Source organism: Xenopus tropicalis, chromosome 7 (assembly GCF_000004195.4).
Source record: "Xenopus tropicalis strain Nigerian chromosome 7, UCB_Xtro_10.0, whole genome shotgun sequence".
Classification (NCBI taxonomy): Eukaryota; Metazoa; Chordata; class Amphibia; order Anura; family Pipidae; genus Xenopus; species Xenopus tropicalis.
In genome coordinates this window covers 103,627,135-103,771,313 of record NC_030683.2, presented here as the reverse complement: position 1 = coordinate 103,771,313, position 144,179 = coordinate 103,627,135, and the positions used below count along the sequence as shown (strand labels likewise).

The 144,179-nt window shown below is 39.9% G+C and overlaps 6 protein-coding genes and 1 long non-coding RNA gene across 19 annotated transcripts in view; 2 read left to right on the top strand and 5 right to left on the bottom strand.

The window, feature by feature from the left end:
* Nucleotides 1-1,018, bottom strand: part of sbk3 (serine/threonine-protein kinase SBK3) — a 9,192-nt gene extending 8,174 nt beyond the window's left edge. Inside the window, 1 exon segment of the mRNA NM_001113933.3 lies at nt 632-1,018. The gene's annotated coding sequence lies outside the window, so the exon portion shown is untranslated.
* A 44,223-nt stretch (nt 1,019-45,241) lies between these two features.
* On the bottom strand, nt 45,242-62,021 carry LOC105945665 (CD5 antigen-like). 2 transcript variants are annotated; one of them, XM_012954282.2, is made up of 6 exons: nt 61,659-62,019; nt 59,470-59,496; nt 56,663-56,977; nt 55,599-55,916; nt 46,930-46,982; nt 45,242-45,430 (listed from the first exon to the last, which is right to left on the bottom strand). In XM_012954282.2, exons 1-6 carry the CDS (start codon nt 61,708-61,710, stop codon nt 45,344-45,346), a joined length of 852 nt encoding a protein of 283 aa, XP_012809736.1. In that variant the 5' UTR covers nt 61,711-62,019; the 3' UTR covers nt 45,242-45,343. The 2 variants fall into 2 exon arrangements, with proteins under 2 accessions (XP_012809736.1, XP_012809737.1); XM_012954283.2 differs by lacking the exon at nt 59,470-59,496 and having other exon boundaries at nt 61,659-62,021.
* Nucleotides 62,022-68,528: 6,507 nt separating this feature from the next.
* Nucleotides 68,529-92,705, bottom strand: LOC101733498 (scavenger receptor cysteine-rich domain-containing group B protein). 5 transcript variants are annotated; one of them, XM_031905373.1, is made up of 16 exons: nt 92,554-92,705; nt 91,457-91,483; nt 89,801-90,115; nt 89,102-89,194; nt 87,099-87,149; nt 85,537-85,851; nt 83,682-83,822; nt 83,018-83,158; nt 80,996-81,097; nt 80,263-80,583; nt 79,146-79,271; nt 76,397-76,717; nt 75,229-75,360; nt 74,551-74,691; nt 73,873-74,013; nt 68,529-68,980 (listed from the first exon to the last, which is right to left on the bottom strand). In XM_031905373.1, the coding sequence occupies exons 1-16, from the start codon at nt 92,579-92,581 to the stop codon at nt 68,673-68,675; spliced, it is 2,703 nt and encodes a 900-aa protein (XP_031761233.1). In that variant the 5' UTR covers nt 92,582-92,705; the 3' UTR covers nt 68,529-68,672. The 5 variants fall into 5 exon arrangements, with proteins under 5 accessions (XP_031761233.1, XP_031761235.1, XP_031761234.1 ...); XM_031905375.1 differs by lacking the exon at nt 74,551-74,691; XM_031905374.1 differs by lacking the exon at nt 80,996-81,097.
* Nucleotides 92,706-95,259: 2,554 nt separating this feature from the next.
* Nucleotides 95,260-103,228, bottom strand: nat14 (N-acetyltransferase 14 (GCN5-related, putative)). 7 transcript variants are annotated; one of them, NM_001045600.1, is given in 5 exon segments: nt 95,260-95,611; nt 95,710-96,194; nt 96,287-97,008; nt 98,448-98,554; nt 100,240-100,525. In NM_001045600.1, coding segments are annotated over 2 exon segments (621 nt in total). In that variant the 5' UTR covers nt 98,529-98,554; nt 100,240-100,525; the 3' UTR covers nt 95,260-95,611; nt 95,710-96,194; nt 96,287-96,468.
* Nucleotides 103,229-107,687: 4,459 nt separating this feature from the next.
* On the top strand, nt 107,688-113,349 carry znf524 (zinc finger protein 524). The gene is made up of 3 exons (XM_018095480.2): nt 107,688-107,872; nt 109,974-110,076; nt 111,845-113,349. The coding sequence occupies exon 3, from the start codon at nt 111,906-111,908 to the stop codon at nt 113,229-113,231; it is 1,326 nt and encodes a 441-aa protein (XP_017950969.1). The 5' UTR covers nt 107,688-107,872; nt 109,974-110,076; nt 111,845-111,905; the 3' UTR covers nt 113,232-113,349.
* Nucleotides 113,350-119,708: 6,359 nt separating this feature from the next.
* Nucleotides 119,709-126,841, bottom strand: znf628 (zinc finger protein 628). Of its 2 annotated transcripts, none has more exons than XM_002941887.5 (2): nt 126,752-126,841; nt 119,709-124,825 (listed from the first exon to the last, which is right to left on the bottom strand). In XM_002941887.5, exon 2 carries the CDS (start codon nt 124,813-124,815, stop codon nt 121,528-121,530), a length of 3,288 nt encoding a protein of 1,095 aa, XP_002941933.2. In that variant the 5' UTR covers nt 124,816-124,825; nt 126,752-126,841; the 3' UTR covers nt 119,709-121,527. The 2 variants fall into 2 exon arrangements, with proteins under 2 accessions (XP_002941933.2, XP_031761232.1); XM_031905372.1 differs by having other exon boundaries at nt 126,705-126,787.
* A 95-nt stretch (nt 126,842-126,936) lies between these two features.
* Nucleotides 126,937-136,696, top strand: LOC105947921. Its single transcript, XR_001171332.3, has 3 exons — nt 126,937-127,023; nt 135,596-135,679; nt 136,377-136,696. It is a non-coding gene; the product is annotated as an uncharacterized LOC105947921 (long non-coding RNA).
* Nucleotides 136,697-144,179: the final 7,483 nt, after the last annotated feature.

Genomic DNA, 144,179 nt, shown 5'->3' with positions numbered 1-144,179 from the left:
CCATACCTGTACTAAGAGGAATAGACATTTTAAAACAATGCAATCATTGTCCATAGCCTTCAATGATGAAATGGTAAATATTTGCGTTTTTGTTAAATATGGTAAATATTTGAATCAGATGGCCAGATCATTTCCTGATAAATTTGCCCCTACATTTATAAACATTTAATTTTACAAATATTTATGATATTTGTAAAAAAAAAAAAAAACACCCATAATATATAAGATGGGTAAAGTCATAATTTATTCAACTGTAAGCAATAAAGAGGAATTATATGGGTGGAGAGGATTTTAATTAACACGGAAAAGTATCAATGACAAAGTAATTTAATGACAAAGAGAATTGCAGAGAAGAAAAGATAATGATCAGCTGATTATACTGTTAATGATTTATATTATACAGGCATTTTCTTATGTCTGTATAATATACATTTTCTTATTCTACAATTGTAATTTTGTAATCAGAGTACAGAATAACATTCAGAGTGCAATTCCGAGTTATCAATGTGGAATGATCCAGTTTTACAATATCATATGACCTGTCACTGATTTGTCACCAAATGGGTCCTTCCATGTCAACCCAAGCAAATAGTTGCAATAGTAACATAGCAAATTATGCAAACTGTCTTACCTTGCTCACTGAGAAGAAGGTTGCAATCAGGTCTTTGGAAAGCAAGTGAAAGAACTGGATTTATTACGGAAGCAGGAGGGGAAAGTTGTAGGAGCTGCAGAGGCTCTACACTGCACTGTACGTGTGCCCCGCTGATTCAAGCAATTTCATGGGTGGTGCTGACTTGGCTAATATATAATAACCTTCCCCTGCAGCAACTGTGTGTTACTAGAATGTTTTAAACTTCCAATGCTGCCTTCTTTCCACTGATTTATTTTTCTCAAATGACCGATTGTTTCCTGTGTGGCGTTACAGGCAGCACAATAAATGCCCAGTGCTCTGCCCTTCACATCCTGTGGTTCCTACTCTCTGGCTCCTTCTCTTGCCTCTGCTTGGCACAGTTTGCACTCGGGGGCTCTTCCCTCTGCCCTTATATCTCCTGTAACCACAGAGACTTGGGCTGGCTGTGTGTGCGTAAATCTGTCCAACACACTTCTTCTCTTTTGTCACCAAGACAGCCCCTTCGTCAGAAAGTGCCATTCACAAACCACTTCTATCTGACTTCTAAAATTAGACTGCTGCACAAAATGTGCCCTGTCACATCACTTATGCCGACAACAAAGGAAAGGACATTTAACAGCAGCTCTGAACTAACCTGTAAAGCTTAGACTATGTGGCATCAGGCTAATTTAACCTCAGTCAGTTTTTATGTATTTCTAGACCTTTGGTCTCCAAGCTATACATTTAGCCCTTGTTTTTAACAATGTATTTTTACCTAATATTTACTTTACAATTAGGCAAACTGATCTGCAAGGAATGTTTTATAATGTGTTGTAATTCTCGTAATTTTATAGATGCTTTTGATTGAATGTCTTTCTTGAGAATCACCTGCTTAAATGCTTAGTCCCCCACTCTTAATGCAAAGACAGAAAGTTGCTGTGGTGCAGAACTGGTATACAGGAGACATATGTGACCTTGACTACTTGAGCTCAACAGGATCAGTGGAGATGAGGGATGTTCTGTCTATAGAAAGTGGATACAGTAGCAAATCCATAACATAGCCAGGAATGGATGGGGGAGCTTTCAGCACAGGTAAGAAGCTGATTTATGGAGAAACACCAGTGCCTTTGAGACTCTAATGTCTATAAGCTGAAGGTAATTTTATCTCCTTTTAAAGCTTTTTTTTGGCTTTGAGCTCTCCAGCACCAAGTGTTATTAGGAAAGAAAGTTGGACATTACAGAGTTTTTTGGGCTTTGACCTACAAGTTTTTGTCTTCTAGGAAGCTAATGGCCAGTGTAATCGGAAAAGAGAGTCCTGCATTAAAAAGGTTTTTTTTTTTTATGTTGAAGATAACTATCAACATGATCAGTCAAAAAGTCCTACCTTATAAAGTTTTTGTCTTTGTGATAACTTAAAATGATTCATTAGTTGGATTGTGCTTCTGCTGCATCTAGAATAATAGTATCCCAATGTATCCCATTAAGTATTAAGCAGTACTTACATTGGTACCAAGCCAGTATGTTTCTCTTATACATTGCCTTGATATGCCTAGTCCCATAGGCTGTGATTGATGGAACTTCATTGCACCCTCATTATGCTTTAATCACCAATTTATTTCTACAGCTTTGAGATATTCTGTGGATCTTAACAGGCATTATTTAGCCATTCACACAGTCCCTACCCCAGTGGAGCCTTTTCCATGTCTTTATGGAAGGCTTTTGAGTTTATACATTTACGTGCAAACTTGGGCTTTAACTTTCTCTTTGTTACTTGCACCTGGACTTTGTCAATATATTCTATACAAATCCTTACATGGTATTAAATAGTCTCACTACAGCCATTTGAATTTTGTTTTTTAATAAAAAACACATTGCACTTTCCGGGGTTGAAAGAATAAAGTCAAACATGGGCAATGTGTCTAAGTGTAACCAACTGTCCACATAAAATCAAGGGCAAGGACAAACCTTCCACTGACACCAAAAATAAGTGGCACCAGCTTAAAGACACCTGTTCAACTGCCCTTAAATTAAAAAAAGAGCCGCTAATCTTACCCCAGTGTGGAAACAGTGGCACATGATATGGGTCACATGCACTGACCCCCTTAAAAATACATTCTGAATTTGCCCATGATTACCTTATTGTTGGGGAATTATGAGTTATCACATTTAATCCTTTCACAGGATTTCTAATGACATGAGTCTAATTTGTACGTGATAGGCGGTCAATTCATTTCCACTCACAGTCATATTGGTTGGGTTGCTTTTTTATTAATTTATTATAAACCTAAAGAGCAATATAGTTCATTGCTACATCCCAATATCTTTGTTTGCATATTTAATTTTATTTGCATCTCTAAACAGTTCATGATAAATGTAAAATCAAAACGTGCAAAAAAAAAAAGAAAAATTAAGATATAAGTATATAATAATTAAATATATTCAAGCAAACACGCATTTATTACATTTTATACATACACTTATACATGTAATATATACAAGCACATTATTTACAAATGTATTCAATGGGCACTTTATAAAAGTACATTAGACCTCTCATTTTACATTTTCCCAGAGACCAGAAAACATCCAGTAAAATCCAAGAAAATATAAAATGAGGGAAATGCATTATATACTGGTGGGACCACAATAAAGTGTAAAATGAAGGACAATTAAAATTCGGTCATGTAAAATTGGGATTTCATTGTATTTGTACTTCAAGGAAAAATATGCATTTAGTTTTTGTACTGTATGTTATATTCAATGTAAGTAAAATATGTTTCTGCTAATTCTTCATCCACTGGAACTATGATTGTATATACAGATATGAGGCTATTATCTGGAAACCAGTACAATACCAACTGCCATTCTTGTTCTCTTTAATTTAATCTTTATTAATAAGACAGTACCTTGATGTAATTTTAGCTGCCAATCTAAGATGATGTTCAAATGTTAATAGCCTTATGCTGACTAACGTAAACATCCCTTATCCATTTATTAATATTTAACTAAGGGGATTTTTAGAATGCAATTTATCAATTTTATTTTTCAAAATGTAAGTTTAGAGCTTAATACATAAAAACTCACCCACGTTCCTGGGATTTATAGAAGTGCATTTATCAAACGGGGAACTTCTAAAAATGCTTCTAAAAATCTCATAGGCATGAACAGAACGTGGGTGAGTTTTAATGTATTAAGCTCTAAACTCACATTTTGATCCAATTGAGTTTTTTTTTTAATCAAGATCATGTTTTCTAAATCAAGTGCATTATTTTACACTTTTCTTTGATGCATTTTTTAAAAATCTTTCCCAAACTCTCTTCTTTAAGATTAATAAATATATATATTTATTTTGTTTCAATTATATTATTAGTGCATTATTATTAGATTTAGTGCATATTATATTATTATATTTATTCCATAACAAGAACCGAAGCTTCAACTTTGTCAGGCTCATAAGTGGGTTGTTGGTATGCCCTAAATGGAATAAAACTTTACATTTTTTTAAAGCCCTGAGCTATACTAAACTTTGCCTATATCTATCACTACTTTGTGCACCAAGCAATTTGTAATATTTGCATCATATATATACCCTTTGGATATATATATATATATATATATATATATATATACATATTTTTTTTTTGTCTGTGTACATATATATAGTATTTCATTACTTTCCTACTTTCCTATATATTTAACATGGAAAATTATATTTACAAAAAATGGCTCATGTTACATTATGGCACTGTTCCCAATGACACTAATAAATGCTTTGCCACAGGATACCCTTTAAAACATTCCAGCAATTGTAATTAACCTTACTTTAAAATGCAGGAAGGATTTCATTTGAATAAACATAGAATACTGCTATCTACCCCTCGGGGTGTGAGAACATTTGGGTTACAGTAAACAATTTCGTAACTGTACATGCAATGGAATTTTCATATATATAAGGGGAAATGCACAATCGGCTTTCTGCAGAAACATTCCATTGGCCGGTTCCAGTAGATTACTATGCTGGTTACAAGTAATGTATACAGTATGTCAGGGCGGCTAGAAGCTCAGACCTTATTTAAGTGTTGAAAGATACACTTCATACCTCATGTCATAGACCTGCCACACATATGTTCATTTTTATTTTCAGTTAGTTTATATTTTTTAGTGTGAAATGATTTATGTTTACTAGAGATTTAAAACTTCTTTCCCTTGAATTAATAGTTATATAACTATCAGTGCTACTGCAACTCAGCTCACTATAAACAGCCACATCCAAACTTGCTTATTAAGTATGTTATTATTTAATTCTGATTGCGTAACCCTTAATTAATGTTGCTGGCAACATAGGGACTGATTTATCAAAATATGAGATTAGAACTCACCACAGAAAAATCCACCACTTTCTATTCATTCTTATGGGAATTTTAGAAGCGTATTTTTTTAAATGGTGAACTCTCATTTTCACCCATTGATAAGTATACTGTATTGTATATTCAGTATTAGCAAACATCAAACAGTAACATCATTGCCTATAATATTGTGCCATTTTTATTAGGTGCTAAATAAAAGGACTGCATGCACATTACATGTTCCTTTTCTGGAAAGCACACAGTGCACACTTCTAGCTGGGGGTATAAAACATGCCCTATCTAATCATGCACTCAAGTTTATCAAATTGAACACTAAATGAAAGCACAGAGTAAAGCTGGACACAAGGTGTATGTGTTGCTAAGCATTAGTCAGATATTTTACTCAGAAAGAGTATCCATACATAGCATTTATTGCATTCAGAATTCCAAATTGGCCCATATAGTGCATAGTTAATAATTTTTTAATGACACATAATGCACTTTTTATTGTGCCAGATATAAGGTATTTTTAAATGTTAACATCAAAGGTTTTTAATCAGATTGCAGTTTTGCTGTCAGAAAGGACCCAATGGATTATTGCAAGTTTCCCCTCCCTATTCCCTACCAAAGCACGCAAGGTGCAGCTGCCCTGGTGAGATATTACATAAAACCTGGGCTCAACATCTGTATCCTAACACAATGACTGCCAAGCACAAATAGCTTTACACTGGCTCTAAAAATCCTAGGATCAAGCCAACAGTTTGGTCAAAAATTAAAGCCTCTAAAAAATATCCCCTTCAGCCCACTTCTTACCCAGTGAAAGTGCTCTCTCTGCTGAATGTTTTCACAAAACTGCAAATTTGCGGCAACAAAAAATTCAGCAAACGAGAAAAAGTTGTGGTAAATGCATTTTGCAATTTCACCCATCCCTAGTCATCTCCATTTGTCCCCCCCCCCCTCCATAATGCTGCCATGGCTCTGATTCTGCTCCTTGCATATGGTCTCTTCCATTCTCTGCTACTTCGGTGCATCTCCTACTCCGTAACACAGCTGCTGCTCTAATTCAGATCCCTTCTGCTCTTCCCCATTTTGATGTCCCCATTGCTTCACCATTATTCCTTCCCCAACATCTGCCCTCGGACCCCATGTTTCTGTTATCTATTACCCCTACCCCCATGTCCTGTTGTCCCAGTATACCTGTTCATAAAACAGTAATTTTGCTAGCTATGCCAGATATATGATATTATTTTATCTGCAATGTAAAAAATAGCACGTAAAGACATCCCATCCCATTTATCATTTTCAAATCCTATATTCTGCATGCTTTGCATTTTATTATGAAATGAATCCTTTTCTTATTCAGTAGTAGAACTGGAGTAAATGGGAGTCCTGATTTTTTTTTTGTAAGTCATTTTGCCATCCATGTGTATGGAAAGTACTGTATGAAGATGGCTTTGCCCATGTAGCCCTTGTGTAGCTAAGGCACATTGGTAGCACTTGGCAGTTTTTCATTAAATGACTGACCTGACCATGCCTAACTTTACATTCTTCAACTCATTGGTCATTTGGGACTTAAATACATTCCAGATTGTTTACAGCTATTCAGCAAGACTTCCATATTTTTATCATCAATATAATTTATTTTAGAGCTAGTGCCAGCAAGTTGTGCAGCGATTTGCAAGAAACTTTAACAAACTGGGGTCTTAGATTAACAAAAAGTGTGTATAGAATGAAACAATGGGATTAATGGGCTCACGTAGTATTTTATCTAATAAGCTGTTATTTAATAGGGGCAAATCCACCCATGTTGACTGTGAATAAATCAATTATGGTTTGTACTAAAACATTTCTGTGCTGATTCTTTCACCTAAAAGATATCTTTATTTACTGGTTACTTAAGGTCCCCATACACAGGCCGATTCTAGCTGCCGATATCGGTCCCTTTAGAACGATTCAGAAGCTTATCAGCCCATATACGGGCACTAACGACGGGCTTGCCTAATCAACATCTGGCCTGAAATAGGCCAGATCTCTATCGGGCAGGTTTAAAAATGAGTTGGATCGGGGACCACATTGATTCGTTGATGCCGTCCCCAAACCAACAGACGCCTATACCCATCGTTCTAATCTTTTACATAAGGATAAAGGGCTCATTTACAATGGGGTGCAGACAAGTGGTACAAAGCACCATATTTTTTTTTTGCAGCTTGCCACCCTGGGAATTGTGACTGCCACCCACAGGCATGGCTGTTTGCTATCAGCATGGAGAGCAGAGTTGTGCCTGTTTTCATATGCAGCTCTGGGGTGGGATTTGAAAACCCCCAGGCTCACTACCACCTTGTATTATTCAGAACACACAGGGGGGTGTGCCAGAGGTACATGAGAGCCCTGCTAAATTGCTTTCAAAAATGATGCTGAGGCAAAGGCTCAAGATACTGTTGAAAGCAGCAGTACTCTTATCACCTCTCTCTAGATAAACTCTTTATCCATTTTTGCAGATGGCAAATCCAGGGATGTATTTATAGATTGTGCTACTCTAGTCTATAATGGAAATTTCTCCACTCCCTCTGGCCCTCTACATGTATCCTATTTTAGATTCAACCCTGAACCATAAACCTTGTGAATCTGGCTCTTTGTATGTATGTATGTATGTATATTTTTATTTATATAGGGTTACTTACGTACACAGTGCCCTACTCTTGCATTTGGAGTTAGAAGCATAACAACAAGTAAATAGTTGTTTGTACTTTCATGCTACCTGTTATTGCAGTGTTATATTGGGACACTAAAATGTGCAGTTATCTGTGTATTTGATAAGAGCAAGATGACCAACTGCACATTGGTAAGCAGGATTCTCTTTGAAGAATATTCTTGCATCAACAGTTAAGTATTGGCCAACTACTTTAGGGCTCTGGCACATGGGGAGATTAGTCGCCCGCGACAAAACTCCCTGTTCGCGGGTGACTAATCTCCCCGAGTTGCCATGACCGCCATCCCACCGGCGAAAGTGTAAGTCGCCGGTGGAATGCCGGCAGGTGATGGCAACTCGGGGAGATTAGTCGCCCGCGAACAGGGAGTTTTGTCGCGGGCGACTAATCTCCCCATGTGCCAGAGCCCTTAGAGAGATAGAGGGTATATATAGTAGGAAGTTTAACTGTATTATAGTTTAGTATTATCTCCCTTACCATAACCACTATGTAGCCACAAAGAAATGTGTGTACAAGTACAGGTGAATACCCCTTCTAGTATAATAACTTGGTATCTGTACAATCTATGAGATAACCTAGGAAGCTGGTTCTGTTATGAAGGGTTCAATTTAGCTTAAGGGTGAAGACACCAGGAACTACTAGTAGCAGCTACTTGTCACAGCTACTAAAATATACAATGCTGATAATTTACTGATAACTGTCTCTACGTGTGTTTTAGCAGAGGCAACTCTCAGTATTGTCTATGGCAGGGGATTTTCTGGCATTTGGTAGCCATGAAAAAGTAGCTGCTACTAGTAGCTCCATGTGTCTTCACCCTAAGGCCTTGTTCAGCTGGCCCCGACCTTTATAACATAATAGCATTCTCCATAGGCTGCATGAAGGTGCTGTGGTGCTTGTGTAAAGAGAGATACTGGGAACCTGAGTAATGATGCTGATGCACTCTGTTGGTTGTTGGCGTAACTTTTTCCTTCTTGGCACAAATTCCTCTTTAAACCCAGTTTACTACCCTATTAACAATACCTGGTTTCTGTTGTGTAGGATCCAGCTCAAGCCTATTACTGTATTCCTGCTGGTTTCTCTGGGTATTGACCTTTGCCTGCCTGTCCTTCATTAGTATTCTTGCTGTCTTCTTTGACCCCTATGACTTTGCTTCATCCCTGTCTGTTCTTCGCTATTACAGTAAGTCTGATATCTGAAATGGAGTGGGTTATCCTACTTTACGGAAGGAAAAGGCTATGGTTAGCTGCCCACTAGGGTCCTACAACCAACTGAATCATTACTAATGGCCTCTGTATAGTGTTAAAATAATGGGCTATCTGTTGGCAATCTGATCAAGGCTGTGACAAATATAATGTCAGATATAACCCAGCACGGGTGAAAAATACAGTCTAGTGTGTATGTGGTTCTATTTGAATCTTCCCTTTGTGATCTGATGATTTGGCCTGGAGTCCAAGCAGTCAAATACAGGCACCCACTGTGAGGAGCACCTGATGGGCACATCCAAAATGGTGGCACCATGGCTACCACATGGGTTGCAGTGACATCATCGCACAAGTGTGTGACATTGGCATGCTTGGAGGCAAAGAAAAAAATACATTGTGATTCTGACTATGATTGTTTGCTACCTGCCTCGACCTTAGTCTGAATAAGACTGAGCCTTCTTAACCCCTTTGGGCACCACAAATTGGACTTTCTGTATACAAGCTTCCTCCTTGGTCTAGACCTCAACCCGCTAAGGGTTGCTGCACATCTTTTTTTTGACACATTCAATCACGCGTGGTGATTTTTTCCGCAGCTACCATTTGCGCCTATTTCTTGAAAAATCTGTGCCTGGCAAAAAGTTTCACCCATCACTAGCAAAGATTGGTTGCTATAGGCAACATCACCAGTGATGTTGGCTTATACACTATAACAAATATGCCCCTATGTGTATATTCACCTTTCAGTAATGTAATTATCTATACAGCACACCCCGTGGGAGGGCCTGGACAGTGGGGTCTCCTGTACTGTAGTCCCTCTGCTACGTTTAAAATAGCGCCACGGTGTGGGCCGGGAGGTGCGGTGCTAGTGGGCTGTGAGGGGGATCGGGGAGAAGGGACTGTTTGCGCCGCCCCCTTAGAAGATTTTTTTGCAGGGGGACCCGACGCAACCAAGTTACACTACTGTTGTATACATTTATACAGTTATACATATACACCTCAATATTATATTCATTTATACAATTATACTATTAACTTCAATAACAGTGGAGGTATGGGGGCATTTTAATATTCAATGCAGTAATATCCCGTATGCAAGAATAAGCATTACAAAATGCCAAGCGGCTATCATAACTTTCTATAATGGAGCAATATTTCCTCTAAACGACAGAACAATAAAGAGAAACACAAATGGATATACATTCTGGTAACTCCTAGAGAGCCAGAAGCCCAGGGATAAGGCTCCTTTGTTCCTCTTAGCAGTGCTTGAAGCAATAAAACATAACACCCTATGGAGGAATCTATTTTGCATTCCATATCATTCTGCCATGTTCTTGGGTTACTGCGGGGTGCTGGGAAGGCTTAACCTTTGCTTTCGTTCCCTGGCAGAAATTCATTCCATCATATTTCTTGTGCACGATGAAGCTGCTATATCTGCTCAGTAACAGCTATATTGCTATTTAGTTTACGTGAACCATTACATCGAATTATTTTAATAACAACTATTAAGGTTAAAATTATCGTGCTAAAGGGCAGTATTCTAAAGAACACCGTGCCTGGGTGCAGACAGACAGTTTCTACCTCCCGTAAATGAAGTCACATGATATCTGCGCTGACATCTGTACATGTTTAACTCATAATTTACTGTACCACCTGTTGGTTTTTATTGTGCTCAGTGTACAGTAAATTACTGATAAGGCATCTGGAAGCAATAAAAGATTATTGGATGTTGTAATCAAAGGGCACCCGGACCCTCATTTCTGTAGCAATGAGAAGTATCGGAAAAATGGGGCCACAACATACGTCTTATGTGTGACAAGATAGAAGCACTTAGCTCAGGAACGCTTCCATTGCTATCTGCAGCAGAGAGGGCAGCATTGAAAATGTGAGTGCAGATAAAAATAACCGCAGCCCTGGAGCAAAGCTGCAAATAGCTCTACAGCAGGCCCTGAGCCTTTTATCTGTCTGAATTGAGATCCGCCCGCAGCTTTATCACATAAGTCTTATGCACACAAGATGGGATTAAGAGGTTTATTGTGAATGCAAACATCAGTGCTCTTAACAACAGCACCCTACGAAAACAAACCCAATATCTATAGGTTCTTACAGTTACTCTATATATTCTAAGAAGACATTTAGGGTGAAGACACACAGAGCTACTAGTAGCAGCTACTTATCACGGCTACTAAAATAGACAATGCTGATCATTTACTGATAACTGTCTCTACGTGTGTTTTAGCAGAGGCAATTCTCAGTATTGTTTATGAAAGGGTATTTTCTGGCATTTAGTAGCCCTGACTAAGTAGCTGCTACTAAGTAGCTCAGTGTGTCTTTGCCCTTATACTGTGTAAAGCTGGCCATACACGTGGTTTTTAAAAGATCTTTTCGTTATCGTAGGACCAAGCATGTTGTGATCATTTAAAAGTACAATTTGTCCATCAACGAAAATGACCATTTCAAGCGATATTGTCTAGTTCTATTGCCTCCGTTCCTCTCAGAACCTCCATTGTTTTACACCATCTACACCCACTGCGCTTTTTTGTCTTAAACCTTTCTATCTTGCTTCTCCTTACCTCTGGAACTCTATCCCTGAATCCCTTTGTAGGGAAAACTCACCCACTCTCCTTGAGATAAAACTCAGCTGTTACCTTCTGGAGCACTAAAACATTATTTTGCCCAGTTCTGCGCTTAAGGGCAAATGCCCATACCTGGTGCACTCTTACCTTCCAATTTGTGCCTGTATGTTACCCAACCACTTAGATTGTAAGCTCTATGGGGCAGGGACCTCCTTCCTACTGTGTCTCATACCACTTACTCCCTGTGTATTTATACTTATTTATTGTATTTATTATAACACTTGTCCTCCCTGTGTGTAATTGTGTATACTGTAAGATTGTACAGCGCTGCGTATCCTTGTAGCGCTTTATAAATAAAGTTATACATACATACATACAAAGCTGCCTGGTTACTATCTGGCCAATTTTTGGCCAGTTGTAAGTTGGGCAGACCTTTTGCTGGGTTGATATATGGGCTAATAAACTGTCAGTTTGGTCAAGTGGCAACTTTTATTGACCCAAGTCATCTTAAACTAAAGGTGACAATACAATACATTATAAGATCTTTCCACCAGTATGCCCACCTTAAGTGGGCAATATCAGGCTAATCCTATCATTTGGCTTTAGTGCCAATGGGTTGCAATGATGGGAATATGAGGCATATGAATAAAGACCACATCAACAAGCCAATGCAGTTTTTTATCTGACAGAAAAATCAAACCAGCCTGGCATCTGATCAATTTTCCAGGTCAGGTAGGCCCATCGGAGGGCCCCATACACAGTCAGATAAGCTGTCAAATTGGTCAGAAGGGTTGGAATTGGAAACTTAAATCTGCCAGCATATGTCAATCTTTATGCATATGGAGTTGGTTTAATTGGTGCAACTCATGCATTCAGCCAACTCATTTTTTCCATTGCTTTAAGCAAGTAAATTCTAATGAGCACAACCCACATTACCTTTTGTAACAATCAGTATTATTTATGTTTGATGGATATATGGTCCTACTCTACTGCGGAATCTGATGGAGCTTTAAAAATGCTTGCTTAGCATGATTATAGTATAGTGGTTCAGACTGATACAAATCATTGGTGTCTACCATTTCTTGTTAGTTATTGTCCTAGATTATATTTACCAAACAACAGTGCTAACGCAGACCACCTAATAAAGCCATGAAATTGTGAGCATTACAAACTCTTCTTAAAGCCTTTCTCTGCATTAAAGTGCATCCCCCCTCAAATAGTGCAAATTTCATACATATCTATGCCCCCCCCTCCCCCGGCAAGTCCCATCATTTAACTGAATTAGGTGACATTCAGGTAGGTACAGTAAAGCTTGATTTGGGTAATTTGTAAATCTTCTATATTCTGGGAGTTTGCTTACTCACTGGAGCCACTGATCCTAGTACCCTTATGACAATTTACATGCCAGACTGGAAGAATAGAATATAGAGTATCAGCTTGGTGGATCTTAAAGTGCTTTTATAAAGCATGGACGCACTGGCTAGATATGTTGACAATGAGTGCAAGAACACTAAGGGCCCTATTTATAAAGCGTTGATGTAGGAATGTTTATTACTTCTGCACACATCCCCAGTTTCCATCAGCATTGTCATCACCTATTTATAAAGCTTATTTAAAATGTTTCTGGGGAAGTCAGAGCAATGACAAAATACTTGTCACAGTACTAATAGGGTTGTCATTGGAGCAGTAAATGTCATTGAAATGTCATTACTTCCATTACTGTTCAAAAACTTCAAACTTCAGTCATTTTTCTCTCTTCCCCCTTTTTATAAAGGACAGAGCCCATAATATTACTGAGGTGAAAGAAATGCTTAATACCTTGGTACCTGGCCAAAGTCATAGTGAAGTAAAACAGTTCCATTAAACAATTGGCAGTTTTTCAAAACCACCATGTTGCCAACTCCAAGGTCTTTATGAACATTCATGCACCGAATATATTGTTCTGCTACCAAATGGTTCCTGAGAAACTGTCCCTGGAATTGTCACGTTCACTAAAATGGTCCCATTGCTTCTCTGGAGATAAAGTTATAATGGTTTCCTAAGGGAAGTCTGGAAAGCGCATCCTCTCTATTGTGATGATCATGTGACAGCCCCCCGTACTGTCAAATGAATAAAACACAACCTTATAAGACATCATTATTAATGGAGTCACACCAAAACTCTCATAGTGTGGCATCAGCCTACAGATAATATCTATGCTGGTGAGATTAAAGCTTAGAAATCAAGATTTTTATATTATATAATTTGGCAGCTAAAATATTGTTATCATCAATTTAAGTCATCAATTGTTTAATCAGTGTTTAACACTAGAATTTAAATAATGTACTTTTTAACTGAGTATAGAAGTATTATGGTGGATTTGTAGCAACATGGGAGCACCAGGTCTTGTAATGCATAGGCAGCTATGTTAGCAATTAATAGTACAGTACTGTGTGATCAATGAAACAACACCACAGGATGCTCTAGGCTACTTTCACTACTCATAATTGTGGATCTGATTGTAAAATATAGCGAAAGCAAAATAGAACTAGTCACACTGGGCAGTCTGGGAGAGTAAGTATGTTCTGTTGCTGCCAGTCAGTCATACAAGGGAGCTGGGGGGGTGGGCAGATGTAATTACAGTTGCATACCATTGACTTGTTAGTTTATGCATTGCATTCTTCGGTCACAGCGGTCCCTACTAGCACTATATTTTACAGCTGGCAAATTTCTGGTTATTTAAGTATATTCTTTTTCCAATAAGAATTTGCTTTTTCTTTTACAAGGTGGGCTATGTGGGTCCAAACTGTTAAAAGGCTGAATAAAGGGGTGTTTGGCAATAAGCACTTTTGGAATAGATGTAGAGAAATTCTTAGGGTGAATGTACTTGTTAAAATACCATAAGAAATATTCTGAGGGCAAGTTTGCGAGAATTGTGGGGTGGGAAAAGACTTGTTTGTTGTATTGTAAATGCAGTTCCCCCCTGATATTGGTTTGTCCCAGGTTTTCTGAGAAAAAATTAGGTTATTTGTATTAAAAGGGGAACTCCACCCAAGCACCTGTAGGGACCCATAGGGTTAAGCTCCCTATGGCTTTACTTCCCTACTTTTCCTTATCTGTACTGTTATAGGGCAGACCCCTCTATACTCAGGTTACCGTTTCTTAAGCTATCCCTTACAGGTTTAGCCCATTTAACCACTCCCCTTGGCAGACTATATAGTGTCTTGCACAAGGAAGTGTTTTCCTCTTTGGCTGCCGGGCTGCTACCTGAAGCAGGGCTCCATTGAGCCTGGGTACAGATCCGGCCCAGTAAGCCATATCCATCCAAATTAAGTCGGGGACAGGGCCCCGTGAATGAGGAGAAGACAGTGTAGCAGCATATTTCATAGCACCCTCTAGAAGTGGTGAGTTCAGACAGAATTATACAGAAAGAGCAGCCATTTGCTCCCTCCAGGATAATAGCAAAGGAGTAGTCTTCCTAACAGGCATTACTGGCCTTAGATTAGGGACACAGAAGTGCTAGGGAAATAGGTTAGCAAATATGCCTTGCCCTAACCTCCAAAAGAGCATGGGACTATGCCGGTGAGCTTTCCTACCTATCACGCTGTTGTTGTTCTACCTGCCCAATCCTCTTAATGAGAAGGGATACACAGGGGAACATCATACTTCTGCTATTAATCCATCTTTACATCAATTGTATAACTGCATACTGTGTACCATCTATTAAGTGAGTATTGAAATACCCTGATTACCTTTGTCTTGGACAAATAAAGTATTATCCAGTTCATTCATAAGAATCCTCTGGCGTCCATTCATCTCTATTGCACCACACTACTTCAGCTAGTTGTAGTTCAACAACCCCTCAGCTCCATTATATACCTCCCACGTAGCGGAGGCCCACTCCTGTGCATTAAGGTCGCATGTAACACATGCTCTACAGCACACTACTAGCCTGGGTTGGCCATATTATAGCCAAATAGGTGTTACACACCCTTTTTGAAAAAACATAATTTCAAGCAACTTTGCAGTGCGCATCAATTAAAATATGCAGCCTTTTCATGATTTTTAATGTAATAATATGGTTTGGAACAGTTCCCTAAGCCCTGCCCCCTGTTCCCCTGCTGGTCTGGCTGAGACTCAGCCTGCCTTCAGCATGTATCCTCCAAATCCCACGATTCCCTGCACATGTGATGTTAATAAGGAAAGGAACATAGCACTGCAATGCATTGTGGGTTATGTAGTTCCTGCATGCTGTCTGTAAGATGTGCAGAAGTGCTATTTGTAATATCAATGTTTTATTCCCTCCTCTCCCACCAGCATTTCAAATGATGCAGAAAGAGAAGAACTGTTTTGCAGCTGGATTTCAGCATATAGAAATAGTATTCAATCATACAGTTTGAAGGAACAGATTACAGGGATAGGTATATTTGGGGTTTCTGTGTTGTGTGGGGCTCTTTTTGGTTCAGAAGCAAGCGCTCCCCTTTAAGGGAAATGGGAGGTTTTATAAACCCCATCCAGTTCAGTGCCATTGCCCCAATCAGGGAAGGGGGTCATATGACCACAAGGTCCCCTGCAGATTACTGTATAAGCATTTATTTTCGGAAGGTTTTGATTCAGTACAGACATACTGTAGTCAAAAGCTATATAATGAAAGAATAATAAGAATAAGAGCCACATAAAGTGTGAGCAGAAATGTGCTGCAGATCTAGCTATATTAGCACAAATCATGATCATGCATCAAAATAATATAACATGGACCTGTCCAACAGTGCAAGAACTCTGGACAAAAGTAGCCACTATTCTCTCCAAACTGTTCCATACAGATATTTCACCATGCCCTAAGACAATGCTCTTAGGACATAAATTGCAAGGCCTCAACAATTCTGCACAACGCCTTACACAACATTTATGCTTGGCAACTAGAATCCATATTGCAGCCCAATGGAAATCAAATTTACTATCCATAGAGAAAGTCCTGGACAAAATTGAATATATACACGTCAACGAAGCTCTCAAATATCAATTAGACAACGAAACCAAACTATACCTAAAGATATGGGACACCTGGATATTAAACAAGGACAATCTTTCTCGAGAACAATGCTATGGGTAGTGAAGGAGAAACTGAAATGTTAGTAAGGAACGATAAATACCAGCTTAGAGACCTAGAGCGCAAACTGTTAAAATGTCTTTTTTTTATTTCTCTTTATGATATACAAAATAATATATATATGTAATATGTGAAATAACTGCAACAATGAGACATGTGAAAAACTAATAAAAACAAAGTTTACAAAAAAAAACTAATATAACATTATGAAAATTCTGCTTTACATAGTCCTGATATGCAATAGTAATTAAAAAAAAAAAACCTAGTCTCCTACAGGACATCATGGTTTGGTCTTGTGTAAAAAATATTTCATCCTATTTTTAGTTAAAAATTGATAAGATTCTTTGTATTGAAGTGCTTATGAACAGGGCCCTCTGACACAGGTTTGATTGCTAAATTATTGCAAGTCCCCTGTTTCTGTGGTCCCCTATCTCCCATCTGTAATAAAAGGCACAAAGTTTGCCCAGGAGCAGTAACCCATAGCAACCAATAAAGTGTTTACTTTCAAACAGGTGCCAGCAAATGCTACGTGCCGATTGGTTGCTATGGGTTACTGCTCTTGGCCAAACATAGTACCTTTTACTACATAACCCCATAAATGTATTACTGCTGTGCAACCTGCTTTGGATAATAAAAAGTTGGATACAGACCTGTATCCTGAAATGGGAGTGAGACCTCAATACCTCTCTCACAACAAAACAATGGGCCCACTGTAGCGCAATGGCCAATAAAGGAAGCACCTGCGTAACAGTGAGAGAAACCTCCATCAAAATCCTCCACAGAACCTATCTGGTCCCATACAGACTGAATAAACTCTACCCAACCTGCAACCCCCAATGTTACCGAGGATGCCCGGAATCGGGAACCATGCTACATATATGGTGGAACTGCAGCATTGCCTCGACCTTTTGGGACTCAGTTACCCACTTACTATCAAGGATCTTTCATTCAGAGTTCCCCTCACACTACTACTGGGAAAGAAACCGCCCAGGTATACAAATTCAGCTCACAGGCTGAGCCAACACATATTAATGGCTGCCAGACTGATTATTACCAGCAACTGGAAAAAAAGGACTACCATTAAACTCTCTAAAAGCAAAAATAATATGCATAGCCACTAATGAAAAGCTCTCATATATGCTAGAGAACGATATTGAAGCCTACGAAAAAATCTGGCTACCATGGCTACTCCATGAAAACGACCCTCACTTATTCATGGCAAGTAGCATGTGGTTGCCCATAAAACATTCTGTGGATTTTACAGAAGCAAACTGTATATTTGGAAAATCTGCCTGTAGCATATAATGTTCATGCAAGTGTTTGTGCATGGCTTTTTAGCATCTATAATTAAACTACTATAACTGACTAAGCTCTTTCATCATCATGACAGTGTTAGGATTCCCATATGGAGTTATGAAGCTGAGAAAGCGCCCCTTGCTGTGTCTCACCCAGGAGTCCATGTGACAGGATTTGATTGATTGGACATTAATGGCTGTTATCACAGAGATCTGGTTTCATGACGACCTCGGGAGACGGGTCACATATCCATCAGTAGCCGCAGTGACCGCTGCAGACTGCATTTTCAGTCTACTTCGCTAGTTCAGCATTAAAGTGGATTAATACTTTAGAGTCATTTAAACCAAAACTCTGCACTAAGTTCACTGCTAACATTAAGCAGCAAGCAGTTACACGTTGGCATTGCTTATCTGGGCACTTTCTCTTACTCTGTTCTACTTGTAAACTGAGAGGCGGCTTGCTGGTCAGCCTAGAGCTCTGGTAGCCATGATTCAGCATCTCACCACAAGGTTAATTGTCTTGCTGAAAGGGATACAGTTACACGATCCCAACAGGTTGTCTGCTCCAGTTATACCATACACTATATTAAAGGAAAACTATACCCCAGAACAATGTAGGTCTCTATAAAAATATAAATAAACAAGCTCATATGGAAAACCCTTCTTCATCTAAATAAACCATTTATTTATAAAAAAAATATATACTATTTTAGTAGTATGTGCCATTGGGTAATCCTAAATAGAAAATTGCCATTTTAAGTACTCGGGCCGCCCCCTGGGATTATAGGATTCACAGTGCACACAAACAAGCCAAGGCACACATACTTGCTAGGCCCCATCAGCCAATGAATGTACAGAGTTCTGCCTTTTACTCCCACACTACTTCCTGTTGCAGTTAGAGCTGCATTATTTCCTGTCAGCTGATCTCTGAGGGAACACACAGCCCATCACTAAATGGTGGATCAAGGGAAAATCTATAAAAGGGCAATATTTACTGATGTATATCTTCCATTTTGGCAAGATTCTTAAATAGGTCACTTAACATAATATAAACTATCTGTTGGTTAAGTATTCATTCTGGGGGTAGAGTTTAAATGATAGAGGTTTTATTTGTTACATTATTACATTTTTCAACAAGGAGGAGCACTGGACTGGGGGTGGGGGGGGGGGGATAACAAGTACATGCTCCCCAGTGATTATGGCATTCCAATATTTCTTTTGTTTCATTTGACTTAGTGATACTGGCTCAACTTGCAGTTTGGGTCTATTATATAATCATACATTTGTAGAGGATAAGAAACAGTTAATCTTTTTTACTGTTCAGGAAGTTACAAGATAGTAACCTAAGCCCTTTGGAAGGGGGTATTCATATTTCCCCAGGTGTAGTAATATTTCCTAGTTCCATGAGGTATACTTTATATGGGTGATAGGATACCTCCTATTACTGAAGGAGTATTAAGAAGACAGGGTTCCTGGTCTAATGGCCAATTTGGCCTGAAATCTTAAGGTATATGAATGCTTTAAAATTGTCAGTAATAAATTGCTTCATGAACATAGCAAAAACAATAGCAATAGTGAAGTTGCTGCACAGTTTGTGCCCATTTCCCTTTAATATTACAAAAGCTGAGACCCTTTTTATATGAGGCATGCAAAGTCCTCAGTGCTGCAAAGAGCTTGTCTTTACCAAGGTCATAAATGTAGGACTCTGGACATTCTAGTTGTTTGAGGTCACATACTGGGATGCTATATGATCTGATCTTCCTGGGAAACATACTTACCGTCCCCTGTTTACTTCTTAGCAAGTTTTATTTCATTTGTATTTATTACATTTATTAAGAATGTGACAATTTTGTTTAAATATCATATAGTATATATATATAGAGAGAGAGAGAGAGAGAGAGAGAGAGAGAGAGAGAGCAAATAAAAGAAAGTTTGTGTTATAGAAAAGAAATATTATACCTTTTTATGAAAAATGACTATTCTGTTGGTGTTCTAGTCCGGATGTGGACACTGGCCACTTCTACCTAATTGTTGGCAAGTTAGTGCTGGCCATGCAGAGCCTGTTCAAATGTCAGCCTAAATATAGTAGGCAGGGTGATAAGGTTAGCTGTGTTTGTGTATTGAAAGCAGCAAGAAAATTTGTTACGGTCAGTAGAATAAATTACATTCGTTTGCAGGAATAAATAACCCTGAGAAAAATGGTATTATTTCATTGTTCATTTAAAGTGAGGAGCTGGGTGCAGTTATATAGAGATGGAGTTTAAAATCAGAACAAAAGGGGAATATCACTATAAAGTCAATTATTTTGATATTTGATCTATTGGGCCTTTGGTAAGAAAGATGAGGAGACACCCTAGGGAATTCCTTTCATGCCATTTCATGCTAAAGTAGCTCCTTCCACATGCCAATTGCCCCTGGGGATATCCTCCCAGCAACAGGAATGTTAGGTTACTGCAAGGCCTTGGCACACATGATAAAGGAGACAGCGACAAAGAAACTGCAATTTAAAAAACAAAATGTTTCATTTAAATTGTCATTTTTTGAATGGAATTATTTCCTTGTCTCATAGGAATTCAGAATAGCTGAAAATCTGTATTTTTTTCATCTGCTGGGCTGTGGGAATCATTTCTTCCTACAAGTACTGGGAGACACTTGCCAAGTCAGAATTACAGAGTGACACCGGATACCTTGCGCTAAAACGAATGCAGTCCCCCCCTCTGTTGGTTTATAGTACAAAGTGAATGTTTACAAAGTACAAAAGTGCTTTACTAATTATAAGTTACCAGCGTTTGTTATTATATAATATCATAATATCATTAAAATGTTTTACAAATATTAAAGGGCAACTACAATGTTTGATTTTCATGGTAAAGTGTATGTAGTGGGACACCTATGCTAACATAATTCTATCTATGTATCTATGTCTAGCCTCCTGCCCCTACCTGTTCTCAGCTTTTAGAAAGTGCTGGCGCCACAGGGCAAAATGTAGCCCTGCATGTACTGCCAGTATTTTTTATCTGGCATAAGATGCAAAACACAGACAGACTCTGGAGCTAGATTTTATTAAAGGAGCTCTTTGGGGTTCATGTTTGAGCCCTTGGTGTTCTCGCACTTGTGTCTAATGTCTCAGTAAATGACCCCAACTCCAATGGAATTAGGACATCCCCTCCAATTCACAATGATATACTTTCTACTAACTTTAATTTTAAAACAATAGGACTATATCAATAACAGGATAATAATATACAGTATGAGAATATGAAAATAGCAAACTTATTGATAAACATGATAAGTTTGGGAACAGTGGTACATTTCGGTTATGTAATAAATGGCACAATGTTATCCAAGAAGCATAGCAAACAATCAGCAGGTACAATTAACCAGTCATATATAGATTGTAAGCTCTACGGGGCAGGGACCTCCATCCTCTTGTTGCCTTTGACTCTTAACTTATTGCAACTGTTACTGTATCTTGTATTTATTTGTATTTATTGTTATACTTTGTATTTATCTATTATCTTATTAACCCCCTGTTTGTATTAATGTATTCTACTGTACAGCGCTGCGTACATAAGTAGCGCTTTATAAATAAAAATATACATACATACATACATCTGTTTAAAAGCAAATCTCTTATTGGTTGCTATGGGCTACTGCTCTTGGGCAAACTTAGTGCATTTTATTACATATGGGGGAAACTCTTTTCCTAATGCTGGGAATATATCTCCTTTAGCACAATATAACCGGTTAAACTCCCCAGAAGGTCTGACCACATGGTCCTGCTACTGCCTCTTTATGGTCATAAAGATGAAAGGGCCTCAGCAAGTCACTGTCTTATATAGGCTCACAATTGGACTTAGCGCCACCTGCTCACTGAATCTGTGTATTGCTAACTATATACATTAACAAAATAAATTATTTTATTTCATCTCCTTACATATGTGTGAGTTTCTCTGGGTACTCCGGTTTCAACCCACACTCCAAAAACATATAGACAGGTTAATTGGCTTCTGATTTAACTGACCCTAATGTGTGTGAATGTGATGGGTACCTTAGATTGTAAGCTCCACTGGGACAGGAACTAATGTGAATGATGTATAATCTATGTATACAGTTTCTGTTCTGTAATAGGCATAAAAGCAAATTACTCCTAGGAACCACAAAACATATTATTTGCTTTTACCCACTTTATAACACTTGCATCTCCACCTCCTTGTGTTATGCTGGCTTCCAAGGACAAAATGAGTAACTGGGTGGAGTATAGTAATGGCTGATGATGTTGGCAAACACTGCTAAATGATGGAGACAGAAACTTTTGAATCTATAAAAAAAAGAAGCAGACTATAACTTGTACTAGTTACCTAGCAATGGATATATAACAGCCAAAGCAAAATTAAAGATGCTAAAGGTGAAAGATATAGAATAGGAGGCAAGGGGCAGAAGAGACACATTCAATATGCTTCTGTATGTCTAAGCTGATGCTAGGACTGCAAGTCCCATCATTCATTGCTGCTTACTCGAAAAAGTTTTGAAGATGGACTGACTGACTCTGCCAGGTCATAGTTTCCTCTCAAACTGCTAAATTGTGTATTCAAATAGGCAAAATATAAGTTGAATTTTAGAGCAGGTTTATACACCTATGTAACATAAACACAGCTAATTTAGCTTATGTAACATCAGGGTACATGTGCCCCATTCAAAACTAGAAATGGGACAAAATATTAAATTGCTTCCAAGATCTTTCTGTCCAAGTATAAACATAAACATAATATTTTGGCTCTCCTTCAGGGTATTGCAAGGAGCTTAACTGACTACAAGGATCAAATACTTGATAAAGTCATGAAGTAAATCTCTAAATCTCTAAGTGATGTTAAACTGTACCCCCAGCACCCCACCCAAGTTACCACTAAACTGTGGCATTCTTCAAGCTCCTCTCATATCATGTGAGAAGATTTCTACTAACTGAGGAATATTGGCTTGGAACATAATATTTGTACTTGGAGAGCTGGCTGAAGGATAGATTACAAAGAGTGGGGTAAATGGAACATTTTCTAATTGGGCCAGTGTGGTTAGTGGAGTACCGCAGGGGTCAGTCCTTGGTCCTTTGCTTTTTAACTTGTTTATTAATGACCTGGAGGTGGGCATAGACAGTACTGTTTCTATTTTTGCTGATGACACTAAATTGCGCAAAACTATAAGTTCCAAAGTTATGCACATTGGTAGAAATAATATAAATGCAAGTTATACACTAAATGGTAGTGTGTTGGGGGTATCCTTAATTAAGAAGGATCTGGGGATCTTTTGTAGATAACAAGTTGTCTAATTCCAGGCAGTGTCATTCTGTGGCTACTAAAGCAAATAAAGTGCTGTCTTGTATAAAAAAGGGCATTGACTCAAGGGATGAAAACATAATTTTGCCTCTTCAGCCTTCCTAAATCTCCTCTCTCCGTATTCGGCTCCTTCAATCTCGTAACAGAGTCTGAAATTTCTCAGCTTCTCTGATCCTCTCCGCCTACTACCTGCTCACTGGATCCTATGCCCTCATCCCTACTGAAACAGTGTGCCCCTGCCCTTACTCCAGCTCTTACCCACATATTCAATTCCTCTCTGGCTTCTGGTACTTTTTCCCTCTCTATTCAAACAAGTATGTGTCAAACCCATTCTTAAAAAGGCTACGCTGGACCCGTCCTGTCCTACTGTCCCGTCTCTCTCCTGCCCCTAGCCTCTAAACTCCTGGAACGTCTTGTCTTTTCTCGTGTAACTAACTTCCTCTGCACCCATAATCTGCTGGACCCTATGCAGTCTGGTTTTCGGCCTGCGCACTCCACTGAGACGGCCTTATGTAGAGTGGCAAATAATCTCCAGACTGCCAAGGCCAAAGGACGCTACTCAGTTCTCATTCTCCTAGACCTTTCCTCTGCTTTTGATACTGTCGACCATTCTGTCCTTATGCAAATTCTCTATTCTCTGGGAATCCGGGATCAAGCTGCATCCTGGTTCTCCTCCTATCTCTCTAACCGCTCCTTCTCTGTCGCTCTTGCTAACAAATCCTCCCCCCGGGTTCCACTTAGTGTGGGGGTGCCTTAGGGCTCTGTGCTTGGTCCTTTGCTGTTCTCCCTGTACACTCTCTCTCTAGGACAGTGTTTTTCAACCTTTTTTGGGCAAAGGCACACTTGTTTCATGAAAAAAATCACGAGGCACACCACCATTAGAAGATGTTAAAAAATGTAACTCTGTGCCTATATTGACTATATATAAAGTAATTCTCTTGAATAGGAATCAAATAAACACAAAGAAAGTATTTTCCGGGACATTTTCTCCACAAACCCACCCCCCCCACTGATTTTTTTTTTTTTTTTTTATACACACAAAAATTTTATATTATATATATATTATTATTAATTGTTTTCTTACATGTCAGGCTGTGGCATCCAGGGGTGTCCTGGGATTGTCCTCCGGTGGGGAGTAGGGCGGCTGTGCATGGGCCTGGCCCCTGGTGGATCTGGTCTGTCGGGGCAGGGCCTGGGCAGTTGCTCCCCCCGGTCGGGTTGTGCCAGGGCAGGATAGTGCTGCCTCTCCTCTCTGGTTGCTCCGCCCTCCTGGATCCGATGCCGGATGACGTCACAGGCAGTGACGATTTCTGGGCATCAGGGAGCCAGGAAGTGGAAGGTGTCCCAGAGGGGACCGGGGGAGTCTTGTCTTCACCTACGGCACACCAGGCAACATCTCGCCGCGGAACAGCGGTTGAAAAACGCTGCTCTAGGAGACCTTATTTCTTCTTTTGGTCTTAAATATCACTTATATGCAGATGACATCCAGATATATTTAGACACCCCTGCACTAACTGCTGATGTTAAAACCCAGATTGGTAACTGTCTCCTGGCTATCTCCTCCTGGATGAACCAACTCCACCTCAAACTTAACCTAGCTAAAACAGAGCTCATGGTCTTCCCGCCCAAACCTGGCCCTCCTCCTCCTTTCACCATTACTATTGATGGCATGACCATCAACCCTGTAAATTCTGCACGCTGCCTTGGGGTTATCTTTGACCAATCACTCTCCTTCTCTAACCATATTAATAACACTGCCAAAACCTGCAGTTTTTTCCTCCGCAATATTGCCAAGATACGCCCCTTTCTTTCACAAGTAACAGCTAAAACACTAATACATGCCCTTATCCTTTCCTGCTTAGATTACTGCAATCTCCTACTAACCGGCCTCCCAGACTCCCACCTCTCTCCCCTGCAATCAATCTTAAACTCTTCTGCCAGGATCCTCCTGCTCTCTCCTAAGAGGGAACTCGTTCAGCCTCACTTGAGCTCTCTTGCATGGTTGCCTGTCAAGCAAAGGATAGCTTACAAAATGCTTCTGCTGACATTCAAAGCCCTTCACTCCTTTGCTCCTCACTACATTTCTTCAGTGGTCTCCCTGCACGTTCCTGGTCGTCTCCTCCGCTCCTCTCAGAGCCTCCGTCTTTTTACACCATCCACACCCACTGCGCTTTTTTGTCTTAAAACCTTTCTATCTCGCTGCCCCTTACCTCTGGAACTCTATCCCTGAATCCCTCCGTAGCGAAACACTCACTAACTCTCTTTAAGAAAAAGCTCAGCTGTTACCTTCTGGGGCACTAAAACATTATTTTGCCCAGTCCTGCGCTTACGGGCAAATGCCCATACCTGATGCACTCTTACATTCCAATTTGTGCCTGTATGTTACCCAACCACTTAGATTATAAGCTCTATGGGGCAGGGACCTCCTTCCTACTGTGTCTCATACCACATTTCACTTATATATATATATATACAGTGGTGTGAAAAACTATTTGCCCCCTTCCTGATTTCTTATTCTTTTGCATGTTTGTCACACTTAAATGTTTCTGCTCATCAAAAACCGTTAACTATTAGTCAAAGATAACATAATTGAACACAAAATGCAGTTTTTAAATGAAGGTTTACGTTATTAAGGGAGAAAAAAAACTCCAAATCTACATGGCCCTGTGTGAAAAAGTGATTGCCCCCTTGTTAAGAAATAACTTAGATTTCCAAGGCGCAAACCACTTTTAAGCAAAAAGAACATTATGGCTCGTCTCAATTTTGCTAAAAAACATCTCAATGATTGCCAAGACTTTTGAGAAAATACCTTGTGGACCGACGAGACAAAAGTTGAACTTTTTGGAAGGTGCGTGTCCTGTTACATCTGGCGTAAAAGTAACACAGCATTTCAGAAAAAGAACATCATACCAACAGTAAAATATGGTGGTGGTAGTGTGATGGTCTGGGGTTGTTTTGCTGCTTCAGGACCTGGAAGGCTTGCTGTGATAGATGGAACCATGAATTCTACTGTCTACCAAAAAATCCTGAAGGAGAATGTCCGGCCATCTGTTCGTCAACTCAAGCTGAAGCGATCTTGGGTGCTGCAGCAGGACAATGACCCAAAACACACCAGCAAATCCACCTCTGAATGGCTGAAGAAAAACAAAATGAAGACTTTGGAGTGGCCTAGTCAAAGTCCTGACCTGAATCCTATTGAGATGTTGTGGCATGACCTTAAAAAGGCGGTTCATGCTAGAAAACCCTCAAATAAAGCTGAATTACAACAATTCTGCAAAGATGAGTGGGCCAAAATTCCTCCAGAGCGCTGTAAAAGACTCGTTGCAAGTTATCGCAAACGCTTGCAGTTATTGCTGCTAAGGGTGGCCCAACCAGTTATTAGGTTCAGGGGGCAATTACTTTTTCACACAGGGCCATGTAGGTTTGGATTTTTTTTCTCCCTAAATAATAAAAACCCTCATTTAAAAACTGCATTTTGTGTTTACTTGTGTTATCTTTGACTAATAGTTAAATGTGTTTGATGATCAGAAACATTTTGTGTGACAAACATGCAAAAGAATAAGAAATCAGGAATGGGGCAAATAGTTTTTCACACCACTGTACATATATGTATTTATTGTATTTATTTATTATATCACTTGTCCTCCCTGTGTGTAATTTTGTATTCTGTAAGATTGTACAGCCTTGTGGCGCTTTATAAATAAAGTTATACATACATACATTTATAGGTCCCTGGTAAGGCCTCACCTTGAGTATGCAGTGCAGTTTTGGGCTCCAGTCCTTAAGAAGGATATTAATGAGCTGGAGAGAGTGCAGAGACTGCAACTAAACTGGTAAAGGGGATGGAAGATTTAAACTATGAGGTTAGACTGTCGAGGTTGGGGTTGTTTTCTCTGGAAAAGAGGCGCTTGCGAGGGGACATGATTACTCTGTACAAGTACATTAGAGGGGATTATAGGCAGATGGGGGATGTTCTTTTTTCCCATAAAAACAATCAACGCACCAGAGGTCACCCCTATAGATTAGAGGAACAGAGCTTCCATTTGAAGCAGCGTAGGGGGTTTTTCACGGTGAGGGCAGTGAGGTTGTGGAATGCCCTTCCTAGCGATGTGGTAATGGCAGATTCTGTTAATGCCTATAAGAGGGGCCTGGATGAGTTCTTGAACAATCAGAATATCCAAGGCTATTGTGATACTAATATCTACAGTTAGTTTTGATGTTGATGTAAATGGTTTATGTATGTGAGTGTATAGATAGGTTGGTAAGAGTCTATAGGGTTGATTCACTAAGGTGCGTTAAAACGAGCGCTATTTAAAGCATGTGTTAAAAATTCTATTGTGTCTTATTTTTCGCATCTTAATGTACGATTCACTAAAAGGATACTTGCGTTAATTTAGATGCGATGCTGTTTGCGTTATTTAAGTCGCAAAGACTATTTTCGTGCGCTATTTGACGCAGCGCGCACAAATTGCCGCCGCGTGCGAAAAAACACGCCATATTAGCCATACACACCATTACTTTCAGAAAACTACTGTTCTGAAAATGCCCATTTCCCTGCAAACTGGAGGCTGCATCACTCTAGGACCGACACAGACTTGAATAAATCCCACTGCAAAGTCCTTATTGTGTTCCCAAAAGCTCATGAACTGTACTGTTAATTTTTGCATAGACTAATGCGATATTTAGCGCGTTTAACGCTTCATATGTATTTGTGAATCATGCGTTAATACTATTTCTATTCGCTAATTAACGCAGTGCGTTAAAATTAAGGCATTCGGTTGCGTGCTATTTAATACACGCAATATGCGAGTGTTAGTGAATCAGCCCTTATGTGTGTGCACTGGGGTTCACTTGGAAGGGATGAACTTTATGGACTTTGGCCTTTTTTCAACCCAACTTAACTAAGGAACTATGTAACCAAGAGCACCTCACACCAGAGGGTTCAGATTAATAATACAGACGATTTGCTTCAGGACTTCATAATTGTACCTGCAATAGAAACAATTTTGATTTTTAAAACCTGTTTGTTATAGGTACAGTTTTAGTATCATAGAGCAATATATGTATGGTAACATTGTCCATATACTGTATATTTCCAGGGCAACACACTTCACTGCCTGTGTAATTTCGGACACATTTTTGCTGAGAAGACCATATTTATCTTTCACCTTTTATTTTGTTCTTACACGCTGTAAACCCCTCTTTGTCTTTTTCAGAGGCTGAATAACGGATTGATACGCAATGTTTACTAAACTGAGATCTAACTTACGGGTTATCTCAAAAGGGCAGACTGGTGTTCCTGGTTTCACAACAAAGAATAGGAGGAAGGTGTACAAGTCCACCTTACAGACATGGTGAAGCTTTGTATTTGCACTATAAAGGTGGGTTGCAAATACTGCTTGGGAGTTGTCTTTCTGTTTTCCTTTTTCACATTATGATGTGTTCTGTTAGTTTGACCTCCATCATCTAGTATGCCCTATAGACAAACAATGGGGTGCAATGTTCTAGATGTTTGTACATATTAATAATAATAATAATAATAATCATCATAAAAATAATCATAACTGGTAAACCAGTAGCACATATCTTTAGTATTATATAATAGGGATATCCAGCTGGCTAGAAGGCTGAACATGGACCTTCATGAGATTTGTATGCCCCCTGACTGCTGAGGAACTTCACTAATGTCTTTGTATGATATAATAATTTTATTATAATCCGGCCCCCAAACATGTGGGTTTGTGAATAACTTGGCCACTATATGGAAACAGTTGGACAGCACCGTTATTCTGCATAATTTATGTGTTTGCACTAAAGTATTGTTTAACAACTAAATAAAACAGACATGGCAGAAGCAAGGTTTAAAGATCAAACAGACATGGTAGAACCCTCAAATTCTTACCAGAATACAAATGAATAAACTGTTTAGACAGTGAATTACACAAGTGGGAAAGTGCCACTTGTACTGCTCCATACTATTGGGAAGGGTTTGTCATTTCAGTAATAAGCAGACCTTAAACTGCAAGTTCTAGCATCTGATGAAGGGAAGTTTTATATCTGCTATGTCCTAGCTTAATATTTTAGGTTGGTCACTTGTTTAACAGATACTATGTATATCTTTATTGTAAATAGTTTTTAACTTGCCAGCTTTTATGTGAGTTGATTGTACTTCAGGATCTGAATTTTTTTTGAAGCAGCATAGGGGGTTCTTCATGGTGAGGGCAGTGAGGTTGGAGAATGCCCTTCCTAGTGATGTTGTGATGGCAGATAATCTTAATGCTTGGATGACTTTTGAACAAACATAATATCCAAGGCTATTGTGACCCTAGGGCCTAAGATCTACTGTTGGGTAGTATAGATATTGGTATATTGTTTATTTATTAGAGTGTATAGATACGCTGAGTGTGTGTATATATGTGCCTTGGGGGTTGAACTTGATGGACTTTGGTCTTCTTTCAGCCCACATTAAATATGTAACTTGCAAATATAGGAACAGAATACTGCTAGTGTTTACCTGCTCATTTCTTTCTATATTTTGATAATTAAAATGATGTTCACCCCAAAGTCACTAAATTGAGAAAAAACTGAGTACATGCTCACGGTCTGTTGAGCATGGATGGGATCCTGTAACATCACACATTGTTCTAGAAGCAGTAGGGGCTCGGGAGCACTGCCAGTGTGTTACCAAACACCATCATGCTTAATTAAATCCCTGAGCTGCTCTTTCACAACTGATTCTGCCAAGATTTTTTACTTTTCACCTGGGCTGCAGAGAGATGAGCCCATTGCTACTGCCTCCACCCACACAGTCAACAGCAGCTGTTTCTTTCCACACTCTATTCTGTTCTCTCCCCTCAACTGCTTCTATATATACTGTTACCAAGGGGCTTGCAGAGAGGGGCAGCGTAAACACTAATATGCCGATTGTTACTGTGCATGGACCATCCTTTTTGGCCATATCCACATTCGCTGATTCTCATGTTAGTATATACATTTCCTTGTGGATAGTCAGGCTTCCTTACAGCTAAATTACACTTTCCATTTCAGCTCTTTGTTACATTCTCAGGTTGCTTTATCAAGCCATCTAATTAAGCATCGCCAAATAACAAGCAAAGGTGTGAAAACCATCTTCATTTTGCACTAAAGGTCAAGATGCTAAAAAAGTTGCATTCTCTCTGGTGCTGTAAGCTCTTCTGGGTGGCAAGATGGGGTCACAGATAGGAAAAGGTTACTCACAGCTTAAAGAATCTGGGACAAACCCAGAAAGATGAGTTAAATCAGTAGTTTGTATTCATGCAACAAGTTTAAGTCATGAAAGACATGAAAAAGTGCTATTGTAGAATTATTAGCTGGAAACAAGAGCAGTCTTAATTATTTTGACATTTACTAGAGAATAAAATAACATTATTAAACTTGGGGAAATTGGCAACTATTATCTAATCATACATTACCAACACTGGGCAATATAGACCAGTGCAGCAATTCATAACAACCAATCAGATATTTTCAATCATGATTCAAACCACAATAGACTTATCAAAGCTTATTGCTTACTTTAGGTCACTGCACTGGTGAAAATTAACCCAGTGTTAGAAGTGTGGGTAAGTGTTAGCTGGCTAATGTTAGCAGGACCCAAATAAAAATGCCATGTTCGTCATGGAGGAATCAAAAGCCACGACCTTTCTCTTAAGAAAATAACAGTGTGACACCCTAACTTGTGACCCAAAGCTATGTGCCATTTGTATTGGCACAGCAGTAATTTTTTTTATCGTACTTGTGTTAAAAAATAAATATATTTATGTTTCCGCATCAGTCCCTAGTGGTGCAAAAATATAGTCACAGCCCCTGCTACTAATCCAGAGGTGAGTGCTTCACCTCACTCAACCAGCTCCTGTTTCCCATCAACTTTGGGGGCTTGAGAATTACTCATGCTTGCTTCCGACTGATCTCTTGTTTATATGTTCACTAGTTAACTTGTGTTGTACCTTCCTACCCAACTCATTGAGGTAACTAGAAAGGGTAATGATTAATTGAGAGTGAGGTGTCAACCTCAGGCAATATAGATTGGTTGTTTTTTAGACATTTATATTTCAAGCGTCCCTTCATCATCCAATGTCCCTTATGTGTTAACAAGGTTACAGATATGTAAAAACATTGCTGGAACAATAACACTGCAGTTGTTCCAAGAATAAGTAGAACAGCAAGTGTTTGCCATGAACCCCTTACATCAATTGGCCTTTAACCAAGATACCAATATATTCCAGGAATATCTCAGACGTCCCCCTAGACCACCCCCCGCCAAATAACCTTTAGTCTGGGATCTCACCATCTCCTACCATGGTCTCCCTGGGTTGGGGCAACAATTTGATGTTTTTCATATACTACTTACAAACTTCCACCAATTGGTAACATAAATGGCATGTTAATCATGTGTATACATGTGTAGCAGTACTGAATGTAAAAACATTTCTTTTGAACATAAGCATACTTTTTTTTACACAAAGGGAGTTGTGGGAGCAATCCAAGGTTAAGTAAAATATAAAGTATATATATATATAAATATAGTAAAGTACAATGGAAATTTTAATGATCTGGCCAGATTTACTACAAACATATAATATATATGGGACTGTTTTATTAGTAATTTAGTCCCTAGGCGAGTTTATATGACAAGTGTTTTTGGTTATACGTTTATGATCATAAAATGTGCAAACCACCAAGGTTAACCCCATATGGTGGTCCCAACTATTTACCATATTTTCATAGGCTGGCATCTCCTTGCTTCTTTGCATTTCTTGTCCAAAGACCAACAGAATTCTGGGAGTGAATTCCAAACTCTTAAAAAAATCCCATTTACATGGGTTTATCCTATAGGCTACAGCTCACCCACTGGGTTTGAAGCTAAAGCCAGGACAATAGCTGATCAGATTCCCAACTACAGACCGGTTTCGCCCTTCTTGGGGGCTCATCAGTGTAGTGTAGGGTTTTCTGATCAGCTTAGGTAGAGTCACCATGTGGTTCTACAAACAAATAAATTAGGTTGAGGAGACAGTCTCCTCAACCTAATTTATTTGTTTGTCCAAAGACCAACACCCATTTTTAAAAGCATAGGTCTGCCATTCTAGGGACAGGTGTGGAGGTTCTACAACCAAATGAATAGTTAGGACCACGTTGTGGGGTTTACCTTGAAGTGAGATGGTGGCTTGGCAATTTTATTATCATAAACTTGTAGCTTAAAACCCATTTCTGAAAATGTATGTGCTTGCATAAATAGTTTTACCTTTGGTATTAGTATTCTAAGCATCTGTAACTTATTTAGTCTTTCCATGATCAAGATGACCCTTAGTAGCTGAGCAATTTATTTGTCCGCCGTACGCAATGTCATGTTGTAGATGTATTTTTTTTCACAGTGGGTCAGATTCAATTTCATGAGGTTAATTTATCTTATCTTAGTTTATCTCATGAAAACTTAAAGGGGAACTTCACCTAAACACAACTTAAGTTTTTTTAAAAAAGTAAACATAATGTCAAGCAACTTTGCTGTGTAAAAAATATCCAGCCTTTTCATAGTTTTTAATGTAATAATATGGTTTGGAACAGTTCCCTAAGCCTGGCCCCCTGTTCCCTGCAATCTGACTGACTACTTTGAGACTCAAATAAAATGTACCAGTAGTCAGGGGTCCTCAGCCTGCCTTCAGCCTGCATCCTCCAGATCCCACAATTCCCTGAACATGTGAGATCAATAAGGAAAGAAACATAGCAGTGCAATTCATTGTGGGTTATGTAGTTCCTGCATGCTGTCTGTAAGCTGTGGAGAAGTTGTTACAATTTGTAACATCAGTGTTTTAGTCCCTCCTCCCCTGCCAGGATTTCAAATGATGCAGAAAGAGGAGAACTGTTTTGCCGCTGGATTTCAGCATACTTTTTGAAGGAACATGTTACAGGAATAACTATATTAGGGGTTTCTGTGTTGGGTAGGGTTCTTTAACAAATTTTGGATTGAAAACCGGAGTTCCCCTTTAATAGATGTCTATAGAATAATTTGGAACTGAATTATGGTGGCCATACACGTTAAGATCTGCTTGGCGAGGTCGCCAAGCGAGCGGATCATCTCCTTAGCAAATGCAGGCTAATTCAGTGGTTTGGTCCTGGGGCCAAACGATCAAATTATAGCGGCGCTAATGGGGGTTTGGGGGTCCCTGATCCGACTAAATTTTTTAACCTACCCAATCAATATCTGGCCAATTTCAGGCCAGATATTTGTAAGGCATGCCCCTCGTTGCTGCCCCTACACGGGCCGATAAGCTGCCAAATCGGTCTAAGGGACCACCTTTAGGAGGTAACTCCATCTCACTGAATTAAACTTAGCCCATTGTATTTTAATTGGGCATTATTGATCTACTTTGGGAATCTGTTCCTACTGCTGCTAGTGGCAAATAAATTGGCATTGGCTTGTGTCAGCAACTCATTGGCCTAGGTAATAATGACTGGCATTCATTCATAGGGTTGCTTCATACAAATGCATACAGATAGCCAAATCATTTTCACCATTGCTGAGGTGGCCTTTAATCACAAAGCCTTCTTGAGAATTAACCTCATTGTGTCTAAATTTCTTTGAGATTGAATTGACTTTGACACCAAAGGTTTATTGTTCCTAGTGTACTGAAGAGGTTGGTTGGAATAACAGTGGTTCTCTTTTGTACTGTCCTAGGCTGCAATTATTTATGTAATTATTTAAGTTCCCCTCCCCAAACTATGTATTGATAATTTAATGTAGGCAATAGAAACAGTTTATGATGTTACAACTGTCTGACTATAAGGTTATGTAGAAATCTTCATTTAGAAATGTATTTTATATGCATTATAAAATATACAGTAATACTACTAATTGTATTTCAAGCCACAACGAGGATAACCTGAAAGGCAGGCAGCATTTACATCAATTTGCTGCTGCATGAGCTTTGCTGCTGCAATAGATATAAGGGGCATAGTGAACCCATTTAGCCCACTCTGAAACTGGCATTTAGTATGGCACTAGGACGAGTATGGCAACGAGAAACACAAATTCTCAATGTTTCTTTTAAAATATCACAGAGAATTACACACTTAAAATGAAGTATTACTTTATTTCATAACTACTCATAAAAACTGTCAGTTGCCCAATTGGAGGTCTTTATTAGGAAAAAACACAAGAGTCAGGTCTGCTTTCATTTTGAGTGTCAACTCCCTTTAACTGGTGCCAAATCTTCATTCTGTTTGTTGTGCATTTTCTAACTTCTCGTTATAGTGTTTTGCTCACTGCTTCTGGTTAGGAAAGACAAGCATCTGTTAGAGAATGTAATACAGTAATACATGTAGTCTTTGTAGGCCTTTTTAACATTTGCCAGCACTACTGTAAAACCGCACACATGACTGAAATGTGATACATGTTTTCTGCAGCTACAAAACAATGATAAACAGGGCACGTATTGGATCAGAAAGACTTAATGACATATCACAGTCCCCCATGGGATCTGCCACCTTATTATATGTTATCCTTTCACAACTTGTATAACATTGGAAGTAAGACAGAGAACAAGCCAAGACAGACTGGTAATCCCCTGAGACAGGACAAATACATGTGCTATTGCAGGATGAGCCAGGTAGACACAACTGTTGAAGAACAACAGCTTTAATATATAATGATTCCTAGGTCCAAGGGTAGATAATAGACCCACAGTGGTATAAAACCTGTAGCCACCAAATAATACAATTTATTTATATTTAATAAGGACTTTGGGACGGCCTTTGTTTTCAGAACTGTTTAACTCCTTGACACTTTTGTGATCTGATTTTAATGGGATATGGGTCTTTCTTCAAGAAGAACCGCTGGCTGTTTGGGGAAAGAATAGGTCTGTCCCTGGTTCTGAAGGTTTAGCTCTGGTTTATAATGTAAATCTTAAATGTCACTTGGCAGTTCAACTACTACAAATACATTTTAAATTGATTTTAAAGCGGCATACTGTATGTAGTTGATACCATAACCTAGTCCAACATACATGGGGGCTGATTCACTAAAGGTCGATAAAACGAGCACTATTTATAGCATGCGTTAAAAATGTTAACACTTCTTATTTTTTGCGACTTAACGCTCGATTCACTAAAAGGACACACGTCATAATTAAGAAGCGATGTTCTTTGTGTTATTTAACTCGCGATGTGCAATTTTCTTGTGTTATTTTCCTCTGCGTGTGTTTTTTCCAGCTGTGCGCAATATATTTTGCCGTGTGCAATATTAGTGCACGCTATTACACACATAGCAGTTACTTTCTGAAAACTACTGGTCTGAAAAATGACCATTTCCCTGAAAACACAAGCATGCATCACTCTAGGGCCAACACATACTTGGAAAAATCCCACTGCAAAGTCCATATTGTGTTGCCAAAAGCTCACGAACCACAATGTTCTTTAAGTACTGCCTGCCCCAAGTAGCTGTTAATATTCGCACAGATTAAAGCGATATTTTGCGCGGTTAATGCTTCATATGTGTTTGTGAATCATGTGTTAGTGCTATTTCTATTCTATAATTAATGCAATGCGTTAAAAATAACGCTTAGCGATGATGCATTTTTTTGCGCATGTGATATGCGGATTTTGATGAATCTGTACTTATTTATTACATACTTTTTAACGCAAAAAAGCATGCGATAAGTGTTATGGGCCCCCTGGTCTTTTCTTTCTAAATCTGCTCAAAGCAATTATTTCATCTATTCTTTATAGATCCTCTCTCCCTTGTGTACTCTATGTTCCCAATGGACCTTACTATAATGTAAACAGAAGGCGTAAAATACATAGTAACCGAACAACCAGGCATAGATGAAAGGTGGTTCCTATGCAATTCACTTGGAGAATTCGCTGAGTAGCAACAGACAGCCGGCAATCTGACACATATCGATGTGCAGTAAAAGTGAATAAGTGAGAAGTTCTTTGGTGCATTAGTAAACATAATAGTAAATTAAGGCCTTTTGGACTGGGAAGAGGTCAGGTTTCACTGAAGCATGATAGGCTTAATATGCAGGGAGCGCTCAGAGTCAGGGATATGCGATAATGTGCTAGTAAAGTGGATACTCCGGCCGGGCCTTTTCTTCATGGTAAATCATAACCCAACATAATTGAAGGTCATGTATGGCTTAAATATCCTCTTTCAACTCTTAATTACAGTGCAATAATATTTTTAATAATAAAAACTCTATAAATAGCAGTTAGTTGTCATTTTAGCACTAGTAGCAATATGTTCATGATTACAATTAAAGGAATACTGCCATGGGCCCAGACCCATTCCTTTCACCACTCCCCGGCCACCAGTGTCAATCCCCTGACGCATTAAAAGAAAGTTTTGCGCTCAGGGGAGGACATTGGACGGGGGCCCCTGTGGGGGGTGTGGGGACACGCCGGGGGCACTTTGGGAGTGCAGGTGGGCTCTGCACCCCCATTCCAACCCTGCATGGAGCTAGCCATATTCTTAATTTTCCAGGGTGCCACAGCCATGGGACCTGTGCTCTGATAAACGTCACAGCTGCACTGCAAGTTGGAGTGATATCAGAGTGAATTATTTGCTATGTAATGTGTAATTTATAAATAAAAAATACCTTTAATGGTAGAAGTGGTAATACTTTTTCCAAAGGAGAGCAGGTATACACCTATGTTTTATTTACAGCAGGGTTTTTCATTAGCAGGCACTTTTAATTCCCACACCTTATGAAAGTAAAGGTAATGGTGGTGGTTGGTTGCATGTATCCTTTTGATCTTGATAGAAAATCTGTGTGGGCCCCCAATTGTCTGGCTGCTGTGACTGCTTACCTTTGTGTAAACTTTAAATGGTAGCAGTACTGCCAGTGTGTGATACCATACTCTGCCTGCCCTATGCTGCCTGTGTGTACTATACTCTGCCTGCCCTATGCTGCCTGTGTGCCATACTCTGCCTGCCCTATGCTGCCTGTGGGTGCCATACCCTGCCTACCCTATGCTGCCTGTGTGTGCCATACTCTGCCTGCCCTATGCTGCCTGTGGGTGCCATACCCTGCCTACCCTATGCTGCCTGTGTGTGCCATACTCTGCCTGCCCTATGCTGCCTGTGTGTGCCATACTCTGCCTGCCCTGTGCTGCCTGTGTGTGCCATACTCTGTCTGCCCGATGCTGCCTGTCTGTGCCATACTCATGCTGCCTGTGGGGGTGAACCTGGCTGGGGTTTGTTCTAGGAGTTTGTTATTGGAAATAGTCATTATATGGTCCCTAAGGTAATTATGTGCTGGGGGTTGCTGTGCTATCCACAGTGGGGGAGGAGGAGTCATATACATTTAAGGGTGTGACTTACTATAATTCTTTTACATATGAATGAAGGGTGATATCCCTTCAGTAAGCAACAACCATTTGGGTTTTTGCTGCACTACCAACTTTATGTGGGTATAGTTTTAAAAGCTCTTGTGATTACATGGGTTTGATGTGGGTGCAGTTTAAAAAAAGGGGAGTGTTCAAAACTGGCTTCCATTATCGGCCCTCCACCATGTACCATAGAAGCTGGACAGCTCTGATATACATTATAAACTTGAATCATATTTCAGTATAGAGCAACTTAAATTAGTTCTTATGATACAATCCAGCCTGTGTTACACTCATTGCAAGTACACAACTTAAATTTAACTTTCCTCTAACAAGTTGCTCCAAACTTAAAGGAGAACAAAAGCCTAATGAAAGAAGTAGGGTAGAAATGCTACACATTAAGTTTTGGGTTTCTGTAACAGCCCAAGGCAACCCCAGCCCTTTAGGAGGGAAGATCTGCGCCCCCCAAAGATGCCTCAGTAGCTCCCCAACTTCTTTTCTGCTGATTCCCTTCCCATGCTCTGTGCTGCTGTCACTTACGTGAGCTTAGGGACCGACTCACAATATACTGTATATATAGAATAAGAATGTAACAGTAAAAGGCTAATTAGTAATTAATTCAGATTCACATTAAATGACAGATCTGAAACCCCTAAGCTCAGCTCCCCAACAGCTGCTCAGAGCTTACTGAGCATGTGCAGTGTCCCAGACAGTTCTAACAGAATCCAAGATGAGGAGCTACTGTGACAACTGTAAAGACCTATATCATTACTACTATAGAGATGCTGAAACTTTAAGCCAGTCCAGTCAGTTTACTATATAAAATATGGCATTTCTAGCCATATTCATTTTTAGGGTTTAGTCCTCCTTCAAAGGAATATGAATATATTGTGTAAGTCAATATAACCAGTGATGTTGCCCATAGCAACCAATCAGATCTTTGCTTTTGTTTTCTAACTTGCAGGTGACTAGATCTAATTGCTGATTGGTTGCTATTGGCAACATCGCTGGTGATGTTGGCTTACACACTATAATAAGTGTGCCCCGTAGTGTTGATTGGATGCATGTACCCTGTTGACCATGAAAGCAAATAAAGAGACTGAGACAATTAATAAGGTGGTTCAAGGCCGCGGTTTGCTTTATTTATCATGCTATTATACTTTTTAAACGGAAATGAAAGTTTAGTATAGAAGCAATTAAATTCCTTCTTATGATACCAGCCTGTGCTACATACAGGATAGCTGTCTTTCTCACATTTCTCCAAATGTTTCAGGTCTGATTCTGCTGCCCATATACAGTATATCAAGTGCATGCAAGATAGATCCTTTCTCATCAATCTAATCAATGAAATGAAATGATATCAATGGTTCTACTCATTCCAATGTCATTCCCCCCTGAACATGCAATAGAATCACAGATGGAAAACCTTGGTTTCTCCAATATCTGTTTAATAAGTGACAGAACACATGTTTTTTCCAGCACTGAATTTTTGACCAACTCCATTAGTTCTTCTAATGACGTCCCAGATGCACTGAGAGCAGTGAGTGCTGTAATCTTCCTGCTTCTTCCAGAATAGATCTTGCTGCAATCTGAAGAGAGCATCGCCAATTGTATTAGATCGCCCAGGCAGATATCTGGCTTTAAACCGAATCTGCACTTTGAGTGTTCGTAGAACAAAGTACCTCAACATTTTCCCATCTTGGAAGCTAGTGGTGAGATTGTCGAAGGCACAAACCACCCCAGTATTATCTCAATTCAAGATTATTCTACTGTTTGTAATACATTCTCCCCTTACACCTTCATAGCCACAATGATTGGGAATAATTCTAAGAACACTTCTCTGCTAAACCAAACTCATGCCATGGTTGCTGGTTATCTCTCCAGTGACATGGAAGAAGGCAGCAAATACACAAAAATTGCCTGTGTCCATGAATGCCTGAATGTCAACATGTCCTTGAATCCTGAATGCCATGCAGATTTACCATTATAGAAACGTAGGAATTTGTTCCATATGGCTAAATACTCCTAAAAAATGCTTTAGGTTAGGATTTTGATCTCAGCTTTCAATGTCACTAATCTTCTGTTGAAAGCCATTCGTTGCTGGAATCACCCTGAACGCAAAATGTAAATGTCCTATTAGAGACTAGAGCTGAATCAAATTGGTCTTTTTACAATCCAAGCCAAATCAGACTAATTCCTTTAACTTAGTTGACTGACCAGCCGTGTTCACTGAATCCATTTCTATCCCTGTAGACTAGTGTGTGGGAACACTGTTTTTTCCATTTATACCCATATAAACTGCTCTAAAAATGACAAACAAACACCAGAATTGGCAAAACCTACATACAGGAATTCATTCAAATAATAAAGTAATAAAATAGATCTATCTTCAACTTTAATTGCTCATTCTACAAATGCTGAGAAAAGTTTGAAATAAAATCCCAATAAGGAGTAATACTGCCCATCAAAGTGTATTGACATCATTTAGGATCAATAGGTAACAGTCTAAAGGCAGACTGGATATCACTTAGGTAATAGAGCCTCTCAGCCATATTGATTCAACGAGTTTAAAGCCCGGTCCAATAAGCATATTTCGTCATATATATATATGGGAATTAATTCAGTTGTTAATAGATAAGGTTTTTACAAATGATGAATAAATCTATACTGACTGGTTTCATCTTTACAGACTAGTTGAAGAGGAAAGACCTGGAAGTCTTCCAATGACAGTTGCTTCAATGGGCCTTCTATGCTCCCTATCATTATCTCTTTTTGTAATTTACTTGTAACCATACTTGGGAAGCCACGGAATAAATTAAGACTGTCATAAATTGTTTGTGAAATTGTCTCTGAAATATATCGGGATCTAAAACCCTTACTAAAACCAAACCTAATTAGAGCTTCTTTTCTGCTAAAGTGCAATGGGGCATACATGTGTGCACCCCTTAAAACTCACTTAAGAAGTACTTGCACCCCGGGGAAAGCTGTGCTCTGCTCCAGATTGAAGATCCAAGAGAATAGTGCATCATCAGAAGCCACAGCTAGCCCCTGATACAAGTAGCGCGCTGCATTAATTAGCGCGCGTTGCATCAAATACTGCATGAAAATAGTCTTCGCAACTTAAATAACGCAAACAGCATCATGTCTAAATTAACGCAAGTATCCCTTTAGTGAATCGTGCGTTAAGATGCAAAAAATTAGACGCGATAAAATTTTTACCGCATGCTATAAATAGCGCTCGTTTTAACGCACCTTAGTGAATCAGCCCTATAATGACTCATCAGTACTTATAGTTACTAAAAGTTTCAGGGGTAGATTTGCTAAAACTAGAAGTTTTCTGGCCTTGAAACTCTTATAAACTCAACTTGATATTTTTTCGAATAAAACACAACTATTCTTGCATTTATTAAATGTCACAATAATGTTGATAGGGTCGAAGAAAATATTGCATTTATTGTCCAAAAAAATCACAATTCGAGAAATTTGGGAAATTTAAATGCCTGTTCATTGGCGCTTATTCTTGGAAAACAATAATGTGTTTAATTTTCACTTGAAACTGGGTGAAATAGAAAACAATGACGGGATTAATTTCTCCTCTAAACTGGGTGAAATAGAAAACAATGACGTGATTAATTTCTCCTCTAAACTGGGTGAAATAGAAAACAATGACGTGATTAATTTCTCCTCGAAACTGGGTGAAATAGAAAGCAATGATGGGATTAACTTTCCCTTGAACATGTGTAAAATAGAAAACAATGATGGGATTAACTTCCCCTTGAAAATGTTTTATTGACTATTCTATTCCTCTGTTATTCTAAGCCTCCACAGGACTCTGGCTCTCGCCAGCTTAAACCTGGCGAACTTTTTGTCAGTCACAAAAAGTAGCATAAAGTTTTCGAAATTTCGATTGTTCAAGGTTTTTTTTAAAAAAAATCTCGAATTTTCAGAGAAAATCCACGGAATTATTGAGATCTACGTATGTGTTTGTTGGCAGAATATGATTCAAGAAAAAAAACGAAACAATTGTATACTGCCAAAAATACACATGTCAAAAAGTCAAATTTTTCTTAGAAAAACTTAGTAAATAGGCCCCTAAAAGTTACTCCAGGGAAAGATATTTCTCAGCAATTAGACTTTTACCATATATTAAATCTTCCATTTTGTTTTTTTCCCTTTTTGTATTTTCTATTTGTTAAGAGAAATAATTGCTATGTTATCAGTACTTAACCACTGAGTAGGGCTGCAATAAATGTACAGAGTACAAGCACAATACTGCTTTATTTATACTGCTTTTTATTTACAGAGCAAAGGAAGGGCATCAATCTGTGAATTCTGCCAAATGCCAGAGGGACTGCTGTAAGATGCCATAGACAGTCACTATTTATTGGGCTGGGGGGGCTGTTTGGGCCTCTGTGCACTTGAATTTCCAGAGCCTATTTTGAATCCCAATCTGGACCTTAATGGTGCCCCCTAGAATGGTGTTGCAATGTTGCACAGCCTATGACTGGAATGTGTTTTTCCATTTATTGATGTAAAGATGTGTAAATGTATCTCTTGGCATTTTTTTATTTGATCTCGCAGCATCTCTGGGAATGCCACTTGTAATCACTCCATCATCTGATCTTAGGTTAAAAGTGGCAAGGCCATATCATCAGCTGATACTCCTTACATTTAGCACTTATATCCCACATACATACATATACTCAACTCTGCACTGGGATTACTTTAGGGGATTAAAGTCTTCTTGAGGAAGCAATACTTTTATTAAAAGGGATGCAATTTGCCACACTATATCCTGAATGTTTTAGTTTAGGGCTAACAATGTCAGTGTTTACACAGTTCCTTCACATTTTCAATCCACAATCCCTGACTGGCTCCTCCATAATAACCAATCACTTTTTAAAGAGCTTCTGTACATTTTTTTGGCACATTATTTTTGTATATTTCAAATCCAATTGTACAGCTCGACTGGTTGTACAGATTTTTCTGTTGCTTACATTCTATTATATTGCTGTACACCAACAAATATGAAATATAAAATATGAAGGACAATTTCAAATTACTTTAGAATTACACTGCCTGTTGCATACTGAAGGTGAATGACCCCTTTTACTTAGAAATCTGCTTTGATATTGCACAATTGAGCATTGATGGACAGCCAATACCCCATTTTTACATCTCCTGACTGCAGGTCCTGCTCGCTGTTTATGTTGTAATGATCAGTGTAATGTTTGCAAAGATTACTGTCCCAAAGATGCAAACCAGGATGGCTGGGAAAGAGGAAAGGATCTGGGTGCATCCCGGCCATGCTTGCCACAACCCTGGCCCTGCCATCTTCCCACCCTGTCCCCTGTCGAGCTTTGGAGCATCGGAGGTGATGATTTTATACATCTTAATAGAGACTGGGGCTCATTTATAAACACTGGGCAAATTTGCTCCTGAGCAATTACCTATAGCAACAAATCAGTGGTCAGGTTTTTTCAGCCAGCTGCAGGCTGAAGTTATCATAAGATTGTCAGGTGCAAATGTGTCCAGTGTTTATAAATGACCCCCAGTAAGTTAGGTTTTGGGTGCAAATTACTAACCCCAGGTGATAGACCATTTACTGCAAAGTAATAGGTGAGGTGGGCGTAACCCCCCCCAAAACAATATGGGTGATTTGAATTTGACCAGCACAACAGGTGTAATGCAAGCAGGGCGGGGGTACGCCCCCGAAACGTTGCTGCTTTTTCTTGAATAAACATGCAGTGGCTCAGCCCCGCTTGCATTACACCTGTTGTGCCGGTCTAATTTTTGCTGGTCTGTTTTGGGACTGCTGACTCCCTGGGCTGTGCATTAGGTATAAGGACTGAAGGAGGTAAGGGTGTGCTGGTGATTTGTTGATTTGAATTGGAGGATGCTTGCACTTTTCCAGTTGAGAAACTGCAGACTATAGACTTAGGGGCACATTTACTAATCCATGAATCCGAATCACGAATGGGAAAAAATCGTATTGGAAACGAAAATTTCTGAAGATCGCAAATATCACGAAAATGCTTACGAAAAAATCGTATTAGTCACGATAATATCGTATTGGCAATCCGAAAGTCATGAAATTTTCGTACCGAACAATTGTAAACAGTGGTAAAACCTTTCCGATTTTTTCATGCAAACGTCTGAAAAAGTCGTGCGTCGTACGAAAAAGTCGTGCGTCGTATGAAAAAGTTGAGCGGACGCCCGAAAAAAACGGCGAAAATACGCTCGGAGCGTTCGTGCTTTTGTAAATGTGCCCCTTATAGTTTGCCATCACATGTTTATATAAAAATGTTACTGGCTTAGCCTCCATGTAGTTACATGAATGTTCTACTGAAAGTCAGCTTGGAGGATTTGTCAGAGATATTATAGACCTGTACTTACTCTAAGGGGAAAATATATCGGTATGCACAAAAATGCGAAATCTGGCACAAAATGTAAGTCACCCACTGAGTTCCCCTAGGCATGCATTATATTGGGCAACCTATTTAGAAAAAAACATGTAGAAAGTGTACTGCATCACTTATACAAGTTTCTTATAGAGTTTTACACACTTCTCTAGTTCCTTGGCAAGTTTTCCAACCATGGCTATGCCCACTTTGCACAGCTTTATGGCTTCATGGGTTTTATTTGACAAATAGCGTAAAAAAGCTGCATAGCAAATTACATTTGCTGCTATTTACACCACTTTATAAAGAGGCCTCTAGCTATTTCTGCTGTTCTGTAAAAAATGAATTGTTTATTGAAAGGATACCTTAATTTACAAACGTGATTAGAAATGCTGTATTTTATATACTGAACTGTAGTGGGCTAGGTTTAGCAGTCTAATAGTAATGGACCAAAATGTTTTAATGACTTTTAGGGCATTTTGACTTTTGCTTTTTATTAAGCTAAAAATAATAGAAGTTGAAATGCCCCATGTACTCCATGTACCTTCACTGCTTCCCATAAACACATGGCGGTGGTGATAAATGCTGTGAGATTTGCAGGGTGGAGATCCCCTGGTCATTGCTATGTCTGCTGTAGGCAGCATATCTCCCATAGATTAGTAATGGAAAGCAGACAGGGGCATTTTGACTGCTTCTCTTTTTGGTCTGATAGCAGCAGTCACCAGTGCTTTAGCTTTACAAGGTGCAAAGCTAAAGCAGAGGATGCTTTTTCTGTGAATTATATGGCCACACCCTATAAAACAAATTAAGTGGTAAGCACAATTATTTCTTTTGCAATCGGATAATATAGGCACAGACTCCAGCTCTGTCACATGATTCCCCTGTAGTGTTCAATAGAGAAGATATAAGAAGATTGAAAGCAAGTTGCATATAACATAGTAACACAGCAATTTAGGATGAAAAAGGACACAGGTTCATTAAAGGGGTGGTTCACCTTTTAATATGTTATAGAAGCCCCATTCCTAGCAACTGGTCTTCATTTTTTCATTTTTTTCTTTAATTTTTTTGAATTATTTGATTTCCTCTTTCCAGCTTTCAAAATGGGGGTCACTGACCCCGGCAGCCAAAAACTATTGCTCTGTGAGGCTACAATTTTATTGTTATTGTTACAATTTCTAACTTATCCATCTATTCAGACTCCCCCTGGGGAGTTGCTGAATATAATAATTAAAAAACCACAAATAAAAAAAAATGCAAATTGTTTCGGAACAACCTCTTTTAGTTTAACCTTCCTAAATGCTAGGCAAAAAACGGAAGCAGAGCAAGGAGTGAAGAGGAAGGTAAACTGTGTTTTTTTAATAAACTTCTTGTATATTGTGACTCATGAATTAATGATGTACCTATGTTAATGATTAACAGTGATCCAAAACCTCATACTCTTCTATTCTCATTGCCGCTTGTTGATCTTTTCTTGATTTTCCTGGTTCCGGAACTATGAAAGGGGGTTAATCCTCTAAACTGTAAAAACAAACAAATAAATAAAAGTAACATTATGTCATTGGTAAGAACTCTTCTTCCTGCACATTGGACATTGGCAGAATTGCCCTTATGACAGACTTACTGCACTCTGACAAGTGGCAACTAAGAGATTTGCAGGGACAGGCTATGCCAGACTTGTCAGCGGTGGAAGTACAAGTTCTGCAGCAGAGCAATACTAAAGGATACCTATATCTAATATCTGCACCCCTAAATATACCCATACTGACATGTTACTAACATTGTGATCCCTCACATACTAAAATGTTCTAAAGGGGTGCCCTTACCCCTTACCTATATTCAATTAGAAGCATTAACTAGCCAGCAGATGGATGTAAGTGGTTAACTATGCTCTCGGTATATATGCCGCCCTTAGAACAGTACAGAGAGCGAGGTGGGTGAATTATTTTAGTTGTTTCAATACTGCCCATCAAGCACATTAGTAATGGCGGTAAATAGAAGCTCCTCATATCCATGTTACCAAGAGCTGCTAAAAATTCACGGTTATGGTGCTATATAGTCTACAGGTTTCAGCATTTTAATGTTTCTTGTGATGCAGGGGATGCACATTTTATTAGATATATTTTGTAACTGTAGCAAACCCCTCAAAAAAATATTAATACCAGTAACTTAGTTGTCACTGGCAGTGCTTAGTGACCATACACTGGCACACATACTAGGATTGCTGACTTGAAGAATGAAGTATGGCATAAGGGCTATGGTACATGGGACATTTTAGGGCTCATTTATGACAAGTGCAGTTGCAAATTTTTCCATAGTCACTGGAAATGATTCAAACTGTGCAATTGCATCCATACAAGCACATTAAAGGAACAGTAACACCAAAAAAATGAAAGTGTATAAAAGTAATTAAAATAAAATGTACTGTTGCCCTGCACTGGTACAACTGGCGTGTTTGCTACAGAAACCCTACTATAGTTTATAGGAATAAGCTGCTGTGTAGCCATGGGGGCAGCCATTCAGGCTGGAAAGAAGGTGAAAAGGCACAGGTTACATAGCAGATAACAGATAAACATTGTAGAATATAATGGGGCTTTATCTATTATCTGCTAGGTAATCTGTGTCTTTTTTCCTTTGAATAGCTGCCCCAATGGCTACACAGCAGCTTTGTTTATATAAACTACAGTAGTCTTTCTGAGGCAAACACACAGTTGTACCAGCGCAGGGCAACAGTACATTATATTGTAATTACTTTTATACACTTTCATTTTTTGGTGTTACTGTTCCTTTAATAGCATTAATAGCCCCCTGGTGCACACAAAGATGCTGGAATTCTGGAAAAAAAGGCTGCATTAAGGAAAAGAACATGGCAAAATTGCACTTTGCTCTCTGCACTTGCGGATGTAAAGTAGCCCTTTTCTGTCATAAGAGCATATGGCGCCTACAGATACAGCACATAAAGAAGTACAATTACAAATTATTCTTATTCATTTAATTGCAAACTAATAAACTGAGCTTACCGAACTGCTCAAGGCTGCGTATTGTAAATTCATTAAATTCTGAGCTGCAGTACCTGCAAAGAGATTACCCAAGTCATTATATCTTATATCATTCTATCTTACATTAGTCTAATAAACCTGCACAGTAAGTAAGGCACATACACATGCTATTTGAACACTTGCAACTTTGCTTTATACCTGTGGGAAAATGACCTTTCGTTAAACAAAATATCTTATTTATTACTACAGGTATGGGACCTATTAACCTGAATGCTCGGGACCTGGGGTTTTCCAGATAAGAGGTCTTTCCATAATTTGGATTCCCATACATACCCATAAGTCTGCAAAAAAGAATTTAAATAATAAATAAACCCAATAGGATTGTTTTGCCTCCATTAAGGATTAATTATATCTTAGTTGGGATCAAGTACAAGGTACTGTTTTATTATTACAGGGAAAAGGGAAATTATTTTTGAGAATTTGAATTATTTGGATTCTATGGGAGATGGCCTTCTTGTAATTCGCAGCATTGTGGATAACTGGTTTCCGGATAACAGATCCCATACCTGTTCTATAGTTCTGTACATGCAAAAAGCTGTGTTTTGTGTGACTTAAAAGTTTGACAGGCAGGGTTGGACTGTTCTGCAAGAGTACTAGATCATCCAGTGGGCCCTTGTCATGGAAATTCCAATTAGCTTATTCTTAATTAATACATTAACCTCTATATGTAATAAAAGACACTTTGTTTGCCCAGGTGCAGTAACCCATAGCAACCAAATTAGATATTTGCTTTTAAAAAGGTGACCAGTAATTACTACCTGCTGGTTGGTATGGTGATAAGAAGTTTAGCAATTTTTGCTCCTTATATTACATAAAACCCTTAGTCTATATAAACTGTATACTATTTGGCATGGCCTCTGTCTAATTTGTGTGTAAATATCAGGAAGCCCTTGGAAGCCCAGCCTAACACTGTTTCCAGGCAAATAAACTAAAGGGGTGTGAAAAAAAACACAACATAACAGACCAACGTAAAGCTAAATGGGGCAACTGCTTTCAGAAACCCTTTAGGTTGCTGCCCAAAAGCAGTAATAGTGAGTCTTTGGTATTTTATTCACACAAAAGCACATACAGGTGGATGTGATGGGAACACATTATAGAAAGAAATAAAAGTAACGCCTGTTTTATATACAGTATTATTATCTGGAGACACTGACACTAGTATCAGTAACACAGGAAATAACAGTTGGAGACACAGAGAACTCTCTGATCCATCCATTATTAAGATAATGACTAATGCAGGGACCAAGCTCATGGTTCTGGAATTCATATGCATACCCGTGCATTTTAACCTTGACTCATGTCTCCAATGTGCTCCTCCTTAAGTCTTCCACATGCTAGTCAGAACATCAGAACACTTGTACTGTATCTGGCATGAACGGTAGGGATATCATCATCTATGACTGATGGATCACAGTTGGCGTACGAAGGATCCAGAATAGGATGGTGAACAAATGAAAGGAACATGAGCACACAATGCTCACAATGCACACAGTCACTCATATACCAAACCTTCATTCACTAACAAAGCATTCTACTGTTTAACATTGTCAGATATGTCGACCTGCTAGTTAGCACACACATTTGCTTCTTGCTCGCAGCTGAACTTCCATCTGCTCCTTTTAGGAAAATTAGGATGACTTCATAAGGACTTAAGGCAAATGATATAATGCCTAAATCATATGTAATCCTATCTTGGCACCCAAGCTAGTGAACAGAAAAACATGGGTCATACTGGACTTTCTCCCCCAGATCGGCCTTCACTAAGTGGAAAAGGAGGGTGAGGGTGTTGATGAACTACACCTCTCTTGCTGTCAGACAACTGCTCTTTCTAGTTTTTCCAGACTATCTTACATTTCTAGAATGACTATAATAAAAGTTCCTCCTGTAACTGACTTTAACTCATTCACAGTTCCCAACCTTCACTAGAAGGATTGTCCCTTTAGGATGAAGGCCACAAAGGAAGTGGTGCTTTCAAGCACTATATTAAATGTGTCAGGAAGTGGTCACAAGCCTGTTCATATTTCCACAATTATTAGTCAGTTATAGTACAGATATGGGACCTGTCATCCAGAATGCTTGGGACCTGGCTTTTCCAGAAAAGGGATCTTTCTGTAATTTGGATCTACATACCTTAAGCTTACTAAAAAATGATTGTAAAATTAAATGAACCCACTAGAATTGTTTTGCCTTCAATAAGGATTCATTATATCCTACTTTGGATCAAGTACAAAGTACTTTTTTATTATTACAAAGAAAATAGAAACCACTTTTAAAAATTTGAATTATTTGATTCTTATAGAGTCTGTGGGAGATGGCCTTTCCATAATTCAGAGCTTTCTGTATAACAGGTTTCTGGATAACAGACCCTATACCTGTATAGTATTAAAGTATCACAATTAACACTTTCCAGGTTGTGACCACTGTATTCATTTCAATGCATACAGATAGATCACAAGAGTAACCATGGGGGCCTGCTGGTTCGATTTCTGATCAGCTGCAACGCAAAAATAATAAATCCGTTCCAGAGTCTAATTAATATAAATGAATGTTTCAACATTTTCTTTTATGTCATAGGAAAAAACTAGACCCCAAAAAGCATCACGTGTAGGTTTATGCCACATTATCCCGCGCAGCTGGACGTGTCTATAAAGTGCGTTTATTGTGGCGCCTTTATCTGAACGCTGGAGGAACAGCTGTGCTTAATCTGCGCTCATTGTGTTTGCTTTACTGCAGCCCATGACAAACTTTCAGAAAGAAGCACCTGCCATGAAATGGCTTAGCAGCGCTGTGCGTTTAGGGATGCCTGTGTTTTGATAAGGATCAAACCCAAATCATAACCTTGTTTGTGTTACAATTTCATAATATAACACAGAAATTCCATTTGCCCATCTGGAATGAGCTAAAATACACTGGCACATAAGTATTTTCTTACTTCAGAAGGAAAAGACTGAGACTTGTGCCAATCAGAAGATGCCAAGGGCATGCATAGAATAAGGCTACTGGCTTTATTTCTTTTGTGGGTATACGATAGACTGGCACCAATACCTGGTTCTTCAAAGATTGGTTCTTTGTGATACATTATGTACAGTATTAAAGGACAAGGAAACCCCTGGGGGGGGGGCAATATGTTAGGCACCCTCTGGTGAATTGAACTGGTACCTTATTATTATTATTATTTATATAGCGCCATCAATTTACGCAGTGCTTTACAGAATAGAAGGGTACAAAAGACAGAACAGTTAACATGTACATATAAACAATTCACAAAAATGGTTTGCAGTTACTTCAGGATGAGGATTGGAGACACTAGGGGGAGGGCCCTGCTCGCAAGAGCTTACATTCTAAAAGGGAGGGCTGAGACATAAGGTCAGGGTAATTAGCATGGCGTTAGAGTTCATGGTGTGTAAAGAGACAGTAAGGGGCCGATTCATTAAAACACGAGTTCGAATTCCGAATGGGAAAAATTCGGATTGGATACGATAATTTCTGAAGATCGCAAATATCATGAAAATGTCTCGATAATATCGTATTGGCGATCCGAAAGTCACAAAATTTCATACCGAACGATTGTAAACAGCGGCAGAACCTTTCCCAATTTTTCTTGCAAGTGTAAGAAAAAGTCGTGCAAGCATACGAAAAAGTCACACAGGCGTACGAAAAAGCTGCGCAAGCACGAAAAAAATCTGTGAAATACACTCCGAGACTTCGAATGGACGCTCCGAGCGTTCGTGTCTTAATAAATCTCCCCCTAAGTGTGAAGTGAGAGGTTATGTTCATTCAAAGCTTAACTATTAGATCACCGGATGAGTAAAAGCTGGGTTTCTAGGAGTAGTGATAATGCTTTCCTTTTTATCTGTACTTAGCCAGAGAGATGACTCTACTTCTGCATCCCATAAGTCAGTGGTCCCCAACCTTTTTTGTGCCAAGGACCGGTGGCAAGCAGGTAAAATTTTCCACAGACTGGGGGGTGGGCGGGCGGGGTACACGCACGCTTTTATACGCACATATTCAGAGCGGCCAGGAACAGAGGCGGCCCACTACAAAGCAGCCCGCGGACCGGCGGTTGGGGACCCCTGCCATAAGTCATGCAGGATATGTCCTTAAGCGTTTCAAGGAAGTATGTTTCCCCATGAACAGAAAGACTTATGTAATGATTAACCAGCTGAGAACCTACACCAGCAGATTTAGAATATTTAAAGTCTTATACCATTTGGCAGAATGGCAGGAGGTTTTATCTAGCACTTGGCCTGCAAAAGGAGGACACCACTGTGATGAATGACTCCTACTTTAAATTTAATTAGTTTCAACTCATATGATACACTCTAAGAATTCTCTCTGAAACCAGCAGCTTTGCAACAGGTGCATGATGGGATATCCTTCAACATGCATAGTAGCTAAAATTATAGCTCTTTTTCACAAAAGATCCCCAAACCAGGCAAGAAACATTACTCAATCAGGGCAATGGCTCAAGGGAAGATTAGTCGTACATGATTAATCTTGGCTATGGCGGGCAACTAATCTCACTGAAATGCACTTTCACCGGCAGTAAAGTGGAACGGCATAAGCGTCGCTTCATATTATAAGTCACGCTAAGTGTCTCCTCCTGCAGCAACTTTGTGTAACTTCAGAGAACAAAGCAAATGCCTTTCCAACGGCGATTTATTTTGTTGCTGGTGGAAAGCCATTTCGGGGAGATTAGTTGCCCACCATAGCCGAGACTAATCGCGGGCAAATAATCGCCCTGTGGGTCATGAGCCTAAGAGTAAGTTTGCATTTTATTGCTTTACTTCTACAAATGTTACAAAAGTCCCCCAACACTAGAGTTTATTGCTGTTTAATCTATGGCAATTTCTAGAGTTTATTACTGGTAAATCTATGGTCCAATTCTAGAGTTTATTACTCATTTATCTATAGCCCTTATAGATGTCCAGCCCTGTATACAGGTGAAGTGTGTTATTAAAGTATAAGATGATTTATTGTTTGAGTGAGGCAATTCTGCCAAAAGCTACTGCTTTTCACAGGTCATTATCTAAAAATACTCTTTGTATTAGAACAACATGTACAGGAGTCAAATCCTTCTCACCACCAGAAAAAAAAAGTTCTCTGCATATAATATGAGTCACTCATGCAAATCTGAACAGGTCGTAAAGATGTTTTATATCAAAGTCATATCACCTTTAAGGCACTATTCAGTTCATCTTCGGAAAAACTCAAAATAGTCATCTATAAATCTCACACTCAACTTGGATTTCAAATGTCAGGTAAACTGCCATGATATATGGAGCCAGGGATTAAGAGTATTAAAAAGGATGCTTTCTCTTTTTTTATGATCCGCAACAGAGGTTCCTAAAAGTAGAGGTGAGTGATTATTTACTGCTCTAGACTCCTCTGAAGCTAGCAGATAGCAGTATTACAGCTGCACCAGTGTTTCCATGACTTCAACCTTGTTATGAGCTAAGGTGAAAGTTTTGGTAAGTACTACCTTATTTGTGTTACCATTCCTGGGGGTTCTGGAATCTGGCATGATCACATGCCCTGTGTGATAAGGTTGATTCATGTCTCTACCAAGTCCTAAGACTGATCTTCTCCATCCACCAGCCTTGAGGTCATCTGTGCCCTATCTGTTCTATTATGGCTACCTGGCTTGAAGAGATATGGTATTTAAGAAACCAAAGAAGATGCGCTAGGCAGCTCAAGAAGCCTAGAGATGAGGAAATGGAATGTTCATTATGCAACTGGATTATTATTCCAAAAATGGCGACTGGTACACAGAATCCATGTTTTCTATATGATATGCTGAGAGCATTTATACATCAACCATGAAATGTTTCTATTTAAATAAAATAACATAGGACCTCACAATTTATAATTCAACCTACTTCTCTCCAGTTGCCATTAAACTTCTTGTTCTAGCATTCATTGATGCCCAATGGATGGAGTCAGTTTAATGCTTAATGCTGCAAGTTGTAAAGCCCAGATAGAAAGTGTTACTGCAGACTTTTTACCTTGTTATACACACTGTCAAACATTAGCCACCCCCCACCACCAAAAAAAAAAAAAAATATATGTGGAACATGATCCTTTTAGCCATTTTTCACTACATAACATTGCTGAAGTCATGTAGGTAACCAATAGGGTTAATTTCCCCTGCTGCTCAGGAAGTACCTGCCATGTAACCCATGTCCTGTGTAGGGTTGTCACCTTTTTAAATTTGTGATACAAGCCTTTAGGTCAGGGGCAGACCAATATGTCATATGGGGGGTGGGGGGGTGGGACTATGACAGTGGGCAGGCAAATGGGTGGGCTGGGATACAACACCTCTTGGAGGGCCCAGCTATGAAAGGGAGTCACAGTGTAATGGTGGCTCTACCATCCAGCAGCTGGGGTAAGAAGGGATTCCATGTGACCCCCACCCCTTCTATTAGGTTACAGACATTCACAGGAGATACTGACAAGTCTAAAGGTTAATCTTCCAAACCAGCATCACCAAGTCCCTACTGGGAAGTATCAAGTGCCACCTTGCTTCAACTTGCTTTGTGCTGTTGTTCAAAAATTCAAGCTTTGTAGCCTCTATTATAATTATAATGCAAAAGCTATTTAAATACTATAGTTATAGGTGTAATGTAGTGATCTGTATTAACTTTGCTCCGGTTTTTGTAGCCCACTGCAGCCAATCAATGCAATGTTACTATTAATGATGGTGTTAAGCTGGCCATACATGGGTGGATAAACACTACACCCCCTCAGAAGCTTCTGTCCAATTGATATCTGGCCAAAAATCAACTAGGTATGGATTGAGCAGGTTTAAAAAAAAACAAACATCAGTTGAGAATGCACATTCAGATTCTCCTTATTTGGTTGACTGTGTTACATGGCCAGCTTTATAATAACAAATTGTAAGAAATAAGAAAATAAGAAATTGTATTGATTGCTACAGCAATAAACATAAAAAAACATGACATGGCTATGGCATATGTGTTTTGACTGCCATGGTGGGCTGGAGAATCACAGTAGTCAAAGCATACATTATGTTTCTACTTCCCATAGAATAACATGGGAAACACTTTAGGCACCGGGATGCTGTTGATCCTAGGCAGGCTCTGCTCTGAAATGCTTCGGTGTTATACAGGTGTCTGCTATAGGGAAAGTATTTCTATGGGAAGTGTTGACATGATAAAGGGCATTTTGACCACTGTGGTTCTTCCCGACAACAGCACAGTAAGCAAAACCTCATATGTGCCACACAGGTTACCCACAGTAGGTAGAATGTGAGAGATTACATGAGACTGTAATGCCTACATTTATTGTGTGACTGTATGTAGAGCTCACTTTGCAACACTGAAATACCATGGTTTGCACATATCCCATACAAGTCTGCGTGCATTGACATTATGGTATGGATAGTGCAATAGGATTTTGCTTTTTAAGGCTAATACTGACATCTAGTGGGAAATGTAACTCCATTCACTTATGTACAGGAGCACTTACTTTCTGCTTCAAACAGATTTTGAAAATTACCATCATCCATCAATATATAATATGTCCAAGTTTCCTTTGCATGTTTTAAGCCCAGTATTAATTCCCTTGTATGTTCTATGACTGCATTATAACAAGTTCACAATGGCCATTGGTACAACAAGTACAGCTTCACTCCCAGGGACCCACTGAGTCCTAATTATATAAATATATATTCACTCTGTGCCATCTAAGGAGATTAGAGCCATTACAATCTCCCTTTGTACAGTATAAACTCTATAAAATACAGAAACTGCATATTTTAATAAGCCTTTGAATAGGAACTGAATGGAAAAATGTTACAGGTATGGAACCTGTTATCCAGGATGCTTGGGGCCTGGGGTTTTCTGGATAAAGGATCTTAACGTAATTTGGATCTCCATACCTCCAAGTCTCCTAAAAATCATGTAATCATTAATTAAACCCAATTGAGTTGTTTTGCCACCAATAAAGATTAATTATATCTTGGAATAATTAGGATCAAGTTCAAGGTACTGTTCTATTATTACAGTGAAAAAGGAAATAATTTTTAAAACTGTGAATTATTTAATTAAAATAGAGATAGCCTTCCCATAAGTCTTCCTGCGTAATGGGTTTCCAGATAACGGATCCCATACCTGTACACTATTTTGAACAGGGTGGAACTGACCCTATAATATTATGGTAGATAACATGAAATTCATATTGTATAAAATACGACTATGGGGGGGCATTTATTAACATTCTGGTTTTTGTGGGTTTTATAATTTTTCATAAACCACTTATGAACTCATTTCCACCTTCAAAAGTTTCAAACTGAAAAAAGTGGCAGAAAAAACATAAAAACGTGGCTTTTTCATTGTGTCCCACAAAGCTGCAACGTTTTCGTATTGTTGTACAAAAGCCAGTGTAAAAGGGACATTTGCCATTGACTTCTACATGATCTTGACAGGTATTTGCTTTCGTGTTTTGCCACATAATAAATCATGACAAAATCACATTTTTCAGCAAAAAAATGGGTTGTGGCTTCAAAAAACCCAAACTGAAAAAATCGAGCCCCATAGGTTCTGTTGCCTTATGTCACCACTGCTGTTTAAATACAAATATAAATCAACATGTAATATACAGACACACACCTGTGCAGTAGACACTAACATCCTCCTTGTGTGTGCAGTCATGGTATGACCATGTGCGGTGTTTACATTCCTCCAAAGAACTCTCATATCCATTGCACTGAACATCATCCAACCAAATGCGCCCAGATGCCTGGCCAAAACGTGGTCCTCTTTCCCTGTTGAGTTGAGGGTCTCCACATCTTAGCTGGTTACAGACAACTTGTGAATCTAGGGTATCCCAGTCATCATCACACACGCTCCCCCATTCTCCATCATAGAAAACCTCTAGTCTTCCAGCACATCTGTTGGAGCCATTTACCAACTGTATTTTAAAAGGTTCTATAAATGAATAGAGGGTATAAATTAGATGAAATATAGCTTTTCAAGGCATGGTGTAAACATACAAGTGGCATGGAATGATTTTTATTTCTTTTATAGGGGGTCTTTTTACAGTTGTGCTGAGGTTTAGAAGTTGAGAACTCACATAAAAAGTATTTTGTTATGTGTCCGTCTGGAAAACATGATAAAGTCTTTGCTCAGAGATACAGGGAGTGGAGCTGGGAGTTTTTTTCCTTGTTTAGTTTCCATTTAGAATGTTATACCAGATGTCCTGGCACTATATAATATGAGTGACAATGCTCCTCTATTAATGTGGATCTCTAGACATTAGAGTTAGACATCCAGCAACAGTTATTGAGTCGGTAGATCACATTTGCCATTAAAGTGCCCTTAAATCATCCCCATATCTTTGGCTGTGGTGCCAGAAAACCCATTAACCCTTGTTTTATTATTCCCAATGCATTATATATATATATATACTCCACATACATTAAAGGGGACCTGTCACCATAAGAAATAACTCCAAAATAAAATTGGACACTGTTATTAAGGGAAGCTTTGTATCGCCCCAAAATCTTGTGTATGAGCCAGAATGGGGGGCCTGATGAATGGGTTAAACAATTAGATGGCGAGGAGGGAGGGGGAAAGTGAGTGCTGAATGGAAAGTGAAAGTAATTGTCTGCTCCACTTCTATGCCTAAGGCATAGGGGCCTTCTTAAAAATATCATGTGTCATTGGCACTGTACCTCTGCACATTACGCTAACATCCTCTCTGTGCTCACAATCATGCACTCCTGGAGCACTGAATCTGCATTCGGATAAAGAATATTCCTTCCCTGTGCAATGCACCTCATCTAACCAGATCGGCCCGGAACCTTCTCCAAAAGGCTGACATTCATAGGAGAATTTGGGGGGTCCACATTGAAGCTGTTTACACACCACCTTGGCATCTTTTTTATCCCACTGGTCATTGCACACAGTCCCCCATGTTCCATTGTGGTTCACTTCCAGCCTTCCTTTGCAACTGCTGTTTCCATCCACCAGCCTAATGTTTAGTGAATCTAAAATAAAAGTAGTAGAAATTCATTTTATCCTATACCAGGGTGTATTGTACAGGTATGAGACCTGTTATCCGGATTGCTTGGGGCCTGGGGTTTTCCATAATTTGGATTTCCATACCTTAAGGCTACTAAAAATAATTTTCACATTAAATAAACTCAATAGGATTGTTTTGCCTCCAATAAGAATTAATTATATCTTAGCTGGGATCAAAAATAAAATATTTCAGAAAAAATCTGAATTATTTGATTAAAATGGAGTCTAAGGGAAATGGTGTTCCTGTAATTAGGAGTTTTCTGGATAATGGGTTTCTGGATAAAACAAATAAATAAAAGCAACATCATTAATAGATGACTAAACTTTGCATTCTATGTTAATTTACAGCAGTCCAGCTTGTACGAGAGACAAACACAGTTGTGTATCACCTCCACTAATACAAGGAAGTCCTTATTACATAATTTTTCAGAATCTTGGTTTCAGAAATTAACCCTTTGTCAGCCGTTTTTGTCCATTTATTGTCTATAACATAAAACAAGTTAGATGTATCAGTTATGGAGCCATTGGCACAAATGACAGCGCTGGTCCTGTTGCAGTTACCACTTGGCTCTGCTAATGTTTAATTAATTAATTGTGGACCTGATTTGCTGCAGGTTTGTTCCTACATATAGGAATTACAGGATTGCATAGAAACACGTAGGAAATACATGTTAAAATTGCCTCTCATGGTTTTTAAATGGGGTAGATTCACTACAGCTCAAAATGGGGAATGCTTATAGATTCCCAGCAGTTATACATTTTTTTCCATTTTTAACACATGACTATCAGAATATTGTTTAAAGGGGTGGTTCAATTTTAAGTTAACTTTTAGTTATATAATGTCCTATTCCTACCAACTTTGCATTTGACTTGGCAGACAAAAACTTTTGCTCTGTGAGGCTACAATTATATTGTTATAGTTACATTTTATTTCTTATCTTCCTACTTAGTCCTTTGCCTATTCATATTCCAGTCTCTTATTCAAATCACAGCCTGCTTGCTAGGGTAAATAATACCCTAGCAACCAGATAGCTGCTAAAATACCAAACTGGTAATGCTAAACAACTGAAAACCCACAAAAAATAAAAAATGAAGATCAATTGCAGATTGTCACAGAATTTCAATTTAATACTAAAAGTTGAAGTAAAGGTGAACCACCCATTTAACAAGACATTGATCAAAGCAGATCAATGTGTCAGTTCATCAGAATGGAAGTGACTACTTTGTTGAATTGCAGCACTAAACTCTTTAACTGTCTACTGATTCAGAAAGTGCCTGGAAAGGAACGGAGGGGACATTTACTAGGATTCCGGGTGCAGGTTCTAGAGCACTAAGGGGGATAAATGCACAGCTCTTGCATCTGCGTCTGGCTGCATGTTATACCTAGTGGCAGATTAAAATCCAGTGCTAAGTAAAGAGCACAATTCCAGTGAGCGTAAGGCCACCTTGTCCTAAGTGCCCGGCTTTGCCTATGCTCGGCCGAGCCCCTTATGTCTTCAGTGCCACCAAAGAATGCATAAAACATGCAGTTTAAACCCATTAATGGCACTTTGGAACCTTCCCTGCACTTGGTAAATAAGTCAGTGTTGCATTTCATTTAATTCAATACTGTTATATCGGTACTTTCCTAATTGGCAAAAATTATTTGTAAATATGAACCAATATGAAGTGTTAATTGTTTGTAAAAAAGCAACAACAGTTTTTAAAAAGGCAGTTTGTATAGGTACGGGACCTGTTATCCAGAATACCTGGGGTTTTCCAAATAAGGGGTCTTTCTGTTATTTGGATCTCCGTACTTTAAGTCTACTAAAAAATTATTTAAACATTAAATAAATCCAGGGGGATTGTTTTTCCTCCAATAAGGATTAATTATATCTTAGCTGGGGTCAAGTACAAGTTACTGATTACAGAGAATATATGTTTTGAAATTATGAATTTCTTTGTTTAAAATGAAGTCTATGGGAGATGACCTTTCTATAATTCAGAGCTTTCTAGATAACAGGTTTCTGGATAACTGATCCCATACCTGTATGTGGAAAAGTAAGCGCCATGCTGTAAAGGCAAAATTAATAATGGCAGGTAAGTGACTGGACTTCATTTACAGACAAGCTGGGTGCCTGCTCCTGGGCAAATGTAGTGCCTATTATTACATATGGGGGGGTAAGTCTACTGAAAAATCATTTAAACAATAATTAAACCCAAAAGGATTGTTTTGCCTCCAGTAAGGATTAATTATATCTTAGTTGGGATCAAGTAGAAGGTACTGTTTTATTATTACAGGAAAAAGGAAATATTTAAAAATGACTTGCTTATAATGGAGTCTATGGGAGACAGCCTTCCCGTAATTCGGAACTTTCTGGGTAACTCTTTCAAGATAACGGACCCCGTACCTGTATAAGATCAGGCTATTGAGCTGATAAAATCTGATTTGACATTGTGTGACAGACAGAGCACAAACCTGAAATCACAAGTCCAAAAAGAGATCCTACAAATGGAAAGAGAAACGCATTGTTAAATGTTTGATGCCACCAATGTTGCAGCCAAGAAGGTCCACACACAATCCAGTATTTGTATTTGTAGAATAGAAACATATTTGTGCAAAATACAGTTACAAATCATGACTTTCTGATTATTAGTAAATATAGCAGGATCTCTAGTTCAGGTAACACTCACATGAATAGGGATACAAGCAGGACATTTGGTAATAATAACAATATACATCTTTATAGTTTAAAAGATCACTGGGTTCATTTGCTCTGTTTTATATAAAGCTCCCTAGCTGTTGCTCTTTACTTTATATTGCTACAGTGATAGAAGGAAGATAATGTTTGCTATGGGTGGTTGTAGCCTGGGTGCCCAAAAATGTCTATGCAGCCCTTTAGAAGATTTGGAAAGCTGAAGTGCAGGAAAAATGAACTGGCAACCAGCAGAGATGCGCCAGGAGATAAGTTGATGAAGGAGTAGATAAGTATAAAATGCCTCACTGGTCAAAGGTGGCCATATACGGTGTGATCCACTTGTTTGGCGAGGTTGCCATACATGGGCAGATAAGCTGCCACATCTGTCTGGGGAAAAATTCTGCACTGTGTACTGTGTACTGATACTCCAAGTGCTCTGCGCAATGTGACTGAAATCTAACAAAAAAATCTGGGGGACACCCTGGGTGTGTGTGTGCAGAGAGAGAGCTAGTTCTTTCATAAACACACTAAGGGGATCATCCCATACAAAAATGTCTGTAAAGTACACCCTATACCGCTGTTCCTCCCTGTGCCTTACACAGTGTAGACTTTTTTTTAATTATTTGGTGAATACACAAATCTAAACTGGTGCAAAATTAAGAGACTTTCATATATGGTGGATGGCATTGTGGAATAATGCGTGTTGGGTGTTGGTGACCTACAGGTAGCAACACACAAAGTGATACATTTTGAGTGGGCAACAGAATAATTGGAAGTGCAACACAATAATGCCTGAGAACTGTGAATGACTAAAAGGTGTTACTGGGATCTGTGAACAGTGAAAAGGTATGGCTAAACTTTAATAACCAGTGCTACAACAATGGATGATGTGGGGAGTAATTAATGAGATTAACGCCTTACCCAGGCTAGCTTGTGTTTGCCACACCTCAGTTGCAGCAGCTTGAAATATTGAGTCACAAGTCCAAATTGTCATTTTAAAGTCAATAACTTTAAAATGAAGAGGTACACGGAGTCCCCAGTATTTGTAACAATACTATTTCAAAGGGACATTATACTGGGCAATACTATGGCTTTTCTTACTGAGTAAAGTTAGCATCTAGTAAATGCTTTGTTGGAAGGTTTATGGTAGCTAAACTAATTGTTTAATTAAGAGTGAGCCAAAGGGTAGCTGTGGGGTTATTGCATAACAGTACAGGTATGGGATCCATTAATCCGGAAACCCATTATCCAGAAAGTTCCAAACTATAGCAGGGCAATCTTCCATAGGATGAAGACACACTGAGCTACTAGTAGCAGCTACTTGTCACGGCTACTAAACTCCAGACAATACCCTTCCATAGACTTTACTGAGAATTGCCTCTGCTAAAACACACATAGAGACAATTATCAATAAATGATCAGCATTGTCTATTTTAGTAGCCACGACAAGTAGTGTATTCACCCATAGATGTCATTTTAACCAAATAATTCACATTGCTAAAAATGATTTCCTTCTATGTAATAATAAAACAGTACCTTGTACTTGATCTCAGCTAAAATATAATTAATACTTATTTGACGCAAAACAATCCTATTGGGTTTATTTTGGGATTTTTTTAGTAGAAGGTACAAAGCTCTAAATAACATGTTACACCTGTATCTTCTTAAATACAAAAAATGGATCCTCCTATTTGCATTAGACAACAATCCCAAAACAATTGCCCATACATTTTCAGAGTAGTCTGCACTACAATATTTTACTGAATATTTATGGTATATAAATACAAGTGAACCCCACTTTTCTTTTTAACTGCCTCAGCAATAAACTGAAATAAACAATAAATAAGGATTTATTTTCTGTTTAAATCAGCAATAAGTAGACATAGGGCTTTAAAGCCCCAACATGTTTGTACAAATGAATAACAGTTACCTCCACCAGCTAATTTTGCAAGACAGAGATTGTACTTACCAAGAATGATACAGTTAATACTTCTCATATTTGGGAAATAAGAGATTAACATGTTGAAACTGTTGATTTGAATGACTGCATCCTTTATAGGGTTCTGATGTGAATCACTGTCAGCAGATTTAGTGCTAAAGTCATGAGAAGACACAAGTAGCGCTAAATACTACTGGCACCGGCACTGGGATTTATATTGGTCAAGTGCCAGGAAATTGCAAAGAAACTGACTAGTAAAATGTATCACTATAACACTTTCAGTCCTAGCGAAAGAAAAGCAAATCATAATGATAAATAAAATAAATAATGATAAATAAAATCCTTGAATCAAGCAAAGTAAGTACAGAGGTTTGCAGACTTGTGATATGCTCAGTATATCCATACCATATCCGGTACCATACCGTATGTTCCTTATTTATATTGGTAATTGCTATGGGAATTTGTCTTGGCACGATTCGGCTAGACAGCGACAAAGCCCCCTACAGCAGACTGCAAGAATGGGTGGCAACAATCACTGCCCCACCTTCCCCATCCATGGTATAGAAATGGGAGGTAATTCAAAAATAATCACTCTTAAGAACAAAGCAACTGCAATTACACATGTGATTCCCATGGGGTAGGGATGGTTAAAGGAGATGTAATGATTTGGATAGCGGGTATTTGGGGTGACATAACAAAATTTTCCCCAGTGCCGGTGGAGGATATGAGCACGTAAGAGGTACATGAGGTGAGGCAAATGTGGAGGAATAAGGTGCAAAACATGAAGATGCAGAAGATGTAGTGATACTGAAGTGGATGAGAAGATGGATGATATATGTGATAGAAGAGTTGTAATGGGAGTTGATGGGCATACAGAGGAGAACATTAAATGGAATTCTGAATATGATAAAATAAGACCAAAATATAAGCATAGGTTAAGGCTGCCATTTTATAAACCTATACATTAGGACTATAGGTTCTAAAGCAGGGATTCCCAACCTTTTTACTAGTGAGTCACACTCCGGTGTAAAAAGTGTTGGGGAGCCACACAAGTATGAATAAGTTCTTTGGGGATGCCAAATAAGGGCTGTGATTGGCTGTTCAGTCTATGTAGACTGTTTGCCTGCAGGGGGCTCTTATTCGCGTAAAACTGCACTTCCAAAACTTGTCTCCAAGCCAGAAATTCAAAACTGGGCCCCTACTTTGAGGCCACTGGGAGCAACATCAAAGGGGTGGTGAGCAACATGTTGTTCCTGAGCCACTGGTTGGGGATCACTGATCTAAAGCATAGGTCCAGGATAAGGCAAAACTGGAGCACTAGGGAAAAGGAAAGGCTAATAAAGAGTTAATCTCAAGCTGCAGGCATACCTTCAGTTCTCTCAATAGGGCCCTTAAGTCTCCCCATATTTCGCCTGTTCAGTTGATCAGAAGCCTCATAGGAAAAAAAATGCTGAGCTCTGTAGAGAAAATTCCCATAATGCCTCGCTCCTGCACGAGGCTTCTTGCTGATTGGCTGAGATCACACATTCCTAAGGGGGGAGGAGGGAGTTCTTAGCATTCTTGAGGGAGGAGGAGCAGGAGAAGGTAGAGAGGAGAGATCTGTGCAGGCTCTGGCACAGGAATTAGAGATAAGGAAGGAGAAATCCTGTGTTTCTTTTGACAGAGAACTCAGTGCAGCGTTTCTGTGAGTGCTTATGGCTGTATTTACAGACCTTTCTGATAAAGCTTACTTGGTTTTATGTTTTTACCTTTCCTTCTCCTTTAATACTTTGGAACTATTTCCAGTTCATTATAGGTTAACAAAAGTACAGTGAAAATATATATACATATATATGTCTTAAGTGATATGCGGTTTTTACATTTATTTCCTCTTAAAATGTATAATCCCCAATTTTATTGGCTAATGGCCTCATTCCAATGGTGTCATTATGTAGGATTACATTACAGTTAATAAAAGGTTAAGGTCTTAAAAAAATAAATAATTTAAGTATTTGTATAAATAAAGGTAAAGATAAGTTTGATACAAGTATAGGACCCGTTAACCAGAATGCTCGGGACCAAGGGTTTTCCAGATAAGGGGTCTTTCTGTAATTTAGATCTTCATACCTTAAGTCTACTAAAAAAATCAATAAAACATTATTTAAACCCAATAGGGCTGTTCTGCCCCCAATAAGGGGTAATTATATCTTAGTTGGGATCAAGTACAAGGTACTGTTTTATTACTACAGAGAATAAGGAAATCAGTTTTAAAAATCTGAATTATTTGATTAAAATGGAGCCTATAGGAGACAGGCTTTCCATAATTCGGAGCTTTCTGGATAACAGGTTTCCAGTTAACGGACCCCATACCTGTATTTTGAAGCAATTTTTATGTTTATTTACAAAGTCATAATTTATAGTAAGTTAATAGTGGAATAAGTAAAGTGCTTTAAGATAATTTTTATTTAAGAATGAAGAAATTCTCAAGAAAAAAAGCGCTACATCAACATTTATATTGAAAAAAAGCAAATAGGAAGGAAATTGTTTGAGATCGAGAAATGAAACTTGAGGCATTTATGACAATATCCATATTTCCTCCTAGAACTGCACATATAATTTCCTTTCCATTGCTTTATTCTTCTGCACCTACGTCCTCTCTCACAGTACATTGAGTATATTGTAAAAATATACTTAAAAAAAAATATTTTAACCCCCACCAGTCAGATCAGTGAGTGCAAAATTAGAAAACTCTGCTTGCAACTGCATAATCTATTTAGTAAATGCTTCTACAATTCCAGTTCTGCAGGGCCAAGCCTTCTCAGCCTCTGGAACATTCAAGGGGCCATTTACGTATCCACCTAGGCAGAATTGTAGGGGCACAAGTGCATAGTCCTTAAGGCTAATTTGGGCAACACTTCTGCCCAGAGTGATGCCCGCATTGTGCTGTTTGCAGGAAATAAAAAGTCACAAGGTGCAGAGCTTTGCCTCAGAGGGTGGGGGCAATATGGGGACCATTGTCACTGCTTGTAATTCCCTTTCCCCCCTAAAAGTGGGAAGACTTTAGTGGTACATTTAGCTCAACATGGGGCAAAAACATGGGACAAACTTTTTGCATTTTAGTGAGTGACTTTCCCGTGATACTGAGCTGTAGCATTAAAGCAGAACTAAACAGGAGATTTGGATCAGATTTTGTGGGTCAGAATTTATCCATGTAGTTCTACTTTTAGCCATTCATATCATCAGGTACGCAGTACAATAAGGCCATCAGTGACCATTGCCCAATAACATGGGACAAACTTGTTGCATTGGAGTGAGTGACTTTCCTGTGATACTGAGCTGTAGCATTAAACTCAGAACTTCATTTTGCCCCATAATGTGAGCATTTTAATACAATGTACCTGTAGGTTTATAAGCAGAAAAATCACACCTCTTTCAAGAATTAGTCCTGGTAAGAAATGTTTTTTTATATATTGGGCAATAAAGTCAGAAAGACTTATCACATGTTTTCTTCATGAAAAGCTCCACCAAAGGCTATGGGGAAATCTGCAACGAAAAGGGAGGTGTTTTTCTCTGTATACTGAATCTGGCTCATTATAGGGGGTATGTCAGTATGTTGGGCTTTATTTAAAACACAGTATAAAGCAAAATGTTGGACATAGGAATAGGCTGAAGCCATATAGGCTGAACATTTCACAGATTCTAAGGCAACTGGCAAGTTAATTGTAGCTACAGACCAAGTCTATGGGGCTGATTAATCAAAATTCAAGTTTGCATTTTTTTCATGATTTGAGAAGAAAACACAGCAAAAAACTGTGAACACAAATATACTCAAGAATATTCTTAAGAATCACAAATAGTCTATTTATGAAAGAAAAAAATCTTCGAAAAGTCGCCAGATAAAACTCGGCAAGTATAAGCTGGCAAGGGTAAATAGCAGTCAGTGAGAATTGTCTCTAACAACTTTATTTATTTACTTGTTTTCCCAGTTATTAAAACATTTCAGTTTATTAAGTTTATCAGCCAGTGTGCAACTTTTGTTCTTAGACAAAATGCAAAATATTCTCTCACGTTTGTTTCTTAAATTAGCTAACATTTGAGAAGAAAAGTCGCACAAGTTTTGTCCTGGGTATTTATTTCATGTCTGCATCTTTTTTTAAAAAAACTCGAATTTGGATAAATCTGCCCCTTAATAATGAGGGGTTTAAGTTAGCCACATACTGACGGGGGAAACAGTACTAAAAGCAAATTTGTTTATTTGCGGATTGACAGTTTGATGCAGCAGATTGTTGGGTGCCCAAGCAGAAGAAAATGCTGTATATAGAGCCAGAAATACAGGCAGGCAAGAGAGGCGTGTGTCTCAGGCAAAAATGAGGGGGGAACAACTGAAGGGGAGCAATGGACAGGAGGGAGCAAGTGGAGAGGAACAAGGGGAATGAGTGGAGTGGGAGGTAGACAATGGTATTCAGTCTGAGAGGGGGTCTAGTTAGGGTGTTTGGCTTTAGCGTCCTTATTTGCTGAAAAGATGCTGCTCTGCTAAGTCATGTTACATGTGACCAGCTGGTTGTTGATTCAGTGGATATCTTGGTCCTACAGCGAGTGAGTTATTAACAGCAGAACAAGAAATCCATCCATAGTACTATTAGAGCAAACCTACTATTAGAGCTGCCTGCACTCAAGCTCCACATTTATATCACTATCAAAAGGGTGTGGCTGCTGTATGTGCCACCTCATTCCAAGTATTGTTTTGTCTATATACCATTTTCATAACTATTCCTTGCTCTAGTCTTACACTTGTGGTGACAAAAAACAGAACAGGGGCCTATGTGTCACAATATCAAGCAAAAGAAAGGGAAATTGCTGGCATAACTTATTTTAAAACCCTTAATCCTCCCAGTCTGGGGATGGCTTGTCATTTATGCAGGAAAGGTGCCCATTTACCAAGACAACTGTGACAAAATCACAAAGGTATTTTATGGCCCCACCCAGTCCATGGGATCCAAGTAGGTTATATAAGGAATACCTACACCATTAGATGACTTAGCCACAGTGTTGGACTGAGGCACCTGGGGCCCACCAGGGTACCTGACCTCAAGGCCCCCCTATACCCAGCATGCAACATGAATTGATGGTGGGTGGTGCCGTACAGCTGTCCATTTTTTATTTGCCTGGTATTAATTGGGATATTGTCTGCCAGTATGAGTAAAGCTGTACTAATGAGTTAGGAAGAGCCAGGAATGGGCAGTAGGGGAACATTGTGCTGCCCTTACACTTCCTGCAAGCCCCAGGTTTGAGAGGTCTTCACCTTAAAAGGCTGGTTTTAGTATTTGGTAAGCAGTTAAATTATCAAGCTTTTTGCTCAGCACCTCTCCAGTTTGGAATTTCAGTAGCTATCTGGTTGCTAGGGTTTAATTTATACCCGAATAACAAGATAAGTAATAGAGAGTAACAATAGAAGTAAAATTGTGGCTTCACAGAGCAATAGTTTTTTGGTTGCCAGGGTCAGTGACCCCCATAGTCAAGCTAGAAAGAAGGTGGCAAAATAAAAAATGAAGACCTATTGTAAAGTTTCCAAGAATAAGTACAGTCTCCTGCATCTTTGTAAAGCTGCTATTACCATTAATGACAGGATGCCCTTATATTAGCACAACCACTTTTGGGAGAACCTTCAGTTTTAGTCTGTTGAACTCCTGGTAGCACTGTATCTTTAACATGATGTATAAGGTGATTTTTAATCCTTAAAAATATATCAGTCACTTATTTTTTTTATTCTGGTTTGTCATTTTGGCCAATCAGCTTTGAGAAGATTGAGCCAGTCGTTGACAAATCAAATGATTGTTGCTGAAGCACAGAGCATGATGCTGTTCATGTATGTTTTTAGTTGGGTTTATAGAAGAAAATCTGCAGGAGAAGGTCAGAAAGCAGAAACAAACCTTCAGTCTCAGTGTTTATTGGTTTATTAAAAGTACAGTATATATTCATTATAGTCATAAGTAAATACAGCATATGTTATTGAATTTAGCTAATTTAAAAAAGATCAGTAAATATTTAAATGTGTTTTCATTGAATGAAATAAAATAATGAATATTGAAGCTTTTGAATACTAGCGAATATAATCAGCTGAACCTGTTTTAACTTTAGGCTAATGCCACACGAGGCGTAGGACGGATATTTTCGGCAATATATCCGCCCTACGCCTCGTGTGGCATTAGCCTTAGAGTTGTAGATGGCCAACAGATAGAGATCAGCAGAGTGGGTATCCTTTACATGAATAATAGTGTGAGAATTGTTACAACATGTAATTTGCCCAATACACTGTCTGACTATGGGGCTCTCTAAGGTTGGGTGCCCAGGGTGAATGCTCTCTCTGTTGCATCAAAAACCAGCCTTGTGTGGGTTAGTTAAAAAAAATATATACATTGTAATAGTTATACTTATAGTTATATAGGTATGGGACCCATTATCCAGAATGTTCGGGACCTGGGGTTTTCCGGATAAGGGGTCTTTCCGTAATTTGGATATCCTACCTTAAGTCTACTAAAAAAATTATTTAAACAGTAATTAAACCCAATAGGATTGTTTTGGCTTTAATAAGGATTAATTATATCTTAGTTGGGATCAAGTACAGGTACTGTTTTATTATTACAGAGAAAAGGGAATCATTTAACCATTAAATAAACCCAATAGGGCTGTTCTGCCCCCAATAAGGATTAATTATATCTTAGTTGGGATCAAGTACAGGTACTGTTTTACTATTACAGAGAAAAGGGAATCATTTAACCATTAATTAAACCCAATAGGGCTGTTCTGCCCCCAATAAGGATTAATTATATCTTAGTTGGGATCAAGTACAGGTACTGTTTTACTATTACAGAGAAAAAGGAAACCATTTTTAAAAATGTAAATTATTTGATTAAAATGGAGTCTATGGGAGATGGCCTTTCCGTAATTTGGAACTTTCTGGATAACGGGTTTCTGGATAAGGGGTCCGATACTGTACTTATATACTACTTCCTTTATCTTGCGGTTTCTGGGAGCTGTTATATGTGAGTAAATGAATGTGTATAATTAAGCAGTGCTTTTCTGAAGAGCAATATTTTGGGCGAGTATTTCTTGTAAAGAGGATGAGAGCTGGTGTAGGTTTTGCGCTATTGATTTTAGTTCTCCTTTCTGTTCCTGGAATGCAGCAGAGAATGCTCTGAAATCATTCCTCATATCTTTTAACACTTCAATAAGCTCTGGATACTGGCGAGATTCACAGGATAGTATTTTGATTTTCTTTGTGCATTCAGGATCCAGTTTTCCTTCATCTGGTAAATCATGAGTTTGGGTTTGACGTGTTGGTTGCGCAGGATCCAGGCCTGTGAGAGTTTTACCTATGAAGACAAGAGATCTTATTAAACACTTACTTTATTATATACAGCGTTGGACTGGGGCAGCATAGCCCACCAGAGAATCTGATGCCAAGGGCCCACCGAACGCATTGAGATTTTTTTAATGGTACTTGTGACTTACATGGCAAATTCGAGGCAACGAACATACTAAAGACTTTACAAGTTAGTACCAATACTGAAATTGGGAAAATCCATGACCCATTTGTCAGCAGTACAAGGGAAGAACCCGTAGACTAGCAACTTGTGGCCCAGGCATACGAGTACTTAGTAATTAAATGAGCTCTATGTTTAACTATGGTGCAAGCAAATATAGAGAAGAAGTATGAGTTACAGCTAATGAGATACAGTACTATGAATTCAGACATCACTCCAGAAAACAATAAAATATAACTTATTTCTTTTCTCAAATGAAGGCCCCATAAGCAACCAGTATGTCATTAATTCTACCTTGGCACACAAATATAAAAAAACTAGCTACTGAGAGCTAACACACCCTTCTATATTAAATAGAATATAAACCTTTTATAAACCTTTTTCCTTATGCATTTGAGTTCTTTAAGTTAACCGCCATATACATGTAAAATGTGAGCACCATCACATTTTCCTATAACAAATAGCAGCATTTACCTGGTAGCCATTTTCCCACTGACACATCTTCAGTGACATTTACATCTGCAAACAGCACATGTGTGCTGTAAAGGTCATGCAACGAAGAATGCAGGCTTACACAGGCAGAACTTAAAAAGTCCTGCTTGGACTGAGCACTGTAATGGTTGAACTGAGCTCAGGAGGTTAGGAGAAAAAATATGTTTTTCCCACAGATTGCACAGCTAGAGGAGCATTTCTATGGAAACCAGCATTGCCATCACTTCATTGGCTGCTAGACTAGAGGGGTGTGTTTGCTAACCTGAGTTGATAAGAACTGAGCATGCTCAGTAGCCAAGAGCCAAAGTAAAGCTGTTTGGCCATTCATTGAGATTCGGAATTGTCACCATATTATAATATAGTAGATCTCGTAAAAGTTGCAACTTTTTTTTCAGCAGCTTTTAGCGCTAAAAAATCTAATTTCGAAAAAAAAAATCCGACTGTTGGTAAATGACCCCCTAAAATGTCTCGTAGCATGTTAATCTCACTGAATGTATAAGTAACTGCACTGCAATACAAAATGTGTGTCTCACAGCACAATCATTTTGGGATTATGATCTGTGGGAGAAAAACAGTGATAACCTTTGCAGAGGAAAGATTTCAGCACATATTTGGTTTCACATCCTAAAACAGTGGCCTCTCCTGAAGGTCTTCTTTCAGCAACCTTAATCGCAAACAGAAAAGCATTATCCTCATGTCATAGTTTATTACATTCTGAAAGGGACATAGACAAATGGGTTTTTCATATCACATAGGTTCCTCTTTCATTTCCCCAGATACTGGCATCTGTGCAATACCCATTACAATCATTTATAGACTTGTGGCACCAACTCATCTAATGGGTCAGCAATTTTGCACCAAAGGATCCAGGGCTCGGGTGTAAAAATTAAGTATGATTAAAGGACATGTAAACAGCACACACAAAAAAATCAGTGAACAGCCTCTTTGAAATCTTTCAATACCTGCCACTCTGGTTGTCCAGAGGTTAACAGGAATTTGAGTTGGCTGTTGGCTTGTGGGCATGCTCAGTTGTTCTAAGCTCAGATTACTAAACACGCGCCCAGTCGAGCAGCCAGTGAAGAGATGGCATTGCTGGTTCCCATAGAAACTCAGCTCTAGCTGTCTGCTTCAATTTTTTTCTCCTAACCTCCTCTCCTGAGCTCAGCTCAAACAAAGCAGAACTTTTATCAAAGACAGTTCTGCCTGTGTGAGCCTGTATTCTGTGTGTGTGTGTATGCTGTTTGCAGATTTAAATGTATCTGATTATGTATCAGAGGAAAAATGGGCATCAGCCGAAAGCTGCTATTTGCTTTAGGAAAATGTGATGGTGCTGGCAAACGGAGGGGTTATATGCATATGGCATTTGGGTGGGGGAGACGTGCCCAACTGATATACATTGTAGGCAAATGTAGGCTTTACATGTTCTTTAAAATAAGTAATACTAAGTATGATAAATATGCTAGGTAATGTGTAAATAAACATATGCCAAAGGAAGGGAAAAACCAAGGCAAGAGGGAGAGATGACCTAGAGCACTAAAAACTGCCTGATAAAAAAAAGAGTCCTCTTTAAAAGATCACGTTTGTTCGAATGTTGTTAAATATTATGTACTGGGGCTCATTTGTTATCAAACAGCAACTTGACAGCAATTATCCTTGATTTATCTACAGCAGGTAGAATAATGAAAAGAAATCTCTAATTGGCTGCTAAGAGTTACTGCAGTTAGAAAAGTTCCCTTGTGTAGCTAAATCAGCCCTACTGAGTTCTGCTTTCTGTAGAATGCTCTTGCGCGCCCACATTTAAACTTGCATACAGAGCAGTGGGGAGAGGTCCCCATTGCTCCATATGGGAGCAAAATTTTAACATTTCGGTGTGGCGCCCCTGAATTTGTGCCGCCCAAGCCGGGGGCGTTTGTGGCCTCTCCACAAATCCGGGCCTGGCAATATGCAGTATCTGTAATGCGATACATCCCTAAATGTGCAGATGATGATACTGTTTCTAAGTATGTGACCATAAGAGCAAATCAGAAGCCATGGTTAACTGGGGAAGTTTGTGTGCTAATAAAAACACGCAATGCTGCTTTTAAGGCAGGTTATAGGGAACCTGTTGAAGGTCATTAAGGCTGCAAAGCAGGCATATGCACAAAAAGGCCACTTTTCTGACACTGGTAATGCTAGGCATATGTGGTAAGGAGTAAAAGCCACCGTAGGTTATAAATCTGATTGCTCAGATGATGCTTCTCTCACAGGCAGGTTAAATTACTTTTATGCCAAATTTGTTAAACAAAATAAAAGATTGCAAGAAAGTCTCCTCTTCCTCTAAATAGTCAGGCATTATGTCAGACAATAGATGAGGTAAAGACAAGTCCTGTGGTTAAAGTGCACTTATCACCCCCATATTGTTTCTCCCAACAGAGCCCTGCACCCTAGTTGTGGGAAACAATAGTTTCTCTTGAAAAAAACATCCCCGTGCTAGGCTAGGCTGCCTGTTCCAGGCTATCTCTCTCTCTGGCATGTCAGAATGCTGCTCATTGATTGTAGTTCTGCTTTTAATATAATTTTTCCACAGAATTTGATCAGTAACATTGAGGGACTTGAATTTTAGATTTTCTTATAGGACAGCCTGTCAGCTAAGATTGGGGATAAATCCTAAATACAATCAGCCCTGGTTTGCTGCAGGGGTGTTTGCTTTCTCTGCCGATTTTTACGTTAATGACATATGACTGTACTGCCCAGTTTGGTTCCAACGACATTACTAAATTCACCGATGATACAACTGTGATTGGTTTAATTAGTAATAATAAGTCAGTATATAGAGAAGAGGTTAACAGCTAACAATATTGTGTAGTAAAAATAATCTGTTTTTTCATGTTGATAAAACAAAAGAGATTATAGTGAATTCACGGAAGTTTTGTTTAGATTTGTTTACATAAATGGCTCCAATGTTGAAAATGTTTGGGGTTTTGGGGGGCTCAGATTTCAGACAATCTTACTTGGAGCCTACATTTTTCTTGTTAGCGAAGCGCAGCAAAGGCTCCATTTTTTGCAAAGGCTGAAAAAGCAAGCATTCCCCGCCTCTATACTTGTTACATTCTATAAGAGGAGTTAAAAATAGTGATGGGCAAATGGATTTGCGGCGAATTTCAGCGGATTGTTTTGCCAAAAGAACGTCGTGGGCGACAAAATAATAGCCGCGCAACGAAAGAATAGCCGCGGGCGACAAAAGAATAGCCGCGCAACAAAAGAATAAGCCACGGGCGACAATTTTTTTTGACGTGCGACATTTTCGCTGTTTTGCTAATCTTTTGAAAGATTTGCGAATTTTTCGGCGAAGCTAAACGGGACAGATTCGCTCATCACTAGTTAAAAAGAGTGTACTGACAAGTTGTATCATTGTGTGGTATGGAAATTGTAGTGTTTTGGATCACAAGATGCTGCAAAAGATTGTGAGAACAGCAGGGAAGATTATTAAAGTGCAGTGTTGGACTAAGCAGGTGGGACACCGGGAAAAAACCAGATGGGCCCACCTTAACTAGCTCCATTTCCAGGGCCACCATTGGTGGGTTTTCAGGTGTTAGGGGGGCCGGGCTGTTCTGTACTTACTTGATTACCCAGGCCCCCCTGCTGTCAGTGAGCTGCAGCCTTCAGAAGTGAGAGTGGAGGGGCAAGTTCAAACTTCGCCCATCCAATCCCTTTGTGGCACTACCAGGACTTAAACTTATGTGACAAATGAGCATCCAGAAAGATTTGCAGTAAAAATAAGATGCAGGTACTCAATCTTTTGGCAGCAGCCAAAGTGACTGAACTAGGAACATGCATTTGTATTATTTATATTTTGAGGCCCCTACATGTCATAAATTTGGGTAAATCCATGTATATTGAGCATCAAACTGGTCAGTAGAACCCGGCTGCTCCTTTTATGGTTGTTTGACCTGGGTACATAACAATATTCTGGTAATAACATGCTGTAAAATTAAAGCTTTGAGGTGATTTTCAGAAATGCAAATCCAAATAAAAAGTGCAACTTTCTTTCGTCAGTGAAAGAGTTAAGTACATTAATAATATGCAATGTAAATGCATGACTATAAAATACCAATCAGATAAAACAATGCCATATAATCTGGAAGGTTCCTTGGTGCAAGACATGGACCTAAACTACTGTACTGAGTGCTGAAGCTCTGCTAAAATGTTGATTTTTAGTAGAAATATAAATACAGTTCCTTCAAACTCACCAACTGGGGAATGTTGTGGAGACTCAGGAGACAAGTGGTGAGATTTGTCTGGAGTTCCTGACGTAGGCTGCACTGGTTTTGATGTCTTAGTTGTCTTTGCTGTTTCTTCATTATAGATAGAAGCTGCACCACTTAAGTGATCTGCGCATGTGAAAGAATATTTATGTAGATAATTTAGACTAAAGTAATGTTGCCATAATTATATTATAGTAGCTCCCTATTCATATTTATCTGAAGATGTATTATTTTATCTGTTGCAGCTAAACGTGTATAAATATTCTATAAACCAGCTTTTGTTGGTCTTGATTAAATGACTGCAGATAATAGAACCTGCCCCCTAGACCATAAACCCTGTTGGCTTTTTTTTAGGACATTATGGCACTACAGGATGGCTATGGAGTTGGATAAGGAAGTGGTTGACTAGACTGCCTGGGACTAATGGACTATTATCCAAGTGTGAAACTGCAAGATCAGCCAAGAACTCCTTCATAATAAAAGCTAGAGAATGCCAATCATTCGGGAACAACATTGGAGTCCAAATGTGTCACTTCCAGGTTCTTTTTTTTAATTATAATCATCTACATTAAAAATATGCACATTTGTACTTAGGGGATACCTTATATTATTTAGAAATGTTGATTTTCAGTAGAAATATAAATCCAATCCCCTCAAACTCACCAACTGGGGAATGTTGTGGAGACTCAGGAGACAAGTGGTGAGATTTGTCTGGAGTTCCCAACGTAGGCTGCACTGGTTTTGATGTCTTAGTTGTCTTTGCTGTATCTTCATTATAGATAGAAGCTGCGCCACTCAGGTGATCTGCACGTGAAAGAATATTTATGTGGGTAATTTAGATTGAAGCAGTGTTGCCATACTTACTGTATATTGCAGCTCCCTATTCACATTTCTGTGCAGATGTATGATTTGTATCTGTTGCAGCTAAACGTGTATAAATAATTAATAAATCAGCTTTTGTTGGTCTTGCTTAAATGACTGCAGATAATAGAACCTTCCCCCCAGACCATATACCCTGTTGGCTTTTTGTCAGGACATTATGGCACTACAGGATGGCTATGGAGTTGGATAAGAAAGTAGTTGACTAGACTGCCTGGGACTAATGGACTATTATCCAAGTGTGAAACTGCAAGATCAGCCAAGAACTCCTTCATAATAAAAGCTAGAGAATGCCAATCATTCGGGAACAACATTGGAGTCCAAATGTGTCACTTCCAGGTTTTTTTTTTTCATTTTATCATCTACATTAAAAATATGCACATTTGTACTTAGGGGATACCTTATATTATTTAGAAATGTTGATTTTCAGTAGAAATATAAATCCAATCCCCTCAAACTCACCAACTGGGGAATGTTGTGAAGACTCAGGAGACAAGTGGTGAGATTTGTCTGGAGTTCTTGACGTAGGCAGCACTGGTTTTGATGTCTTAGTTGTCTTTGCTGTATCTTCATTATAAACGAAAGCTGCTTGATCTGCACATGTGAAATAATATTAATGTAGGTAAATTAGAAAGAAGCATTGTTGCCATACTTTCACTGCATCTCTATATACAAATGATAAGTAAATATAAGGTTTGTACCTGTAGCAGTTATGCTGGTATAAACCTTTTACAATCCAGCTTCTGCTGGTTCTGCCCAATTGGTTGTAGATAATGCCCACAGCCCACAGGCCTAACTGGCCTTTGTAAGTTATGACACTGCAGGATGTCTATGTAATTAAATATGGAGGATTGTGCCTTTATTGCCTGGGGCTACAGGACTCTTAGGCAAGGGTGAAGCTACAAGTTTCAACACTTCATAGAAGCTAGGGGATCCTAAGCATGCAGGAAGTACAGTAAGGTCTAAAAGTTCTTTGCTTAGAACTTAATTCAACTTTATTCCATTTAGAAACAATTTTGATTATTTCTCTCCAAATTATTTTAGACAATAGAACCTATCCATGATGTCAGATACCCTGCTGGATTCTTGTGAGGGGATCATGACACTACAGGAAGACTATGGAGGTGGATAATTCGAAGTTTGTGCCTAGACTACCTGGGACTAGTTGTCTATTATGCAAGCCTTGAAGAAAGAAAGCTTACAGATCAGTCAAAATGTGTAATGTAAAACAGTAGTGTACACAATAGAGTCAAACATGTTGGGAATATACAGGTATGGAAATGTTTTGCCCATTTTGGAGTTGATGACTTGCACACAATCAACAATACAATGACCAAAGTGTAGTTACCACTGTTTCTGCACAGACATGCCACCCACTCAAGCCTAATATTGTCAGGAAGATCATTCACTGTCCAGCAGGACAGGGATCCTAAAGTCCATTTAAGCTGAGACAAGGCTGTCTGAAGTCCATGGAAATGGAGTGCATGCTTTAGCGTCCACAGCCACTAGACCTCAACCCATATGTACATATTTGAAAATATATGAAAAGTACATATTTTAAAGGACAAGGAAAGTCAAAAGTCTAAAAAGATGACATTACCAGTGACATGGAAGCAAATAAAAGACTGACCTGAACACACAACTCCAGCATCCTCATTATGTGAGCAGTCATGTAAGCCCCACCCACGAAAATTACAGTCATTCAGGGCATTTTCACTTCCATCACACTCCACATTATCCATCCAGATACTTTCTTCACCGCTTCCAAAAAATGCATCTTTCTTTGCATCTTTGGGCTCCCCGCAGTGTAGCTGCCTGCAGACGACTCTTGCACTGCTCATATTCCACAAATCATCACATACCGTCCCCCAAGTGCCATTGTAATATATTTCTACGCGGCCCTCACAGCGGCCTCCTCCATTCACCAGTCTGATGCTTCCAGGCTCTGTAGCTTGAACACACAATAGTAACATTAAATAAAAGTGCAAGGCATTTTAATACTAACCTGTTATGAGGGTAACAAACGTGTACAGTCGGTGGGTGTATGTTAATCAGTGTCCTGCCTAAATTTTAGGACTCCCCAAAAAAAATCATTTGATTCACTGTAGATTTAAAGACTTCAGCTACGGGGTAAAAGCAAATAAGGTATATAAAATAGTGTAATACTTCTTACTGCTGTTTAGAAGTGTCTGGCTTCTCTTAAAGCAAAATATTCAATATGTCTTTCTAAAAGGAGTCCTGTACAGACTTCTGACATTGTGGACATAACAATTATTGAGACATTTTTGAAAAAACTGAAAAAAAAATTGCATAGATAAGAACAGAGTCAAAGTTTCCGGGGTTGCCATTTGATCTAGGCTGCACCGTGCTTTTACTTGTAACATACAGTGCAGCCAGACCCAAAGGAATTGCACTTATTTAGAGAAATAGGACACAACAGAATGGGGCCGCAAATGGTCTAAGTACAATTAGAGTAAGAGGCTCCAAATAGCAGTAGGATATATATAGATTAAAATGAAATTCTAGTTGAACTTGAGCTCCAAATTGTGTCACCAGGGCCAGAACTAGGGGTAGGCATAGGAGGTGCCTGCCTAGGGCGCAACAATGGGGGTTGCCAGGCACGTACCTGTCCTGCCTACCCCTAGTTGGTGTTTTTTTGCCCCCCAACACTTGTCATTGCACAAGGGGCTTTAGGGGTGGGGTGGCTAGTTGGGTTGCCAGGGGCACCAGGTTGGCTTGGCCTGCCACTGGCCAGCACACATGTATAGGTGGGCACTCACAGACAACTAGTGAATGGTAGCTCGCTTCATAACAGGTTATAACAATATACTGTAATCAACCGATCCCGTCTTCTTCCACAATGATATATATCCACCTTCACTAAAATATATAAGAAGCAGAGGGCGCCCAATTGTGTAAAACTATGGATGCTCCAAATCCATTATTTTTGAGTTTGGCCGAACCCCAAATCCTTCGTAAAAGATTCAGCCAAATACCGAACTGAATCCAAATCCTATTTTGCATATGGCAATTAGGCCAAGAAAGGGTTTAATAGTAGCTTGTGCAAAGCACATGTTCCAGTGACCAAAAGTCACATGATTTCAAGGATTCAGATTCTATTCGACCAGACACCTGGATTCATCTGAATCTGAATCCTGCTGAGAAAGGCTGAATCCCAAACCGAATCCTGGATTCGGTGCATCCCTAGTAAAAACATTACTTTAAAGGAGAAGAAAAGGCTAAGTCACTTGGGGGTGCCAAAATGTTACTGTGACTTTGTGACTAATGTGACTTTAATCGCTTACCTTTTACCCCAGGCTGGTGCCCCTTTTAGGAGAAAACAGCACCTGCAGCAAGTGTCTCCTCTTCCTTCTATGTCAAAATCCCAGGGCCGGCACATGCGCAGTAGAGTGAAAGGCTGACTATTCTGTTAAAGTTCGGCTTTTCACTCTACTGCGCATGCACAAGCGCGCGAAGAAGGAAGAGGAGACGCTCGGTCGCTGCTACCCCGGGCTGGTGGGGTTTTCTCCTAACAAGAACACCAGCCCAGGGGAAAAGGTAAGCAATTAAAGTCACTTGGGGGTGCCTAAAATTTTGGCACCCCCAAGTGACATAGCCTTTCCTTCTCCTTTAATTTAATATATTAAAAATATGTATTGCTCTCTCAAGATTCAAAACGATAATTGGTTATAAAAATACCCAAGCCCTCAAAAGTCTGTAACAAAGTGGAAGAGGACATTATAATCAGCGTTTTTGATCCTTCATGTTACCGGTCTGGGCGTGGTTACGTGTTTCACCAGAACCCACAGGGGGTTATGAGGAAGGTAAGGGAACATATATGGGGAGGGAGTAATGGGCAGATCACTGCTCAGATTTTGGATTCTGGGATGATGTGTACTTTTTTGGGAGTCCTTTTAATGTTATAGGGTCTTATGATACATAACACTCGGTACATATTTGGTTGCAACCAAAATGATTTAACTAGGAACATGCATTTGAATTATTTACATTTTGAGGCCCCTACACATTGTAAACTTGGGTAAGCTGATGTACATTGAGCAGCAAACTGGTCAGTAGAACCTGGCTGTTCCTTTTATGAATGTTTGACCTGGGTACATAATGATATTCTGGTGATAACGTGCTGTAAAATGGAAGCTTTTAGGTGACTTTCAGAAATGTAAATCCAAATGCAACTTTCTTCTATCAGTGAAAAGGTTTAGCACAATAATAATATACAATGTAAATGCATGACTACTAAAATGCAAAGCAGGTAACAATGCAATATAAGCCGGGAGGTTCCATGGTGCACTGAAGCAGTAGTGCAGATTGCTGAAGTTTGATTTTCAGTAGAAATATAAATCCAATCCCCTCAAACTCACCAACTGGGGAATGTTGTGGAGACTCAGGAGACAAGTGGTGAGATTTGTCTGGAGTTCCTGACGCAGGCAGCACTGGTTTTGATGTTGTCTTAGCTGTATCTTCATTATAAACAGAAGCTGCTTGATCTGCAGATGTGAAATAATATTAATGTAGATAATTTAGAAAGAAGTATTGTTGCCATACTTTTACTGCATCTCTATATACAAATAATAAAGAAATATAAGGTTTGTACCTGTAGCAGTTATGCTGGTATAAACCTTTTATAATGCAGCTTCTGCTGGTTCTGCCCAAATGGTTGTAGATAATGGAACCTGCCCGCTAGCCCACAGGCCCAACTGGCTTTTGTTAGGTATGACAGCACAGGATGTCTATGTAATTGAATATGGAGGGTTGTGTCTATACTGCCTGGGGCTACAGGACTCTTAGGCAGGGGTGAAGCTACAAGTTTCAACACTTCATAGAAGCTAGGGGATCCTAAGCATGCAGGAAGTACAGTAAGGTCTAAAAGTTTTTTGCTAAGAACTTTACTTAACTTTATTTCATTTAGAAACAATTTTGATTATTTCTTTCGATATAAATTCTGATGGTTCTATTAAATGCAGGTATATGCTAGTATAAATCTTTTACCAATGAGTTACCAATGAGAATGAATATACACATGTCGAAATAAAAAAATTCTCTTAAAGCAAAATATTCACTATGTCTTTCTAAAAAGAGTCCTGTACAAACTCTTTAACATGTTGGACATAACAAACATTGAGACATTTATGAAAATAGTGAAAGAAAATGCATAAATAAGAACAAAGTCAAAGTTTCCGGGGTTGCCATTTGATCTAGGCTGCACTGTGCTTTTACTTGTAACATACAGTGCAGCCACATCCAAAGGAATTGCACTTAATTTGATAACAGTTTTTATGACATTCATTTGACTCCCAGTAAATACAGTAATAGCACAATTTAGTAAACTTACAATTTATTTAATCATGTGTGATAAATTTCATATGAAACTTATATATATATATATGAAAAAACACAGTTCTTGTTGGTGGACTTTTGTTGTCTTAGAATCTAAAAAGATGACATTACCAGTGACATGGAAGCAAATAAAAGACTGACCTGAACACACAACTGCAGCATCCTCATTATGTGAGCAGTCATGTAAGCCCCACCCAGGAAAATTACAGTCATTCAGGGCGTTTTCACTTCCATCACACTCCACATTATCCATCCAAATTCTTTCTTTACCGCTTCCAAAAAATGCTTTTATCTTTGCATCTTTGGGCTCCCCGCAGTGTAGCTGCCTGCAGACAACTCTTGCATTATTCATATTCCACAAATCATCACATACCGTCCCCCAAGTGCCATTGTAATATATTTCTACGCGGCCCTCACAGCGGCCTCCTCCATTCACCAGTCTGATGCTTCCAGGCTCTGTAGCTTGAACACACAATAGTAACATTAAATACATAAGTGCAAAGCATTTTAATACTAACCTGTTGTAACAAACGTGTACAGTCGGTGAGTGTATGTTAATTAGTGCCCTGCCCAAGTTTTAGGACTCCCCAAAATAATCCTTTTATTCACTATAGATTTAAAGACTTCAGCGCCACAGCTACAGAGTAAAAGCAACAGAGGCATATAAAACAGTGCAATACTTCTTATTTACATTAAGGTGCACCAGGTTGTGACATACTGTATAGCACACTTTTGTTAAAAAATAGTGTTAAGCAGCATAACTTATACTTAACCAAAATGAAAGTAAATGACATTGTGAAATGAACCAAATCCCCAAATTAAAAACAAAAGAGAATTGCATTGATTGCACAGATACATTTCCCCTGAAACTCACCATTTAGGGAATGCGGTGGAGACGTCATAGGAGAAGTAGACAACTGGTCTGATGTGTTTAGTTTTCCCAATAGAGACTGCAGTGGGTCTTCATTTAGGTGATCTGCACATGCAAAAGAATATTAATGTTGATAATTTAGAAAGAAGCATTGTTGCCATACTTTTTATATACACATTATAAGAAAATGTAAGATTTATATCTATTTTAGGGTCTAAAAGAGCCAGCTGCAAAGCACATATAACCTCATGTATTTTTACTGCTCTTTAGAAGTGTCTGGCTTGCACAATTCTCCTACACACATGTCGAAATGAAAAAACTTCTCTTTAAGCAAAATATTCAATATCTTTCTAAAAGGAGTCCTGTACAAACTCCTGACATGTTGGACATTACAAATATTGGGAGATTTTGGGAAAAATGGAAAAAATTGATAAGAGTCAAAGTTTCCGGGGTTGCCATTTGATCTAGGCTGCACCATGCTTTTAATTGTAACATACAGTGCAGCCAGACCCAAAGGAATTGCACTTATTTAGAGAAATAGAAGAAAACACCAACAGAAAGGGGCCGCAAATGCTATAAGTACAATTAGAGTAAGTGGCTCCAAATAGCAGTGGGATATATATATATACATATATATATAGATTAAAATGAGATTCTAGTTGAACTTGAGCTCTAAATTGTGTTGCCAACACCAGGGCCAGAACTAGGGGTAGGCATAGGAGGCACCTGCCTAGGGCGCAACAATGGGGGGTGCCAGGCACGTACCTGTCCTGCCTACCCCTAGTAGGCACTCTTTTGCCCCCAACGCTTATCATTGCACAAGGGGCTTTAGGGGTGGGGTGGCTAGTAGGGTTACCTAGGGTGCCAGGTTGGCTTGGCCTGCCACTGGCCAGCACCCATATAGGTGGGCACTCACAGACAACTTGTGAATGGTAGCTCGCTTCATAACAGGTTATAACAATATACTGTAATCAACCGATCAAATCTTCTTCCACAATGTTATATATCCACCTTCACTAAAATATATAAGCAGGGGGCGCCCAATTGTGTAAAACTAGGGTTTCTCCGAATCCATTATTTTTGGGTTCGGCTGAACACTGTAAGGGCTCTGGCACACGGGGAGATTAGTCGCCCACGGCAAAACTCCCTGTTCGCGGGCGACTAATCTCCCCGAGTTGCCTTCCCCTGCCATCCCACCGGCGAACATGTAAGTCGCCGGTGGGATGGCACACGTGGCGGCGCGATTTTGCGCAAATCGCCGAAAAAGACTCTTGCACTCACAAGATTAAAAATGATAATAGGCTATAAAAACTCCCAAGCCCTCAAAAGTCTATAACAGAGTGGAAGAGGATGTTATAATCAGCGTTTTTGATCCTTCCTATGTTACCGATCTGGGCCAAAGGGTCCTTTACGTGGTTACGTGTTTCACCAGAACCCATAGGGGGTTATGAGGAAGGTAAGGGAACATATATGGGGAGGGAGTAATGGGCAGATCAGTGCTCAGATTTTGGATTCTGGTGATTCTGGTGAGGTGTACCTTTTGGAAGTCTTTTTACTGTTATAAGGTCTTCTGATACATAACACTGGGTACATATTTGGCTGCAGCCAAAGTGACTGAACATGCATTTGCATTATTTACATTTTGAGGCCCCTACACATTGTAAACTTGGGTAAATCCATGTATATTGAGCATCAAACTGGTCAGTAGAACCCGGCTGTTCCTTTTATGAATGTTTGACCTGGGTACATAACAATATTCTGGTAATAACATGCTGTAAAATGGAAGCTTTGAGGTGACTTTTAGAAATGTTAATCCAAATAAAAAGTACAACTCTCTTCCAGTGAAAAGGTTTAGCACAATAATAATATACAATGTAAATGCATGAATACTAAAAGTCAAAACAGGTAACAATGCAATATAAGCTGGGAGGTTCCATGGTGCACGGAAGCAGTAGTGCAGTTGCTGAAGTTCTGCTGAAATGTTGATTTTCAGTAGAAATATAAATCCAATCCCCTCAAACTCACCAACTGGGGAATGTTGTGGAGACTCAGGAGACAAGTGGTGAGATTTGTCTGGAGATCCTGACACAGGCTGCACTGGTTTTGATGTCTTAGTTGTCTTTTCTGTATCTTCATTATAGATAGAAGCTGCACCACTTAGGTGATCTGCGCATGTGAAAGAATATTTATGTAGGTAATTTAGATTCAAGCAGTGTTGCCATACTTATATTGTAGCTCCCTATTCACATTTATGTGAAGATGTATGATTCTTATCTGTTGCAGCTAAACGTGTATAAATATTCTATAAATCAGCTTTTGTTGGTCTTGCTTAAATGACTGCAGATAATAGAACCTGCCCCCTAGACCATATACCCTGTTGGCTTTTTGTCAGGACATTATGGCACTACAGGATGGCTATGGAGTTGGATAAGAAAGTAGTTGACTAGACTGCCTGGGACTAATGGACTATTATCCAAGTGTGAAACTGCAAGATCAGCCAAGAACTCCTTCATAATAAACCTAGAGAATGTCAGTCATTTGGGAACAACATTGGAGTCACTTCTAGGTTCTTTTATTTTATTTTATCATCTACATTAAAAATATGCACATTTGTACTTAGGGGATACCTTACATTATTTAGAAATGTTGAGTTTCAGTAGAAATATAAATCCAATCCCCTCAAACTCACCAACTGGGGAATATTGTGGAGACTCAGGAGACAAGTGGTGAGATGTGTCTGGAGTTCCTGACGTAGGCTGCACTGGTTTTGATGTCTTAGTTGTCTTTGCTGTATCTTCATTATACATAGAAGCCACGCCACTTAGGTGATCTGCGCATGTGAAAGAATATTTATGTAGATAATTTAGATTCACTCAGTGTTGCCATCAGGGGCGGGCCAAGCCGACCGGGCGCCCTAGGCAACCCGGTCAGCCAACTCCGCCCACCCCCCCCAACGGCGCATGCGCACCAAAGCACAGGAGGAGGCGGTGCGATTAGATCGGTCATTGCCTCCGCCGCTAATTACAAGCGGCGGAGGCAATGACAAAGTAGCACTAGGGGTAGGCAGGAGAGGCTCCTGCCTGGCGCCCCTCAATTGTTGCGCCCTAGGCAGCTGCCTCTTCTGCCTACCCCTAGTTCCGGCCCTGGTTGCCATACTTATATTGTAGCTCCCTATTCACATTTACAGTATGTGAAGGTGTGGGATTTTATCTGTTGCAGCTTAAAGTGTATAAATATTTTATGAACCAGCTTTTCTTGGTCTTGGTCACTTCTGGGTACCTTACATTATTTAGAAATGTTGATTTTTAGTAGAAATATAAATACATTTCTCCTAAAAGTCACCATTTAGGAAATGTTGTATAGATTTCACAGATAACTAGACAAATGGTTAAATCTGTCTGGAATTACTGACACAGGTCTCAGCAGTGTTACTCTTTCTGCTGCTGTTTCTTTATCATTGAAAGAAGGCATTTCACATACGTGATCTGCATATGTCAAAAACATTTTAGACTACCTGGGACTAATAGACTATTATGCAAGCCTGGAACTGCCACAAACAACTTTTATAGAAGATAAGGGAAAAAAGCATGTGGGAAATACAGTATTGTTCAAAAGTCAGAATCTGCTGCCTAGAACTGTGTTTATTTCATTTTTAGTATACAAAATGCTAAAGAGAATTTTTGAAGAAGTGATACTTCATATAGAAATGAAGATGTTCTGTAAAAATATCCCCTGAAACTTACCATTTAGGAAAATGTTGTAGAGATTTCATGCTTTATATAAAGAATCGGGGCTAGAGCTAGGGGTAGGCAGAAGAGGCTTGTGCCTAGGGTGAAACGAGGGGGGGGGGGGGGCTAGGCACATACCATTAGTTTAGCTTTCTGCCAATAACTAATATGATGTGCAATGTGCTCCTCCCCATTGTGCAGTGCTTCTATTGCGCAACGCAACCCCTGCCCCCTGCATCAGCCCTTGCTCCGTAACAACCCCTCCCAGCTTGGCACTGTGGTGGGTGGGAATTGAAGGTGCCGCTTAAGCTGGGCCCGGCACTGTAAACTTGAAATGAAATAAAGTTTTTAGCAATAGTATATGTATATGTATATGTACTTAGCAGAGTGGATTGTTTTGGCCAATTCAACAACTAGTACCAGAAAGTAACTGAATTAAAGCACTAAGCGCACTTGGCCAACATAGGGCCCCTGCACAGGCCCTCACTTCAACCACCATAACCTCCCTCCCCATAATAGTGCAGCTCCCTGATCCAGACTTCCTAAAGCAGAGTTGCGCAATGGAGTTGGCAGCTGCCTCATTACTTTTGTGTTGCCCCTTGGTGCTAAATACCAACAAGTTTCTCACTTTTTCTTGTATTATTAATGACCATTTTTCTAGTCTTACTTTATCAATGTAATTCCAGTATAAACATTCACATTGCATTAGTAATGAAATAATCACTGTTCTTGGTGATGGACTTTTGGGCCTTTGAATATGTTGAATATGTAAAAAGATTGCATAACCAGTAACAAGGAAACAAATAAAAGACTGACCTGAACATACGACTCCGGCATCCTCATCATGTACACAGTCATGTTTGCCCCACCAGTGAGAATTACAGTCTCTCAGGGTATTTTCACTTCCTATACACCGCACATTATCCAACCAGATAACTCCTTTGCCTACTCCAAAAAATGCTTTTATGTTTGCGGAGATGGGCTCCCCGCAGTGAAGCTGCCTGCAGACGACTCTTGCACTGCTCATATTCCACAAATCATCACATACCGTCCCCCAAGTGCCATTGTAATATATTTCTACACGACCTGCACAGCGGCCTCCTCCATTTACCAGTCTGATACTCCCAGGCTCTGCACACAGAATAATACAAAGGCATTTTACTGTAGAAAAAAGGTATGCTAAAGAAAATATAACACTAGCAGCTTCAATTGCCTGTTATGGCAGTGCCAGCTGTTATAGTCACAGAGATATATATCCAATGCATTAAAAAGGTACTCATGGCTGTGCCTTCAAAGGATTTTGTCACGGGAAACATGTTTTTTTTCTAAAATGCATCAGTTAATAGTTACTCCTCCAAGAGAATCCTGCACTGATTTTTTTATATTTAATTTTGAAATGTGAGAGCCATATTCTTCATCTCCCAGTGTACCACAGTCATGTGACTTGTGCTCTGATAAACTTCAGTCACACTTTACTGCTGAGCTGCAAGTTAAAGTGATATCAACCCCGTCCCATTCCCCCCCAGCAGCCGATCAGCAGAACAATGGGAAGGGAGCAAGACTGCAGCTACCTTGCACCTGTATTGCTAAAAATACTCCCATCCCCACCTAATAGTAGGTATTAGAATAGCCCTCCAAGTCCAGCTCACCCAATTCATGACTATGTCAGTTACACTAAGTAGTGTAACTGAAAGCAGTTCTAATGTGCAGCGCTGGCTCCTTGTGAAAGCTCAGACTCAGGCACAATGCATTGAGATGGCACCTACACACCAGTATTACAGCTAAAAAATTTAAATGGTAGAATGAATTATTTGTAATGTACATAGCGTCATTTAGTAATAAAAACTACACCATAGATATCACGAGAGAATCCCTTTAAAGGGCTAGCTTCACCTGAAAATGAAATGCCTATATATTGGGCTTGTGTTAGAATAGAGGACAGATGGCAGGCTAGTACATATATGAGCATAGCTCCACGAAAAGACCTGATTACAGCATGGTGGATTTTATTGCAGAGATAAGCTACATATATAGCTATACATATATAGCTTTATATAACCTTATATCTGAGCACTACCCTATACACAGCCAAAAGTGGTCCCTGCCCAACAGGATTTCCCGAGCTGCCCCATTAATATTTGCCCATGCCCAAAAAAGAAACTGATCACGAAGACAATCTTTTAGCTTGGTACAAAGGTGAGTAAGCTGCCAACTCTACAGTGGCCTAATCAGCGGATAATACTGCCCATAACAATCCTGTCCAGCAAGGACCAGTTATGGCCTGTTTAACCGTGCTCATCAGACACCAATAAATATGAGAGCAGTGTACAACTAGCAACCCCAAAGAGCCATGAAATATGAGAAAGATTACTACTTACCAATATGATCAGCAGCCCGGGCACTCATCTGCTTCAAACTGACGATTGGTTCTAATAGAGAATAATGGAGGTAATTTACAAACTAAATTCTGAGTGCTCAGTAGAAGTAGTTTCAGGTTTGAAAAACCTGGGTACCAGTCCAGATTATTGATCCCATAACCATAGTAAATGTTTAACCTATGTGTAACATATATGTTAGTTAGAATCAAGTACAAGCTACTGTTTTATTATTACAGGGAAAAAGGAAATCAGTTTTAAAAATGTGATTCTTTCTTATTAAAATTGAGTCTAAGGAAGATGTCCTTACCATAATTCACAGCTTTTTAGATAACGGGTCTCCGGATAACAGATGCCTGTATTGACATACCCCATTCAGAATTCAAACTGATGCAAAAGTGACATCCCCTGAACCCAATGCCCAAGGGATGGAACTTTCTTTCGATTGAATCATTGTATTTTCAGGTCTAGTGTAGATGGAAAAACAGCACTGACTATACTGAGCATCGGAAATCAAGTTGCTCCTATAGAGAATAGTGCTTAGTGACGAGTCAAAGTGCCATGAACATGTGGTCCTTGGGCAGACACTTCTACACCAGTTAGAATTTTAAGTGGTGAGTCAGTATCACATTAAAGGAGAAAAAAAACATAACTAAAGAAGTAATGGTGCACATTAAGTTTTGGGTTTCTGTACCAGCCCAAGGCAACCACAGCCCTTTAGCAGGGAAGATCTGTGCCCCCAAAAATGCCCCAGTAGCCCCCATCTTCTTTTCTGCTGATTCCCTGCACATGCTCTGTGCTGCTGTCACTTACTGAGCTTAGGGACCCACTCATAATATACTGTATGGCACACACACCATTAAATTCATACTACTGGGTGCTTTCTAAGTGCTAATTTTAAAGGGGAAGGAAAGGCAAAATCACTTGGGGGTGCCAAAATGTTAAGCACCCCCAAGTGACTTTAACCGCTTACCTTGTACCCCGGGCTGGTGCCCCTGTTAGGAGAAAATAGCACCAGCCCGGGGTACCTGGAGCGCAGCACTTCCTCCTTCTGCCTTCCACTTCCTAAACTGCCGGTGGCCGGGCATGCACAGTAGAGCGAAAAAGCCGACTTAAATGTTTAAGTTCGGCTTTTCACTCTACTGCGCATGCGCGCGCAGCGAAGCCGGAAGGAGGAAGCGCCGGCAGCTACCCCGGGCTGGTGCTGTTTTCTCCTGACAGCGGCACCAGCCCGGGGTAAAAGGTAGGCGGTTAAAGTCACTTGGGGGTGCCTAACATTTTGGCACCCCCAAGTGACTTTACCTTTCTTTTTCCTTTAAGGGCTGTCTCTGTATAGAGACTTGCTCCAACAGCAGTAGCAGGCAGAGAATATCTGGAGTATGGAGTTAGTAGGATGAAGATTACTAAAAGTTAGTGGATGAGGAGAGGTTACTCAGTGGGTAGAAAAGGAAGAGCTCTTAGAGTAAGGCTGGATGTACTGTAAACTCCTCTAAGCTGAACAACCTACTCTTTAGAGTAGTAAGTCATATACACTGCCATAATGTGATATATTCCTGTACTACAACATGCTGACCCCCTCCCCAAGGATGCCATCGTATACAGCCAGTGATTGAGTTCTAGCAAGGGCCTAGCTGTGTCTTCTTTTGTCTTGAACATATCAAGCTCGAGTCAGGATTAATCATCTTTGGAACTAGAATTTCTGTGAATTCTTCTGAAATAAACATTTCTCTCTTTTTTTTCTCTATTGCATCAAATCAACAACTGGAAGCACAATACACACCTAAAAGTCTCACATACCTGCACTTCTAGTTTGCACAGGTGTTTCCTGAGGCTCATGTGGTAACGTTACATATGGCATTTATGTAGGTTACTACGCATTACATTAATAACTATTTAAGTATCATAATGACTACAGTATAATAGCAACACGTTGTTTTACAGTATGAGATTCATTTCAGAGAGGATGCAGTGAAAAAAAATGAAAAAATGAAAACAATGCTACCTACCAGTAGGTGCAGGAGAGCTCATTGGTGTAGGTTCTAATGATTCTGTAGACACACGTTCACTATCCTCAAAAAGATCTAACAGAGTCTTTGAACCTAGTAGAGAATAATATAGACACAATATCAGCTGTTAGAATAGTATAAGCCCCATAACTCCACCATTTCCCAATAAGCACTCTGTTTTGGGTGTAACATTCAGGACTGACACATATAAAAAAATACTATATTTGGTCCATGCATTGCTGGTTCTATCTTTACACCCCTGCAACAATCAATAGAAGTCATGATCCATCTAGCACTGCATCAGAGAATATGGTCTGTGATTGGCTATTGGTAGCCCCTGTGTAGCCTGGCAGCCTATGGGAGGCTGTGTTCGGCAGTACATGTGTTCTTTTTCACAACCAAAGCTTGCCTTCAAGCAAAGGATTAAAAAATAAACAGCAGCATTGAGGCCACTGGGATCACTGCCCTATCCAGATCATACATTTTGGCTTGGGGTGAGTAAATTATTTGAAACTGATATTCTGCAGCCTGATAAAAAAATGAAATTCCTGGTTTTCAAAGTTTCTCTAGTGTTGGAGCACCAGAATGGTTGCAGATTAATAATGCAGAATTTCTGTGATTGTTACTTTGAAAACCCACCATGGGTTTAGAGAAATCAGTATTAACATAGGTTTACAGCACAAGCATTGCACATTGTACCTGAGCAAACAACGCTAGCATCTTCTTTGTGGTCACAGTCGTGTGCTCCAATTTTTTTATGATTGCACTGATGTAATAGTGATTCATCTCCTCTGCATTTGACATTATCTAACCAGATTTTCCCTTTCCCAAAACCAAAGGCAGCAGCAGGTGGGGCCCGGATGGCCGTTCCACATGACAGCTCTCTGCACACTACAGCTGCATCTGCCATGTCCCAATCATCATCACAAATGGTGCCCCATTCATTGTGCACAAAGATTTCCACTCTTCCCGTACAACGGTCTGGCCCGTCACTCAGCCTTACATTCAAGATACCTGGAGAAAGCATTTGAAAAAAAAATACAACCAGTAGTACAGATAATAAACAGTTTATTCCAACACACAATTTGCTCAATCTGGACAATTAAATTTACTTTCCAATTGATCCATTAAGTTCTAGGAAAGCTACTGGGAAATTATTTTAGGGCTTAAGCTGGCCATATACACACCAATATCATTTTGTACAATATCTGGACCGTGTGTGGGCTCCAAATTATCGTCCCAATAAATTTCGTACCATGGCGGACAGTTGTTTAGTCGATCGGACAGGTTAGAAAATTTGGGCCGATAATGATAAAATCCGCACATGTATTGTTTATTAGACAATATCCTTGGGGGGGACCAACAATGCATTTCTGGGAAGTCACTTTTGTATGATTGGTGTCAATTATTTCATGTTCAGAACATCCTCTGATTTGTTATTTTAGGGCTTTATCCTACAATTTAAATCTGAATACAGGTATAGGACCCATTATCCAGAATGCTCAGGACCAAGGGTATTCCGCATAAGGGGTTTTTCTGTAATTTGGATCTCCATACCTTAAGTCTGCTAAAAAATTGATAAAAAATTAATTAAACCCAATAGGATTGTTTTGCATCCAATAAGGATTAAGTATATCTTAGTTGGGATCAAGTACAAGGTTCTGTTTTATTATTACAGAGAAAAAGGAAATCATTTTTAAAATTCTGAATTATTTGATTAAAATGGAGTCTATGGTAGACGGGCTTTCCGTAATTCGGAGCTTTCTGGATAACGAGTTTCCGGATAAGGGATCCCATACCTGTATTAATTTTAGATTGTTGCAATTCAACGTACGATCGAATTCTGAATGTGTATAGCCAGCTTTACAATACCAGAACCCAGAGATATATGAACAAACCTGTGGTATCAGCAATATATAAATATATATTCCAGAGCTATTGTTGGTGATCATTCTTGTGGAAAATGAACCAATACTATAGCTACCAGGACACAGGATTGCATCTTCTACAGAGATTGCTAGGAACTTTGGGTGCCATCCAGGTTTTGATTGGCAACTCTCCAGTTTGGAATTTCAGCACTTACCTGGTTGCTACAGTCTAACTTACCCTAGCAACCAGGCAGTTGTTTGAAAGGGAGACTGGAATATGAATAGGATAGGAGCTTAAATAGAAAGACAGGTAATAAAAAGTAACAGTTGCAATAAAATTGTAGTCTCACAGAGATGTTTTTTGGCTGCCAGGGTCACTGACTCCTTTTTGAAAAATTATTATTGACTTCATTTTACTTAAGGGAGGACTCATGTTTTTCCAAAAGCCAGCATAAAATATGTATTCAGTTATTTTCAGAAACTTTACCTGCCGAAGAAAGTCCATGGAACATGACTAAAAAAGGGAAACAACAAAAAAAGTTATAATATTGAGCAAACTATTTTGGTCCAGAGCAATGAATCAGCCAACAAATTGTGACACAACAATAAACTCATTAAATCATCTGAACATCGTTGACATCTTTGGTGCATTTCACTCATGTGCAAACACTATGGGGCAGATTTACTAATCCACGAACCGACCAAACGCGTTTTTTCGTAATGATCGGTATTTTTGCAACTTTTTCGTCGCCATCGCAACTTTTTTGTATGTCCCGTGATTTTTTCCTTGCTGTTACGACTTTATCGTATATTTCCCGCGACTTTTTCGTTGCCGTCACAAAAAAAATCGGATTGGTTTTTCAGCCGTTTACTATTGATCAATACGAAAAAATTGCGACGGCGACGAAAAAGTCGCGCAAAATACAAAAAAAAGTGGCGGAGACGAAAAAGTCTCAAAATTTTCGTTTCCAATCCGATTTTTTCCCATTCGGATTCGTGGATTAGTAAATGTGCCCCTATTTGTAACCAACTTTATGGTGCTGGAACTTTTCAAATCTATAGCATGTTTAAAGTAGAGAGTTTCAGAGTATGTAGCCGAGGGGTTTTCTTTTTTTTGAGTTTTGAATAGCAATTTGCTGGTCTTACTTTGCCCTGTGGTTCTGTACACACAAAGGGAAGCAGAAAAGCTAAATGCAGAGAAAACTGAACACGATTTAGTCTGATGTCTACTCTTATGTGCTTGGAAATCAGTCTGGGAAACCAATATAAGTCCAATACAAGTAACAAGTTTTCTACAATATTTAGGACAGCAAATATGTTCTCCCACATCTCACCCTACTTGATGTGAAGGGTGAGCCCTACAACATGCTGCAGTTTTCAGCCAATGAGAGAAAGTTAAACAGCCATATAAATGTAAAATAAATATAAATAAGCATTTATATTTTGTATATATACAAAGTGCAACAATAACTATCAACAAAAATGTTCATACCACATACAATGCTTTACATTTTTGTTTAATTTATATGAAGCTGTCTCTCTCAGATGGGAACAAACAATTCACATAGAAATGCTATCACTTACCGAATACAACAGGCAGAAGGAATGCCATCTTTCTGTAAAGGTAAGCTTGCTATCTGCACCAAATGTGATCCCACCAAGCTGCCACCCAAGAAAAATATAAAGTCACCCTGAAGTTTTGCAGTACTGGGTGGTAGTGAGGACAGCTAATAATTATTTTCAGGAAATGACTTGAATCTGCTGACTCTGCATTTCCTTGAGTTTTATTATACGTCATGGGTCCAGCCCTCAATGTTAGCAGTAATTTTTACCAGTAATTACCACAAGAAATCTGTAATGGTTCATTAAAACTAATTTTGTTGCTGTGAAAACCAGATCAGGCGATTTGTGTCCAAAATCACAGTTTGCACAATGCACTTGAGGTCGTACTTGACCCACTATAACACGGGATATTTTGCCACCCACAATAAATCTTGGCTAGTACAAGTGATAAAATGTCACTTGTTTCCTTTCCACTGCCTACTTTCTGAAGTGGCCCTAAGTATCCTCGAGAGGATTTTTACATTATTGCTGGTAGGAAAGCATTTAAAGTAGATTATTTGCCCACAGTAGAGGAGATTTATTGCAGGTCACTAATCTCCCGGTGTGTCATTGCCCTAACAAGCAGGTGGCAGCACTAAGAGGAGAAAAATAGAATGCTAAATGATTAAACAAATATAAGGCCAACTGCAAAGATACCTAGAAATCTTTTGTTCAAAACACAAAGAAGGGCCATTTTAGATACAGTTTCCCTTTTTGTGGTCAAATGGGCTGTTCTTGAAATTAGGAACTTCACTGATACTTAGGAAGTCAGCAGAATTAAAACTGTAAAATGAATTTATTAGCACACAGCATATCTAAAAAAGAATGGAAACACAGATGTCTTTAAAAATGTCCACATCATATTAGACTTGCACAAAATGATCTGTAACATGTGTTGCCCTGTAACATGTATTTTTTAGCCATGTCTCTGAATTTAAAAGTCATCTGGTCACCCTATGTGAGAGTAATTGAGGGGGAGGCCAATTAAAAGAGAGATACAATAGTCAATGAGTTATATGATTAATCAGAATGTTGGTGGCATCCTGGTTGACTAATGATCATATTTTGCAAATATATCTTAAGTGAAAGTGACATGATTTCATTATAGCAGAATGAAGGATTAGCTCTAGGCACTCTGGGCCCAGGGAGATGAGGGGTGGGGGGTTGTTAAGGGAAAATATTATACTCCATTCCAGGAGAAAGTGAAAGTGTTTTTTGAGACAGGAGTGAAAACCAGGACAGGACAGTCTCACAAAGGACAAGAGAATGGAGGGACTGGAGGAGGAAGAGAGGGTTCAAGGGACAGGGTCTATGGTTAAAGGCTACAGAAAGGTCTAGGAGTATTAGCAATAATAAGTGTTTTTGCTGATAACAGTCTTGTTAAAGCAGTTTTAGTGGAACATTGTGGACTAAATCCAAGGAATACCCCAGTGAGAACCTAAATTTTGAAATAAATGAGGAAATCATGAACAATAATGTCTTCGGGAAGTAATACTTCTGGTGTATATTGGTGTCACTGTGAGGCTTACATGTGCTTACATGATGATATATTAGGATTCATTTGTCATGGACCACAACATATATTTATTTTTGCAGGCAGATTACTAAACTCTGTGCCCATTTAGTCACTGTCTGATATCCTACTTACAACATGAAAAATATGTAAATACAGGGTTCACTTTAAATACTAAAATCCCAAGTGGCCTTGGACTTTTAACTTGAATAATATGCAATAATTAGAATCAATAATATTATAATGATAAGTAGTGCCCTACAATACCCTATTTTCTTTGCAGGGCCACATTTTCTAAAAAGGCTTTGGTGGTCAGCCTGTCTCTCTCTATCTATCATCTGTCTGTCTGTCTATCTATCTATCTATCTATCTGTCTATCTATCTAGCTATCATATATAACAACGTAAACACAAAATCTGCCACTGTAGCTAAATCCAGCAGTTGATCTCAGGAAGAGGCTGGCCATCCCCTCTCTTCCATGGCTGGTGCATATGCCAACAGGGCAGGGCTGGTGCCTAGGGTAAAGTTGGACATAGATACAGCACTACTACTATGTGCAAACATTGGGGCTCATTTATCAATACTGGACTAATTTGCCTGTGGACAGTAATCTATAGCAACCAATCAGTGATTGGAATTTTTCAGTCAGCTGTAGGTAGAACAACGAATGCAACAATTTGATTGGTTGCCATGGGTTTCTGCCCACATGCAAATTTGCCCAATGCTGATAAATGACCCCTATTGTGTCTTGATTGTGGGTTCATATCAGCGCAGTACTGCTACAATCCTGGAAAGCACAAGGCATTTAGGTACAATATATAAATGTTATTCACATTATATTATGTGCTATGTTCATATTAATTCTTGCTTACTGCACTGAACCTTCATCTCTCTACATATAAACCTTTATCTGTACATAACATCTTAGAAGAGTGGAGGCAAGTGAAGCAACAGGTAAAGCTCCATAAGGCACTTTATAGAAAAAAACTGTTGTAAGGCACTAAGGTGTCCTTTGGGGATTATGTATGGCTCCTGCATTGTACCAGTTTGCAAATAAATGTATTGCAGCATTACAGGGACCACGCAGTATAACTAGACTCAGAAATGTAATTTAAACTTAATACAACTTAAGACTTAATAATAAAAAGACTTCATAATAAAAACGGGACCAAAAATATAAAACAATATTTTAATGTGCAATGAAACATACCCAGCACAATACCAACTCATGCAGTTTGTATAAAATACTGTATTACCTTTACTGGTTTTGTATATTGAGCATTGCCCTATTCCTGCAGGTTCCATTCACAGTCACCTATATGCTATGCAGCTATTAAAAGCAGTGGGGCCCAATATACAACATTATCACTGCCAATATATGATATTTAAAGGAACTGTAACACCAAAAAATGAAAGAGCTTTCAAGTAATAAAAATATAATGCACTGTTGCCCTGCACTGGTAAAACTGGTGTGTTTGCTACAGTAACTCTACTATAATTTATAAAATAAGCTGCTGTGTTGCCATGGGGGCAGCCATTCAAGCTGGAAAAAAGGCACAGGTTACATAGCAGATAACAGATAAGTTCTGTAGAATACAATAGTGTGTTATCTGTTATCTGCTATGTGCCTGTGCCTTTTCTCCTTTGAATGGTTGCCTCCATGGCTACATAGCAGCTTATTTATATAAATTATAGTAGACTTTCTGAAGTAAACACACAACTTTTACCAGTGCAGGGCAGCACCACATTATATTTTAGTTACTTTTATACACTTTCATTTTTTGGTGTTACTGTTCCTTTAATATGACAGGGCAATTCTTCTACCCTTGCGTTTATGGTTGTTTCCCCTGATAAGGAGATTTCTGACTAGCCATATGATTGGACCCAATGTGCTATACAAAGATGTGGTATGAGAAACCAAGTTTCCACCCATAATAAATAATGAAGAATCACATTTCTTAGATCGCGGCTCCCTCTACAAACCAGCGTAGGGACCAGGAATGGCAACTTGTGATTGTCCAGCTGCCGCCAGCTACAAAATATGCATTAGTAAAGAATATTTTCTTTGCCATAACCGGAGTCTGCAATATGAATGTTTCTGCGTGCCTAAATAAACAAAATATTGATGATGATTACAAAGGCTCACAAGTGTGTCAGTTCTGATTTAAAACCTTAATTAAAAAAAAACACGGAAATATATAATATTAAATAAACATAAAAAACTTTTAAAATAAATTTTAACACATTTTATGTAATTGTTGTGAAATATTAGCAGACTGGGAAACACAATATAAAACATAAATATTCATGGGCAAAAGTGAAATATTTGCCAAGGCCACACCAGTAATCACTACACACATTATGTACCGTCCTACTGCAATCTACTAAATGTCTTTCCTGAACTCCTGCACAATAGTGTAGCCAAGCCAATTCCAGCCCCCCGTGACTTTGTATCCACAGTTCTTGAAGAGCCCAATGGCTGCTTTTGCCACCACGGAAGTGTAAAGAACAATGCCCCGAAAGCCTTTCTTCTTAGCATGGTCCTCAAAGAACTTTAAAAGATGGGTTCCCACTCCTGAACGTCTGTACCAGCGGCTGACTGACATCCTTTTCAGCTCAACTGTCTGATGATCTTGGGTAGGCTCAAGGGCCACACATCCACAGATGTCATCCTGGTCATACACTGCCACCCAGATTTTGCGTTGGCCAATGCTGTAATACGAGTAGATCTGCTTCAGGTCGGGAGAGCGCCACAGCAGTAACTTCAGGCCCACAATAGTCAGAAGAACAGGAATGACCAGAGCAACGCTAAAGGAATTCAAGATGAAGCGCAGGCCGCTACTTGCAACTGCCATAAGCAGTAAAGTCATAGGCCGTGTCAGAATGTAGAGGATTAAACGGTTTTCTGTATCCTTGAAGCCGTCCTGTGGGAACAAAATCAAATGTAAAGTGGTATAGGGTCCAAAAGATGCACAGGCTTTTTTTTCCTTGGACTGGTATAACCAGAAGGCATTAACAAAGAGAACTATAGCACCACTCATTGATGTGTCTATCTCATTCTGCCCATCTGGTTTCTGTGTTAGGATCTACCCCTCCCTTGCATCAGGGGAAGAAGCTGCACAATGTGGAACCAGGAGAAGCAGGATGTAGTTATGCATGACCAGAGAGTATAATAAACATGGGCTGCAGAAACTGCAGCATTGCATGGGTATAGACAAACATACAGCAGCCCGATGGACTGATACAGGAGCCCCAGACAACACAGAAACCCCTAATATACCTATTGCTGTAATCTGTATGAATAAATACCATTTTTATATGCTGAAATCCACCTGCAAAACAGTTCTTCTCTTTCTGCATCATTTGAAATCCTGGCAGAGGAGGGGGGACTAAAACATTGATATTACAAATAGTACCAACTTCTCCTCAGCTAACAGAAAGCATGACAACGTGATGTTTCTTTCCTTATTGACATCACATGTGCAGGGAATTGTGGGATTGGGAGGATGCAGGCTAAAGGTAGGCTGAGGACAAGTGACTACTGTTAACAGTATGAGAATGAATGAGATACGCTCGGGTGCAGGCACATGTAGCCGAAATACGCATAAAAACGCGAGAAAATGACAAGCCTCTTGTTTTTTATGCGTATTTCGGCTACATGTGCCTGCACCCGAGTGTATCTCATTCATTTGGGTGCAGGCACAGGTAGGGTGTATTTACAGTAGCGGGGCGTATTCTCGGCAAGCGTTTTTCGGCTTGCTGAGAATACACCACGTCTGACATCAGCCTAAAGTGGTGGTTTTGGCATATGGCTCCAACCTTTGTTTCAGGCACCTACGCACGTTCACATTCCCCCCGCCACAAACCCACCCTCCCTGTGGCTGAATTTACTGAGCTGCCGGTGGGAAACGTGACAGCAGGGGAATAAACAAACTCTTTTTTGTTTTGTTTTTTTATAATTTTTGAATTATTTGCATTCTTCTTCTGGCTGTGACCCCATAGCCCAACTATTGCTATTCAGGTGCTTTCCTATTTATATTTAAGTCTCTCATTCAAACCACTGACTGGTTGCTAGGTAAATTAGAATGGTAGAAACCAGATAGCTGCTAAAATTCCAGACTGGAGAACTGTACAACATGATAAATAATATGAAAACACAAATAATAAATAATGAAGACCAATTGCAAATTGTCTCAGAATATCACTCTCTACATCATATTAAAAGTTTAATTAAAGGTGAACAACCCCTTTAATAGTTTTGGTAACACTGAGGACAAAATTTGTTGGCCAACTTAATAAGTACTCTTTTTTGCTTTTTGAATACACTTATGGTATGCAAAGAATTCTTTATACTGATATTTACCTTCAACATTTCCAGTACCACGGGTGCTTCCTCCTCTCGCATCTCCCGCACAGACAGCTGGTTCTCATCAATAAAGGGCATGGTTAGGGCTTTTCCAAGTAGGTGCTCTTTAAAGAAATGTAAGCAAAGGTGGTTTGTTCTTGGCAAAAAAATGTGTTAAATGAGCAACAAGTTAAATACAATTGTCACATGATTAGATCACAAAGTAATAACTAACTAAGGACTTAAATGAAAGTCTAGTGTAGTCCCAAAATAGATACGGAGTATCCAGAAGCTGCCAATATGGGATGCAAGTAGTCCTGGCTCCCCAAAAAAGCTGTCAGTGTGTATAACCAAATTGCCCAGAGTGCAGACTAACCATACTTTGCCTTGGGATGATTTTACTGGCCAGGAATATACACGGGTATGTATTGTGGCTCTCCTGCTTTTGCCTGCCTGTAAGTAAAAAAAAAAAAAAGGGGAAATACGCTGTGTGTGGCTCACCATAATGCCATTGAATGAGTATCACTTAAGAAAGGGAAAGGCCACATTTTCTTGCAGAAGTCACCAAAATGTCAAGTGCAATAGGAATGGGAAACCCCATTCACAGCCAGATATAAGTAAACTACAGCTCCAAATATGCTTTTGACATTTGCACAGGTATGGGGTCAGTTATCCAGAAACCCATTATCCAGAAAGTTACGAATTATGGAAGGACCATCTCCCATAGACTGCATTATAAGCAAATAATTTACATTTTTAAAAATGATTTTATTTTCTGTAATAATGAAACAGTACCTTGTACTTGATCCCAACTAAGATATAATTAATCCTTATTGGGGGCAGAACAGCCCTATTGGGTTTATTTAATGGTTAAATGATTCCCTTTTCTCTGTAATAATGAAACAGTACCTTGTACTTGATCCCAACTAAGATATATTTTATCCTTACTGGGGGTAGATCCAAATTATGAAAAGATCCCTTATCCAGGAAACCCCTGGTCCTGATCATTCTAGATAACAGGTTCCCACACCTGTTATTTCAGCAACATGCTATGGTGGGCCATAGGCAGGTCCGGACGAGGATTTAAAATAGGCCCTGGCAGCAGCCCACTATAAATAGTGACTGTCTATGGCATCTTACAGCAACAACTCTGGCATTTGCCAGAACCCACAGAATGCCAGTCCAGCTCTGGCCACATGTTGGGGGCTTTCTATGCTACTGAAACAGATAAAGCTACCAGTAAGGCTAAACCAGTCTGAACCAATCAAGACCCTCTGTGCCACTGTACCTTAAAATATCAAATTTAGGGTATATTCTTGGTGAGGGTTTAGAATAAAAAATCATTCTTTGATCTAAGAAGAAAAGCAGATGTGTAACCTGTAGTTTAAATTCCCTCATGGGATAGCCAGTAAAATATAAACTAAACTAAAATACATTGGTGTTGAGAGATAATCATGAGGATTGCTGCAGTATACTTACATTGCCCTCACCTCACACGCAAGGCTCTCAAAGTGTTAATTACATTAGCTAGAAGCAATATATACAGTACAACCCATGTGGAAAGAACCACAACCCACAATAATACACAATACAATGATACACGTGACTAGCGGTGTCTGGTTTACCTATGGGGGAGACCAGAAAGTAAAAGCATGATCTTTAATTCTGTGCCTCTTCCGAACTCACTCCCTGCAGGAAAGAGGGGGTTAACCATTGCACCCCAGGTCCCACAGGCCTTTGCTGGGGGGGAGACATGGATGGTGAATAACTGCATGCAGCTCATATGTACGGCTGTATCTTATGCACTGACCTTTCCTTTAATAGATTACAGCAGGCTTTGTCTCATCCAGCCAGGGACTCCATGATGCCAGTGGGTGAGGGGGAGGATCTGTCAGCTGAGAGCAGCTGCTGCTGGAGGAGGGGGTGTGTCCTATAGTAAATGCCTGCTGCTGGGCTGCCTGGGCTGGATAGATTCAGCCAGAGACTAATGGCAGGGCCAGCTGCTATAGCTCTTGTCTGACTGTCTGCAGCATATGTTTATCTATACTGTTCCACTGTATATAGTGACTCCCGCACACTGATACGATGACTCCAAGATATTTCCAGCAGTGGTGTAAACTGAGCTGTCCCCAGCAAAAATAACTGCAGGGAGGTCTGCTAATTAACCCACGTGCCTGCAAATCCCTAGTTGTGGGTGGGTCAAAAGATGTACAATATTGTAATAACTGATCTTTCAGCACCATAGGTTCTGCATCTCTTGTTTGCTGTAGGGAGTTAGGGTCCTAATGGGTGCTCATTGCACTCCTACAGCTTGTGTTATGGATTCCAAAACAATTAGTACTATGTAGAGCTTGATATTCTGAGACAAATTGCAACTGGTCTTCATTTTTAATTTTCTGTGGTTTTTGAATTATTTTGCTTTTTTGTTCAGCAGCTCTCCAGTTTGGAATTTCAGAAGGTATCTGGTTGCTAGGGTTCAAACTATCCTAGCAACCAGGCAGTGGTTTAAATGAAAAATTGGAATATGAATGGGAGAGGAGGTGAATAGAAAGATAAATCATATAAAGTAGCAATAACAATAAAATTGTAGTCTCACAGAGCAATAGTTTTTTGGCTGCTGGGGTCAGGGACCCCCACTTAAAAGCTGCAAAGAGTTAGTATAAGAAGGCCAAAAATTCAACAATTATAAGAAATAAAAAATGAAGACCAAATTAAAAGTTGCTAAGAATTGGCCGTTCTATAATATAGTTCACTTAAAGTGGACCTGTCACCCAGACATAAGACAAAATCATTTTTTTATTAACACATCCATACCCATTATAAAAGCATTTACAAATCCCAGCTGTCAGTCATATATTGCCTGCCTAAGGCATAGGGGTGGGGCAGACAGTTACTTTCACTTTCAGTTCAGAACTTCTTAGATGTTGCTGCCCTCCTCACATTCCCCCTCCCTCCTCACCATGTAATTGTATAACCAGTGCATGGACATCAGGTCCCCCCATACTGGAACACAAAAAAGATTTTGGCAGGATGCAATACCTGCTTTGATAACAGTGTCCACAAAATGGCCCCTGACTGCTTGCTGCAATTGGGAATTCCTAGGCTGAAGAAAATAAGATTAAAGTAATTTATATACTGTAAGTAAAGTTTATTTTGCTTGACAAACACAATAAAAAACAATTTGGAATTATTTCTTAAGGTGACATTGTGGACTATCCCTTTAATAAAACTCCCACTGTGCATTGCTCTGCCCCAAGCTCTGATGAGGCCTTGGATCTGGCTTCTTCCCCTGGGGCTGCAGTGTAGAAAAGTACTATACAAAAGCAGTAATGCATTCATCCTAACTGTCCCGTTTTTTTGCGGAACAGTCCCTCTTTTGACAGCTCAGCCCGCTGTCCCAGATTGTTACTGAAAAGTCCCTCATTTCCCTTTGATCTCCTGCACTGAATGCTAGAAAAGATACAAAGTTTCTCAAACTTAATTAAAAAGTAACTTTTGCAGAGAGCCCAGAAAGTTAACAAGCTACACCTGCGCTGTGATAAAATTGTAACTAAGAAGCTAAACAGGTGCCTTGGGGGAACTGAGACTTGCAGCTTAAAGGGTAATTTCAGCTTTTTTTAACAAAACTATAACACAGAAAAAAAAAACCCAGAAATGTGTTCAGACTTTACATAACCTGCCAAATTTAGTCAAATGGGAGTGGTATTTAGGGGGTGTGGTCGTAAAAATGGACATGTCACATTTCTTTTTGTCCCTCTTTGCATTTTCAAAAGGTTGGGAGGTATGGTAATGTCTGGGTGCACACAAAACAAATACTCGATATAGTCCAGCGCTCACAGGTTTTTTATAAAGGGGATATAAATATATTGGAATGCAATTTAAACAAAAGCATATCAGGAACAAATATATTGTATTTTCTGCATGACTACAAGCAGATTCTATAAACACTGCCACACATCTCATATACTTAGTAAGAATCATCTCAGCTGTCTCATTTACAGTTTGATGGAAATCACTTGGCATTGGGACACATGGGGCAAAAGGGAGTACTTACAAAAAAAACCTTAATAACAAAAATTAACCTAAATAATAACTCAGAGACAAAGAATATGGTGGAATCGCAATGGAGTTTTTTGGGGGTCAGAGAAATTCAAACTTACCAAAATGATTATTTTATTGCATACCCAGTATAGTCACACATTGGGGGCCATTTACACCACAACCACTGGGGGAGTATATATCAGTGTCTGTAAGCCCTCCCATTCCCTAGTTAGTAAATCACCTGGGGCCCTCTAGCCCTTTACAGCCAATCCCTATGAAGTAACTATTCCCAGGTGCCACTAATGGCGCTCGCACCTGGGCCATTAACCCATTCAATACTTCAGGCCTCCTTCTGTCCCATGTGGCCCCTTCGCTGGTATGCCCAACTGTGCCCATGCCAGGAGGGTGAATTGGAATAAAATGCCTCTGTAAATGGTCCTGCACAATATCAACTAGAAAGTGCACCAGTAGGCATCAAAATTAAAGGCATTCTCACTTCACTTTCCAAAATAGTCATACAGCAATATTTACACATTTGGAATATGGATTTTAAACATTCAGGATGCCAGCTGAAGAACAATGGATCCCATGTGCAAGCAGTCCCTGTAAATACTGGGGGCTGAGCTGATGCACCTGAGCAGTACCCCCAGCCATTACCTGAGGGATGTATTGCTCCTAGGAGGTGCAGCGCAGACCTCTGCTTTCCCTCTCAGTCTCCTGGAGGCCCCCCGTCACCCCCCTTTTCCTGGCTACTGGGTATTTAACTAATGCATTCTGTGAGCTCACAGGAAGAGTGCCCTGCATTTCCAGAGAACAGGGGAACAGAGCAGGAAATATTCGTTCCCACCAGAAACAAATGGGGGGAGCTGTACAAGATCCGAGAAATGTGTTGCCATCCTTATTAGAGAGTAGCATCGTTCTGGGGGGCAGGGAGTTACACTTAGGGGCAGATTTATCAAAATGTGAGTTTAGAGCTTAATACATAAACACTCAACTACAATCTATTTATTCCTATGGGGTTTCTAGATGCATATTTATCAAAAGCTGAGTTTTAACTTTCACATATTGATAAATACACTTCTAAATTTACCCATAGGAATGAATAGAAAGTGGATGAGTTTTCATGTATTAAGCTCTAAACTCACATTTTGATAAATCTGCCCCTTAGTATACTTTCAACCTGTGGATATGTAACTAAAATCCTTTATTTACACACTGTATACCCTTTGGCAATAAATAAATAAATGCTGGGCTAGCGTTACAGAAGAGACAACCCTGGGCAATACAGGATGGCGTAACCACCAGCTTAAAGATAAACTACATACAGGTATGGGACCTGTTATCAAGAATGCACAGGACCTGGGTTTTTTTCCATAATTCCATAAGGAATTTTTCCATAATTTGGATCTCCATACCTTATGTCTACTAAAATATTATTTAAACCCATAAGGATTGTTTTGCCTCCAATAAGGATTAATACATTCGACACTTGTAATAATTAAACAGAGCTGTTCAGTTGGGCCTGCAACTACTTTGTGAAAAGAGCAAAAGCCTGTGACGTTTGCATGTAGATAGAGCTTTAAGGAAATAACACAGCAGTTCAATTACACAAGCAACTTTTGGAAGGTAAAACAGATCAACCTTTGCAGGTTTGTAGCTTACAAGATATAATCATAATATTATGAGACATAACACACTTTATCAGGGTGGATGTATTGCACCTACAGTATATACAGCAAATGGTTGGTTTTTATGAAGATCAGCTCACCATTTAGTCATGGAAGTTGCTAAATATATATGGTTAGAGGTACACAGTTCAACAATGCAGGAGCTGAAAAGACTGTTTTAACTTTATCCCTTCCTGACTTCCTTCATCTCTAACTCTTATCCCCTTTTCTTTCATTTCACACCTGCATCTTCACTCACTTCAGCTTTCAGTTGGTGCACTGGTGCTTACTCCATCCTTCCCACAAGGAACTCCAGCCCACCATGATGATGTTACAATTGCCATTGGGACAGTATTTGCTCTGGGCACCTCTATCCAGAAGCAGCCTGGTGCACACAAAAATGGAGCAGAATCAGCTTTTCCATTCTTTTAATGCTCAACTCCTTGTCTATACCTTTTTGAGAAAACCTAGCAACCAGAAAGTGTAGTGTAGTAAACCTCACTACAAACAGATTGTTATCACATGTCAACTTGGCCACCTTTGAAAATGTTAAAGGCTTACTGGTTGGTTTATAGGCCCAAAATGATGGTTTCCCTGGCTGTGAATATCCTATTGGGGATCATTCACAAACTGATCAGGAAGGCTGTCTTCCCCTAACTCATCGTGGGCCTCCCTCAAATGCCATTATGCCATTATGAAAAAGGCAATATAAAGATGGAAACAGGAGCCCATTATACAGTAAAAGTACCACTGGTCTGCATTTACCACAGGACATGTTCCAGAAACTCTGCCTTCAGGAAAAATCTATCTTTACCATGGCTAAAGTATGTGCCCATGCTACATGACATAGGGAGCGCCAGCACAATAAACCACAGTGGACAGTGAGAGGCAGTGCTTTTTATATATTATACATATCTATTATACATCTACTGTATATTATATCCACATCCATGAATAAGTTTCTTACCCTGCATAAAAACACACATACTTATGCTATACATAAGACACAGAATGGATTTAACAGCACTCTGTGCAACTATACAATAAGTCATCAATTTTAGCTTTACGGCACTTGCAGCTGCATTTATATATGAGCCCTGATTATGTTTTTGGTACTAGGTATGGAGTTATTAAACTAACCCAATATCCACTATTTATTTATTTTTTCTGTAAATCCATAGCAGTAAGATTTTAAATTAATTATAAAATATGCATTATAGTACAGTGTTGGACTGAACTGGTGGGACACTGGGAAAAAACCCAGCGGGTACCATCACTCAGGGACCTCGCCAATCCAGGTTTGCTCCCTGGGTGGTGGGTTCACTGATTATGTTAGGGAACTATTCCTGAAGCATGTGAATTCAATTATTAATGTTGCTTGCATTGCCAAACTGTTCTCCGGGGTGCTGCACCATTCTGTTCTGGAAAACTATACCCCCAGAATGGGTACTTAATCAACAAATAGATATTGAACTTTGCTGTAGATAATAATCTTGGCTGTAGCAAGCAATGCCAGGCAGCAGCTGCAAGGGCAAACAAGGTTTTGAGCTGTATTAAAAGGGGTATAGATTCACGGGAGGAGGGGGTTATTCTTCCCCTTTACAGAGCGCTGGTAAGGCCCCATCTAGAATATGCTGTCCAGTTCTGGTCTCCAGTGCTCAAACGGGACATTATTGAGTTAGAGAGGGTCCAGAGAAGGGCAACTAAGCTGGTAAAGGGTATGGAAAGTCTCAGTTATGAAGAAAGACTGGCCAAGTTGGGATTGTTTACACTGGAGAAGAAGTGGTTCACCTCTATGTAAACTTTTAGTATGGTATAGAATGGCCAATTCTAATTAACATTTCAATTGGTATTCATTAATTTATTTGTTATAGATTTTGAAATATTTGCCTTCTCATTCTTCTTCTAACTCTTTGCAGATTTCAAATGGGGGTCACTGACCCTGGCAGCCAAAAAATCTATTGCTCTGTGAGGCTACAGTTTTATTGTTATTGTTACTTTTAATTTGCCTTCCTCTGGATCAACTAGAAGTTAGGCAGTTTATATATAGGCATTATGGTTAAACGCCAAGGACGTACGTCTTTTTTCAATCTAACTTACTATGATAGTTTATATCATATTAAGTGGCCTATTAAAGCATCCTACTAAACTGAAATATATATATATATATACATATATATATATATATATATCAGTAAATTACCCTTTTACATCTCTTCCCTTGAGCCACCATTAAGTGATGGGCTGTGAGCTACCTCAGAGATCACATGACAGGAAATAATGCAGCTCTTACTGTAACAAGGAAAAGCAAGAGAGTAAAAGACAGAACTTTGTCGGTTAATTGACCTAACATGTATGTGTGCACTTGGTTTGTTTGTGTGCACCATGAATCATATACTACTAAAAAAGTATATTTTTATGAAAAAAGTTTATTTAAATTTAGCAGGGTTTTACATATAACCTTTTTAATGTACTATATTTTATAGAGACCTACATTGTTCGGGGGTATCGTTACCCTTTAAGGGCAAGGGCACACGGTGCATATATCCACTTCATCTCAGCCCTGCATTTTTTTTCAGGCTAGGAGAAGCGGATCTGCTTGCCTACGCTGCACTATGTGCCTGCTCTAAAAACGACAGTAACTGACTGAGTGTGGGCACACAGAGCAGAGCAGAAGTCGGCCTGAAAAACACAAAAGCAGACATTTTTCAGGTTGACCCTCGGCCTTTCCACTCCGCGTGCCCACACTCAGGCAGTTACTGTAGTTTTTAGTGCAGGTGCATGTACACACACACAGACTGCGGATAGTCTGATTCAGTAGCTTATCAAGGCCTGTGTATGGGGCCCTCAGATGGTCCTGCATCACTGATATCTGGCTTTGTGCATGTTTAAAATGCCATTAGGACGAGGAACGTATTGGCGAGCTGTCTTCATCCTGACGGCCTCTATGCTGGCACTGCGATATAATGGTTTGGCCCAAGGCCTGAATGATACGATCAATTCGATATCACCCACTTCAAGGTGGGCATATCGGGGAAACAGGGCCGGAACTAGGGGTAGGCAGAAGAGGCAGCTGCCTAGGGCGCAATGATTAGGGGGCGCCAGGCAGAAGCCTCTGCTGCCTACCCCTAGTTCCCCTACTTTGCCATTGCCCCCGCCGCTAATGACAAGTGGCGGGGGCAATGACCCACGGCATCGCACCCCCCTCAAACTGCGCATGCGCGCCAACGGAGGGGGCGGGGCGGGCGAGGTGGCCAACTGGGTTGCCTAGGGCGCCCGGACGGCTTGGCCCGCCCCTGCGGGGAAAGATCAGCTCGTTTTGGCGAATAAGATCTTTCTATGGCCAGCTTGATTTGCAATGGTAAAACTGTGAGAATAAAGGATTTTAGCTACAGACTGGTTACTTCCTGTACAACTGTGACCCCTTGCCCATCGCAGCAGAACAGTGCAAGCTACTCTCTTTTTATGATGGCAGCACAAGGTCCAGCTTGTGCACATCTTCCCCCCTTTGGTTTGTGGTGGGAACGAATATTTCCTGCTCCGTTCCCCTGTTATCTGGAAATGCAGGGCACTCTTCCTGTGAGCTCACAGAATGCATTAGTTAAATACCCAGTAGCCAGGAAAAGGGGGGTGAGGAGGGGCTTGCTTGCAGCCGGCTGAGAGGGAAGGGAGAGGGTCGGCACTGCACATCTGTACTGGCTGCTTCTCACATACTAGGAACAATACGTCCCTCAGGTAACGGCTGGGGCTACTGCTCAGGTGCATCAGCTCAGCCCCCAGTTTACAGGGATGGGATCCATTGTTCTGCAGCTGGCATGCTACATGGGCATTTCCCAAATCTGTTCATGCAAGGAAAATTGTATTCTCTGCTCTTATTATAAGCAGGAGATGCATTATGGCATTCCCATGGTTAGTTCCATGGGTATTTAGGCTGATTTTCATTTTGGTGCCTGTTATCACTTTCTAGGCAAATGCACAGGACCTCGTACAGTGGCATCGCGTGCCAGCTTACCTTGCTCTTTATGTTCCACCAAAGTGCCAATGTGGCAGCCAGCGACAACCATGATATCATTCCTGTATGTATCTGTTGTAGTGTTTATGACATGCAATGGGATAGAACTGATGAATCTGTAAAATGCACAAGTGCGGGATCTATTATCCAGAATGCTTTCTGGATAAGGATATTCTGTCATTTGAATCCCCATACCTTAAGTGAACTAAAAATGATTAAAACATTAAATAAACCCAGTAGGAAAGTTTTTCCACCAATAAAGGTTAATTATATATATATATATATATATATATATATATATATATCTTAGTTTGGATAAAATAACAGGTTCTGTTTTATTACTACAGAGAAAAAGGAAATATGCTTTGAAATGTTGGATTATTTGCTTAAAATGGAGTCTATGGGAGATGACCTTCCTGTAATTTGGAGGTTTCTGGATAATGGGTTTCCAGATAACGGACCTTTTGTTAGAAGCAATATATCACAATACAGAGTGATATATTGTATATTTAAAAGATTGGTCACTGTTTAATACAAGAATAGAATCTAATATCTAAAAACCTATTATCCAGAAAGCTCTGATGCAATTTCCCATAGACTCTAAAAATAATTCTTTTTTTTTTATATTTAAATGAAGTATATTCTCCATAAAGCACTATGGAATGTGTCAGTGCTATATAAATAACAAGTAATAAAACAGTAGTTTATATTTAATCCTAACCAAGCTGTATGAATACATATTAGTTGCAATATGGATCTTTTTTCTTATTGCTCTTTATATAATATGTAAAATGTGTTTATAGCCTTTTGGTGTGTGATGAGCTAAATTATGGAACAATTCCATTAAATGGAAAACCCCAGGTCCCATGTAATCTGGTTATAAATTTGGGCACTGGAGATCTTTTATGTGCCTAGAGAATAGGGAACAGGTGTACACGTGCAAGTGATTTGTCCCCACAGAAGCAATCAGGATCTTTTGGGCTGGTAGCTGTGCATCTGGGACTTATTTATAACCCTTTGTCCTTTGCATGTGTGTATGTTTATTTAAATACTGCTGTTTGTGTATGCAGCACTGTATATTATATACAGGTATGGGATCTGTCATCTGGAAGACCCTTATCTAGGGACCATCTTCCATAAACTCAATTTGAATCAAATAAATAAGATTTTTAAAAATGATTTGTTCTCTGTAGTAGTTAAACAGTACCTTGTACTTGATCCCAAGATATAATTGATCTTTACTTAAGGAAAAACAATCCTATTGGGCTTAATAATGATTACATTTTTTTAGTAGAAGTTACGGAGATTCAAATTACAGAAAGGTCCTTTATCCGGAAAACCCCAGGTCCGACCTGTATTAGTAATTTTTTTCTCATATACTGAAACAGATTATCATCTAGCATTCCACTGGTACCAGTCTGCTTTCCCTGTTGTTATGCCTTTAGGATCTAATCTTCTGCAATCCAGCACAACAGCCCTGCAATAAATATATGCACCACGTGTATTGATATAGTGCAGCAACCCAAGTGGCCATGTAATGCCTAAAGAAGTCAGTACTTTAGCCATCTCTCCTTTAAACCACTGTCCGGTTGCTAGGGTAAATAACACCCTAGCAACCAGATAGCTTCAAAAATGGAGAGCTGCCATAGAAAAAGCTAATAAATAGCTGAAAAAATATCTATTAGCAGTATAATGCCAAAATGACTTTTCTTCTCCTTTAAAGGGACAAAAGGTAAAACCCTGTTTCTTTGTCCTATTTACTTTTTCACTTGAATGAATAGGATCTGTTAGATTCTCTTCACCTTTCAGCTTTTTTTTTTACAGGAAGACAAGATCCTCAAAATGAATGCTTTTCAACCACAAATTCTTTGGTGCTCCAACTTCTCCTGACAAACATGACCTACCGATGATCACAATGGACAAAAAGGTATGTTCAGTAGTTTTCTGCCCCGCTTAGACTCTTCTGGCGCTGGCACTGAAGGTAATCATGCTGGGAGCTGATGCTTGCAATGCACATTGCTTAGGCTAATGCCACACGAGGCGTAGGGCTGATTTTTCAGCAAGCATTTTTCCGCTTGCCGAAAAAATCAGCCCTACGCCGCGTGTGGCATCAGCCTTACTAGTGCTGGAACCGCCCAGTCAGCAGGTGAAATCTGTCAGCAATTCCCATCATGAGTGTGTGTTGGTTGCAGTTGGTGTTAGGTTGAGGAACTCATAATTAAATTGTTAACTATATAAACAACTGTAAGAAGAAAAAAAATACTATTTGTGAAATTCACAATTTTAATATAAACTGATGGACTTTCAAACAGGTTTAGGGTTAAAAAAGGGATTTAGCAACACTGAATGTGTTATATGTTTGGTACTGGTGTCGCCCCTAGTTAACTGAACCAGTTAACACAAGTGTTCCATGTTGCAAAATGCTTTGGACTTCTCTGCGCTGAAGCTGGCTATAGACAGTAATATAATAACAATAATATAGTATTATACTGAAATAGATAACCTCGCACAAGAAAAAAGTGGGTGCACAATGTGTATATAATAGATTTGCAAACAGAATAGAAAAGTACACAAGTACAAGTGTGCCAGTACTTGTGTACTTTTCTATTCTGTTTGCAAATAATATAGTATTAAACTAGTGATGAGAACATTTTTTTGCCAGGCATGGATTCACAGTGAAATTCCATCCACATTTCACCATTGTGGACACGTCAAAGATGCAGTTGCGTAAAAAAGGCACAGTCACATGACAAAAAAATGCTGTCACGTCAAAAAAGTAATGCAGTAGCTTTGTTTTTTTCTTGAATATTTCAGCAGTTTTGTGAATTTTACAGTGAAGTGAAACAGGACAGATTTGCTCATCACTATATATGTGGTGGCCCACCAAGCCTGACAGATAAACATGTACTATGGATATCAGTCAGTTCAGGAATTGGGCAGGTTTGAGAATTGTATATGCAGCTGCACCACATTGGCCACTGAATAATGAATGAAAAGATTAGAAAGTATAGAGAAGCACAAAAGTCTAGATCAGTGGGACCAGTGGTTTTTAAGCAACATGTTGCTCACCAACCCCTTGGATGTTGCTCCCAGTGGCCCCAATGTAGGTGCTCATTTTTGAATTTCTGGCTTGGAGGCAAGTGTTGATTGCATAAAACCCAGTGTAAGGCCAACCAAAGCTGGCCTATAGGCTGCCAGTCCACATAAGGGCTACCAAATAGCCAAATGATGGTTGCTGTTTGGATTTATGTAGCAATATAACAATAGAAACATTAGAAAGGCATGTGTGGTCCCTTGTACACTCAGCCATCTATTTAGACTGTGGGATAAGATACCAGGTCAGCCCATGTATAAACACATGTATAAACAGCCTTAACACATAAGGATGTGCTGGTGAGTAAATGTTTCTGAACTTTGCAGCCCCTTTTTAAAATAGTTTCCCCCTCATGTAATAAAAGGCACTAAGTTTCCCTAGGAGAAGTAACCCACAGCAATTAATAAGATGTTTGCTTTTAAACAGGTGACCAGTAAATGCTACCTGCTAATTGGCTGCTATGGGTTACTGCTCCTGGGCAAGCTTAGTGCCTTTTATTACATACCATAACCCCATTAGTTCTCAGAAATATAACTACTACCCTTCTTTGGTTGGTGTTTATATAGCAATATCATTTAACATTTTTATTCTTTATTTACAGTGCAGGATTTATAAAGAAGATCTGATCTGCTTTGGTTGATTAAATATTAGAAAACTTTGTCATGGAATCTGCAAATCAGAAAACACAGTATCACCAGCCGTGGAAGGTAGACCAGTCTCCATATAGTAGAGAATGGGCACCAAGGAAGCAGCTATGGACCTCTGACATGGGACTGCTTGACAGAGAGAAAAGCAGTCTCTTTCTAAAACCGCAGTCTCTGCTTCAGTATGCAGATAGCAGCAGGCAAGGTCTACAGTCCAGGTTTAGAGAAAATGGAAGCACACATCCCATCCTGCAACATTTACCTCCCAACAGCACAAGCATGAGAGAGGACATTGTTTTTCCCAATTTTTACAATCATTTAGGGTTTACGCAACACGATGGGCCATACTATGGGGCAGTCTCATCACAATGGATTGCTGCTGGGACAGAACTCATCAAATTAAACTCTGAACCTTTTACCACCCCCCTACTAAAACCTCCTTGGAGCTTTATACAAAACTCTTCTTTCCCAGAGAGAGATCGGATGTGGAATCCCGCAGTCAAACCACATTTACACTGTGAGTATCCACCTATGGAATCTGTCAGAAGTATGGAGCAGGACTTTCTGATGCCTTCGGTTTCTTACACATCAGATGCTAAAGATCGAGAATTGTATCAAGAGAAGATAAACTCATCTATTAATCATCCCTCAGAAGACCCAGCAATCGGCCTGCCATTGGCACTTTGCGAGCCAGAAGATTTTAGTTTCCACTCCAACAGCAACTGTCTCCCTGTCAATGGGACCATAGACCTCACAGATCCATCACAAGACAGCAAGGACGAGAGCACATGTGATAGCGAGGAAAATAAATTCCTCCTAATTGATGATCGGGGAATCCCGTACACAGTCTTCAAAAAGGATCTCATAAATTCGCCAGAAACTGGGGGCGAACTTGATGAGGATTCACAGATCCCCAAAAGGTTTCATTATTGCCCCGTGTGTTTCAGGTCATTTCTTTACCTCTCTGACTTGGAGAGACACAGCATAACGCACTCAGAGCACAAACCATTTGAGTGCAAAGTGTGCGGAAAGAGCTTTAAGCGTTCATCTCATCTGCAACGCCACAAACACATCCACACAGGGGAGAGACCATTTCAATGTATTATCTGCAAAAAAGGCTTCCGGGAATCAGGTGAACTTCAGAGGCACCAGAGGGTGCACACAGGGGAGAAACCATACCAGTGTGAACTCTGCCATCTACGCTTCACAGAACGCAACACATTGCGCCGGCATACTAAACGGAAACATTTAAAGGAAATGCTATACCAACAGGACCCTGGAGATAGCAGTGACTGGGGAGAGGTAATAGAAGACATTCCTACAGAAGATAATAACACAGAATGAATTCTTGCCAATCGTAATTAATCCCGTATTTTATACAGTTGTTTAACCTATCATTGTTGTGAACAGTTACTTAAGTCAGCTGACTTCAAATGTCAAATGAATGGGGTATTTACAGAAACCTAGGTATCGTTGATGTATTCATTGTACTTGAAAATTAATGTCTGGCAGAACTGTCTTAGAAACATAGATTTGTTAATTTAAAGGCATATTGGAATTTATATAAATGAAGTGATAGGGCAATGACACGTTTTTGGTGATTTTGCCCCTGCATTGGTTCCATTGGCTCTATGGGTCCATTTGGCTACTTATTGCTGGGGTAACAATGTTCAGAATATCCTCAATAAGTAGTATGTATTTTGATGTTATGATTCATAATTTCCAGCATTCCAGGCAGCAGAAGCCTTTAAATGCCAAGCACAAGCTACTGCCAGGCTACCAGAGTCGGGCATTGGCCACTTCTGCACTGGTACATGACAGGGACAAGCAACAGATCTTGGAGAGAACTCCTTCCATATCTGATCTGGTCCTCATTATAGAGGTGCTAAGCCAAGTTTGGGCCCCCTAACTCAATAGGCAGGGAGCCCTGTAATTCCCTTCAAGCAGTATTTACTAGCACGCTATATGTTTCTTGCAATGGCACTTATACTGTGCTTACAGGGGATCTATACTCAAAAACAAAAGGGTGCTTCTCTAAGCACGTTTACAATTTATAAATAATAGCCTTTGGTGCTGGAGTTTTCATCTGTCTGCACCTTTCCAATTTACATTCATTTTGTATTTTTAGCAGTTTCTGAGATATTTGCAGTTTTAGACTTCTAATATAAGGCTTTTTGCTCAGCTGAGAGTGAGCAACCTGAGGGTTAACGGAATGCAGAAGGTGCATAAAAAATGCAAAGACAATTAGGATCCCTGACACTCTGGGCCTTTAAAAAGCTGCTGAGCTAAAGCCTGCCTAGCAGTATAAAACTCTCTAAAACTGCAAATATCTCATGAAATGCTAATAACAGAATATTAATGTAAATTTCAGAAGTGCTCAGAGTACCACTCGGAATAAGTAAGAGACATTTCGTAACTCGTACTGGGCACAAAGTGTGGCACTCTAGCAAATTAGGGTTATAATTTAAACACAGTTGCCTTTTGTTAATGTTGACTGTTGCAAAATCAAAGGTGTCTTCTACATCTGTAGATCCTATGTACTGTATGAGGAGGTGCACCAAGTCCAGGATTTGGTTCGGGATTCAGCAAAGATTCAGCCTTTTTCAGTAGCCTTTGGCCAAATCCAAGTGTCTTGCTGAACCCAATCTTTAAAATCACGTGACTTTTGGCCACGTCAACACGGAAGTAAATAAAAAAAACTTTAAGTGTGCTCATCTATTTAACCCATCCATAGCCTTGCATATGCAAATTCAGATTTGGTTCGGTATTCGGACAAATCTTTCGCAAAGGATTTGGGGTCCTGCCAAACCCAAAAATAATTGATTTGGTGCATCCCTAGTATGATGTACAACAAAGGAGTGTGAGCACTACTCAAACCCTAGCCCCAGCTCTCTACTTTTCCACCCCATTCCACAGTGACAAGCTATTATATACCACTAATATTTATTCCCTGGATGTGGGCATAAAACAGCCCATGGTTGTAGTGTTCCAGGGAGTCACAAGTATGGCCCAGCACAGTTTAGTTACGCCACTGGTTGCTCTGATGAGGAAACCTCATGTAAACAATTTTAATAAAAATAATGACCCATAATATTTGAGGTCATTCTCTGCATATCTGCATTTACATGTTGCAAGTGAATTCCCAGGAGTAGACAACAGCCCCTTAAAAGTGGGCACAAATAGAAATTATTGCCACTGTTCTATAGAATCCAATCCAGAATGTCATATCCAATCAGTGACTCAAATGTATAAATAATAGTATGTAGGGATTGAGCAGCACACACAATGCCCTGTGCTCTCCTACTTTACTGTAAACTTATAAAAATTAGTACATTTCTCCTATGAGCTGAAAACTGGAGGGGTCATTTACGACCACAAGTGCAGTTAAGCTCCTGCAGTTTCCCCCACAGTGATTTGTGTGTTAAACCCCATTTGTTAAAGGTACTTGCGCAATATGTGCTATTTGCACTTTTAACTGCTGTTGGTGCTGCTCAGTCCTTCCTGCTTTGTGTTCTGAATCGATCACTGCAGTACCTATTGACATGGGGGGACCCTGGAACCAGCGCCACTCCCTGGCCAGACGATAGCTCCAGGGAGTCCTTTGCACCCAGCGTCAATAGGAGTAGCGCACTTGCAGCTAATAAAACAGGTGCAGGCCACACTCACACACTGTACACTGTAAACAATGTAAGCAGACTTCCATGTAATTGCATCTGTATAGCAACATATACAATATAACTGTGTTAGGCACAGGGTGACATTGCATAAGGCACAACACCACCTTGTGACCACAATGTTGCTGGGATTCCAAGAAAAACGCTGCAGTGTGAAAAAACATTGCGATCGTGCTTGAAATTGCACTTTGATGTAAATGAAACCCGAGGTTTCCAAAATGCTAATTTTTATCCCTTTTTTATATTAAGCTGGCCCACTAAAAGGTACCACCAACTATGGTCATATTAAAAAGCAATACCAATCCAATAGGTATGAATAAAACAACACTGTGCAACCAGAGTTTGCTGGGATTTCCCTGTTGGAATCTGGGAAGAAATTCCTTAAGGCTCCTAGAAAAGTCCATTTACATGGGTTTATCCTATAGGCTAAAGCTCACCCGCTGGGTTTAAAGCAGAAGCCAGGATAATAGCTGATCAGATTCCCAACTACAGACCGGTTTCGCCCTTTTTGGGGCTCATCAGTGTTTGGCTTTCTCTGCTGGCTGCCAGGTTTCTAAAGCAGCAGCAATACTCATTTACTCTTAAAGTGATACTGACACTAAGGGCTCTGGCACACGGGGGAGATTAGTCGCCCGCGATTAACTCCCTGTTCGCGGGCGACTAATCTCCCCGAGTTGCCTACCCCTGCCATCCCACCGGCGAACATGTAAGTCGCCGGCGGGATGGCAGACGCGGCGGCGCGATTTCGCGCAAATCGCCGAAAAAGACTCGCGAGTCTTTTTCGGCGATTTCCGGAAATCGCCCCGCCGCGTCTGCCATCCCGCCGGCGACTTACATGTTCGCCGGTGGGATGGCAGGGGTAGGCAACTCGGGGAGATTAGTCGCCCTCGAACAGGGAGTTAATCGCGGGCGACTAATCTCCCCCGTGTGCCAGAGCCCTAAAAAGGTCCCTGTAGGTCACGTTGATAATTTTTTGCCGATAGGGCTGGTTTTGTAAGTAATTGTTACTGGAAGTTCCTAAACCTGACTGTTGCCAACCTGACTGTCCCTTCTTAATGTGTCAGTTATAGCTTCTAATGCTAACTGCCTCCTGCTGCACAAATTTGGCCGCCCCTCAGAGGAACATGGATCAGATAATAAATCAGGTAATATAAAAGCATTGGGCAAATACATTTAAGGCAAATCTCTAATTATCACACAAAGACAATGTTATGATAGATGTAAAAAAAGGTTTAATTTCTGGTGTCAGTATCTCTTTAAGGGGAATTTATTATTGCCAAATTGTGGTTAATACATGATGACTTTTCTTTTGCATTGGGAAATCACCCAGGAAGACCTCATCCTAACAAGGGACACGTGACAAAATGCATCAAGTGGGATACAATATGTGTTGCCACATCCCTGCAGTTGCAACATTTGGTAATGATCCATCTGTTTATAATATCCAGGCATCCTTTGCTCCTGTAGCAAAAAAATGCACATTGACATTACTCTTCTATTTCAGATTGGTAAGAGACACTGGGATGTATAATGTGCCCCCTGTTAGGGTGAGGTGGGTAGCAGTAATATAGAGCCCCTTGAGCTGCTCACTGCAATGGAAACTGCAATAATGGACTCACAGCACCAACAGGACAGCCGCCTGTATGGACATCCTGTGGGTATCTTTTGTAAAGAGCTGTTGTAGAGCTTCTGTTGTACAAACTTAAACTGGTAGGTAAGGTAATGAGACCCTCCCATGCAGGATGCCTATGAGTATCTCTCTGCACAGTGTCACTGAAAGAAATGCGTCTGTGTGGTATGTGCTACTCACAGGCACCTTGCATTAAATGGTGTGTGGTCATCTGGCAGTTGTGGCTATTTCAAGCCAGTGGCTGAGAATACTCATACTGCAGTTATTACCTTCATGGACCTTGCCTACACGTGGTCAATAATGCTACAAACTGTAAATGTTCCAGGATTTTTATGGGCTGTACGTAACAGAACTTTTTTTTTATGTAAAAACAGATGTGCGTTGATGTTATGTTTGGAATCTGTCAGTTTCCCCTATGGATTAAAAAGATGTGGTTACATTTGTGGTTAATATACCAGACATGGTATACATGTCATATGTTCAATGACTGATATGTTATACAGTTCATTAAAGCAATCATCCTCCTACTGGTTACACTACTGAGCTAAATCTCACATTAGTGACTGGATACACTACTGAGCCAGGGCTCACACTAGTGACTGGATACACTACTGAGCCAGGGCTCACACTAATGACTGGTTACACAATTGAGCCAGGGCTCACACTAGTGACTGGTTACACTACTGAGCCAGGGCTCACACTAGAGACTGGTTACACTACTGAGCCAGGGCTCACACTAGTGACTGGTTACACTACTGAGCCAGGGCTCACACTAGTGACTGGTTACACTACTGAGCCAGGGCTCACACTAGAGACTGGTTACACTACTGAGCCAGGGCTCACACTAGAGACTGGTTACACTACTGAGCCAGGGCTCACACTAGAGACTGGTTACACTACTGAGCCAGGGCTCACACTAGTGACTGGCTACACAATTGAGCCAGGGCTCACACTAGTGACTGGTTGCACTGCTGAGCCAGGGCTCACACTAGTGACTGGATACACTACTGAGCTAGGGCTCACACTAATGACTGGTTACACAATTGAGCCAGGGCTCACACTAGTGACTGGTTACACTACTGAGCCAGGGCTCACACTAGTGACTGGTTACACTACTGAGCCAGGGTTCACACTAGTGACTAGTTACACAGACACTATAAAGTATTTAGCAGTGTTTCTTAAACTGCAAATCCAACCTCAATTTGCCTCCTTACTCCACACAAACAGCACCAGGTCCTGCTGCTTCTTCACCAGCCATATTCTGCACTAAAACACCACTTTAAAAGAATGTATGGATATTGCACTCAATTCTTCTGGTTACAACTGAAGAGCCGTAAAAATACCTAAAAATGCATTGTTTTTAAATACCTGTAACATACAATGATCTGATCCAAAAAAAAAAACATGTGTAAACTGTCCTTTAGACCAACGGAGCACAATTCTAGAGAACAACATGGAATCATTGACATTGGATAATTAAGGCCTCAGTCACAAATGACTTCACCTGTACTGGAGCAAATGTCCTGCCCTAGCATGGCATTTGAGGCCTGGAATTGTGCACCGTTTTTTTTTTTATCTCAGAGGTTTGAAAGGCAACATGTGGAATATGCTGGGAGTTGGCCATAGGCTCATACGCCAGTAGTAAGGCTGCCAATTTGTTAGGTCTTAACAGCGATTATAATCTCTTACTTCAGACCCTGGGTGGTGCCCCTCTTCTTCAAAAAGTGTGTAAAGTGTGTTAAGTTTATTAAAGGAAAAGGAAAGGAACAATCACTGGGTGGTGCCAGTTTTTCCATCTCGGCAAAACTCATTTCTCCTCCACCAAACGGTATCATGCATTTGTGCAGTTAATGTTTTCATGGCATCTGCAATCAGACTGCCAGATGGAGTTTATCATTCCAGATTCCAGTGGGGTGACCTTTAAACCAGTCCATCTGATGCTTGGCATTGCAGTTTGTTTGCCTCCGATTGCCAATATAAACCTCACAATCCTGACAGAGTCATTTTAGACCGATTGTCTGGATACTTTTGCCATAAGAATTATACATGAGCTTGTCTCATAAAACACAGTCTTCCCCTTTCCTTCTGAAAATGGTCTCATCTTGCCGACTAGAGCTCACACACTAACCAACCCCAAAAGCGGATATTTCAGCCCTGTCAGACAACTGTAGGGACACATGTGTGCTTCCAAGAAGTGACCTGCCTGTGTGCTGCCTTATCAGCGATACTTCAACACAGGGTTTTAGTAGTGTCTGGATCATTTCCATTATGTTCTCATCTTGTCGTCATCCATCTACATCATGTGTATCACTGCTACAGACCACTGCCTTTCAACTGGTCTTGCATTATCATCTAGGGTGGGATATTATTATAAACACTTCATTTGTATAAACTCAGTTTGTGTTTTGATAAATCCATTCTACCCACAATTAAAGGGAAAAAATACGAAAAAAAGATTCTAAAATGGCTGTGTGAAATATGTATGCATGGCAAATAATTGGAACCCGTATATATATATATATTTTATATTTTTTATTTCAGTGAGTCTCAGAACCCCATCCTTACCTAGTTCCTTTACATGAGTACTGCTAAAACCAAAGTACAGCATTTAGAAGCATGGGTAAATGTATATGTGTGCCATGCAAATAAGTGGTTTGATTTTTTTTTTCTTTTTGCAAAGTAAATCATTTCAACAGTACTTGCCCTACTTAAAGGGGTTGTTCGCCTTCACAATAAGTTTAATTATGATGTAGAGAGTGCTATTCTGATACAATATGCAATTGGTGTTAATTTTTTACTATTTGCAGCTTTGGAATTACTTAGCTTTTTGTTAAGCAGCTCTCCAGTTTGGAATTTCAGCAGCTATCTAGTTGATAGGGTCCAATTTAACCTAGCAACCAGGAAATGGTTTGAAAGACAGACAGGAATATGAATAGAGGAGGGCCTAAATAAAAAGATAAGTGATAAAAAGGAACAATAACAATAATAATAAAACTGCAGCCTCACAGAGAAATAGTTTTAGGCTGCTGGAGTCAGTGACACCAATTTAAAAACTGGAGTCAGAAGAAGGTGGAAAAACTATTCAAAATAAAAAATGAAGACCAATTGAAAAGTTGCTAAGAACAGGTCATTTTATAACATACTAAAAACTAACTTAAAGGTGAACCACCCCTTTAAGACCAACCAAAGCTTACAGGCACAATGGGGATCCTAAACATTTGAGTGCTTAATAAGTACAATTAAGAACATAATATTACCGTTACAGGGAAATACAGGCTTACAATGCAGACACAAAGGTACAAATGAAATCTGTTAATAATAAACATCATAAACTAACTCAAGGTGACTCCCTTTCGTAACATAGTCAAGCCCAAGTCTGAAATGCTCCAGGTAGGTCTCAGGAAGTAAAGGCATATAGCATTCCTAGGGACAATGCCTAGGGTGCTAAGGATAAGTGCCTTTGGTAAGGCATTACTTTTAATGCACTTTATACAAAAGTTTGTATGTAGGTCTTGTTTCCTTTGTGTGCCATAACACATAACTGAACTGGTTATGCACCCAGCACATTATTATTGTTTTACTTGTTAAAAATGCACACTGGAAAAAAAACCAGTCATAAATACCAGGACCAGTGTCCTGAGATCCAGTTCAAAATGTGCTCGTATTCAACATTCTTTCTGGTCCCAAAATAATAATTATAAAAAAGGGCTACAATTTGTAGAATAGTAATTTAAAAAAAAAAGTGCTAGATAGTGAAGCAGGCTATTGCTCACAAAGCAAACCTTAATTCAATAACAAATGTCTGTTTTTAAGTCCATGAATTGGTTTTGCATTGCTGCAGAAGCCAACCACTGGTGCAAAAATTTCATGTTAGACCTGTAGGCTCCTGAACAATGACTTACGGAGATCACAGATTTAGAGAATGAAAATGGTAGGAGAAAGTCTTTAGGTCATCTTCGATCTATATTGGAAACCACTCTGCCACTTTTAGCTCATTCTTGTTCCCAGCTCAAACTTTGCTCTTTAGTCTTCCTGTACTGGAAAGTTCATGCACTGAAGGCTTTTACGAATGAAGGATAAATTCACCCTCATTAAGATCAATGCATAACACAGTTCATAATATACATATAAATATATTAGTATTTTAGACTTCACTGAACATCCCAATCTAGGATGAACAGATCCTTCATTCACACGCCACCTCTCTGATGCCTAACTGGCAAGTTACACAGTACACTAATATCAAACTTAAAAATATTTGGACAGTGGCAAAAGTGGTCACAGCCCGAGGTCTCTCAAGCTAAGACCTATGCATGCATTATTTCTAAAGCTATGTTTAAAATGTATGGACAAGTTGTACTTTGGGTACAGTCTGCACAATCTGAATAGAGGGTAGGCCTTGCTGTAGTCCCTGCACGGGGCTTTTCTGGACCAGCTCTACTGTTGGTATGGTTTGGTTCTCATTTGTAGTTGTGGGTATACTTTGAAAATTTTGCACATTTTGGATTGCTTGGATACCCTGATTGTTTGGAATGGCCCTCAGTTGCAGATTCTGCAAAATCTGGACAGTGCCAGGATTATGGTTATTTGAAACCATCTGTATATTCTGGCCACCTTGCAAGCTATGGGTGTTCTCTACAACTTGAACATTTTGATCACCCTGTATATTATCCACTACTTGAAGGGTCTGCTCTCCCTGAGAACTCTGTATTATAAATACCTTTTGACCTGCAGGAATAGCAGTTGTGGGTTTCTGCAAATTAGTCATGGCCTGTATTTGGACATTTTGAACATCCTGCAAATTTTGAATGTCTTCCACTTCTTGCACACACAACCGTGTCTGTTCCCCATTAGCATTTTGAAGAACAATAACATTCTGTAAGCCTTCTTCAGTTTGCAAGGTCTCAATATGGACGTCATGAACATCTTCCATGGACTGCAAGTTTTCTACACTCTCTCCAGCACTCAAAATCTCTTCTGGAGAATTTTGCACCACAATTAAATTTTGGCTTTCTTGTAAGCCTGTTACTCCCTGTGATCCAGACAGGGTTTGGATTTGAATATTTGACAGATCTGGCGTATTTGCCACTGCCTGTACATGTACATTAGAGATAGCCTGGGCACTTGGTACAGTTTGAATCTGTAAGTTAGGAATTTCTTGAGAACTTGATACAGTTCGAATTCGAATACCTGAAACATCTTGGGGAGTTGTTGAGGTCTGAATATGAACATTAGCCATGTCTCTTGTCATAGGGGCTGGTTGTATCTGTATGTTTGGGGTCTTCTGTGAGGAAGAAATTGCATTTATCTGCATATTTGCTAACTGATGAGAACCTTGATCACTAACATTCTGTAGCACAAGTACATTTTGCCCCAAAGGTAGTGATTGGGTTCTTGGAGAGCCCTGTATAGCTTGAAATTGCACATTTTGAAGAGTCTGAATATTTGGGACAACATGTCCTGTATTAGGCATTATAACAATATTATGATTAGGGGCAACATTAAAGGGTGCAGCAGGCTTTTTCTGCTTGGAACGCCTGCGTCCTGGTTTGCTCTGCAAATTCCTTTGCTGTGAATTATCCTGTACTAGACTCACACTGGAAGTATTTACAGCTATAGGTACCTTCTGCTGGGTTTGAAACAATTGGGTATTTGGCAGCAATAATAACTTTGGAGTATTTTGTTGCACAACTTGCACCAGTACAAAAGTTTGAGGATTGGAACCACTGGGTTGGTTGCTTCCTTCAAAGGTTAGGGGTGCAGGCATACTAGGTATAATCTGCACTCCTGGATTGTTTGGTAAAACCTGTATATTTTGGGAGTTCTGAATATTCTGTGTGGAGTTCTCTGTGGTTACCAAAGTAGCCGAAACATGGGTACGCAAATGCCTCTGCAAGTAAGATGACATGACAAAGCTTTTACCACATACTGTACATTTGAAAGGCTTGTCACTGGAGTGCGTGCGCTGGTGTAGCTGCAAGTTGGAGGAATGAGTGAAAGACTTATCACATTTGTCACACTTGTAAGGCCTTTCTCCTGTATGGGTTCTTTCATGCTGACGCAGATTAGAAGTCTGAGTGAAGGTCTTTCCACACATCAGACAGGTAAATGGGCGCTCGCCAGTGTGTAACTGTCGATGCCTGCGTAAACATGAGGTGTTTTTGAATGATTTGCCACAGTCAGTACAAGTGTATGGACGTTCGCCTGTGTGCTGTCGAAGGTGGTACTGATAATGGGAGGACCATTTGAATGTTAAACCGCATTCTGCACACTTGAATGCTCTGACACCTGTATGTACCCGCTGATGGATGGATAAAAGCGAAGATCTCTTAAAAGCTTTCCCGCACTCTGAACATTTGTAAGGGCGTTCTCCAGTGTGGTCTCTCATGTGATAACGAAGTCCCGATGTACCTTTAAACACTTTACCACACTCTGTGCATTTGTACTGACGATCAACCGTTTCTGTCGCCGGTGTAGCAGTAGATGGCTGAATGATTTCTGAGGTCTGTGGGCATGTGACCTCAGCCTCTGTTTGAATAAACTGTTGCTCTTCTGTGTGAGTTCTTTGATGTACCAAAAGGTTTGAAAGTTGTACAAAGGTCTTCTCACAGATGGAGCACTTGAATGGCCTTTCGCTGGAGTGACAGTGTTGGTTGTGGCGAGAGAGCCCAGAAGGATTTTTGAATGTTTTATCGCAGTTTGTACATGGATATATCTGTTCTACGTGGGTCTGTTGATGGCCCAACAGCAAATCTTCATTTTTAAAGGTCATTTCACAATCACCACATTTAAACACCATCTCTACTGTCTCCACAGCAGCTGTAGTTGTCAGATACACTTCAGCTTCAGCATGTACAAACGCCTGCTCAATGGCATGAGACTGCAAATGCTTTTGCAAAAAAGAGTCAGAAATAAACACTTTACCGCAAATTTCACATTTATGAGAAACCCCTGCAGAGTGTGTGCGCTGGTGAAGCAGGAGGTTGGAGGAGTGGGTGAAAGACTTTCCACAGTCTTCACATTTGTATGGACGTTCTCCTGTGTGAATTCGCTGATGTTGCCGAAGGTTAGTAGACTGTGTGAAAGCCTTCCCGCAAATGGCACACTCATAGGGTCTCTCACCCGTGTGAATATTTCTGTGTCGTCTTAAACTTGATGAGTTTTTGAAGGCCTTCTCGCAGACATTACACTGATAAGGCCTCTCTCCTGTATGTTGCCTCACGTGATACTGATAATGAGAAGACCACTTAAATGCCATTCCACAAATATTGCACTTGAAGGATTTCACTCCTGTGTGTACGCTCTGATGGATCTGCAATAGTGAAGAGCGCTTGAATGCTTTGCCGCAGCTCTCACACTTATAGGGACGTTCTCCAGTGTGGCTCCTTTGATGATAAAGCAGAGCAGATGATCCTTTAAAGGCTTTGGGGCATTCTGTGCATTTGTATGGCCTCTCTCCAGTGTGAGTCCTTTGGTGATGAATCAGTCTTGAAGACCATTTAAACACTTTTCCACACTCATGACACTCATACTGATGATCATTTGATTCTACAGTTTGCACAGGGGGTTGTTGAACAGATGTCGTCTGGAGTTCAGACATTTCCAGTTGCTGTGCCCCAACCATCTTTACAGAACTATAATAATAAAAGAATAATGGTTAGAAAAAAAAAGTCTGTTAAATAATTTCTGCATCTTACCAAAAATCTTCCTCTACCACAGTAAATATATACAACCTTAAATCCAAATAAGTGACTTCCCTACTTTGCAGTTACCTCTGATGATTATGTGCACTTATGGCTTGCACATACCTCTTCATTTGTCCAGGGGGTCTCTGTACATGAGATCAGGTGGTAAGAGAGAACTGAAAGCCATGCCATAAATAAGAAGGAAGTTTTAAAGGAAAATTCAACTCCCCACAAATAAAACTCTCATCTGGCCTGTTACATAGAAAAATGTCCCTGTTTGTGAACCAGGCGAAAAATGCAGAGAAGCTCTCTTCAGTCAGTTTGCAGACATGGATGCACTGTTGATCCCAGACTTGCTCCTGCAAGGTCTGCATTGGCAAGCTGACAGAAGAGACAGAACAAGACTTTTGTGAACTTCACTGCATTATCTGCATTTTTATGTCAGGTTCATATATAGGGTCACTTTTCAATGTAACAGACTGTGTAGGGAGGGTGCAGGGCTGATGGAGGCCAGTTAAAGAGGTTTTTGTTTCACGTTTCCCACTCCCATATCTAAGTGGCAGATCTGAAAGCTAGGCGACCAACTTTCTAAACTGTGACAAGAGATACCACAGTTTTTCTGGTACAGTGACAAATATTTGTACTAATTAATGTAATATTTTATATTACACCAGTGATCCCCAACCAGTGGCTCAGGGGCAACATGTTGCTCACCAACCCCTTGGATGTTGCTCTCAGTGCCCCCAAACCAGGTAGTTATTTTTGAATTCCTGACTTGGGGGCAAGTTTTGGTTGAATAAAAACAAGATGTACTACTAAATAAAGCCCGCTGTAAGCTTATAGTGTGCATAGAGGCCCCTAATAGCCAATCTTAGCCCTTATTTGGCTCCTCCATGAACTTTTATGATGCTTGTGTTGCTCTACAAGGCTTTTTATGTTTGACTGTGGCTCATGAGGAAGAAAGGTCAGGATCCCTGCATTAGTTGGTGACCTGGACAACTAAACCACCACAGTGGAAACCCTACAGTAGTGTCTATGAAGATTCTCATTCATCCAGGTCATGATATACAGTATCTAGTAGAATTAAGTCTAAAACAACTGGACTTTTCGGAGTTTTTTCCTTGAAAACGTTTCACCACTCATCCGAGTGGCTTCTTCAGTATTTGAATTGAAGAAGCCACTCGGATGAGTGGTGAAACGTTTTCAAGGAAAAAACTCAGAAAAGTCCAGTTGTTTTAGACTTAATTCTACTAGATACTGTATATCATGACCTGGATGAATGAGAATCTTCATATTTTTTTTCTTTTTATTCTTTTTCTGCCCGCTCGATTATAGCCTTGCGCCAGCCCACTTCAATGAGGGGGGCATAAAATTAACTACAGCTCACTGTATGGGCTAAAGTGGAAGTGGGCGGCTAGGGTTGGCACTGGGCCATGATTGGGGCAACATGCACATCACTGCTCTATATACTATTTTCATATCTGTTAACTTTCAAACATAACAAAGGTTTCTAAAGGATAGCTATTTAACTCCACGGCCACTCCTGTGTAATCAATCCGCTCGTCCTGTGGGCGGGGGGGGGCGTTAGTCTCGGGCGGGCCCATGGGTTTTGCGCTTTACGTACTCGGTAACCAAACTCCCTGCAGTCAGAGAGCGGTAATATTGGGAAGGGGGCGCTTGCTAGGAAGCCTACATATTCTTTCCCCTACACAGGTTTGTGTACTGCTCGTTTTGTCACAGTTTTAGTTCCGGCAGAGGCGTACGGGAATTGTACAGTAAGGCGGGGTCAAACTTTACCCTCTAATCCGAGTAAGCGCATACTACCCACCATAGCCCTTCTCCCAACACAGGCCGCAGCCCCCAATCGCTACTTACACTTCATGCAAAGCGGTTAATTGCAAGCTTCTCGCCTCCAGTCCTACTGAAAATTCCGACCGCCACAAGTCTCATCACGCGAGACTAGCGTCACGACTGTACGGAAGCGCAGTGACGCATCAAGACTGTACGGAAGCGCAGTGACGCATCAAGGCTGTACGGAAGCGCAGTAACGTATCAAGACTGTACGGAAGCGCAAGTGACGCAGCACGTTAGCGTGAGGAGCCGAGTCGGCAGAACTCAGATTTACGCTGACTGAAGCGGCTGTGTAGGTCCGTGTTCATAATCGGCTTTTCTGATGCTTGCGTTAGAGAACAACAAAACCTAAAGATTAAAACTAAAGACATTTCTTTCGTTTGTCTGCCATGCCCCCCGGCCCTTAATATAACCTAAGAAGTCATTTACATTTTCTGTAAAACTAGGGCCAGATGAAATTGAAGGGGAACTATAATGAAAGTAATAATCTCTAAAATGATTTATCACAACAAGTGATCCAATTCTCCAAATATAATGTATTACAAATTCTAAATAGTTTTCAAGATCTTTTTAGGGTTCCAGAATTTTACGTAGATAACTTCCACAAAAAAGTTGTATTTTTCGCAAAGACAATGACCATTTTGGAATTCATTCAAGCTTTGGTATCATGACTATCTTTTGGGCAAGTTGGAGCTGCAGAGTGCCATTGAGCCCTATGGGAGACTTTCCTTGGGCCGGGTTGGAGCTGCAGAGTGCCATTGAGCCCTATGGGAGACTTTCCCTGGGCCGGGTTGGAGCTGCAGAGTGCCATTGAGCCCTATGGGAGACTTTCCTTGGGCCGGGTTGGAGCTGCAGAGTGCCATTGAGCCCTATGGGAGGCTTTCCTTGGGCCGGGTTGGAGCTGCAGAGTGCCATTGAGCCCTATGGGAGGCTTTCCTTGGGCCAGGTTGGAGCTGCAGAGTGCCATTGAGCCCTATGGGAGTCTTTCCTTGGGCCGGGTTGGAGCTGCAGAGTGCCATTGAGCCCTATGGGAGTCTTTCCTTGGGCCGGGTTGGAGCTGCAGAGTGCCATTGAGTCCTATGGGAGTCTTTCCTTGGGCCGGGTTGGAGCTGCAGAGTGCCATTGAGTCCTATGGGAGACTTTCCTTGGGCCAGGTTGGAGCTGCAGAGTGCCATTGAGCCCTATGGGAGTCTTTCCTTGGGCCGGGTTGGAGCTGCAGAGTGCCATTGAGCCCTATGGGAGGCTTTCCTTGGGCCGGGTTGGAGCTGCAGAGTGCCATTGAGCCATATGGGAGACTTTCCTTGGGCCGGGTTGGAGCTGCAGAGTGCCATTGAGCCCTATGGGAGGCTTTCCTTGGGCCGGGTTGGAGCTGCAGAGTGCCATTGAGCCCTATGGGTGACTTTCCTTGGGCCGGGTTGGAGCTGCAGAGTGCCATTGAGCCCTATGGGAGACTTTCCTTGGGCCAGGTTGGAGCTGCAGAGTGCAATTGAGCCCTATGGGAGACTTTCCTTGGGCCAGGTTGGAGCTGCAGAGTGCCATTGAGCCCTATGGGAGACTTTCCTTGGGCCAGGTTGGAGCTGCAGAGTGCAATTGAGCCCTATGGGAGACTTTCCTTGGGCCAGGTTGGAGCTGCAGAGTGCCATTGAGCCCTATGGGAGACTTTCCTTGGGCCGGGTTGGAGCTGCAGAGTGCCATTGAGCCCTATGGGAGACTTTCCTTGGGCCAGGTTGGAGCTGCAGAGTGCCATTGAGCCCTATGGGAGACTTTCCTTGGCCCGGGTTGGAGCTGCAGAGTGCCATTGATTCCTATGGGAGACTTTCCTTGGGCCAGGTTGGAGCTGCAGAGTGCCATTGAGCCCTATGGGAGACTTTCCTTGGGCCAGGTTGGAGCTGCAGAGTGCTATTGAGTCCTATGGAAGGCTTCCAAAATCATGCATTGAAGTTTCAAAGCCTGAAAGGTTTTCGCACCGTTTACGATCATTTGGGTACAAAAATTTTGTGACTTTCGGATCGCAACCACAATATTTTCGTACGACCAGGAAAAGAATTTGTGGTTACTCCAAATTTTTTTAAAGTTTTGTAAGTCTTTACCATTTCAGGATTTTTTTTTTAAAACTTGCACATATTCGCTCATTGCTAGTATCAACAGTATTTACGAGTAGCCACAAAACTTGAATTCAGCTAACGTGAGTGTATAGCCATCCCTATCAAATTTGAGGTGATTAATTATGTGGCTCTAGTCTTGAACTGGTCTGATAACTTCCACTTTGAGAAGCAGCTGCACGGCCCCTCCAAGCCTCCCCACGCAGTTGCTGCCTAAGGAGAAACCTTGGAGCTGCAAGCTCTGCATGCTGCAGTAACCCCCTCAGTGTCACAGGATGGTTAGCGCCAGGCCTGTTCCTTGTGGATAGGATTGTGGTCAATACCAGAGCACAGGGCTCCCAACCATTATCAACTAGAACAGACAAAGAAAGCTGCTGATTGGTTGTGCTGTGGGAGCTGACACAGTGACAAATAGTTTGTAACAGAGTGCTTGTTGGGCATTAAAGGAGAAGAAAAGTCCATTTTAGAGTTTTACTGCCAATAGATTTGCCACATTAGTGCCACCTAGAACACTATATTTATTCTGCAGAAATCTCTTTATCATACCTGAGTAAAGAGCCCTAGAAGCTTTATCTTTTTTTTTAAGATTGCAGCAGCTATTTTAGCTTGGTCTTCATAGTTTCCTGTGAATAAGCTCAAATTAAACATTCACAAGGGAGCAGAGAGCTGCACAGACTCTGGCCCTGGGAATGATGGATTTTTCTGAGAGAGGAAGTCTCCCAAAGAACATGTTTACAAAAAAGGAGACAAGAAACCCTGTGTTTCTTTTGATAGAGGACTCAGTGCAGCGTTTCTGTGAGTGCTTATCGCTGTATTTACACAGACCTTTCTGATAAAGCTTACTTATATTATACCTTTCCTTCTCCAAAATGCGTGAGTTACTCTGGGTGCAGGCACAGAAGAAGCGCTAATTCAAGTGTTGGGGTGGATCCCCAACCTGCGTTTATCTGCAGGCTGAGAATTCACCTCATGTGGCATAAGCCTTTAGGGGCATACGGAATGGAAACATACACTGCTTGTTTAAATGCTTGGTTATAGTTTCTCCTGGAGATAACCTGGATAGTGGTATAGCAGGGAATGGCTAAGGCAGAGGTCTATTAGGCAAGAACCATGTCAAGATGCCAGTGTTGTCTTTGCTTGATGGGATTTTCATACCTGCTCAAAAGATACCTGACCATTGGTTCAATAAGCTCTCTCAAGGGCACCCTACATTGTCACATGGGGCAAACAAACAGAAGACAAAAACTCACCACCAATTAAAAGCAAGCAAACTTGGCCACTCCATATAAGTTTTGTTATGTGGCCTTTCAGCCATGAGAAGCAAGTAGCTCACCTCAGACAGCACTCCTTTGGGGGCTGCTTGTGCCACTCCATGACCATGGGTTCTCACAGCTCATGCAACTGGTCTGTCCCTCCTCCAGGCCATCTTCTGTCTCTAAGAGGGTCTGGTCTATGAGAAGGTCTGTCCTTCCACCATAATCAGTTATAATTGTTGCTTAGTGATTTTTTTTGTGTTATGACTCACTGCAACTTGTATATTATAATAAATAAAGTCCCCCATGTTGAAAAATATGAGCATATTAGAAGTCACCTTGGAGTTCTATGACCTGTTTAAAAGCACTTGGCCTTTTGCCACCTGGCACTCCAAGGAACTCCTCAGTGACTTATAATATCCTTATATTATACAATAGAGGGTAAACTATTCACTATATAACTTATTACAAGTAAGTGGAATGGCTATTGAAGCAGTGTGTCCCTTTCTATTCTCTGCCCTTGTGGATCTGATAAACAAATGTGTGAAGAAGCATGCAAAGCCGACCTACTACATTGTTTCAAGAGGCAGAACCAGCACTGCAGGAATGGACAGATACTTTCGACAGGAATGTACAGATAACTTTAAAACCACTGAAGTTATTTGAGTTTACAAATGAATATTCTTAATAATTCATCAAATAATCCATCTCCTGTGTACACGCCTGAGTACATATTATTTTTCCAGTGCTATTGTAAACGAGACTGAGTTTTCTGGAACAGCTCCAGAAATGCTGGAGGTCATCGGCCATGTAGCCAGCCATGTGGGTTAAATTACAGGACATTAGCACCTTTTGCCTTCTTGCATAGACTTCAGAAACTGAGCCTAGTGGAAATAAAAATCTGCTGCAACAACCTGCAGAAATGCCCTTGCTTGCTTGACGTAATTCAGCCATATAAATTATTTTGTACGCATTTAAAAGCATACTGTACCTGCATAGAGAATGGACATTAATTTTAATTTGTAGAGGTATTTGCTACTTTAGATACTTTCTGTTGAGTTAAGTTATGTACTGGAGAACTTTACCTGTACCAGTTTCTTTCTGTAGAATATAAAGTTTGTTATTGTGGCCTGCCCCACAGGTGAGCAATGGCAATTGTTATCCGCTTTCTCTTTTATCTTTAAAGGAGACATAAACTTAAAATCACTGGGGGGGGGGGTGCCAAATGTTAGGCACCCCCCAATGATTGTAATGACATACCTAATACCGGGGCCGGTGATCCTGTTAGCAGAAAACTGCTCTGGCCTTGGGCTATTTCTTGAAGAGTTCCACAAAGTGATCCCCTGCACAACTTTTTACGTATGCCAGTAGCAGACACTACTGTACTACACATGTGCTCCTGGTGCGAAGTAAGAAGAGAATAACCGCTCCATGGTGCTCCTCCAGAAATATCCTGGGCTGGTGCAGTTTTCTGCTAAAAGGATCACCTGCCCGGGGTATTAAGTAAGTGAAATTAATCGCTGGGGGTGCACCCCCCCACTCAGTGATTATAACTTTTCTTCTCCTTTATACAGTTGAAATCCTGATTGAATTGCTTTAGTAAAGCTACTGTATCATGAATTCTATCTTACTTTTGAGGCCTTTGTTTCTATGCAGTTGGTCTGACTCCCATAATTGGCTAGCACATGCCACAAGTGCCCTGCCATGTGTAATTTATTCTTCTGAGGTTTAATAAGAAGGTCTACTTTTAAGTATCCTTTTTATTGTTCCACATGTATAACAGTATTGTTACCAGAGCACAGATGAGCCAATGATCAGTGACTTTCAGTGAGCCATGTCTTTAACTGGATTCTCCTTGCGGGGAATAGTATGCAGAACAAAGCATGCACAATTGGTTCCTATCTAATGTACCTGTGTTGAGGATGGCTATTCCATTAAGCATGTGTGAGCTATGTAATAATGCCAAAATTTTCAGGTGTGAAGCTCCCTTTCATGTACTTTAGGCAAAGAATAGAAAAGGGCAGTGCAAGACCTCTATTTGATGTTCTAAAATTAATTGTTATCTCATAAGGAAAAACTCTGAAACTAAGGGGTAAATGCACAAAGCAGCAAGAAGGCAGGTAAATTGTAAAAGGAAGAAAATAAATAGAAACGTTTTTATGGTGACACCTATTTGCCCCCTAAATGATAATGATAAATGGGCTCATTAAATTATGCCCGCTGCCAGTTACTCTTTTAATAAAGTGAATCCCTGAAGTGTCATGCTTTTCAGTAGCGAGTGTGCTTTACTTAGCCGGGAATGTTACAGGCACGAGGTTAGCAACCAATTTTGTTGTGTGTGGGGGGCCTTTAGGAAAGTATGAGCATATTATACTCTGCATGCACTAAAGGGTTCCAGCTAATAGCCATTAGGGTATACTCTGCTTATGGTTTCTGGGAAGGAATGCTCTTCTGTAGTTCATTAAACTATCGGTTTTCCATACAAGAAGCAATAACTGTCTCGGAACTACTTGGCACCTGTTTTATGTGAACAATTTTAAGGCTTCCCCTTCTGAGAGAAACAACGTGCTGGAAGAGTTTAAAATATTAACTCATAGGGGCTGATTTACTAATCCATGAATCCGAATCTGAATGGGAAAAATTTGGATTGGAAACGAACATTTTGCAACTTTTTCGTAGTTTTTGCGATTTTTTCGTCGCTGTTACGACTTTTTCGTAAATTGTCGCGACTTTTTCATAGCCGTTACGACTTGCGCGAATTGTTGCGACTTTTTCGTAGCCGTTACGATTTGCTCGTATATTGTCGCTAATTTTTCGTATTGAGCGCTCGTAAACGGCGGGCAAAACTTTCAGACTTTGCATGATTTTGGAAGCCTCCCATAGGACTCAATGGCACTCTGCAGCTCCAACCTGGCCCAAGGAATGTCTCCCATAGGGCTCAATGGCACTCTGCAGCTCCAACCCGGCCCAAGGAAAGTCTCCCATAGGACTCAATGGCACTCTGCAGCTCCAACCTGGCCCAAGGAAAGTCACGATACTGAAGCTTGAATGAATCTGAAACTTTCGTACTCGGCGCGATGGCTACGAAAAAGTCGCAACAATTCGCGCAAGTCGTAACGCTAAGAAAAAGTCGCAACAATTTACGAAGGAAGTCATGCAATCAGTTTCTTCTTCTGTAGACAATAACCGGATGAGTTATCAAAATTTTCTTTTTTGTTCTCAATTGATTTTTAATATTTGGTTTTCCTCCAGTTGTTTTATTCAGCTAAGAAATTTGGGAGCTCAGACCTGCCAATATGTAGGGCTCTTACAGATGAGCGTTTCTGCCTGCGTTTCCCCATTGTGGCGCAGACAAGGGCTGAACGAGTGCAATCTCATTATAAAGAACCCTGTATTAGCTCCTGCATTTCTATGTGGGGAAATGTATGAGAAATCCTTACAGAACATGTCTTTAAGAGACCAAATTACTGGGCAGATTCATAGCAGTCAACCAACTCTGTAAGTGCAGGGCCAACTGGCCCACCGGAAAAAATCCTGATGGGCTCCAACCATTATCTCCCTCATGACATGGGGCTTGGCGACAGCTCTGCAAACCATTGTTTGATGGAATGGAACTTTTTCTATCATTTTACATACCCAAGAGTTGTAGAAAATTTTCCAGTTATTTTACCATGAAAGTCTATAGGAATGTTGCGCAATGCATTTTCATGCTGGACAGAAATAATGGGACAAATGCTAAGTACCCCAGCAAAACTTGAGTGAGATCTGGTGAGCAAAACTGAGAATGTAAATAAATTTCCTCCTTAAGGTAAATAAGCCTAGACGTTTCCTTGTTCAGTGTAGAATACTGGAATATTGTTTACTGGTAAAGTGGAAAGAGTTGAGTACAGCAGAAAGTATAAATGCAAAGCAATAAGATGTAGCATGTGATGCACGGAGAGGCTTTTTCACCTCATATTGGAGGTCATTTATCAATACTGGGAAAAATTTCCCATGGGCAGTAACCCATGGCAACAAATCAAATTGTTGCATTTATTGTTCTACCTGCAGCTGGCTAGAAAAAGCAAATCCCTGATTGGTTGCTATGGGTTACTGCCCACGGGCAAATTTGCCCAGTGTTGATAAATAAGCCCCAGTGACTTTTATAGGGTTTGGCAGTAGTTTAGGCATTCTGTACTAGGGCTTCTGCATTTCAGGATTTTAAATGCATTTCCAGGGGAACTATACAATATATTGCTGAAATGTGAATGCTGCTTATTGTAATGCCCTGTTTACTTAATCATTAGTTTTGAGCATTTACATGGAATATCAATTCTTCCCATTAAATGAGAAGTAAATGTGCCACCCTATTATGTGTTTAATTAAAAAGAGCTCCCTCCCCTGACCCCAGTCCCTTATGCTTTCCTGAGAGCCTAGGAGGAGTGATCTGGTACCGGGCCATCCTGTTGGTGCGAATGGTACTCGGGACGCAGCACCATCAGTGTAGCAACACCATACTCTACTTGCAGTAGGAGCTAATTGTTACAATTGAATACATGTTTCACAGCACGAAACAGAGATTGCTTGTCATTCACATTAGTCCCTGCCCCAGTGGAGCATACATTGTAGGTCCCCACTATCTATGTCCCTATACAGACACACAGGGCAGCTCCAGCTGGTGCCAGTTAACCTGCTTTTATGTTTTCAGGGTGTTAAAGGAAACCCATAAAGATATGTGGAGAAGTTTTAACAGAATGATGATGAGGTACCGGTGCTAGCAGTTGAGGGACCACAATTATGCATGGACTGCATGGAGTGGTAGTTTATCTTCCATGGCATATAATGAACCTCATATGTGCAGGAGCGCTATCATCCGAAACTAATAATATGTAGTAAATAATATACCCCCTATTGGAAAATATAATTATGAGTTCCATGGTCATATTATACAGGTCATGGAACTCAGGGGGTACATTATTTATATAGGATAATCATGGCTTTTGTGTTTTATATTGTTATTAACTATACCTTCTTATTTATTTCTAAGTTCTGTGTCAGCCCATATACATTAAACTGAAGATGCCATAGTATAGTGGGGATAGAGCACTGCTGCCCAGAATTAATAGACAATAATACAGACTGATAAAGAACAGTAAAAAGAAACATGGATTCTGTATGTACACCAGATATTTAGTGTTGCTTAAGCCAAGATACATGAGCTTTGAATGTGGTTTATAAGTAATTCTGGATGAGGTACAGGAACCAGGAGTGCAACAAGGACCAGAAGCATGGCAGAAATCACATATAGAGTGTGCCCAAGAGTTCATGCTGGGTGGTGACAGGCGATGAGTTGCTTAGTGTAGTTGTACGTGACTATCAGAGCTTGGAACACAGAGAGACGCTGGAAGATCTCAGGCTCAGATCCATCAGGAAGCAAATGGCAGGAACTACAGAGCAGGTGTTAGGGGTCATGCACATTAAAAAGTCAACTGGAAATTTGCACACTAAATTCTGCCCTTTGCAAATTGCCACAGATCTCTTCCCCCGTTGCAGAGAACAGAGACTTGCTGCTTCCCCCCACAAATACAGCCCTGACTGCATCAGTGAGTAATGTATAGGTGAGTGCAAAAGAGGGGAGGCACTTAGGGATCCCCCTTTAACCTATGCCTCAATCAGGATCGCACGTTAAGGAGCAGCAGATGGCTCAAGCTGAAATGGGACCCTGTCTTGTCTAGAACTGGCCTGTGCCCCTTAATGCTGTTCTCTCAAAAATGACTAAGATCCCAGGCACCAATTACTAGGGGGCACCCAATGTGTATATATAATGTTATTTAACATTACAGGTATGGGATCTGTTAATCCAGAAAGATCCGAATTATGGAAAGGCCATCTCCCATAGATTCCATCGTAGTAAAATAATTCCGATTTTTAAAAATGATTTCCTTTTTCTCTGTAATAATGAAGCAGTGCAGTGTACTTCAGCCTAACATGTAACAAAGCCTTATTGGGGGCAAAACAATCCTATAGGGTTTATTTCATGTTTAAATGTTTTTAGTTAATTTAAGGTATGGGGATCCAAATTACAGAAAGATCTGTTATCCAAAAACCCCAGGTCCCGAGCATTTTGGGTAACAGATCCCATACCAGTATATGTTTTGCTTTTCTGGCTAAAACTGCAATATCATTTTTTTTTTTTTTTGCTTTCCCCCGTAATATTTCTATATTACCTTGCGTCACACACAGCAAGATGCTCTGCTCAGGGCAGAAACCTAAATATGATCTAAATATACTTCACCTTTTCTCTGAAACCAACAGATGGAAGAATACTTGTAAACAAGATGATCATGAAATCCCGAGGGGCACAGAGGGAAAAGCCTATTGGAATGGTGATGATGGAGCTGCAAAACAAGTCTAAATTTGTTACTGCCTATTTTATATCGCTGGATCTGCTCAAAGAAATCTGCCCTGTTTTCTCTTTTAGTTAGTCACAATATCATCTTTCTATCATCTTGTATTGGGCCTTAGCATCTTGAGAGATCAGTTCCTTGAGGTCAGTAAGTGTTCTGTGATTTTAAATTCTTATCCTTACTATCCACTGTGACAAACTGATGAATAAAGCGGAGTATTACTAGTGACTGAGAAAGCAGTTTTGATGAATTCAGAATTTCCTCTATTGGGGTGCATTCAGTGCCCACCCGTTAGTGAACTGCCAGGCCAATGCCAGGATAAAGACGGGGCTCCATTTAATCCAATTATGAGAGTTTGTGCCATATCTTGATCACAAAAGAACTACATTTCTCTCATCTCTTTCCAGTCTTAAGGCCCATAGCACATGTGTTTGCTGGCTTACCTCTGCCATTAGAGAAACACCCTGTACTAGTGATGAGCTCACACAGCCACTGGTATTGTGTCCCAGTGTTTAGACTGATTAAGGGGGCTCCGAGTGATTACACACAGAATTCCCTACATACTTAAGTCTCTGCACTTGACTAACCCAAAGAAATCTGCTTGGCAGAGCTGTGGAGTGTTGTTTCTACCTACCCTGTCTATCTGAAGTGGTCCACTGTATATACCTTGTTCTTTGGGTCCCTCTCACAAGCATCACTAAGGCTGCTCTTTCCCTTAGGCTAATGCCACACATGGGCTAATCTCAGCCTTCAGAAAAGCGTAGGCTGAGAATTAACCCTAACACTGACTTTAGCTTTCTTCTTTGCCTATGTCAGGGTTTGCATGTCAGAGCTGATATCTGCCACGTGTGCCTGCACCTGGGCTGACACAGTGGTTCTGGGTGCAGGCAAAGAAGAAAGCTAAAGTTAGTGTTGGGCCTGCGCTTTTCCACAAATTGCATTGGGTCAGGTACCCGCGAGATAGGCACAAAGCGGTCGGGACTCAGCCACAATCTACTTGATGTCCCCACTGTGTGAGTTAAAATCTACTTTTTGCAATGTAAAAATGATCAGCATGTGATGTCAATTCTGGTTTATGTGACGTCAATTCTGGTTTATGTGACGTCACTTCCGGTCAGTACGACACTTACTGCTGGAACGGGTTAGTTGCGCTTGCATGGGGATAAGAAAGACCCACACAGGTCTCTATCTCAGAATATCAATGTCAACATCATATTAAAAGTTGATTTAAATATGAACTACAGGTTTGTGTTTTTGGTCCAAAAATGCATCACTGTTTTTTATTTATGTGCATGGCAGGCTGCACAACGAATATAGAGCAATTCTCTGCCGACTCCTTGGGTAAAAGGTCACATGTGGCATTGGCCATAGAGTACAACCTGAAAGAGTTTATGGCAGTAGAATAGAGATAAAAGAGACCTTGCTGCTGCCCTTTGACTCAAGAATATTATAGAATTTTTGTAGATATTAAATGAAGCAGCAAATAGTAACGGTATAAAGCAGTCGCAACTGATCTGTGGTGATCTGTGTCTTCTTGACCTCCTCTGACGCAAGGGGGTATATTTATCATTCTGTGTAAAAAGTGGAGTAAAACATTACTGGTGATGTTGCTTATAGCAGCCAATCAGATGCTTTGCTTTGGTTTTCCAACTCTAATTCCACAATCTAATTGCTGACTGGTTGCCCTGGGCAACATCACTGGTAATGCTTCACTCCACTTTTTACACAGCATGATAAAAATACCCCAAGTATTCCATGTGCTTAACAGCATTGTGTAAATGCAGAATATAAAAACTGTGGGCATTACATCTATTGTGAGTCTTATGAGTCTGCTGCTCTGTGTGTACATACAGTCACTTCACCACCAAGCTATACCTCTCTGTTTGCCATATTACATAAGATTTCCAGGCAAACAATAGGGGCTTAAAAGGGCAAACAGTAGGCTTGACAGAGGCCCAGTGCAGCCTGAAATGTCACCTGTATGTTTCTTTTGGGTAATAGTGTGCCGCTGGACTTTCTAGTTTAAAGGGCAAACAATGTTCTTTGGGAAAAGTTACTAAGAATTCGCATTTTTTTGCTGTGTCTCAACCCAAAACTTGCAGACAGAGATAAATGGAACCCAACCATCATATGCCCCAAGGAAACCACTGTTAAAATGTATCTAGAAAATAGTGTGCAACTGGCGCAACCACGCAAGCCCTTAGAGTAACTGTAATACTGCTGAAGCACAGAGGTTGTTTTACATTCACAGTAAAATCATCATCCATCAAGCCTTGGGCTGATTTATAGCAGATAGAATGTCAGCGGCACAGCAGGTTACACCCTGACTTAAAATACAGAGCACTGGCAGGTCACATACCAATCCCTCTTTTTGACACAACAGGAGAGCTTCGTTACACTCATAACGGATTTATAGCTGTATGGCCAGGCATAAATCTGCCCCAGACTAACACTGCTGCTTTCCATCTGCATTCAGGAACATCTTTTCTAGGGTCTTCTGCTTAAAACAGAAGCATTTACTGTAAGTGGTTGTGGGGTGGAACGTGTAGATGACAACTGTTCTGTACATGGGTCCTTCAGGTTAGCTATAACTTGTTATTTATGTTAATAACGTGTTATTTATACACTTTCTATAAAAATAATCTCATGAGTTAGATTTTACAGTCCTGGCATCAGCGTGTATTACATTATTTTACTCATATAATTTGCCAATTCAGACTTGAACTGACCTTTTGTCATTCAAGAACCTGAGTGGAGATAGGAGACTAAAAGCCACACACATATATATATATAGGGAGTTTAGTTCTGCAACATTTTCTAATTGGACCAGTGTGGTTAGTGGAGTACCGCAGGGGTCAGTCCTTGGGCCTTTGCTGTTTAACTTGTTTATTAATGACCTGGAGGTGGGCATAGACAGTACTGTTTCTATTTTTGCTGATGACACTAAATTGTGCAAAACTATAAGTTCCATGCAGGATGCTGCCGCTTTGCAGAGCGATTTGACAAAATTAGATAACTGGGCAGCAAACTGGAAAATGAGGTTCAATGTTGATAAGTGCAAAGTTATGCACTTTGGTAGAAATAATATAAACGCAAACTATCTACTGAATGGGAGTGTGTTGGGGGTTTCCTTAATGGAGAAGGATCTAGGGGTTTTTGTTGATAACAAGTTGTCTAATGCCAGGCAGTGTCATTCTGTGGCTACTAAAGCAAATAAAGTGCTGTCTTGTATAAAAAAGGGCATTGACTCAAGGGATGAGAACATAATTTTGCCCCTTTATAGGTCCCTGGTAAGGCCTCACCTTGAGTATGCAGTGCAGTTTTGGGCTCCAGTCCTTAAGAAGGATATTAATGAGCTGGAGAGAGTGCAGAGACGTGCAACTAAACTGGTAAAGGGGATGGAAGATTTAAACTATGAGGTGAGACTGTCGAGGTTGGGGTTGTTTTCTCTGGAAAAGAGGCGCTTGCGAGGGGACATGATTACTCTGTACAAGTACATTAGAGGGGATTATAGGCAGTTGGGGGATGTTCTTTTTTCCCATAAAAACAATCAACGCACCAGAGGTCACCCCTTTAGATTAGAGGAAAGGAGCTTCCATTTGAAGCAGCGTAGGGGGTTTTTCACGGTGAGGGCAGTGAGGTTATGGAATGCCCTTCCTAGTGATGTGGTAATGGCAGATTCTGTTAATGCCTTTAAGAGGGGCCTGGATGAGTTCTTGATCAATCAGAATATCCAAGGCTATTGTGATACTAATATCTACAGTTAGTACTAGTGGTTGTATTTATAGTTTATGTATGTGAGTGTATAGATTGGTAGGTGTGGGTTAGGTGTGCTGGGTTTACTTGGATGGGTTGAACTTGATGGACACTGGTCTTTTTTCAACCCTATGTAACTATGTAACTATGTAACTACAATGGGCAGCCAGTCCCTTGCAAAGTGTCTGCTTAAATGTTTTTAAGATGTTGTCAACTATAGGATACACAAGACCAGGGGGAGGCAATAATAGGAGCTTGCACCCAAGATCAGTTGCTGCAACAAGGTACAATATGTTCAATCATGATTTATTCCTATTTCCAAGCTAAATATTTGAATGGAATCACTCACTAACATCTAGCTTGTAAAGGCAGCCATCCAGGCGTGAAACACGATAAAATCTTTTATCCTCCCCTGATAGCAGTTCTACAGGGGTCTAACAGGTGTAGAATGGATACTAACAAAACATTATTTTTAGTTTATCTACCAGGAACTTTCCAACTGTGTGAGGGTCACACATGGCTGGCAGCCATAGGTCCTTTGTTCCAAAGCAACCCAGGCCCTGTACTTGCAGGAAACAGCAGTCAGTGTAATGTTAATGGACTCAGTGCCCGTCAGCCTAAAATATTAGCCCTGATGCACTTTTGTTCTACGATATAAAAAGACCAGTAGAAGCCCATAGTGCCATTATATAAATCCAATACTATAATGCAGGGGATCTTGCAAAAGACATGTAATGCTGTTACATTGTGTAACAATTATTCTGTTGTTATAAACTCTCCAGATGTTTCCAGGGACACAAGGGCATTGCTTTAGATTAGAGGAAAGTCCACAAAGAGTAAATGGTGAAGTAGATTTCTCTTCTCAAGCGGCTTTATTGGTAGATGGATGGAAAGAGTTTGCCTCTTGAAACTAAGAAATTACTATTTTCTATAAAGTCAATTATACTCAGTAGTTCAATGTTGAGTCCAGGACATATCCAGCTGCCAATTCCTTCTCTATATGTGGATAAGACAGAGTCATAAGTATAAGTGAGCCTCACCTCCCATCTGGCCAAATCCCAGCAAACACTTTTACTTCTCAGCTGATTAGATATCAAGCAAATAACCCTGTGTATGGCAGCCCTAAATAGGAAATACTTGAGCAATTGTTTGAACATGGTGGACTTTTTTTTCTTTCATAGCTACTATGCTATACTAAAATCAATGTACATATTTGACCTAACATATCTTTTGTTATTGAAAATAACAAATAATTGGAATATAATTTACTGAATAGAACATAAGTACCAGTTCACAAAGGAGCACTGCATTTGTTTTAAGACAAACAGAATCTGATATTGTATGGGCCCGTTCTGCAGAATGCTCAGGACTTGGGGTTTTCCAGATTAGGGGGTCTATCCGTAATTTAGCTCTCCATACCTTTCTACTAAAAAAATAATTTAAACATAACATAGAATTGTTTTGCCTCCGATAAGGATTAATTATATCTTTGTTGGGATCAAGTACAAGGTATAGTTTTTTATTGCAGAGAAAAAGGGAATCATTTTTTAAAAAAAAAATGAATTATTTGATTAAAATGGAATGTATGGGATATGGCCTTTTCAGAGCTGAAAAAAGGATTTCCAGATAATGGATCCTATACGGGTTATTTTCAGCCAAATGCTGACTCCTGAAAAGTTTGGCTAAATACTAAACCAAATGCAAATCCTAAATTGCATATTCAAATTTTAGAACAAAAAATTGTTTCATTCAGTTGGCCAGACTTTCAGAGCTTAGCTTCCATTTAGCAGCATTTTTAGGATTCAGCCAAATACACCTCCTCCAAAAAATCCTGGATTGACTGCATCCCTGCTAAATATGGCTCCCCCTATGGCCATATGATGCTGTATCTTCACAGAAGCCCAAAGTAAATGAAAGCGATGCACATTGATAGGTTGTGTTGTTGCCTTTGGTTTACCGCTAAACTACAGAAGACCTCTTTGCCACGATGGCTCCTGATATGATAGGCTGCAAGAGGTCATGGATACATATCACTGACTGAAGGGAGGCAGAGAAAATGATCATAAATCAAGGTCACAGCCGCTTTCTGCACCTCTCATAAAATACTGCGGCAGAGTTCAGCAAAAGAGCACCATCAAAGTGAGAGAGGTCCCGGCAGTTCCAAGGAACCACAAGGCATACATGTCCTGTCTCACTTCATGAATTGCAAGATGTTCTTTTGGACTGCTTCCATTTAGGTTTGCAAAACAACACTCCACTATATCTGAACCATTTGGCTTCATACAAGGGCATGTTTATTAATCATTATGTAATACCTTTAGTAAATAAGCAGAGTCCTCTGGTAAGTGCACCACTTACTGCTACACAAGGGCAAAGAGCTATACCTTGACTTTCTTACCTTTCAGTTACAAAAATACACATAATAAAACATAATAGAATCGTTTTTTCTGATATAATCATCTATTGTGATCACAAGCAATAATCATTACCATAAGCACTAATCTAATGGGTGCTAAACCACACCCCTTAGTGCAAGTTACAGAGCACTTGTAGCCAAGGATTTCAGTGCAGCCTGCATCTTCGGCTGAATCCAGGTGCAAGGTACAATGTTGTGGGTGCAACATAATCCTGTACTTAGTGCCCACCAGTAGCATAGGGCTCCTTAGCACTGTAGCCATTAGCGCTACCTTACTTGATGTACAAGCTAGGGGGTGTCCAAGGGGATTGTGCACTCATTCTGCCTCCAGCCTGTCCCTCATGAATACAGCCCTGCAGAATACAGGCAGTACTGTATTCATAGGAGAGGTTAAAGGGGAATTCCACCCAACCACAATTTAAGCTTTTTACAACAATAAACATCTTTTCAAGCAACTTTGCAATATACATCAATCAAAAAATGGTTTTTAATGTAATATTATGGCTTGGAGCAGTTACATAAGCCTGACCCCTGTTCCCCTACTGATCTGGCTGACTAATTAGAGACTCAGAAGAAATGTAACAGTAGCCGACTGTCCTCAGCCTGCGTCCTCCAACTCAATAAGGAAAATAAAGAAAAGAACATCACAGTGCAATGCATTGTGGGTTATGTAGTTCCTGCATGCTGTCTGTAAGTTATGGAGAAGTTGTTACAATTTGTAACATCAGTGTTTTTGTCCCTCCTCCCCTACCAGGATTCCAAATAATGCAGAAAGAGAAGAACTGCAGCTGGATTTCAGCATATAAAAATGATATTTCTTCATACATTTTGGAGGAACAGATTAAAGGGATAGGAATATTAAAGGTTTCTGTCTTGTTTTGGTCTTGTTTTTGGTTAGGAAGCCAGATTCCCTTTCAAGCCGAGTTGCCCTTTAAGCACTTAGCACCCCAAGCTTGGATCAGGGTGCAAAGTGCAAAAAGATGGTGTTTTACTTGTTATACTTATTATTTATTTAATTTTGCTCACTGCATCTGTGGACGTACATGTGCCCTAATGTCTTTTAGGCTAAAAAGAAAATAGAAATGTATTACAGAATGCTACTAGTTATTTAATAGTTGTTGTTCAAAGAGGGGACTAAAATGGGGTTATTGTCTGTAAACTTTTTGGCTTTAGTATATTCTGTTTTAAAATCTGGTTACTTTATAATTATTTTAATATAGTAATATTTTATTACTCTGAAGAGTCCCTGGCTAGGATCATCAGTAATGGTTATAATCACTGTAACATTTGAACCCTGCAAGCAACAACAGTGCATTCTAATGTATTACTTATTATATTTGTGTAGTGGAATAAAGGTTGAAAAATCATAGAATGGTTGAGCCTTCATAACTGCAAGATGTTTTATGCAGCTTTTCTACAAGTAGAATTAAGCAGGGCGGCTTTGTGTCCCTCCCAATGAACATCCCATGTGATTTTTTAAATAAACTGCCAAGCTAAGTCGGGACATTGGCATGGCTTCCATCACAGCTAAAGGTCCCC

Excerpts from the sequence above, each read along its gene's own strand:
- LOC105945665 (XM_012954282.2), bottom strand. The coding sequence starts at position 61,710 with ATGTTAATCTCTTATTTCCCAAATATGAGAAGTATTAACTGTATCATT. Across the intron at positions 56,978-59,469 it reads TTTTGGACTTGTGATTTCAG|ATTCACTAAACATTAGGCTG; the intron begins GTTTGTGCTCTG and ends CTTTTATTTTAG. Across the intron at positions 45,431-46,929 it reads ACGCAGCCTTGAGCAGTTCG|TTTAGAGGATTAACCCCCTT; the intron begins GTAAGCTCAGTT and ends TTGTTTTTACAG.
- LOC101733498 (XM_031905373.1), bottom strand. The coding sequence starts at position 92,581 with ATGGCATTCCTTCTGCCTGTTGTATTCG. Across the intron at positions 90,116-91,456 it reads CCATGGACTTTCTTCGGCAG|GTATCTTGAATGTAAGGCTG; the intron begins GTAAAGTTTCTG and ends TGCTTTCTCCAG. Across the intron at positions 83,159-83,681 it reads TCCACAATATTCCCCAGTTG|ATCACCTAAGTGGTGCAGCT; the intron begins GTGAGTTTGAGG and ends TCACATGCGCAG.
- nat14 (XM_012966695.3), bottom strand. The coding sequence starts at position 98,528 with ATGCCCTTTATTGATGAGAACCAGCTGTCTGTGCGGGAGATGCGAGAG. Across the intron at positions 97,009-98,447 it reads TGGTACTGGAAATGTTGAAG|GACGGCTTCAAGGATACAGA; the intron begins GTAAATATCAGT and ends TTGTTCCCACAG.
- znf524 (XM_018095480.2), top strand. The coding sequence starts at position 111,906 with ATGGAATCTGCAAATCAGAAAACACAGTATCACCAGCCGTGGAAGGTA.
- znf628 (XM_002941887.5), bottom strand. The coding sequence starts at position 124,815 with ATGGTTGGGGCACAGCAACTGGAAATGTCTGAACTCCAGACGACATCT.